The 144179-nt window shown below is 32.4% G+C and overlaps 12 protein-coding genes across 23 annotated transcripts in view; 9 read left to right on the top strand and 3 right to left on the bottom strand.

The window, feature by feature from the left end:
• LOC132717626 (proton-coupled zinc antiporter SLC30A1-like) overlaps positions 1 to 9960 on the top strand; it is a 13705-nt gene extending 3745 nt beyond the window's left edge. The window contains exons 1-9 of one of the 4 annotated variants that reach the window (XM_060701135.1): positions 1564 to 1639; positions 3954 to 4158; positions 5212 to 5440; positions 5703 to 5891; positions 6200 to 6341; positions 7519 to 7562; positions 7858 to 7937; positions 8861 to 9043; positions 9341 to 9960. In XM_060701135.1, the coding sequence (XP_060557118.1) occupies positions 3982 to 4158; positions 5212 to 5440; positions 5703 to 5891; positions 6200 to 6341; positions 7519 to 7562; positions 7858 to 7937; positions 8861 to 9043; positions 9341 to 9445 (1149 nt within the window). In that variant the 5' untranslated portion in view covers positions 1564 to 1639; positions 3954 to 3981 and the 3' untranslated portion in view covers positions 9446 to 9960. Of the gene's footprint in view, positions 1 to 1563; positions 1640 to 2668; positions 2936 to 3222; positions 3273 to 3953; positions 4159 to 5211; positions 5441 to 5702; positions 5892 to 6199; positions 6342 to 7518; positions 7563 to 7857; positions 7938 to 8860; positions 9044 to 9340 lie in introns of those variants that run through there. The other 3 variants (XM_060701134.1, XM_060701136.1, XM_060701133.1) reach the window with 3 other exon arrangements.
• Positions 9961 to 10305: 345 nt separating this feature from the next.
• LOC132717603 (acetylcholine receptor subunit delta-like) lies at positions 10306 to 20614 on the bottom strand. Its single transcript, XM_060701095.1, has 6 exons — positions 20506 to 20614; positions 17840 to 18031; positions 16872 to 17029; positions 12525 to 12584; positions 12005 to 12103; positions 10306 to 11398 (listed from the first exon to the last, which is right to left on the bottom strand). Exons 1-6 carry the CDS (start codon positions 20513 to 20515, stop codon positions 10661 to 10663), a joined length of 1257 nt encoding a protein of 418 aa, XP_060557078.1. The 5' UTR covers positions 20516 to 20614; the 3' UTR covers positions 10306 to 10660.
• Positions 20615 to 30978: 10364 nt separating this feature from the next.
• On the top strand, positions 30979 to 35031 carry LOC132717600 (uncharacterized). Its single transcript, XM_060701092.1, has 2 exons — positions 30979 to 31461; positions 33457 to 35031. The coding sequence occupies exon 2, from the start codon at positions 33485 to 33487 to the stop codon at positions 34769 to 34771; it is 1287 nt and encodes a 428-aa protein (XP_060557075.1). The 5' UTR covers positions 30979 to 31461; positions 33457 to 33484; the 3' UTR covers positions 34772 to 35031.
• Positions 35032 to 41145: 6114 nt separating this feature from the next.
• On the top strand, positions 41146 to 53759 carry LOC132717624 (protein phosphatase inhibitor 2-like). Of its 3 annotated transcripts, none has more exons than XM_060701129.1 (5): positions 41146 to 41283; positions 44530 to 44739; positions 45588 to 45688; positions 46665 to 46793; positions 48565 to 53759. In XM_060701129.1, exons 1-5 carry the CDS (start codon positions 41207 to 41209, stop codon positions 48576 to 48578), a joined length of 531 nt encoding a protein of 176 aa, XP_060557112.1. In that variant the 5' UTR covers positions 41146 to 41206; the 3' UTR covers positions 48579 to 53759. The 3 variants fall into 3 exon arrangements, with proteins under 3 accessions (XP_060557112.1, XP_060557111.1, XP_060557110.1); XM_060701128.1 differs by having other exon boundaries at positions 46665 to 46913; XM_060701127.1 differs by having other exon boundaries at positions 46665 to 53759.
• Positions 53760 to 59790: 6031 nt separating this feature from the next.
• On the bottom strand, positions 59791 to 81364 carry LOC132717623 (fatty acyl-CoA reductase 1-like). Of its 4 annotated transcripts, none has more exons than XM_060701122.1 (13): positions 81209 to 81364; positions 78432 to 78737; positions 75861 to 76036; positions 71987 to 72059; positions 64706 to 64812; positions 63960 to 64137; positions 63403 to 63447; positions 62828 to 63014; positions 62206 to 62287; positions 61768 to 61857; positions 61241 to 61370; positions 60657 to 60784; positions 59791 to 60435 (listed from the first exon to the last, which is right to left on the bottom strand). In XM_060701122.1, exons 2-13 carry the CDS (start codon positions 78660 to 78662, stop codon positions 60273 to 60275), a joined length of 1590 nt encoding a protein of 529 aa, XP_060557105.1. In that variant the 5' UTR covers positions 78663 to 78737; positions 81209 to 81364; the 3' UTR covers positions 59791 to 60272. The 4 variants fall into 4 exon arrangements, with proteins under 4 accessions (XP_060557105.1, XP_060557106.1, XP_060557107.1 ...); XM_060701123.1 differs by lacking the exon at positions 81209 to 81364 and adding an exon at positions 81066 to 81183; XM_060701124.1 differs by lacking the exon at positions 81209 to 81364 and adding an exon at positions 80837 to 80906.
• A 3903-nt stretch (positions 81365 to 85267) lies between these two features.
• On the bottom strand, positions 85268 to 95802 carry LOC132717621 (uncharacterized). 3 transcript variants are annotated; one of them, XM_060701119.1, is made up of 3 exons: positions 95433 to 95802; positions 90632 to 91202; positions 85268 to 89754 (listed from the first exon to the last, which is right to left on the bottom strand). In XM_060701119.1, exons 2-3 carry the CDS (start codon positions 91122 to 91124, stop codon positions 89657 to 89659), a joined length of 591 nt encoding a protein of 196 aa, XP_060557102.1. In that variant the 5' UTR covers positions 91125 to 91202; positions 95433 to 95802; the 3' UTR covers positions 85268 to 89656. The 3 variants fall into 3 exon arrangements, with proteins under 3 accessions (XP_060557102.1, XP_060557103.1, XP_060557104.1); XM_060701120.1 differs by having other exon boundaries at positions 95424 to 95470; XM_060701121.1 differs by having other exon boundaries at positions 95428 to 95462.
• Positions 95803 to 99705: 3903 nt separating this feature from the next.
• On the top strand, positions 99706 to 104580 carry LOC132717620 (uncharacterized). 2 transcript variants are annotated; one of them, XM_060701117.1, is made up of 2 exons: positions 99706 to 99978; positions 101808 to 104580. In XM_060701117.1, exon 2 carries the CDS (start codon positions 101889 to 101891, stop codon positions 103665 to 103667), a length of 1779 nt encoding a protein of 592 aa, XP_060557100.1. In that variant the 5' UTR covers positions 99706 to 99978; positions 101808 to 101888; the 3' UTR covers positions 103668 to 104580. The 2 variants fall into 2 exon arrangements, with proteins under 2 accessions (XP_060557100.1, XP_060557101.1); XM_060701118.1 differs by lacking the exon at positions 99706 to 99978 and adding an exon at positions 99994 to 100531.
• Positions 104581 to 108982: 4402 nt separating this feature from the next.
• Positions 108983 to 114765, top strand: LOC132717619 (uncharacterized). Its single transcript, XM_060701116.1, has 2 exons — positions 108983 to 109115; positions 111494 to 114765. Exon 2 carries the CDS (start codon positions 111575 to 111577, stop codon positions 113345 to 113347), a length of 1773 nt encoding a protein of 590 aa, XP_060557099.1. The 5' UTR covers positions 108983 to 109115; positions 111494 to 111574; the 3' UTR covers positions 113348 to 114765.
• A 4107-nt stretch (positions 114766 to 118872) lies between these two features.
• Positions 118873 to 119646, top strand: LOC132717602 (uncharacterized). Its single transcript, XM_060701094.1, has one exon. It carries the CDS (start codon positions 118873 to 118875, stop codon positions 119287 to 119289), a length of 417 nt encoding a protein of 138 aa, XP_060557077.1. The 3' UTR covers positions 119290 to 119646.
• A 2535-nt stretch (positions 119647 to 122181) lies between these two features.
• LOC132717601 (uncharacterized) lies at positions 122182 to 124251 on the top strand. Its single transcript, XM_060701093.1, has one exon. The coding sequence runs from the start codon at positions 122182 to 122184 to the stop codon at positions 124249 to 124251; it is 2070 nt and encodes a 689-aa protein (XP_060557076.1).
• A 2956-nt stretch (positions 124252 to 127207) lies between these two features.
• On the top strand, positions 127208 to 132746 carry LOC132717618 (uncharacterized). The gene is made up of 2 exons (XM_060701115.1): positions 127208 to 127633; positions 128911 to 132746. The coding sequence occupies exon 2, from the start codon at positions 128912 to 128914 to the stop codon at positions 130676 to 130678; it is 1767 nt and encodes a 588-aa protein (XP_060557098.1). The 5' UTR covers positions 127208 to 127633; position 128911; the 3' UTR covers positions 130679 to 132746.
• Positions 132747 to 133463: 717 nt separating this feature from the next.
• LOC132717617 (uncharacterized) lies at positions 133464 to 140130 on the top strand. The gene is made up of 2 exons (XM_060701114.1): positions 133464 to 133947; positions 135831 to 140130. Exon 2 carries the CDS (start codon positions 135843 to 135845, stop codon positions 137607 to 137609), a length of 1767 nt encoding a protein of 588 aa, XP_060557097.1. The 5' UTR covers positions 133464 to 133947; positions 135831 to 135842; the 3' UTR covers positions 137610 to 140130.
• The last annotated feature ends 4049 nt before the right edge of the window (positions 140131 to 144179 follow it).

Here is a 144179-nt window from a genome sequence, read left to right as displayed (position 1 = left end):
AGAAATGCATAATTAGCAACAACCCTGACATTTAAATACACACATTATACATATATATGTTGTGTGTATTAAAATGTCAGGGTTGTTGCTCATTTTGCATATCTTTACCTTCTTTACCATTTTATATTGCTTAGTCTTAACCATGCGTTATATACATAATTTGCTATATTTTTAAAACTCTGTGTGACTATGCATTTAACTGTGTATATGTATGCCCGACGTTTTTATTTTGCTTAATGTTGCGTGTTTTATATATCTTAATAGATATTTATTTATTTATATCAGATCATAATGTGCATTACTTCTTACTTTTGCATGCTACTGATGTAAGTTAGTGCAATGCTTTTGGTCTTATCTGAAGCTTTCCTTGTATTGTAACCATGTTTTTCATATAATGTGTATCATATCTTAACCCAATGTAATATATTACAGAAGTCGGTGTAAAAAGCTCATTGAAGCTTATGTTATGAATCCGACTTATAAATAGATTTTACTTGACTTGACTTGGGTTCATCATGGGACGAGTTGACCAAAAAGGTGACATGTTGACCACGGGATGAGTTGATTCGAAATCTACATTACACATGTTGTTCACCAGCGATTATTTACTTTGTTTAAGAAAATTTATACAACTGTAAGAAGAAGTTGGAAATGGAATTTAGTGTGAAAATAAAAGGGAAAAATAAATACCGTTGTAACATACAGTACCCTGACAGGCCAGGAATGGAAAAAAAATATTTGTTTTACATACGATTTCCGCAAATTGAAAGGGAGTCGGAGAAATGCACTCGCTGGGCCGGTCAGATTTTGATGCAAGTCGTGAGAGGAAAGACACATATATTTGCAGTCTACTTTTCGATGGAAATGATCCATTGGAAGGCTACCCGGATCCGTTGACTGCAAGTGCACCTAAATATGATTTAGGTAAATCTAGTCTATACTTTAATACACGTGATATTATTTATCATGTTATGCATTCGGATATTTTTGTATCAGTATGACATGTCTTTAAGGCCATCCATCGACATGAATTAATTTCATAGATAGGTGATATTTACACTTTTGTATGTAGGATAGTAAACCTTTTCCATTATTATTTTAAGTGTCAAGAAATTCAACTTTGTCTTTCCATAATCCATTTAAGATTAAGAATGCAGTAGAAAAAATAACAAAAGTAAGTACCGTGCACTGAACAAAAATATATTTTTCAGATTGTTCGTATTTCAATTGAAACGATCATGGGATGAAACTTTTACGAGATGTATGGCAAACTACTCCACAAAATATGAAGAGAACTTTTTAAGTGCAGAAATACTTGTATCTCAGATTTTTAAGATTCTGTACTGTACAGTAAAGCAATGTATGTTGTGGAAACTATATACTTTGTGTAATGTAATTATAGAACTTTTTTTTTACAAAAACTTAAACTTGATAGCTAGATTTCTCTATTGTAATCTCCCAATATTTGCATATAAAAAAACAAAATATTTTTTATTATATTTTTTTATAAGATAATAATAAGGTTATAAATATGAAAGAACATTTGTCTTATTCAGGAGGATAAAGAGAACAACCACGAATTGTTAACATCTGTCGACATTGTGTTAATCGGATTCAAACAGCTGAAAGAAGTTCCAAGGTACTTTGAAAACAAAATTTTGAAGTTTGAATCTATGGATTGGAGCAAAATGACACTGAATAAAAACCTAATTAATCATTCACAACCACTGTCTGTTAAAGGATGCCATGATATCAACTATTATGACAAAACAGTAGATTTTTCTCCACTTCTGACATTGAAAATGATAACAAAAATTGTAGATTCTTCCCCGGTTTGACATGACCTAGATTTTTACAATTATCCAACTTTTTGTCACCAACTTTCTATCATTTACAAAACTGGACTTGAACAGCACAAACTGAATTTTGTGTCAAACCAAAAGATGCACTTTTGATGTCTTTAATGCGCCTTCGATGGGGATATACTCAAAAAGACCTTGCTTATCGATTTGGAGTTGGTGAGTCTACTGTTTCTAAAGTTGTATTAACTTGGATACAGTTTACGAATAAGCAGTTTCCTCAAAGCAACTAATGTTTTGTGAAAGAGGTAAACTACAGGAAAACGTTCAATTGTGTTTCAAGAAATACAAAAACATTGCATTATAGACTGCACTGAATCTTTTTTCAACGGCCGGGAAATATTCATGCAATTTTCAAGGTTCTTGTTGCTGTTGCGCCAAACGGACACATTGTTTTTACAAGCAATGTATTTGAGGGTTCAATCTTTTATCCTGACATTAAAGTTGAAGGTGGTTTTTCTTTTGGAAATTTTAAATCCAGGAGACACAAACATTTTTGAAGGTTTGTTGGAAATGGGAAAAAGTGCCATTACGCCAGAGTCCATAACAGCTTGCAGCATCACTGCAAATCATCACTGAGACAATGACACCAATGTGATTTATTGCGCAATGACAACTTTTCAAATTGGGAGGCAGTGCTGCAAAGCGATCTTGGACTTCTCCTGAAAGGGACTTGCATAGTGCTTGCCATCAGATGATGATGGATTGATATTGAGACAAGAGCAGATGCATGCCCCTGAATGCTTTGATATAGATAATGTTTTAAGGCAATGAATAGACGGGACAAGAACTTTCGAATGACTTGACATGTTTGACTAACAAAGCTAAACCGTAGGAGGATAAAGCCAAATCGTTGGCATTAAAACACAAACGTTCTTGCAATGTGGACAGAAGAAGAACAATTATGGGAACAATTAAAACGCGACACGAAGGCTTTCGATTTTACTTTGCAAAGAATGCAGGGTTCAATATGCCAGGCTGTAGTCCCTGTTCTCTCCGAGAATAGACAAATTTCAGTCACCCATGAGGAAACAACACATTGCAAAGAGGGGCAAACATAGGCGGAAGTAGTTAATGTAAGTTGATAACAATTCGAACTCGAATTACGATAATTTATTTTAATGTGAATAAAACAGCTGATGATATTTCTACTTGGGAAACTTTTACGACAGATGATTGGAGTGCAGTGCCGAAATATCAGAAAAACCTATGACTCTAATAAATTTTCAAAAGCCGAAACAGAGAAAATACGATAAATAACTAAATCAGTTTTTAAAATGCGTCATTTTGGAACAGGCACCAATCAATACACATGACGAATTTACTTCTAACATACTTCTATAACATACTTATTATACTTAAGAAAGACGTACGCGTGCGTATTATATTGAATCTCCGACAATTCAACGAACGGTATGTTAAAAAACTTCATTTTGAATGGAAATCATTGAGATGCAATAATTATCCCGATATGAAATTTGATTTATTTGCATCTACGTGTAGGTTAAATGAAAAACTAAATTAGTTACGTTTCTAGATATCGTGACCCAGATGCATACGCCGTAAACGCGTTTTCCATGACGTAGACAGGTCAATTATCCTTTCAGTTTGATGGGGCGCATGCTACAACAGATAGAGGAAGACGATTGCAGTCATCATAGCGCCAGTTTTGCCTACTCTGGTGGCCAACTCTGATAAACTTAGAACGAGGACCGTGCTATCTTCTACCACAACCAAGACAAACATAATAAAATATTTATTCTTTATCAGTCTGTTTACATATGTGTCCCTTTCCTCAAATATACCATACCATAAGGCATAAACGAACATATTTTTTTTCTTCTTATTCAACTACATTTTCTCAATTAACCCTACTCATGCTGCTTACAAAATTAACCTATTTTCAATCACCTGACTTTGTATAAAATATGCCTTGTTTAACTTCTGTGTTGTAAAAATATTAATTTTAATATTGTTTTATGTCATGTTGTATAATTGTATAACCAGATGAACAATAATATCTATCTATCCTATCTTATCTTATCTTATCCTATCCTTTTCTATCCATCTAAATCGTCAAATCATTATTTTCAGGTTGTAAAGTAATAAAGTTTGTAGCAAGATGGGTAAATACAGTGGAAAAACTTGCCGTCTGTTAACCATTCTGAGTATAACAACTTCGTTCTTTGTCGTAGAGATTATTGTGGGATATATCACAAATTCTTTATCTCTAGTAGCGGACTCTTTTCACATACTATCTCACATTGTGGCGCTAATTGTTGGCTTCGTCTCAGTCAGGGTAAGATATATATTGTTTTGTAACATATTCTTGCCTCCTCGATTCAAATTGATTAAGTTCCACTAAGGACGTAACTGGAGGTTCAATCATCAAAGGTCTAAGGCCAAGAATAGGCATGTTTTTGACGTTGCCGTTGCCTTTTATCTTGAACTTAACTTTTTAAGTTATTGGTGCATTGTCTTCATATTTTGCCACAACAACCTTTGGGACAAGACTCTAAGAAATTCAAATTAACCTTTTACTTCATTTTTCTAAATGACCTTGAACTTCAAGGTCTATATTTTGCTTGTTTTTTGCCAATTTTTGCTTTAAGTGGCTATAACTCTGTTACTTTTGAATGGATTGTCTGTAAACTTCAACATTATTGTTTATGATAGACCTTCAAGTTCACCAGACAGACCTTGACCTTCACTTATATAAATGACATTGACTTTGAATGTCAATTATTGAAATTTTCATTTTTTGCTTTTACTCTCAAAAACTTTGTTATTTTGAATTGATTAACTTAATATTATAATAGCACATTCTATAGGATAATATCTTCATGTATATCAAACTCAAATTGACTATGACCTTGACGTTGAAGGTAAATTTATTGAATTTTCACTGATTGTTACTATTATTGATTGTAACTTTGTAATTAATAAATTGATTATCTCCATACTTTGATAAAACAACCTTTGGGACAAGACGTTCTAAATGCCTACATTTACTAATGACAATGATGAAAATTTATGTTTTTTAATGACTCCACATGTAACTCGTTCAATAAAATAAGTACTGTTTTTTATCTGCTCTATATGATGTTGTATGGCAGATAATATTGAAAAAGAAACATGTTTATATGATCAGAAAAGCTGCTGTCACATGCTTTAATTTAGGGAAGAACTGGCTGAGCATGGTATTTTGGCAATTAGAACCAAATACACTATGTTTGATGTAATATTTTGCGTTTTTCTGCGTGCTTAAATTGAAGAAATATTGATTGTAAAATGACTTTTATGAATGAAAACAACTAACTGACACTTTATTAACACTTTTATTTATTTTCAGATATCAAAATGTCGCTCTCAAAAGAACACATTTGGTTGGGAGAGAGCGGAAATAGTCGGGGCTCTGGTAAACTCAGTTTTCCTTATAGCCCTGTGCTTTTCTATCTTGGTTTATGTATTGAAGAGGCTGGTAGAAATAGAAAAGATAGAAAACCCCAAGTTGCTCTTGATTGTAGGCTGCACTGGTCTCCTGATAAATTTTCTCGGACTTGCCTTGTTTTATAACCATGGTATGTGCAGTGTTTTATTATGATATGACATTGGCAATGCTAGTTTGTGGAAAAAAATACAGTGTCTGTCTAGTATTTAAAATTGTTTGTAATGCTTTAGTAACTGATTTTTCTTGAACTTTATGTGCGAAACTTAAAAACCATTGGATAATACTAAAGCCCTATTGTTTTAAGTAAAATAGATAAAATACCCCTATATGTAGATTTTTGTAGGCCCATGAAAAAAACGATGCCATTTTAGAATATATTTTATTTATTAAAGATCATAGTCATGTTGGAGCTGTCGGTCGTGGTCACAATCACGGGGATAAAAATACTGAGGAAGACCATGCAGCTCAAAAAGAAAGCGAAACATTGGTCGAGAAGAAGCCAGGACCAGTTGAAGTATGTTCTAGTGGTTCGGAGGTTGATATGGAAGAAGTGGTGATAGAATTTGACGAGAATAGCTTTTGTAAGTAACATAACTTTATACTATCCGAAGGCATGCAGATCTACTCCTTTGTTCACTCATGCCTGAAATAATGAATGGAAAGGTACCTTAGCAAGAAAAGTTTAAAGTCATTATGTAAGTGTGGCTTATAAGTAAAGATCATTATAATGTATTAAACATAAACATACAGTTGCTATACTGATTTACCAATCTATACTGATTTACGTAGTGCAATTAATTAAGTAATGCAGTCATTTACTTGAAATACAAAATGTACATATAAAAATGATATAATGGAGGATGTTTTTATACTTTTTTATACTTTTCAGCTTCAAGTGCTCAACTTAATATGAGAGCAGTATTTTTACATGTATTGGGTGATGCTCTCGGCTCAGTGATTGTTGTAATAAGTGCTCTAGTTATTTGGTTTGTAGACGAAGACTGGGTGTATTATGTAGACCCTGGTATGAGGTAAGCTCTTTGATTTCTTGTTGAGTTTTTATCCAGTAACTCAGCTAAGTTTATAACTTGTGGAAATGTCTTTGTTTGGGAGCGTGAGGGATGTTGCACTTATTCATTATCCCTCATGTACAGTCTCAATCAAACCGAGTCTGTTACTCTTTTTGTAATTTTGTTGTGATTAATGCTTTCGAGGAATAATTTTGTTTCCATATTTTGATAGTTAAATGATTATGGATTTGATAGTTTCCATTGTTATTTTGACGAATTTTAATATAAAAGCATTGAACTTCTGAAGTATAGAGTTGTTATGCATTACACATATGTACAGGCTTGGCTAGTCGTTAACTACTGGCAGACACGATTCATTATCTTTATTTGCTCTGATTAGGTTCAATTTTTAGAAAATGATAAAAAACGGGTAATTTGAAGAAAAAGACAAAATTATGATCATTTACCTTCAAATGGCCTGCTTGGCCAAGTCATGGGTACGATGGTTGACTTTAAAAAGGGAAAGTTATTTGGGAAAAATAGATAGAATTATGATCATTTACCATAAAATGACCTCCTTGACCAAGTGGTTACGGTGGTTGACTTATAATCACTTGATCTTATCACTTTTTAAATTATGTTATGTTCAAATTCATTCATGGATTTCGGATTCTTGAAACGTACTCAACTTAGCTACAAAATCCTTAAAACATGAAATATGGTATTCTTACATTGACTAGAATGGGACACTTAAAACAGCAAAATATGTAAAAGATTTTTAGAAATATACTGAAAAAATAATATATATATATATGAATAATTCAATTGGCATAATTGAGCCTTAATTGACTGCACAGAACTACAAATATTGCAACTTGCATTGTAACTGATTAAAAAAGACCTTATCAATTTATTTGGCAGGACTCTCACTTGTAAATCAAATGACGTTTCCACCTATTTCACCTATAAAATTTATACGAAAAGACCGCTTTCTCTTACATTTTAATCACTGCAATAATGGGTCTTTCTACTCTTATTCACCACTGCAGAAAGAAAGTTCATAATGTTTCAATCTAGTTCTAAGCATCTAGATAAGATATAAATGTTTGCATATGCCATGATTACTCCAAACGCCAAAAAATCCAGGTTGTTGAAGACATTTTATATAAAGTATTAATAGAATTTATTTTGTTTACAGCATCGTCATGGTGTTCATTATTTTTTCAACAACAATACCACTTTGTAAGTACATGAATATGTATTTTGTTTATGTTATACTTCTTGCATTTTATTTCCAATTAAATTTCATCAAGCAATAGTTTGTTTGACCTCAACTACTCGAAGAAAAGGGAGAGCTATTGTACGCACCCCTGTCTTGGTTTCTCAGTCACAGTTGATTATGGTTATGCTCTTTGTGTTTTATCAAACATGATTGGCACAGGCCCAATTAAAAGTAAGCTTTTTTGCCGATTCATGCCCCTTTTCTTTCTCTAACAAAAGCCAAGCACCTATTTTATGGACGTATCTTTTATTGCAGTAAAAAAGGCAGCATTAATACTTTTACAGGCAGTACCTACGCATATACAAGTAACAGATATAAAAGATAAAATGATGAAAGTAAGTTGCTTGTAACAATACAACATTTTATCAAAATTTCTGCAGTGTTTTGAGCACACCTCAGCACAAAGTTCTTACGGTGAGCTTTTGTGATCAAAATTTGTCTGTCGTCCATCGTCCCAGCATGAAGCTCTACTTAAATTGTTTAAATGTTTCTGCTCCATTGAACATCTGGACCAGACGGGTTAAAAGTGGATTATAAAAATGAAATTTTCAAAAATCTTCTCTAAACTTGTAAGGCCCAGTGCTTAGATATTTTTGTATAGCTTCATCTAATGAAACTCTACAAAAATTGTTCACATTATAGCGCTTGGATTTAATTTGGCATCTCTCTAAGGGGTCATTAATTTCCTTATATGTATATAGTAAGAACGAAAAAAAACTCTGAATCGACAAAAGCTAGAGGTAAAATTATTGGTTAGAAACATTGTGTTGTGGACCACTACCAAGATTATTCAAATTATAGCCCTCGGATCAAAAATGGCCCCTCTTCAGGTGGGCGTATTAGGGTCAATGCCCCCTTGTTTGTTTCATTTTACGCCTTTTTCCAACAGTAATTCAGTCATACAGGTGGGTAGCTTCCTAACCATCGTTCCTGGAGAGGTACACCAGTACTCGACTACCTTCCTCCGTGCTAAACTACCAAAGCATCTCCCTGGGATCCAACCCACGCCAGAGAGGTCATCGAATCTAACCCATCGGCCACGGAGGCGGTCTAATGCTCTCCTTGTGTGATAGAAATGAATGTTTTGTTCAGATTGAAAGGTGGAGAAATCTTTTTAAGATATAAAGCTTGGTTAGGTTTCGCATAATAATTGATTTTTCAAAATTAAATGCAGGGTATTACAATAAATTAAAACAGATTACAATTTCAGCAGGGTACAAGTGTGATGATATTTTAATCGCTTTTGTTTTGCATATAGATAGATGGTGTAGAAGATGTACACGAGTTTCACGTATGGCAGCTAGCTGGAAATCGAGTGATTGCCTCCGCCCACATCGGTTGTCGTAATCCACACGAGTACATGGCTTTAGCAAGGAAAATAATAGACCTCTTTCATGATGAGGGAATACATTCCACAACTATTCAACCTGAATTTTCTGAGGTATTTTCTGTCGAAAAAAATTGTCATAGTTGATCAAGATATGCATATTTGAAACCAGAAAAACTGTTGACTTTTGTGGTTACATGTTTATTCTTAAGAATCACTTTCCTTTTTATTTTTATTTTTCAAGATGTTTGAAAAAATAAATGTTTTTTGCATGCTTGAAGACCTTCGAACGTTAAATGGTATAGTATTGTCAATACATCCGTCTTTCCACAGACAAATTTTCACATGATAAATTCTTAAAAGATATTATGACTTTGTTATCATTCTGCATGTAAGTACTGTTTATTCCAGGACTGGGACAACATGCCATCTTGCTGTGTTTTAGCATGTGGTCCAGAGAAAAGTTGTTACCTTGACACTTGTTGTGCCGTGCCAAAAAAATCTTTGGCAAACTAGTCAGAAAATGGGATTGTTACGACCAAGAGATTGGCAGGGAATGGAAAACAGTCGTCGCCAAATGAAATCGTATGATTTAACAAAGTATTAGGAATTTTGATGATAAGTGTACGAACAAAACTATTTACACTCTTGTGTTTCTTCTTGAACAAAAATCAGATTGTGTGTTACAATGTATCGGCGTGTTATAGATTATAAAGGTGCTTTATTATTTTGTCAGAATTGTTGTCAAAAATCTATTTTTAAGAATTTTTAAGATTTTATATATATCATGGGTATTTTCATGTATATAGGGCATTGAAGAAAAAAATAATGGGTAATTATGTTTATATAATTACTAATCTTGTTTTGAACAAAGAAAAATGTCTAATGTCTGCTACAATATTGCTGTATTTATTATACAAAGAAAATTGTAGTTAACTATGAAACTATAAATCATGCAACTATAGTTGTTGTTGTTTTTTTATCAGCACTGGACAATGGATTAGTAAAATTTTAGCCTTGATTACCTTTTGAAGTCGGTTATATAGATTCTTGAAACCTATAAAATATTTGATACAAATATGAATATAATTATGTAGTCACTTTATTCAATTCAATTTACGATATTCTCCATTTAAAATGCTTTGCATATACCATTCGGAACATCTGCCGATAACTCATAATCATCCTTACCCAAATTTTGACAGAAAGAGCCTTTAAAAGTTGCAATTGATGATATACTTTTAGCTTGTTATCATTTTTGATTTTAACCAATAACGGAATAAAGAAAAGAAATGAGTTCTCATGGTTTATTTTATTCAAGAAGACCACCACTTTTAAAATATTCACATATAAAGAATTCAGTGAGTATGAAAACATACTATCCAGGTTTTTGTTTTCTGAATTTTAACTACTACAGATTAGAATGGTCATAAAGAAAATTAAATCTACAAATACAAAAAAGCATTGTGATAAATTCCATAGGCACTTGGTTTCGGGTAAAAAATATTTTTGACTCAAATTTAATTGAATGTAACGATGTTTTAACGTAGATGTCTCGATTCTTAAACTGTCATTTTTCTTAGCAACATCGGAAAATGACGGTTTTAGAATTGAAACATTTACGTTAAAAATTATATTTGAGTCCTACAGACCTTGCAAAAGCGTTCTTATCCGGAAACCAAGAGCCTTTGACACTTTCTCAAATAAAACAAAACAAAAGAAACCGCGATATTACCGTCCACCACGTTCAATTGCACAAAAGCAAACGACTGTCGAGATTACAAAAGCTGCAGAGAAAATAACGAAGCAAACTAAATCCCCTGCATTAGCAACATGTCGCCATGTCAATGTCTCATTTTCAAGGCTGTAATCGCTATCCTTCCGATCAACGTAACTATCATCATCGCCTCCACATTCATCTTCGTTTCCGATTTTATTGATCTTTGTGGTACATCTGTTCTTGCAGGTTGTTTTGCACTGTATCATTCTGACCAGTCTGCTCATTGCAGCTAAGACGCATGGAATTCTAGTTGTTTCGTCAAAAGACGCAATACGAATAGAAAGTAGCGAGAACATTGTAATCAATGTGCTCTGTCCAGTTTGTATAATAATATACATGGAAAAGATTGGCAAATTCTCCGAGTTCTCGGGCATAGTTGAATTCACAATTGTTAGAAAGACAGTAAATGCTAAGAAAACTGTGACAGCATATCCGGACTTCTCCCCACCATCGCTGGGTAAAATAAATACAAAAATGTCCAAAACAGCGAGCAGCACTATCGGAAGAAACATTGTAGACAAATGATAACGCGGTTTTCGTCGCATTTGTATTTGGAACGAGAGCACTTCCACGTGATTAGCTGGTGTGTTGTTGGCAAAAAAGATGTCTGTAGATATAATTTCCCACTGTGGGTTTGGCGTGAAGTCCTCCAGATCTACGTATTCGATTCTATTCGTGTATAGTTGTACCTATTTTATAGTAAAAAACACATAAGCATCATTTTGCATTAGTGAATTGAATCGAAAACTAAGATCCTTTCACTAGATTAGAGATACACTACCCACTACAATATCGTCTTTGAACAAGCTCAATTAAAAAAAACCCTATAACCTGGAATACTTTTAAAGCTGCAAAATACAATAAATTGTAAACATGCCTTATTTTCAACATTCAGAAAGTGGTTTTAATATTTATACTATATTATAAAAAATAACTCCGTAGATATATCACATGATAAGACTTTATTAGTACATTTAATGAAACAAAATATCTTACGTATTCCGTTTATAATGGCATAGAAATATATATCAAAACCACTTATTTCAGACAATGTTTTCATACTGCATGTAACATAATAATACGCAAATTAAAAACTTTTTGGATTTCTATCTACTGTGAATTGTTCTTGTTTCTTTGAAATAACGGTACGTGCAATGTTGAGGATATTTGTTTGTTGCAATATATAACCTTGTTTTTTTTCTAGTGAGTCAAACATATCTCTGCACTTTAAACAGTGTAATAAAAGTTATATTGCTGAATTTCGGGTTATTACGGCTTATTGTAACAATGTTTACCGAGTCATCTGTGTAGCTCCACGACATAAACTGTAGTTCGCACGTCTGAATGTCATAGGGAAAATAAGTCATATCCACGGGACATGAACTCTCAAATATCTACAAAATAAAAATCAACAATGTGATTAGGTTTAAACATATATATTTAAAAAGAACACACAATTATTTTAAGCAAGTTTAACATGTCATGCAATTTTTAACTCATTAATCAGTATCAATCGCCGAAAAAAATTACTAAATATAACGGCTACTGAATCAAGTAACCTCCATTGGCAACCAAACAAAAGCCGCGCCAAAAGTAATGACATAATAAGCGGTTTTATCTTTTTCCGCATTCTATTTGATAATTTCCGCGATTTCCCGGGAATAAAGCCAATCGCAACTTTTCGGTCCTCTCCGTCAGTCTTCTTATCAAGATTAAAGCCGAGGACGTTCCGATTGAGTATGTGTAGCGTTTCCTCCTGTAGCTACATGACAAGTTTTTATTACAGAAAGCAACTGTTATTATTTATCAAGTTACCTCCATTGGTGACCAGTCTATTGTGCCATCTGCAGCATTTTTTAACAAGATAGATGGGTCCTAAGGTAGATAACTGCCACAGTTTTTGTAAATGTAAGTCTGGTTTTCCCAAAAATATTCTAAAATTTCAATCGGTGACCAAAAAAAAGTAAATTAAAAAAATGTGTCTGAATGAAAATCTTAAAAAAATCCTTTTTATGGAAGTCATTGCTGTCTTACATTGTTATTAACTATAAGTTCACTTCGACTATATATAATTGAACTTTATTAAAACCGGAAGCCATTATATTATTAATCGACAGCTACACTATATGAACCAATGCCGTCAATGTATGAAACCAAGGTAGCTATAATTATATAAGTTGATTTTCTCAATATATGATACCAGTTCTTCAATATACGAGGGCTGTCCCAAAATATCGTAGACAAAGTCTGTTACTCAATCAATTATAATACAATAGAGTCCTCATGCTAGGGAAAATTCAATACACCTTTTATATGTGTCTATGCGAAATAAAATCAAAATACCTCCAAAATTGACCAAGTTATCAAAATTTAAAGAATGCTACCTATACATACCCGGCGCACACCGTCATAAACGCCATGACGTTTTAAGATTTTTTAAAATGTTTTTCAAAGTATTCACAGTGTTTCGCTATGCACTGTCAGTGTGGGGCGACCCATTTATCATAAACGTTTTCAAAACGTACTCAACACTCGCAGAGTTGAGTTTCCTGACGGAGTTCGCTGAAGTTTTCGAACCTGTGACCTCGTAATTGTGATTTCAAATAAGGTTACACTGCAAAGTCATAGGGCGGACGGAAGTATCTGAAAACCTATCACATCAAATTCAATCTGTGTCTCCTGAAATCTATGGCAAGGTGCATTATCTTGATAAAATATAATGTTCTCCATGTTGTCAATTAACGATGGACGATTCTTCAACCTAACACAATATTCAATGACATTGCGTTGCGCCTCATTTTCATCTGACGTCGCAATTTTGGGCATTTTCAAAATAGAACTGCTGTTACGTATTATGCTACAGACTTTTTCAAATTAACGTCACATAAATAGAGGATATTGAATGAGTGTAAGTTCAATACTGAATTTATTGCACAAGTTGGATAAAATTATATTATGCGAGCCTCTGGCGAGCATAATATTATTTTATTCAACGAGTGCAATAAATTCAGTAATAAACTTACACGAATTTAATATTCTATTTATCACATACCCAAATAAAGACCGTTTAAAGTGAATAAGAGTCAATTTTCATTGACGCGCCTATAGTATAACGCTATTGTTCAGCGCGTCTTTACACTATGCTTGTATAACGCTAATGACGTCACGTCAAAATATATGCACGGCCGTGCAATACTATTTACGGAGTCGCAAAATCGGCACGGGTGTGTGATAAACGTCTGTTGGTGATATAACGTAAAGATGAATGACGTAATTCCACATGAAGGTATTTCCCATCATTATTATTATGCTAGAAGTTAAAGGCATTATTTTAAGAAGCATGCTCTCAACACTGACTAATATTTTATCGTGCTCAGGGTAAGTTGTACTGTTAAATATAAAACCCTGATAAAAAGCGTTACCTAATATATTTGCTATTGACTTTAAGTAGGTAAATTAACAAATGACCAAGGAAGATATCTGGTAAATTTTATTAAGTTATGACATCAGGCTGAAGAGAAATAATGTAGTCTACATTTTGGGACAACCCACGTATTGTACCAAAGGAGCAAAGTATGGAACCAGATGTCCTTATATGAAACCGATAATGATTTATCAATATATTAATTCATTTTTTTCTATATAAAGAACCATTTTATCAATTAATGGAACCGAAATAGCAATATATAAGATGATTATCACATTATATGATATCAGTTATTCAATATATCGTACCAAAGAAGTCATGTATACATGGAACCAGATGTCCATTTCTTGCATAGCAGACTGGCGTTTCCGTGAGTTTTACCCATGCCGGAAATTTCATCTGGCATGGGGGGGTGCCAGATGAGTCGCGTGCCAAACAACAACGTCATTTTAGCGCACTTTATGGATGAACCGCGTTAAAATGACGTCGTTTTAGAAGGGAAATATGTGCTAAAGATGACGTCATTTCGGCGTTGTTATTTAAGTTGTAAATTCATACATTATTGTAAGAAAACAGTTACGGATGAAATGACTTTAATTTCCATGAACATATATCATATTGAGGTTAACCATTTTAAATATGAAATAATATGGCAGAATATGCAAGAAAAAATATCTAACATATATGTTTGCGGTTCGGATCGGAATATCCGTCCCTCGGGAACCCGCCCATGGGCGTTAACTCGGCAAGCCTCGTTACCGCCCATTGGGCGGGTCCCCTCGGGACGGATATTCCGGTCCGAACCGCAACATATGACAGATATCATTAATATGAAACCGAATCAAATAGTCAGTTTTTAGAGAGAAGTCATAGGTAAAAGGAAAATTTGGTACAATATATTGAAGAACTGAGAATCATAATTATATTGAGAAAATCAACTTCTATATAGCTAACTTGGTTTCATTACATTGGCGGCATGGTTTCATATAGTGTACTTTGGATCTATATAATATATAGTTTCCGGTTTAATAAGAATGTGTTTTCAATTCATATATTGTCGAAGTATATATTATCCTAATGGTTAAATCAATTATAAAATAACAATATGAGACAGCCATGGCTTTCCATATTTCCATACCTGTTAGCGCCCCACTTGTCTCCTTAGGTATATATCTAACGGTTAGCGTTAGACGGTAAATCAATGTGGTTCGATGCCCGGACGCTGCAGGTCACTTGGCATACAAAGAAGGACATATATCCTATCACAAAAGGCCAAACGTTTATGGTTTAATCTGACATGACAGGTCTTTAAGACTTCTTTTGTTTTTACGATGAAAAGAAAATAAAAAAAATCCTTCTAACCAAAGACTTGAAAATCTAATTTCCGACAAATCCCCTCCTTTTTAGCTCACCTGTCACTTTGTGACAGGGTGAGCTTTTGTGATCGCTTTTCGTCCGGCGTCCGTCCGTCCGTCGTCCGTCCGTCGTCCGTAAACTTTTACTTTAAATGACATCTCCTCATAAACCATTAAGCCAATTTCATCCAAACTTCACAGGAATGTTCAAAGAATTTAATTCCATGCAGAACTCTGGTTCAAATGCCATGGCAACCAAAAGAAAAAAACTTTAAATATCTTCTTCTAAAAAATCCGAAGAGCTAGAGCTTAGATATTTGGCATGAAACATCTTCTAGTGAGTGTCTACCAAATTGTTCAAATAAATTCCCTGGGGTCAAAATTGGCCCCGCCCAAGGGGGTCATTGATTTTCCCTATATGTAAATAGTAAAAACTTAAAAAATCTTCTTTTAAAGAACCCAAAAGAGCTAGAGCTAAGATATTTAGCATGAAACATCTTCTAATGAGTGTCTACCAAGTTTGTTCAAATAAAAGCCCTGGGGTCAAAATTGGCTCCGCCCCAGGGGGTCATTGATTTTTCCTATATACATATAGTAAAAACTTAAAAATCTTCTTTTAAAAAGACCCAAAGAGCTAGAGCTATGATATTCAGCATGAAACATGTTTTAATGGATGTCTACCAAGTTTGTTCAAATAAGAGCCCTTGGGTCAAAATTGGCCCCGTCCCAGGGGGTCATTGATTTTCCCTAAATGAAAATAGTAAACGCTTAAAAATCTTCTTTTAAAGAACCCAAAGAGCTAGAGCTAAGATATTTAGCATGAAACATGTTCTTATGGATGTCTACCAAGTTTCTTCAAATAAGAGCCCTGGGGTCAAAATTGGCCCCGCCCCGGGGGACATTGATTTTCCTTATATGTGTATTGCAAAAACTTAAAAATCTCCTTCGAAAAAAACCGAATAGCTAGAGTGTAGATATTGAGCATGAAACATCTTCTAGTAAGTGTCTACAAAGATTGTTGAAATAAAAGCCCTGGGGTCAAAACTGGCCCTGCCCCAGGGGTGTCATTGTTTTTAAATATATGTGTAAAGAAAAAACTTAAAAAATCTTCTATTAAAAAACCCAACGAGCTAGACCTTAGATGTTTTGCATGAAACATCTTTTAATGGGTGTCTAGCAAGTTTGTTCAAATAAAAGCCCTGGGGTTTAAACTGGCCCCGCTCCGGGGGGCCTATATACAGGTGAGCGACTTCGGGGCCATCATGACCCTCTTTTTTATAGTGAGGAATCTAAAATATAATTTCCGATATATTCTTTCCTGCATAATTATATTTTGAGAAATAATAAAAAAAAAGAAACATCTGACAAAATTACTCTTACCTGAGGCCAGCGAGCCAAACTAATGCTGTCATAATCGGGTGAGTCCCAGGTAAGGAAAGCATCATACCATGTTATAAACATGTATGCATTCAGCGACAAGATTCCGGAAACTTCGTCAAAACTGTTTAAGCTCTTCAAATGCAAGGACAGTGAAACATCTAAAAATGATACCGATTTATTTATTTTGAAAAATAAAGGAAATACAAAAAAGTCACAAAAACTGGACAACAAAAACAGAAATTGAATTTCTGTAAACCATAAGTTGTACGTTCGCATGAATTTTGCAGACTTCGCTCACTTTCGACTCTAGTACATTTTTTGTAAGAAATAAAGCGGCTGGTTAACAGGACTCAAAGTTTGATCGGTGATCTTAATTATAATTATGCTTATATGGGCATTTGGTGAAAGGTAAGGGAAGGTGGATAAATATGCCGAATTTACAAGCACCTCTGAAGTTAGAACCATATTTGAACGAAAAAAAAACAATAAGTATCTTATCAATAAAAATTCTCAAGAGGTATTCTTCGAATGAATAGTCGACATCATACTTGTGCAACATAGAAAAAAAGTGACGACCGTCAAGAAACATAACACTTGCAATTCATTTTCATAAAATGTAATTAATAGCAAAAAACAGAATTTTCTAGAGACAAGAAGGATTATAATCAAGATACAACAACAAAAACACATGCACACACACACACACACACACACACACACACACATGCACGCACGCACACATATATATACACATTAACTAATACATTATTTCGATTCTGTTACCATTGTAACTTTCCATGTTTACATGTTTGAAAAGCGCCAAGTTGATAGGATCTTTTCTTGCTTTTTGACACACGAACGCTTTTTTCATCATTGCAAAATGCGGAAAATGACGGAATGTTTCGAAATTACAACATTACAATGTATATTAAATGTTTATATATACAAATATACATAACAGAACATACCTGTAACAATACTTGTGTTATATACAGGTCGAATAACTGTACTGTAGCCTTGTTTAACAAATAAGTCGTACCATAAGTTTTGCATAGGGGTCGTTGTATTATTTGCACCCATGGTCAGCGCTACATATGACGCCAACAGCATGTATCGATACGGAAAAATGATTACATCCATCTGACCCTTTAAAATTTTAGCTGAAAGTAACACAATAAATGTATTTTATCGATCGATGACCGTATGTTTTGGGTTGGTTTTGGGGAAGAGCATGATACTTTTTAAAATTCCATTGGTCATATTAAAAATTACAATCTGAAATCTCGGAATCTGAGTGGCCATTGTAAAATTGTTAAAGAAACATAAAGGATTTTTCGGACATGGTATACGCGATTCAAATTGATCTAAAGGAGTAACGGAAACGAACTACAATGTAACATACAATTGCTATCAAGATAAATTTAACATACATGTACTTAAGTTTTGTTAAACTTCACATTACGACTTCAATTTTTACTATGCTCCTCATACAGATTATTTTTTGCTGCTTTAATGAGTTATAAATTTTGTCAAAAATTAAAGATATACTATGCTCAAATTTGATATCAGGAATTATTGGTAATTGCTACACAGTCTCTTTATAAATATAAAATAAACATGTTTTGACTTCACACGAAGTAGATATAGAGAATAACAGGTTACTGTCTTTTGAGAAAGGGTTTCTCAGACGAGGTTAGATATGGTCCTGGAAGGGGCGGGGCTTGCCGAGCCCCTTCCGGACCATATCTAGCCGAGTCTGAGAAATCCCTTTCTCAAAAGGCAGTAACCTGTTATTCTTTTTATCATGCCTCTATTATGATTTTGCATCTTATTTTTTTAATTCGGGGCGCTAAATTCTGAAAGTACGGTAACCACAAGAGGGTTATACGCCAAAAAAGTAGTCCGAGGGTTTTTACCAATAATTTTATAACACAACACAATTTTTGGTACAATTTGCTTTAACAATTTATTTACTGTGTATTATCATAAATATTCAGCAAAGTCAATTAAACAATACCAACAATAAACATCATCAGTGCTGATCTGGCGTAGGAACATAGTGTTCTCAAGTCACTGACTGAGAAAGGTTGCTGTTCTCAGACAGGCTTTATCAGGCAGTTGTCATAGTAATGGCATGATAAATTTCATGTTAAAAACTCTACACACTATAGGTGATCACAATATGAATATATAGCGTTGTTAAAAAAAACTGGCAGTTTTTTTTTAAGAAAAGCCCATTTTTACTTCTTCTGTAAAAGGGAACGCGACTTCCAATACATAGTTAATTCATGTTTTCATTCGACTTAGACATATTCGATAAGGATTTCATACGTTTTAACAAATTTCTTTGATAAAATTTTTTTACTCAAAGATGAGCATAGTATAGTATAGAAAACCACCGCTTAAAATGCAAACAGAACGTTTTGTCCACAAACCAAATCGGTCCAATTGCAAAAATCGTTTTATAGGCAGGACTGATTTTAAGAAAATATGAATGCTAGAGGTATTTTATAGTACAAGTAATATCTTGAGTGTTTGAACCTAATATGGGTATGCTGAAGACGATGAGGGTGGATACCAAGAAAATAAAATTGACCTTGACCTTCAAAAGGTCAATTCAAAATGACCGCTTGAAAATACTAAAATAGGTCATTAAAACTATGATACAATATGATGCAATTAATTAGTATTATCAAAGTCAAAGGTTAAGGTATAAGACTAAGATTGAAAAAAAAATCACTTTGAATGTTTTGTTTACTTGACTTGTATTGAACAATAAACTTAGTTTATAAATATTACCAAAGAATAAATATTTCGTAATAACAAATCAATATTTCGTAATAACGAAATAATATTTCGTAATAACGAATCAATATGACGTAATTAAGATTTTATATTCCGTTATAACGAAATAATATTTCTAATTGGGAATTATTATCTCGTAAAAACGAATTCAATTCCGGGAGAAAATTTGGAAAATGTCACTTCAGGTGTTCCGTAATTTTCAACATTATTTGTAGCTATGATTTTTTTAAGTTGTTCATTTTGTTTTCATATATTTTGCACTTATTATGGTATTTATGGTTTAAAATGAGTATTTAAAAATTATTTTGAAATGTCAAAAAGTGTCATTTCAATGCCATAAACACAACAAAAACCGAGACAACAAGTGTTTTAAAATATATACTGCGCCCCCACAAAAAAACAAAAAACAAAAAACAACAACAACAGGTCTTAAAAATGGCAACAGTAGGAATCAAACCATAGACCTCTCACACATCAGTCAATCACTTAACCGGCTGTGCTACTGCAGGAGTAACAATCACGTTTACATTCTTAGCAGATATGACTTTAACTAACATTAGTTTCATAGTTTGTTTTTCTTATTTTATGCTTTTCAGTGGATTACTGATTTATCCGTGAAAATTATATTTGATAATTTCACAGTGAAAATTATCAAAATATAATTTCACACTTTTCAATGACGAAACTACTTTATTAAGATTTTCCCCATGTGGTACCTCAATTTTATTTATGCTGTCAATTCTGACAATGTCAGGCTGTTTCGAGAAAAGCAAAGTTGAAATTGATAAATAACTTAAATGTCAAAAGTAATAAAAAGAAGAAAACTTACTTCTATTCATCTAAATTACCAATCACCAAACATCGTCTCTTAATTTTTTGTTTGTTTCATTTTACAGTCTGAAAAATACATTCCTTCCAAATGCAAAACTGCTCTTGATGACATTTGGGCATATTTAAGTTTACCACCTTGTTTAAAAATAAGTGACTATTTAATTGGAAATTTAAAGTTAAAGTTTAACACAACAATAACAACATCATATTTTCATCGAGTCATAAAATGTCTGAAACTGGGATATTGCTACGTGTGCTTGCTTTACCAAGGCAGCTCTCGAAAATTTTGGAATTCAATCACGGTTTTGTGAAAATTCTACAAGAAGATTATCACATCATTCCGGGTAAAAAAGTAACAGCAAAGTTATCTATACAAATTTTACTTGTGAAAAATGGAGACCATATATAAAAGTCACGTGGGTTGGATACATAATAGAGGTGTTTAAATATAATTGTAATACACCTTTTGTTAGTCATTGAAATAGTATTTTATGTATAAAGGATTTTCAAAAATGGCTATTATTCAGAGCGGGCGCAATGGTGCAGTGGTAACACTGTCTGCCTACAAATCAAGGGGTCGTGAGTTCGATCCCCCGCTACTCCACTGAGCGAATAAATGACTACAAGACTGACAAAACCAGGACATAGACACATAATGACGGCATCGATAGAAATAAGAGAAGACCTTAACGGAGCAGGAAACAAGTACCGAAAGTACAAGACCGAAGACGACGACCAATAACAGAAGGAAGAACGGAGACAAGAACTGAAAACAAGCGAACAGAGACGAGGACTGCTAACAGAGATAGAGACCGATAACAGAAGAACTGACAACAGGCGAATATATACGTCGACCAATAACAAAAGAACTGACAACAAGCGAACTGAGACAGGCAATGACAATAAGCGAACTAGAGACTTCGCCAATAACAGAGACAGAGACTGATAACAGACGAACTGACAACAATACAACGAGGATTGATAACAGAAAAATAGAGACGGGGACCGATAACACAATAACATAGCGAAAACTGATGACGGGGATCGATAACAGAGACAGGAACCGATAACAGAAGAATTGACAACATGAAAACGGAGACCAGGACTGAGAATGGATGACAGAAGAACGAAAACGAGAACCGATAACAGAACAGGACAGAGAACGATAACAGAAAAACTCACAACAAGACAACGGAGACGAGGATTGATAATAGAACAGTAGAGGACCGATTACAGAGTAACATACTGATCACAGAAGAATGGAGACAGGGATCGACAGAGACGGGAGCCCATGACAGAATAATTCACAACATGAAAACGGACTGATTACAGAAGAAAAGAGACGAGAACCGATGACAGAAGAACGGAGAAGAACATAAACGAGAACCGATAACAGAACAGGACATGGACAGATAAACTGGCAACAAGACAACGGAGACGATGATTGATAACAGAATAATATATAGACGTGGACTGATGACGGAGACGGGGATCGATAACAGATACGGGAACCGATGACAGAAGAATTGACAACATGAAAACGGAGATCAGAAGAATAGAGACGAGAACGGATGACAGAAGAACGGAGAAGAACGAAAACGAGAACCGATAACAGAAAAACGAAGACGATGACCGATAACAGAAGATCGGACAGCAGAGAAATGCGACGAAAACCGATAACAAAAGAACGCAGCCGACGAACGGAAGACGATGACCGATTACAGAAAAACGAACAACAAAACCCAAGAGTACTCAAAAAAATGTGCCTCTAATTAATGTATATTTTGCATGCACACGTTTTAAAGCTGCACGCCTCCAGAAGAGCAAAATATTTCGATAAAATCAAACCTGAGAAAAATGTAAAAAGACTTTAAGAAAAACATGAAAATTCAAAATTCTGGTAATAATTTACATGTTATGTGCCATTAATGACCGATTTTTCAGTATTTATAATTATATTTCTACTGCGTTACTAACGCAATAAGGGCTATTTCTGCATATTTTGACCTCTTTATGGTAATTTACATGGGTTGAAAGTGCCATTGATAATGTGTAAATTGCATTCTTTTGGTAACTCCACAATATTATACTTTTAAATACATTTTCAAATTTTCATGAAAATTAGTGTCAATCTGGAGGCGTGCTGCTTTAACCCCCTCACACATATTTACGCTGTGCAAATATAAGTAGGCATCCGAGTAGCCACTTTATATATGCTTGCATAGAGTGCCAGATAAAATCTAGCAGATAGAGCAGGAAAGAGTGTAGTGTTCGCTGCGTAAAACCCTAAATATGTTTAAATGCCTTAAAAATTTCAAAACTATCTTTAATATTACTTCTATATTACTATTATATTATCCTATAGAAAAATGTATGCCATCTTGGATTTTTCGGCCATATTGGATTTTTTTTTTTAATTCTGTTTTGGTGTCTAATTTCTTTTGTACCTAAACATGCTTTGTGACACATTTCAGGCTTTTCCTTTATTAAAAATTTTATTTGATCTATTCTCCATTTATGATAAAGAAATTTGGCGGCCATTAATGGTCATTTTAAATGGCCATTTCAATGGTCAAGATCAAGTTTTTCAATTTGGTATCCACCCTTATCGGATTCAGCATACCTTAAATAGGTAAAATACACCAAGATACCACTTGTACTACAAAATGCCTCTAGCATCTTATAGGGAGCCAAATTCTCAAAATCAGTCCTGTCTATTAATTCGGCCGAGTATCTTTTTTCAAAGATACTTCTTGTTAAGAATTACGCTTAAATGTTGCATTATTAAAAATTTTTCTCAAAATAGTCATTTAAACCTTCAAGAGATATTGATAGAGTATACTTGCACCTTTTAATGCAGCTCGCCAATTTGTTTCGAAAATATTTTAAAGAATTTTAATGCTCATAACTTACGGAAAATATACTAGTATAAGCGTTATGCAAATTTTTGGTAATTTAGTCTTTAGTTAAAATATCGTTAACATTAAATACAGGATAGAAATAATTACAGAATAATATATCATTGTCAAAAAATTAACGCTGATAGATAAAGTTTTAACGCGTTTTATCTGCGAATGAAGAATAATTTTTGTTTGCGCCTTAATAAAAAAAGCACTGAAGAAAATTCCAGTCAATTACACTTTAAAAAACGCTGAAAATAATCTGATGTGTAATATTTCTAAGCAAAGCAGATGTTATAGCAATATTTTTAAAAAAAAAACTTTTAAAATACGTACCTGAACCGTACAGCCGTCCTCTGAGGTAAAGAAATAATGACTATCTGATTCAGGACAAATTTAAGTGCTACTTAGAAAATATATCGAAACCAATTATATCGTTACGTATACCACATTGGTAAAATAATCGAAATCAATTTTAAAGTTCAAAATTTTTCAAATATGTTACATAAGTCAGGATTTGGTCTTGATGACTTTATTTGAACACGTTTTTGGAATATGAGTTTGTAAATATGAATGAATATAAATATTTCGCCCGGTTTTGTACGTTAAAAGTTTGTACAGATTTGTGTAAACATTAAATTTGTCTAAATACAAAATTTGTGAAAATACAAAACTCTGTGGCAACAGAAATGTTGCTGATTTATGAAGAGTACATTTGACAGAGTGTAACATGTTCAATGACATTAATTGCTTTAGAAAACACGACTATTATGATCAACATTCTATCATCATCATCATCATCATCATCATCATCATCATCATCATCATCATCATCATCATCATTATTATTATTATTATTATTAAATATGCGACCTTGAATGGTTATGTTTAATTTGTCTTTTTTGTTTATCTATTTATTTATATTTTAATTAATCATTATTTATTTATCTATTTATTTAATGTACACCTTTTATTTATGTAAAGTACCTTAGATTTCTTATTTTAAAAAAAAACAGACAGTCAATGTTACAGTTTACTGCAAGCATACTCTCGTTTTGTTTAAATCAATCGATTTTTCGGCCATGCGGTGATCCGCAAATTATCTGAGTCCCATAAATATAATTATTTTACATTTGTAAAAAAGACATTAAAATACGAAAGTATAGACATATTCATATAAATAATTCATAAAATTTACTTTTGGGATCAACGTTAACTTGACAGTGTTAAGTAATAGAAAGAGCACCGAAACACGAGGTTATCTGATTTGTACGAGGGGGCGTAGCCCCCGAGTATTAATCAGATTACCGAGTGTTTTGGTGTTCTTTCTCTTTTGTATCATAGTCAAACATAAAAACACGTTCCCTGTTGTTACAATATGAAACCCCGGCAAAAATGAACCAATGAACGAGCATCTGAATATGACATTTCTGTCGATTTCACTTTCACTGCCGTCACAATATGTAAACCCCAGTAAAAATGAGCCAATCAATGGGCATGCTCTGGAGTGCGGGTAACTAATACCCGTACTCCATTTTTAACATTGTGCATTAAAATACGAAATTTTAACATATCATATATATTCAACAAATAGGATCACCTAAACTTAAGTATTAAAGATTGAATACCACTTAAGCCTGTGCGGGGCGGGGGAGATGTTGCACCTTTCATTACAATATTTTCCAATGAAACCTATTCTGCGATTTCAATTTTTTCTCACGTTCGATAAAAGGGTACACAACTCGTTTCCGAAAAATGCCTCCTTGTCAACAAGAGTTGTTTACCCTGTCATATGACCAATTGTATTCTTCCTGTAAAATCAAAGCACAGAAGGCGCTGAATTTGTTTGGGTCTCAGAATGTCAGAAAGGTGGAGGTTGTGAGATTTTAAAATAATTTGTTTGTATAGTGTCACGAATGCTGTTTCCAGTGTTATAGCTATAGTAAATAATAGGCTATAAGACTAATTGCAACACTGATATTCAATTCAATGTTTATTTGGCTTAAACAATTAATTTAAAAAAAAAAACACAAAAAAACATGAGTTGTCTGAAGTGGGATTTGAACTCCAGACCTTTCGATTCCAAAGCGAGCGTGTAAACCCCTCGACCACGGGGTGTTATAAGATAATAGCTTTAAGAATACCATATTATTCTAAATTAGAGTTTGTAACCCTGATTAATTTCGATATATTTTGTTCACGGTAAACCTGTTGTTTAACACTGAAGTAAATAATCATGGAGCTGAATATAAGCATGTATATTTATAAGAATAACACAATATTAGAAATCTCCGACCAATCGGGAACTATTTTTTCGTTATGAAAATTAATGCGCCTGTCATCTGATAATCTTTACGCAGTGATCTCCCCTTAATTTTTCGGCGTTAATGTACATATGAAGGGAAGTAACCGCTTCGAGGAAATTGGACTACTTTCGGCATTTGCAAATTAGAACATCAGGGTCTAAAATTTCGCTACCATTATTTGTTTGGTCTGACGACCCAAACAAATAAAAACCCAAAATGAGTTGAAGGTGCGATACGGAACAACCGTCTGATTGTTTTATACAGTCTGTAAGTAATGACTTAACGATTACTTATTCCATCAATTTCACTTGCAACAATAAACAAAACTGTAACTACATGTATTTGTAAAATCAGAAAGTTCCTGGAAGCACTCCGGTATACATGTATATATAGTTAAAAATTTCCGAACGGACTATATGAAAGAAAATCGCTCATTTTTTTGTTCGTTCCGACCAATAAAATCAATGAAAATTCCTAACTACGTCTATTTTCGCTTGTAACAAGTTCGTGCCTCCTAACTGCAGAAAATTCAGTATCTGCTTACTGCTTTGATTTTATTTCTTCAAGTTTGGCAGCCATTCTGCTCTATAAACTAACAGATGGACAATGGTCATTGGCTTTACTAAGGGTGCCAATTTGTACTCAGGAACTTATTTCAGAGAACTACATATAAACACTTCCGTTCTGGTTATCATAATGTATTTTTTGTTTTTATTGTTGCTGTTGTTGTTGCTGTTGTTATAATATAATGATGAAATTATTATTATTATTGTTGTTGTTGTTGTTGATGATGATGATCATGAAACATGTAATCATAATCGATATTACAATTTTGTTACAATCCATATACTTTCGAAGCATGTAATATTGCCTTCGAAAGACATTCGAAATACCCATAATACATCAATAATATATCGAAGGGAAAACAGACGAAGAGTTACGATTTTATTGTCATTAAAATCAATGCAATCACGTGACTCGACAATCCATCTTCACTAATAATACGTCTGAATATCGTACATACGATCATATTTTGATTTTACCATAAAGTGTATAAATTAGTAAACAATTACGGTACCGAGTAGTGTCATTTTTATCTCTCTGTAGTTTGACTGGTTTGACAAATTTGTTTTCATGTAGAAAGGTTATCATAAACATTTGAGCCGTGTCACGACGAAACAAACATAATGGGTTTGCGACCAGCATAGATCCAGACCAGCCTGCGCATCCGCACAGTCTGATCAGGGTCCATGCTGTTCGCTTATAGACCCTATAACAACTATAGAAACTGATAGCGAACAGCATGGATCCTAATAAGACTGCGCGGATGCGCAGGCTGGTCTGGATCTATGCTGGTCGCAAACTCATTATGATGGTTTTGTCGTGACACGGTTCATTTGTAATATCAACATTAAAGCAACATGTCTCATTTAGAAACATTTTAATTGTCATGAAAACTTATGTGAAATGATATATTATAATGTGAAAAATGTATTTAAAAGTAAAATATTGTGAACTGACCAAATAGTAATTTACACATTGCAAACGTCACTTACAATCCACATAAATTACATAAGGAGGTCAAAATATGCAAAAAGTAGCTCTTACAGCGTTAGTCACGCAAAAGAAATATGGTGAGCAGCCATTCATCGCACCTTAAATGTAAATTAAGATTATTACTTGAATCTTGACTCTTTTTACTTTTCTTAAAATCTTAGTTGTATGCTTTGAAGTTTGATTTTCTTGGACAATTCTGGAGGAGTGCAGTTTTAAGCTGTTGCCGTGTACACAACACGTAATTAAAAATTTATAAGGAGACTGTTTTCAAACTAGAATAGCCGAATCTTTGAAAAACAGTGGTAGTATTCCATTAATTAAAGTGTTTGATAATTGATATAATATATACATTTATTACATTGAACATTAACTCTTGTATACTTATATAAATCTGTATGTACCTAGGGAGTTACGGGGACTCACTGACTTCAAACGAATAATCAAGTATTTTGTCCTGTTTTTCACACCGAGTCCTATTGATTTAGTGACGATACCAAACGAAAGTTCGCGCGTCCTGAGTCAATGCATGGCTCACAATGAGCTGCTCGATCCCGTCTGTACCAAATGACCTGATACGTGGGTCGTCTGAGGTTCTTCTCTATTTGGCCACCATATGAGAGTACTTAGATATATCAAAACCCTTATAAAACTGTTTAGAAAAAATAATTTACGACCATATTTATTATTGGGTTACGGTGACAATGTCCTACAAACTTATATACCTACAAAGTCAATATGGTCGTTACTCTACATATCTTAGATACAACTTTGTAACTTTGATGCATTCAAACATTTTATCTTTACCTATTGAAATTTGGTTTCTGTAGAAAATCCCCCTAAACTGACCACATGTGGAGCTGTGACCAGTCTACGTCATCACTGACCACAAATTAAACATGTCGAGGTCATTTCGTCTTGACCATAAACCATTGAAAAGCAAACAGATTGATTGAAAATGGATGTAATATTGTGTAAGAGATATTAGTGTTCCATCATAACGTTTGATGGGATAAGCCCTCTTCTCATCAAATCCACTTAACTGCAGGTACATTTAGTGCGTACACATAAACTTTGCGGGTAAAAGGGGTATCATATGAATTGTGAGTCAGGAGGTTATATGACTCAAAGCTAATCGAAATTTGTACAACAATGGTTCTTAAATTTCTTTATTTGGCACTTTACTTAATCATTGTTAAGTTAGGTTTTATGTTCTTGCTTTAATTTGATTTTTGAGATATTTATCCATCCCTTGACAAAATGCGATATTCTGTAACCCTTGAAACACAACCTTAAACGTAAACAAGAGTTGATAGTAAAACAACATATATATACAATTACTTATTGATAATTAACGTTTTAACTTTTACAAGTTGGGTTTAACTATGCATTGTATCAAAGAGCACTTATCAACCAATTAAAAAAAGTCATTTGACTATGAACTATGTTTTTCAACATAAACATTTTGTTATGATTAAGAAAAATATACAAACAAGTATGATTGTCACGAAATGTTTTATATACATCATGCATGTGAATAAAATAATTAAATCATTAAAGGCCCATTAAGCCTTAGATATGGTATCATTTTTATTTCTCGAAATTTTTATTGTTTTTATTCTGTTACATTTGCTTAAAATGGTACTCATTGGATATGTAAACTAACTATCTTTTGCTCTTTGAAAACGTAGCATGTAATACTGACTATAAATTGCTTTAAAGCTGCATGCCTCCAAATGAGTCAAAATAGTTCAATAAAATCAAAATTGAGAAATATGTACTACGATTTTAGGAATAGTAAATGATTCAAAGTTCAAGTAATATTTCATATGTTATGTGCGGTAAAAGACTAATTTTTTAGTATTTACAATTATATTTCTACTGCGTTTAATAAAACTAACGCAGTAATGGCTATTTATGCATATTATGGCCATTTTTGGGTAATTTACGTGAGTTGTAAGTGTCATTGATAACGTGTAAATTGTTTCCTTTTGGTCATTTCACAATATTATACATTCAAATACATTTTCAAAATTTTCATGAAAAGAAGCGTGAATCTGGAGGTGTGCTGCTTTAAAATATATGTGATGTTCGCTTGAAATTCATGTTAAGTAACAAAGGACCATGCAGGTGAAATCCATGAATGAAATGAGCAAGGAAATATCTAATATGTAATATCATAATTATGCATTTATTCTGACATCCAGTGAGATTTAGTGCAGTTTTCCGCCTTAAAAACAAGTATTGCGATCGATTTGATATGTTAAAAATTTGTACCTGATTCCAATGAACAAACACAAACATTTAGGGTATGAAATATTTATTCATTTATTCATAAAATTACAAGTAAAGGACACATATGCGACGATGCGATTATTCAACTTTACTGAACTATTGGGCCGTAGTAACAGAAATCCGAAGATTAAGATTCAAACAGACGTAAAATTAAATTCGATTTACATAATCAATTCAAAAGAAACATCGTATCACAAGTATGGTGAATAAATGAAAAATATTTAAAGCAGCATGCCTCCAGATTTATGATAATTTTCATGAAAATCTTGAAAATGTATTTAAAAGTAAAGTGAGCAAAGGAAGTATTTACACACCGCAAATGACACTTTAAGTCCACGTAAATTACCAAAAAGGGGATAAAAATATGCAAAAGTAGCTCTCACTTCGTTAGTAACGCAGTAAAATATGTTGATAAATGCTGCAAAATCAGTCATTAATAGAACATAACACATATTCCTTGAATCTTGAATCTTTCAACTTTTCTGAAAAAAATTGTACATTTTTCTCAAGTTTGATTTTCCTGATAAATTTTGGCTCAACTGGAGGCATGCAGCTTTAAAATTATTGATGTCATCGTAACTTAATGCGAACATATTCAATGTGAACAAAATCATATTTCATACATGGCATTTTAAATATCGGGATAATTGTTCAAGATTTGAGTGGGATCTTTATTGTCATTCAAGATCCGACATCGTGGGTTCAAAACTTGCCAGCAACATGTTAGCTTTCTGAGACGATGCCTCGAGTCGTCTTCCATTTGGGTTAACTTGTGCGCGTGCTTCATGACTGTCTGTAATCTAGTGCATAGTTATATTAACGTGTTTTTTAAGTAAACAAAGTATTTTGTTGCAATTTACTGTCACTCATTAAAAATTATTAGTATACAAAATTACTTCATTGATTTTATTTACATATCATTACATCATTTTGAACGTGCATTTTGTTTACCCTTGTTTTGACTAATGTATCGTACAGGTAAAATCTGGATTCTGTACCATTACTTACCATTTCCCACTCCCCCACTTTTTTCTGCCAGTACCAGGAATGCAAAATAGTCAGTGGAAACAACAGTAGCAGCAACATCAGCAACAAGATTGTGGCGCGCAATGCAAAGCGCCTGTACCCATTAGACCATGCGATGTACATGTATGCGTTTTCCTGCGAGAAATAATTGTAAATTAATCTAGTAAAGTCATGATAAACAAAATATGAATTTGCATGGGCGTTAGTACCATTTGGAACATGGCGCATTCTTCTTTGCGTTTAATTTCGTAACTGCAAATGAGCACCATTTCTTACGTTTCAAGATAATCGCAATTAACGGCTATGTGCTTAATGAAACGTAGCAAGCAAGTTCACTAATGGCTCTGATTTCGATTCTGATATATAAAAAAGAGAGAGAGAAATATGTCTTGTTATCTCAATGTATCAAAACGTGTATACCAACAAACTATGTCGATATAAACCTAGCTATTTAACCGATCTAATACTTTTAGTTAATATTGAAATTTAAGTCAATTTTATCTTCAAAGAGGACTTTTATTGGTCAATTTGGTCCGCGGCGTGTCAGATTTTCTATTTATTCAAGTATTTATACAGATAATTCGCGGTCAGATGAAATAAATCACAAGTACCCCCTTTGTACGTCATTAACCCGAAACGTTATAAACATTTCAGAAAAGTGGATATTGGATCATTACCAGCATAGTGTTTTTGTAATCAACTGCTCTGTGTTGTTCAAACGCTTGTATTTTTTTAGTAACGTTTGTACAAAAAGCATGTTCATAACCCGAGACTGATTACTGTAGCTACGCCCTTAATCGACTGGAACCGATTCCATTATTCTGGAATACTTTTTCAACGCATTGTCTTGGACTTAATTGATACATTTTTAAGGTGATACATTCTTAAGGTAATAAAAATTATTTCTTCTGTTTATTGTTTAAATCTTATTTTTCAAATCGAACATTATCAATTAACATTTATGCAATCGTATTATGTTATTTTGCGTTTTTGGCAGTTCTAGTTATTGAAATTCCTTCTTTTTTTCTTTTCATTTATTGTTCTTTTTGTCTTGATTAGGTAAAAAGTCACTAGTGTTAAAATGGGTAATCATTATGATAACAGGTCTTGCATATCTATAATTTATCATAAATATTTGAACTTCTCTGTTTTTTATTTCCTCAAACAGTTTTTTTTTAAACTAGATTTAGAAATGTCAGCCCTTCATAAAATTGACCCAATAATATGAATTCCTGGTATTAAAATCTTGTATACATATTTAACCCGACATATACAGAATCAGAAAAGTTTCTAATTTCAGAACCATAAAATAAAATATATAGACTTATTTTATTTGATGATATATTTACTTTTCTACGATCTCGACTCTTGCTTTTGAAGTGTATTTGAACTTAACGCATACCGTCTATAACGGACTGTCTAAGATGTTAGTTTTGTATATGGCCCTGTCAGAATAACTGCCTGCAAGCTGCCATAAATAAGATCGTAAAATTGTAATGAATATCTATAAAAAAGAAAACAAGTTTAGATATGATCAAGTATTGAGGATAAACATTTAATTCAAATACTCGTATATTTCTAGTGTTTACAGTTTTCATTTTCGAATTATTCAACCTAAAGCCTGCTGCCGGAAACAGATTTTATTATCCACGCGACCAGTGCAGACCAAGATCAGCCGGCATATCTTTGTCGTCTGATCATGGTCTGCACTGTGCGCTATTTTGAAAAGTTACCTAAAAATGATGAATAGTTTTGTCCAGATTATTAAAAGATGGACAAGTTCATTTTAGATATCTAGTGTGATAAATATAGAATATAGATAAAAGGGTGGGTAGAGATTCTCCTGCCATGGGCTGTCCGTGCAGCGTGACCGGGTCTAGACTGTCTAATTTTTACTTCGGATGTACTTAATTGAGAAATTGAAGTTCTCCAAAATTGACTTTGGATGGTTAGAAAAATTGGTTAATATCTGAATTTTTCATTATTGTATTCATTCTTTTCCACTCAGGAACCGATACTAGTAATTAAGAAATCTATAAAAACAAAAGATTTGGCCAAGAGAAGATATAATGACCTATGTAGTGACTTAAGGTATCATACTATCATGACACTGTCAAATATTTTCAGTAAGTCAGTGTCTTTGTTTTTGGCGGAATGTTAATAAATATCCCCAAATTACAGCTATACAAATAAGATAAGATTGACCCCCCGACATTTCGACTATGCTGTTTAAACTGTTATCAGGGTTTTAAACAAATTCAAACTCGAATTGGAAGATAATTAATTTTCGCTCGATGAAAGGCGCGTTCCTATAAAGTGTTTATTTTGCTATAGTATGTATCGAAAATGTTTAAATTAAATGCAAAATAATGGTGAAAACTGTAGTTTAAGTTGACATTTTATGATAATGTTATACTTTTATGATGCATTGTAAATAGAGAAGTTACAAGAAATAACCATAAACCAGTGTTTTACGACAATTATGTTAAAATAGACGCTCACTGTCTTGTATGTAACGAAACATTATATTATAATAATTCATTAATGCAATATACCCGCAGGTGATCATAACAAAAAATAAAATAAAATAGTGTTCTCCCTTTAAAAGGTAAATAATAATTAAATGTTTTGTTAATATTGCTCCCTCAAAAATGAAAGTAAAAAAAAAAATATTTTTTTAATATTATAAATTACAATACGAAATACTGGTATCGGTTGCTCATACACAAACCGTCCATTTTGTAATTAAGTTTTAATAGAATATTCTTCATTGACAACGAGCTTACACATACAATATAATAAATACATGTATACAATTTCTGGAGCTTAAATCGACATTTTCCTATATTATCACGTTTTTCATTCCAGCAGACGCGCACGCGCCAGATTCCTCAAAATGGACGAAGTGGCAGACGACTTTCAAGAAAAGCAGATTGAACCGAGAAGGAGAAAACTAGCAGTTGCTCATCAAAACAACATCATACTCATTGACGCCAATGGTAATTCTAAGCCACTACAGCGTCTTAACAGTGTTTCTGAGACTACACCGGATGTTTCTAGTCAATGGATTGATGAAGAACCAAATGAGGTTCAAGATCGATCCTCTGTCGTTTGGGAAAACTCTGTACTTCAACAAATTCAAAGCTTGATCAAAAATGTTCAAGTATCAGAAAGTCTTGCTGAATATATAAACAAAGAAATATTAAACGAAGATGATGTAAATGCAAACATTGGTCCGAAAAGCAGACGAAAAAGTTGCTTTACTTTAAGCAATGATATTCATTCTAACACTTCCAGACGACAATCTGTTGCAAGTATTTGCCAAAATAAATCGAAGTCATTACCAAGGACTAATCTCAATGATGAAATGTTTAATCATTTTAAACAAGTGAACCAACGTAGACGAAGTAGTGTTGCTCACCCGAACGGTCGCCGAGTAAGTAACGCGGGGCAAAATCAAAGTCGCAGAAGCAGTGTGGTGCAATATAGTGGCGGGAGAAGGAGAAGTAGTGTTTGGAACCCTGTTGTTCAGAATCAGGGCCCTAGTTGCCGGAGAAGTAGTGTAACCCAAATAAACAGACGCCGGAGTAGTTTGGCGCATGCGTATCAACATGGTGCAGTGCCAACATTTCGAAGAATGAGTAGTGTAAATGATAATGAACTACCAGTGCCAATTAATGCTATTTCTCAGCGCCGCAGAAGCAGCGTAAAACCACCATGTTTTCCAGTGACAAAAATATCTAGTGTTCAAAAACGACTTCATAGAATTTACAACAAGAGACGCAGACGACAAGATCGGGCGGAAGTAAAAATGTCTGATGTCCGAAAGGCGTTTAAAGGACTAAAGAACGAAGAATATTCCGGCGGAAGTGGAAGCGAAGATAACACAATAAATGACAACGATAACTTAACTAGCAGTACTGAAAACGAAGTGTCCGACGAAAACAGGGATATGTGTGATGAAGAAATAATTAGTCCAAAACAAGTGACCGGAAGTGAAGCCGAGTTAAATAATACAGGTACTACAGAGGATATTAATGATAACATTGCACATTCTGATGAACCAAAGCCTAATCCAAGACGAAAAACAAGTATACAAGTTCGTTCTTGGGAACTCTCGCGCAGATTACGACAAAGGAGACGAGAGAAAAGGAAAGGTTTTACGGAAAGTGACTTGATATGATTGATATTTGTGTGGGTATCACTACTATAGTGTTATGATTACAAAGTACTATTTTCAGAATCATACACAGTAAACGAATTGAAATACATATTCAAATACACAATATTGAATGCACCATAAGTCGATATAAGCTAATATTTATAACAAACCCATGTAATTTTACGATATTTTGTTTTTTCTTAGAAAACAGTGCATACGTCCAACATTTTGAATGGTTCAAAAGAAAGGAAGCTACTGCAAAAAAACAAAACAAAACAAAAAGATTTTTCCTTGATGTACTAGATTATTGTTTGTGATAAAATAATTCTCATATGTCTTGTTATTTGTTTATACGTTAATATTGCATTCCAATCTTGAACAAAGTCGATTGCAAACGACGAAAACACTGTAGATGGGCAATGGAATTAAGGTTTTTCCCTCCATCAATAATACGTAAACAATCACTTCATCTCAACAATAATCATTTTTGATCCCCTCGTCATTACGACGTGATTTTGATAAGACGCGGAAAGATACGGAACATGCCGAGTTTTTTTCACGAGATTATAACGCATGTATGCCTAAAGGAATTGTGCGCTTTTATTCTTTGTGGTTTTGAGGTCGGAATACATCAACACAGTTATAGTTTCATGATCGAGATTTGTGTGACAGGGGAAGACTTCTAGCGCATATACACCAGAACCACATCCCTTCCAGCATCTACCTAAATAGAATCCAAAAATTGGCCCTTTGGGAATCGAACTCGATCATTACGTTACTTTATAAGTCAGCGATCACCACTACAGTGATTGCCTCATAGCCTTCTGTATTTTACCAAATTGTGTAGTAATATGCTATATATTTCATGAATTATATAAAATCAGCTAATCATACAATGTTACAGGTATAGCAATCTATGAAACATATCTATTCTTGTTAGGACCACAGTTTTCTAGAAAAAATACAAACGCATTAAAAATAATTCTCGAGTTAAAAATTAAGCTCTTAAGACGAACTTCAAATAATGATATTATACTTTCAAACATGAACAACTTTATTTAGATACATAAACAAAGTAGTGGCTACTTTGTGTTTGGAAAAGAGATTTATAAATCTTATAATAAATGTTTCATTTGTACTTTAACAAGTCAAAAGTACTTGAATGTAAATAAGTGCCTGTAAAAACTGTTTATTCTATACACAACTGGTCAATGGTCTTATAAGAATAAAAAATGTACATTATTTAATATGAGGAACCTGCCCGGTGTTAAATTTGGTGATAAATTTACACAAGAAAAATAATAAACATTTAGTTACAAATGTTTTTACTTTCCATCATCAATTAAAAAGACCGATTACGACAGGCAATTCCCGTCATTTGGCACACCTTACTCTTTTTCAAATTATGACGAAGGGCCGAAATCTTGCGATTTATTTTCCGTAACAAACGTTTATTTTGATTTAAGCAAACTTAAAAAAATGGCGATTATCTCTACCAATCGGTTGATATAAAGATGTTTTTAGATGTTTCAAACTTAAATTTCACGGCCCTAAAGAAGTATGGATTGTCTGCCCTTGACGCTATATGAGAAATAATAATTAGAGTTTGTAAATCTAAAAAATAGTCTGCATTTTTGCTTTGATACAGGCAAAAACAAACAATGACATATAGTTCTACACTTAATAAAAAAACAAATATAAGAAGTGCATACTTTTCTAGTAACTGCTGAGGGAAGTTTAATATGTATGTGTGCTATAAATAATTCTCAATTATAGATAAGCGTGGAGTATATATAGGGCGTTCTCTTTTTTATTAAATGATTTATTGTTAAACAATATATAAAACACTAAATACGATATATCTGCAGACAAGCTCGTTTTATTTATTTGCTAGAAAGAGTTTAATCCTTTGAATGTTTTTTTTTCCTTTTCTTTTTACATGGTTTTGATCGGGAAACTTTCACGAAGTTTGGCAGGAAAGACGGAAAAAGTGTTTTACATAAGAAATAATGTAGATAAAAGCTATAATTTGGTGCTAAAGCAACTCATGGTTGACCTCGTAGCTTTCTGTTAAATTTAGATAAGGACTGATAATCCACAATAGACGAGGTGTTCCGAATATATATTTATCTGATTATATTTATCATGTAAAAATCTAATACATGTTTTAAATGTCCTCAAAATGATAATAATAATAATTATTATTTTCTTTTTTGTCGTTCAGTTTTATTCAAGGGAATTTACATCCACCAGTTAAGAGGCTTATGTCCATTTAGATGAAAGTTGGTCGTTTTATAAAACTCTTTTGATGATTTCTTTCAAAATCCTTCCAAAAGTAAAAAAGCAAAGTGTGACAATAAACAGTGCAAAGAGGTTGGGAAAAATGGTGACAGCTTATGATCAGAAATTTTGGACACAAGTTATTGGTCTAGCTCGCATATATCAAGTGGAACAATAATCTCGAGAAATTATTTCCAGTCCCGAAATTTAAAAATATTCTCAGTGGAGTCTCTTTTAGTTTAAGTATGTAACACGAAAATCAGCTACATTGATAAGAACATTATTGATATAATTTCAAAATATCTGGAATATAATATGAGGATATTATGAGGTTGAGTACGATACTGAATTCTTCTGGAAGATTACACAGCTGCAAAACCTATATTGGACGAAGCAAAGCCACAGTGATGAGACTAGCGCCCACCATACCTTGATTAAATTGCTTTAGGTTGTTGTCAATTCGATTTGTTGCACATTGTGTTATATGCAGGCAAAATAAAAAAAACTTTGGATACAAGCAACTGAAAAATGGGATAAGTAGGCCTAAAATAGATATTGGCCTAACCTACTCGCCAGACAGTCTGTAAAGGGCCAAATTCAACATGGCACACGCAGAACGGTTGCATTCAGGTCCATTTCATTGTAATCCAACTGTCGATCAAGGACTTGAACTTGTTATAAGATGAACACTGTCTGCATGTGTGTGGTAGTGGGTCTAACAGCCAGGCGATCGCAACCCACGTGTACTGATACCGCTATCAGATAACTAGATCGAATTTGAATATTTTATGCAGGATTTTCAGGAGTATTCATGATACACATTTATGACATCAAATTCATTGAAATATATTGCTCTTTAGTGGTATTTAGATATTTACAAACTTTCAACAGCTTGATTAAATATAGTAAATATCCTATATAAAACATTGTAAAGTATATTATTCTTACTTCCCAATGTGGCTAAGAAGTTGCCTCTACAGTTAAGTTATGAGACATCAGAAATCACCGTTTATCCCTGCATGATCGTAAGAGGCGACTAAATAGGTTCCAATTACTGAAGTCTATGCATTTCTAAGTTCCAGCAGGTGAAGTACGTGGTTTTGACCCCTGGCGTTGCTTTAAGTTTGTAATGTTACCTGATGTTAGCCAAAATCATCTTTCCTGTTTCGGCGCCATGCCATGCGACCTAAATAGTGTTGGTGTGCCGTAAAATCATAAAAATAATCATATGACAAATTGTTTTGGCAATTCCCTTTTCAATCAGTCTCATCATGTTGAAACTAGAACTATCGCTGAATGCGATTCATACCCCCACCAATGTCCTTGACAGAAGACGACTTGGAAAGGTGGTTAAGGGAATAACTTTAGTGGCACAAATACATATACATAAAAAGAAATTATCTCTGGTGAAAAAAGACAAATTGTACAGGTAATAGTATAAATATATATTGTCAAATCATGTTCGAAACAGTTACAAATAACATTTCATTTTCCCAATGTACTAAAACAAACAAAAGCAGTGAAGTTAAGAAAATAGCATGTCAAAATGTAATTAAGAGTGGAAAAACTTTGCATACTGAGCTTACTTTTGACCCTTCATATATTATATAGTTTCAAGTGAATATCTGTTCTAGTTTCAGAAACATTTAAGTATTAATGGTTATATCAGAACATTTTCTAAGCCTTGTGTGTCATAATTCAATGGAATTGTAGAATTTTCGTCATCTGAGCTTGCTTGTAACCATTCATATAAATTTTAAGTTTCAAGTAAATATCTGTTCTGGTTTAAGAAATATTATAGTAAATAAATTTAAAGACATAAAAATGGACTTAACTTTGTCAAAATACAATACAAAGTTATCCCCCCCCACTTTTTTTAGTTATGAAACTTGACCTGCATATCTTACTTGCGACACTTCGTATATATTTGAAGTTTCAAATGATTATCTGTTCTAGTTTTAGAAATATTCAAGTACATGTTAAAATTTCAGAACATTTTCTAAGTCAATTTTTGACCTTCAAGTGTGGCCTTGACCTTAAGCTGGCACAAGGGTAAGATGGGTTCTGCACATTGCCCAGTTGGGGTGAACATTTGAGTCAAGTTTGAAGAAAATCCTTCCATTAGTATAGAATTTATAGAGCGGACACGACATATTGTCTAGTATTGGTTGTATGTAAATTTAAAGACTTAAAAATGGGGCATAACTTTGTCAAAATGCAATACAAGATTATGAAACTTGACTTGCATACCTTACTTGTGATACCTCACATATCTTTTAAGTTTCAAGCAAATACCTGTGCTAGTTTCAGAAATATTCAAGTACATGTTAAAATTGAAGAACATTTTCTTAGTCAATTTTTGACCTTCAAGTGTGACCTTGACCTTAAGACAAAGGTAACATGGGTTCTGCACATAACCTTGTTAAGGTGAACATTTGAGTAAAGTTTGAAGAAAATTCTTCCATTAGTATAGGATTTATAGAACGGACACGACATATTGTCTAATATTTGATTGTAGGTAAATTTGAAGACTTAAAAGGGGGCAAAACTTTGTCAAAATGCAATACAGAGTTATGAAACTTGACCTGCATATCTTATTTGTGACACTTCATATATATCTTAAGTTTGAAGCAAAAACCTTTTCTAGTTTCAGAAATATTCAAATACATGTTAAAATTTAAGAATATTTTCCTAGTCAATTTTTGACCTTCAAGTGTGACCTTGGTTTTAAGCAGGCAAAAGGGCAACATGGGTTCTGCACATTACCTTGTTGAGGTGAACATTTGAGCCAAGATTGAAGAAAATATTTCAATTAGTGTAGTACTTACAGAGCGGACACGACATACTGTCTAATATTTGATTGTTTGATATTTGACCTTCAATTGTGACCTTCGCCTTGATCTGACACAAGGGCAACATGGGTTCTGCACATCCCCATGTTGAGGTGAACATAAATGTGAGCCAAGTTTGTAGAAAGTCCTTCAATTGGTATAGGACTTATAGAGCGGACACGATAATGGAGACGGACGGACCGACCGACCAAAGCGAATCCATTATATTTATGAAGAATAAATAAATTTGAGCATAGTGTAAATGAATCTGCTAGATAAAACAACCATGCCACGCGTAAATCTCATGGAAATATCTCTTAGATAAGGGTTTTGTGCCTTTTATGGTGCAAAGAAGACGCTTCAAATTGATCCGCAACACAATCAGACAAATGGTGTTTGAACGGTTGACTCGAGAAAATGCTTCTAATTTCGAAAATTTATATACAGAAAGAACAGATCACGGTTATAAAACGACCATGCCACGCGTAAATCTCACGGACATATTTCTTGGATTAGGGCTTTGTGCCTATTATCACGGATTTATATTACATGTAATATAAATCCGTGCTATTATGGTGCAAAAAAGACGCTTCGAATTGATACAAAATCGAATCCGCAACGCAATCAGACAAATGGTGCTCGAGAAAATGGTGCTTTTTTCGAACCTTTATACATTGTATATAGAAAGAACAAATCACCGGTTCTTAAAACGACCATAACACGCGGAAATCTCACGGATTACTGCTTTTGGCCTTTAATTATGGTGCAAAGAAAACACTTCAAATTGAATTAAAATCGAATCGAATCTACAAAACAATCTGGCAAATGGTGTTTGAACACTTCAAATTTATACAAAATCAAATCCGAAACGGAGTTTGAACGATTGGCTCGAGAAAATGGTGATTTTTTCCTACATTTATATACAGAAAGAACAAATCACCGGGTCATAAAACGACCATGACACACGGAAATCTCACGGATTAGGGCTTTCTGCATTTTATGGTGCAAAGAAGACCCTTCAATTTGATACAAAATCAAATCCGAAACGGAGTTTTGAACGGTTGGCTCGAGAAAATGGTGCTTTTTTCCTACATTAATATACAGAAAGAACAAATCACCGGGTCATAAAACGACCATGACACGCGGAAATCTCCCGGATTTGGGCTTTGGGCCTTTTATGGTGCAATGAAAACGCTTCCAATTGATACATGGCATGTACAAAATAGAATCCGCAAAGTAATCGGACAAAATTATTTTGCTCTGACAGAGACCATTTCGTTAAATGGAAAGCATTCCTTCCGGTTTTAAAGCGTACTTTCACAAAAATAATCGGGAAGTGTTCAAAATGGCTTCTTCAGAAAAGAGACCACGGAAAGGAATCTTAAAAACGTCTACAAGTTTCGACGGCAATGACCACCATCCGTACGATTTGATGTTTTTGATTACAAAAATAACTTTACATGATATGCTGATTTAATGTAGATTTTACATTACTTATTTTTGTAGCTTTTCGGTTTTGAAGCTTTGCAAATTTAAAATTTATGAATAATTTCTCAAAGCTATTAATTAAGGAGCGCTTCATATGATTGTAACGTTTACATATTCTATATCAAATAAATTCTACTAATAAGAAACATACATAAAATATATTATTATCATTTTATTGTGAATAACAAGATTGTTCCATATGTCTAGCATTTATTCCTATGGGATAGTGAAATTATAAACCTATGCTAGAATCGGTAGCAAGACACTTCACCCCCCAGACACTTCAACCCTCAAATTTTGAAGACACTTCACCCCTCAAGACACTTCACCCCCCAAAATCAGTAAAACACTTCACCCCTCATCCAATTTTTTTCTAAAAAGTAAATAAGCTAACAACATAATGCTTTTTATATCATATGCTTATTTTAATAAGGCCTAAAAAAAAAAATTGTTCTGTTCGGGTCACCCGACCCTACCTAATAATATGCGCCGACCCTACCATTTTTTTCGTGTCCAAAAAAAAAAAAAAAAAATCCATAAAAATACCGTATTATTGAGGTACTCAATGAGCAGTGTGAAGGGCAATTCAGGCGAAAATTTCGCTGTGTATATTTCCATTTCGCTCTCCCAATTGATCAAAGAGAAGTCAACAACGCCGATAAAATCTTAATTCCCAAAGAGTAATTACTTGCCGATGTAAAGAGCAGAGATTGTATCCGCCCATATGACGACTGCTAATTATCATTATCCAATCAGAGCATCGCTATATACTACCCTTCTACCTGTATGCAAAGCGATAGACCGCCTACTCTAAACAGTAAATAATGAGAGCATCGGCCCGAAACGAGTATATTTTGCGAGTTTAATACGGGATTTGGCGATAATTATAGATTAATTTTTTTCCGATCATCTAAACACGTGCAAATCTTCCCTAATTGATATACACGCGGTGTTTAACCGAAGTAAAGGCGATGTGCAATGGGTTTTTCACGGCTATCACAAAACTGTTAGTCAATTCGAAAAAATCTTATGACTGGTATGTTGTAGACAGTGAGAGTGTTTTGCATTGTTATCTTTGTAGAAATGCCAAATTTGACACAGCTTGTACGCTCGTGGGCACGACATCCTGCTAAAACTACGAATCATGATCGGCATGCGACATATCGGTCGTATATCATGTGCTCATGTATATAACAACAAAATTTGTCAGGAAAGAAGTGTTCTTATTGTTTCAATATATATATTTGTTTTAATGTCATAAATATGACGCTCAGATTAAGATTTATTAATATTGTAAATTTCAAAAAGCATTATTTATAAAGATATTACCGAGTTTAACATTTCATGAAAATAAAGGGAGGTAATTAGAAATTTATTTTCTATAATTTCTCAGTCGAATTTTTCAATAAGAAATGAATGTATATAATTTTAGTGATCAAATATAATGTGCTTAAATGTTTGCAACTGGTACATATTTTACATATTCTTCGATATTTGAAAATTGTTTTATAAGCATAATTATATGCACATAAATATGACAATACAACATAGAAGATCACAAAAGAAATTTCTGTAAACAGAACAGGATAGACAGATTTTATTAATCATTATCCAATGTAACTTTATCTGGAAAGTAAAAATATAAAGTTAATTTATTCATCATAGTTTTTTTTACACGTTATTATCAAAAATATATGAGAAAGCTTATAAATAGCTGATAAATAGATTGTGTTTCTATTCTAGTTAAAGGATGTATAGCCATGCATGTTAATGCATAAACATTGGGATGTTTCCTTTCTGCCGATTTTTCACAAGGAAGTCACTTCTCCCTAAAATTTCCCCCCAGGATGAGCCCTGGGTACGGTACAGGTTTTATCGCCGCTCTTAGTTACAAAATGGCGGATCACATCGTCAATATTTGTAAAACGGCGTGTGATCCTCACCAGAAGAACGCTGAGAGTTTAAGATTGTTATACCTGAAATGTCTTTTGAAAACATAGAAGGGATCCATGTATTTGTGCCACCCGGGAGGGATGTCAGAAATTTCCATATCTAAATTTCAATATACTGGTGAAAAAAAAAAAAAAAAAAATCCGACCTACCCTACCTATTCCTTGAGAGCATGTTACCCTAACAAAACAATTTTTTTTTTTAGGCCTAAGTGTCTCAATCAAATTTCTTAAAATGAGGGGTGAACTGTCTGAGGGTTGAAGTGTCTGCAAAAAAGGGCCTCGGGTGAAGTGTCTGTAAACCCTAGAATCTATATCAACTAGTGGATAAAATTTAATAGTTTTCTATAAAGCATTATTGAAACATGGACGAAAGTTACAGGATTCAAATTTTGTCATGATGAAATAGTTAAATAAGTATAGCTTTATTTGTATTAAGCTATTAAAACAATTTTAAAATAATCAGGGCTGTTGATCTACCAAATCTGCCGCCAAGTATTTGGCCTGGCCTCAGTCTGCTACCAAAATAGTTTTTTTTCCATAATAAAGGTAAAAATACCCCTCAAAACATTAAATTGAACGAAAAAAAACTAGAAAGTTTTGCTGTTTTTGACATGTAAAATTGATCATTTTTCTCAGCAGAATATTTCACATCATAACATGGTGCAATATTTGTATGGATGAACCTGGAAGACATTTGTCCTTTAGTTTATTGATATTTGACCAGAGAGGAAATAAAAAAAATTCCCACATCCACTGCAATTCCCCCTACTTCCCCCAAATTGGATTGAGGGCCCTCAGACAATATTGGACTGAATATTTAATCACCCTGAGCCCGCCGCCCTTAAGCATACATGCCATATTTTCTAGGTTTCTTTCCGGGACTCTTTACCTGAGGGAGGGGGTCATTGAAATCAGCAAGCAAATTGTTTCTAAAAACCATGGTGGTATACACCCCAGAATCCCAGATTACCTATGTGCAAATGATAAAACAAAATAACAAGACGGTGGGGGTCATCAGGTTTTTACTTTCTCTCACACCATTTACTCACATATCCAGCAAGCATTATTTTTGCCTGTTACACTTGCGAGAGGAGTTGACAGTACACGGAGATAGATAAGTCAAAATGTCAATAATAACTGGCAGTTTATCTATCGTTTTTAAAAGTGATAAGGGACTGGGTACGTAAAGTTTAATGCTCATTTATGATTTAATGTACTTTTTTTTTAGAAGGAACAAAGAGATGACCTGGGATGAGATGAACATTATAGCTACCCATCATCCCCCAGACAAAGATTATGGTCACATGAAGATTGACGAGCCACCGACGCCATACAGTAAGTGTTCTGATCTAGAGGATGAAGATGACGAGACTACAGGAGAACGACGAGGAAGTGTCAGTGACAAAACTAAATTAGATGCCAAATCTCTTAGTTCAAGGTATACAATTTTCCAATTTGACTGTCATTATATTCTATATATTATTAATATATATGTGTGTGGTGACATTTTATTGTTTGTTTTATCTTTTGAGTAAATCTTAGGTATTGGCTGTCTTAGAATTAGGACAAGAGGTGATCTTTTGGCTTAATCACAGAAAATAAATGGAATCACGGTACCCTGTCTTATGAAGTTAAGAGCATTTACAATTCAATGTGTACCCTGTTTTGCCATTACAAGCACATGTTACTCAGGGTTGTCATTAAGAGGCGGCAGGAGGCCAAAATGCCTGTCTCAAATGCATTATGGGCCGCCTCAAAATTAAGAAAACACTCTTTGTTATGCATTATAAAGACAGAAATGACCGCCTCAAGTTCAAAACAAACCTTCTGCAAAAAATGTTAATGACAACCCTAACTTACTTGCAATCACTGTTCCTAACTTTGGAGGCAATATATTTGAATAATTTCAGTTTGTATCTTTCTTTTGATAACAGGAAGTGGACTTGTGTTCATATATAATATCTCTTCATGAATTTCATAAGGCTTTAAATGTAACCACAGACACTATTCCATAAAAATAACAACCACAAATATATCAGGCTGTAATTTATAGTGTCTTGTCTAATATCATTATCAAGATCAATGATTAACCTGTACCCAACTCTTTAGTGTATTGGTCTTGACCTTCTTTGAATTTTGGAACTTTCCATTGTTATTATAGGGGTTTTCTGTTGCGAAAAAAGCTTATATAGAACAACAGACATTGTAAAGTCAGTTACAAATGCATAAATGTGCCTACTTGCTTAGTCTCTAAGACCTCAAAAAGTTAAATGTCAACATTTTTAGATTGGAAGATATTGAGGCACCTACAAGACAGAGGCGTGTCTCCACAGAAGAAGACGATTCCAGTGATGAAGAAGATGAGGAATTGACAGAAGAGGACAGAGGTAATCATAGTTTAAACATAATTATTTTAGCTTGATTGCTAAAAAAATTTTTGCAAGTACATTAAGCAATTTTGAGTCCGCTTCCTGGAACTAACCAGTACTGAAATCATGGTTGTGACCTGTGCAGGGTTTGAACCCATTAACCCTAGGTTTAAAGGTAGACTTAACCCTATATTTAGAGGCAAACACCGTAACCACAAGGTGACCGCAACCCTTAACCACAAGGTGACCGCACCCCGTAGTGGTAATTTTTAAATGATGTCACATTCTGAATGAATATTAAGGACTGGCTCACTGACTGTTCTTGACTCTGAATCACTTTCTCCACTTCACTATGAGTTCAAATCCCATAAGGAACTGAAAATTCTTTGTTTATTGTAAGGAAGCTATCTAGGCTTAAATGTATTTCTATAAGGTTGGTGGTTGACTCTGGCGTTTGATGTTGCCCTATATAATACATTGAGGGGCATCAGGTAAGTCCTCGTGAACCAGTATAGCTGGAAAATCGCCTATACAGTGTTGGTATGACTTTCAACCTAACAAAAACCAAAACAAAAAATAAACGGCTCATCCGCCTCCGTGGTTGAGGGGTTAGAGTCGATGACTTCTAATCCAGTTACCTCTCTGGTGTGGGTTCGATCCCCGGGAGATGCTTTGGTAGTTTAGCGCGGAGGTAGGTAGTCTAGTACTGGTGTAACTCTCCAGGAACGATGGTTAGAAAACTACCCGCCTATATGACTGAAATACTGTTGGGAAAAGGCGTAAAATGAAACAAACAAACAAACATAAACGGCTCATTTTCCATTTACTGGTACCTTTATTTAAACTGGTCATTATTGACAAGATTTATTGATATAAAAACAATTCCTGTAAACATTTAATGCATGTTTGTTCAAATTGGATAATGATTAGTATGAGTGAAACTTTTTCTTTCCTGTCATTTCATTCACATGTAGAATCTCATTTCCATTTGCAGAGCATAGGAAAAAGTTTGAACAGAAGCGTAAAATTCATTATAATGAATTCCAAGCAGTAAAATTAGCCAAGCAGTTAATGGAAGAAGAAGATGATGACGATGATGAAGAAGATGAAACTGGGGATAATGGTAGTAATACACGGGAAAGTGTTCAAATGCAGACTGATCAGTCACCGGGTACAGATATTGATAGTACCGGTGAAAAGTTAACATCAGGAGTTCTGAAGGTTTCAGGGAGCTCTGCGTCAGGTCGTAATAGCCTGGCAGAGACCACAATGGATGCAGCCGGCCACTTAGAAACTCAAATTAATTAACTACCCATTTCTGTCTATAATTATCTCTCTTATGATTTTTTTTTCCGTGTGTAATGTATAGACATTTTAAAAGTTTTCAAAAACGTTTAGGAAGTAGATTAGATATAAAGCATTAATTAGTTCTACTGTTGTTTTGTACAAAATATGTATATTTTTGATGTATGAGTATAAAGTTGTCATTTATTTTCACCGACTTGATGTTTTTTACAGTCTCTGTATACGCCATTCATGCTATTTGATTTTTGTCCACCATGGTACAATGTATTAAGTTGTATCTTTCCTAATGATTATCCAAATTTTGTAACTGCAGATCTGGTAACATGGTTTTGCTATTTAATTCCATAGTTAAAGGTGCTCCACAGAGGTCAAAAAACCTAATAAAGCCTGGAAAATCTGCAAAAGATGATAAAGAAGTATACTCAGTTGGAAATTAAGTTTTTGCAACACTAAAATTGACATTTTGCACAATTAAAATTATTATAAGAAAATGGAGGGAGGAAGTGTTCTGAAATTTTGCACACAAGTTTAGAAAAAAAAAATTTCGAGTGCCTTCATGACAAAAAAACTCAGTGGAGTTCCTTTAAATTTTTAATTGGCATTGAAAGGATTTTATTTCTTTCATTGTCTTTGGCTCTGATATGTTTAGATTGAAGGGACAATTTTAATTTTTTACAGATTTTTTGCGGAGGGATTCAGTCTCAAAATTAAACTTTTTCCCAGTATTTTAGTAATGTGACACATAACCTTGAGATTGGGAAATTTTGCGGTATTTGTCTCAGAATTGGGATAAATGTGAGAAAATGTTTTATAACAGCTGGGTCTCATATTTAATTTAGATAAAACTGAGTATGTGGGTTGGCTTTGAACAAGCTATTGGAAATCAGACAGATTTTAAGTTGCCATTTAAAGTTTTTGTCTGAGATTTGAGAAAACCAATAATATTCTCCATTGAGAATATGAGTCAATATTTGCTATTAAGTAGACCCTCCTCTCTCTCCCCCAAAAAAGCTGTGTGTAAAATTCACAATTAAGAAATCCCCTGGAGGGCTATCAAAAAAAGTAGAAAAACAAAAATGTTTGTGGAAATAAATGACAAGTGCATTTGGTGCATGTTGTTAATGTTATTTTTGTAATGTACTGTTGAAAACAGGGTGAAAGCTATGTAAAATTTATGTTCCTAGATAATTTCTTAACATGTTCTTGTTATATAACATTGATGATAGTCTATGACTGATTTTTTTTGCATGATTTATTTTTAAGTTTGTTTTTTTTTCTTGAAAAAAAAAATGAATGAATAAAAATATGACAATTCTAAGATTTTTTATGTTGATGGTTGTATAATGCAAATGGCATGGATCTATAAATATAATTAATTAAATCTAAGGCTAAAAAAGAGTTACTTTAAGGGGCATGAAAATTTGTGTACTTCTTAGTCCTATATGCAAACTATGAGCACGATGTCACCATTGACCAATGGCGATTGGTTTTAAACTTTGTAAGAGCATGAGAGAGCATGGTAGATTGTTTTATAATAGAGCCTGCATGCTCAGTGATCTCATCTTTTGAGTATGGGTTTCTTTTTTCAGGGGTATCGGGATGATTTTTGGTCTTTCGTGAGGTGCCGTGTTCTTCCCCCCCTTCCTATGTCTAAAGAGTTGGACAGATTACTCATCTATATTGGACGCTGTGTTGTTGTTTTTTCTATATATTTTTTAACTACAGTCAAACTATGTATGTAAAGACCTCTTTTTTAAGGTGTGATTTAAATTCTTTTTTATTATTATGGTAATCTTGCTGTAAATCACGGGCTGAAAAAGAATTTTCAGGTATTCACAACATGTGAGGAAAATATACTTAAATACCTGAAAACAATTATATGGTGATAATGAATATGCAAGGGTTTATTCAAATTATTGCATACATGTCGTAACTTGTTACTCTATCCTTTATTGGCTTAATGTTTAAAACTGACCTTCCATGTTGTGGACTTTCTGATATAGAACTGTCCATTGAAATAGAATTATTAGTTGTTTGTGAGAATGAAAAATTCTAAAATCAATTAGCCTTTGCCCACTAGTGTAAATTCGATCAGACACGTGGAAATTGCAAGAGGGTCTAACCAGTCCATATAACCAGGTAACCGGACTATATTTCCGCCCTGACCATATATTTTCGCCACTTATTATGATTATGACAATATTGCATTGAATTCTTTGTAAAATAATTTTTTTTAATTTTTTGCTATTCATCATCCACCTGAATTCCTATATGTAGCAGTATTAATTTTTGATACAAATGATTTTGTTAAATTCCCTTGTACACTTGATTCAGCTTTTTGATACTGATTTTATAGCTGGTAAGACCAATGTGAATTTTTCTCGACTTGAAATTTTTCTCATTTGATTTGCTTGAGCTTCGTAACAAGTGGAAGTCTTCTTAAGGACTTGCAATATTTTTTTTTTGTGTAATATGTTTTTTGTTTTTATTTTTTCTTCGGACACTGTGTTATGAATATGTACTTTCGTCCATGTTTTGTTAAGCACTTTTTTTTCAGCACTTTTTATGGCACTAGTGAATGAATATTTTATTAGACAATTTTCACAACTATTCTTACAAAGTCAGATACTTTTTTTTCTTACTGACCAAAAAGCATTAGAAAATCTCTTTAAAAAAGATGAAAATTGTTATATATTTTAAACATTTATGCTTGAAAGGTTATTAAAGTTTTTTTGCTTCTTTTTTTTTCATACCAAAAAGCTTAAAGAAGTAAATGTAGTAATAACCAGAATATTGTTATGCAGATATTTTATCATATGTGAGGAAGTTGTACGTATTACCAGGAACAAAGTAAACAGCTTGAAGTGTCTATTCTAGGATTTGAAAAACAGGGGAAATTTTTATCAAAAAGTGAGAATTTATTATATTTGTTGATCTTTTTCCTACTTTCTCTATGTAAAATTCCCCCCTGCCTTTGAAAAAATAGGGCGAGTTCTCAAAAATATGAGTGAATCCCCCATCCCCACTCCCAAAAATAGACTCTGCCTTGTGTGAGAGACTCATAAAATGAGATATATGTATATAATGAAATCAGTAAATTCTTTACCAATATCAAAATTATCAATGATTTTGAAGTGTTTGAAAGAAACTGAAGTCTGGAATTACATTAGATATCACAGCTAGCTTATTTCTTTTTTCTGAGCCACTAGCATCAAAATTTTACGGATAATTTAGACAATTAAATGTGAAATATAGGAAAGATAAATAATTTTAATCATCAAGAAAAGCCATATAGCTGAATTTCAGACACTTTTAAATATAACACTTTTTGAGACAATTTTCTGTGAGTATACACAAAGTAAGAGGCGAATGTGACAAAAAAGTTTGCTTTACATTTGATTTATTATGTGCTAAACTAAAATTAAATAAGTGCTAATGTTAAAAGTGCTCTAGTTTTGATGTAATGTTGATTTAGCTCTCGTTGTTAAATGTACAAATTGTTTTTGGAAGGACGAAAGGTGAAGAAAAATAATGTCTCGTTTGTTTTGTTCTGTGATGATGGTGTAACCATTGTGTTCATGTTATTGTTGTGATGTCATCTTGTTGTGTATTTGAGCCGCGCCATGACAAAACCAACTGTTCGCTATCTGTTTCTCTACTTGCTGTAGGGTTTGTAAGCGAATAGCATGGATCCTGATCAGACTGTGCGGATGCGCAGGCTGGTCTGGATCCATGCTGGTCGCAAACCCATTATGTTGGTTTTGTCATGGCGCGGCTCATTTTTATGTCATCGACTTTTTCAGTCGTTTTTGTTCGGGCATACAAAAAAAGTATTAAGATGAGCTGCTCATCAACATGTTGACAAGGAAAGATTAAAACATAAATTAAAAAATAATTAACTAAAAAAATTTTCAAATGATAAGAATTTACATATGGAGGTTATTGTGGTGTTAATTTTAAACACATTTTTTACATGTGCATGCACCTTAGTAAACTGTACAGGCCAGTCCCATTTAGAGGTCAAAGGTCAAGGTTGCCAGCGTCAAGGTCACTTCGGAGTTCATTTGAACATAGTTCTTGACTCTTAGTTGATTAGCATACATTTTGGAAAAGTTAACTCGAATATCTTATTAAAATGTTAAAATGTAAAAAATGAAATATAGAAGGGCAATAGAACTTAACAATTTTCTTTCAAGCTATTGTCTATTCTATGTGTTAATTTTCTATTTGATTATCTTTGGTTCTTGGGGTGCTTAGTCTATGCAGGCTGTCTGTATACATTTTAAATATTTGTGGGGGAAATCATTATTATCAGGAAAAGGGTTTTTAATATTCTACATGTATCCCTTGCCTTTTAAAATATTTAAAGATGCGATGTTTCTTGGGTGCAGGGAAAAGATGATATATTGACTTTTACTTGATAAGCTTCAAATTTTAAAGAGAAAAAAATCAATATTTTTTCGACTACTTGTATATTTTTTGTTTGTCATTCGTACAGTTGTTAAATGTGTTGTTTAAAGTATGTAGTATGAGTGATAGCAAATAGAATGGTTAGATTTTGTGACATAGATCTGTGACTTGTGAATTCCCGGTAGAATTGTTCATTTGAGCAGCGTCACGACAAAACCAACTTAGTACGTTTGCGACCAGCATGGATCCAGACCAGCCTGCGCATCCGCGCAGTCTCATCAGGATCCACGCTGTTCGCTTACCAACTCTATTACAAATAGAGAAACTGATAGCGAACAGCATGGATCCTGATCAGACTGCGTGGACGCGCAGGCTGGTCTGGATCCATGCTGGTTGCAAACGCACTATGTTGGTTTTGTTGTGACGCAGCTCAATTATTAAATTTTTGTTGTACTGTTGATATAGTATTACTGACTGATATAGATATGCAAGAACTGTGAAATCATTTTGGTCCAGGACATGTTTCTTCCCCATGTTTCTATGAGATTAAGGCAAACTGAATGCACACAGAGAGAAGGCAAATATTGGGTGAATTTGTCCATTGAGAATTATTTTTTAATGAAATTAAAGGCTTCCAGATTGATGTAAAAATATGAAAATTGAAGAACTTGACTTGATAACATTAATTTTCTAGATTGATTCTGGTTATTTTTGTTTTGTTTATTTTAAAGAAAATTGAAAAATGTTGGTTTCATGTCAAAGTTATAAATTTAAGGATTAAACACATGCTCCACTAAGGTCCATATTATCTGCATAGAGCAAGTGGTGAAATTAAAACAAATAAATATGAAGAAGATAATAAGAAAGAGTTATACTCAAAATTAAATTCAAAATTGATATTTAGTGCAATTCTTAGCCCGATGTGAGTTTAAGCATTTCATCGCTTTTCTAATTGAGGTCATTTTGCACAATTAAAAGGATAATTTAAATTTTTGAAAAGAAGATTGAGCTATTGATCTGAAACTTTGCACTGTTGTTTCTTGTATAGAACCTACATCCAATGGTAAAGAATTTTTGAAAAAATATACCAAGTTCTGTCATGTCAAAAAACTGAAGTGTAGTCCTATTATCGGAATATAGCCACCTTAGTGCAGTAACGGGTTAACTCCTATTAAATTATAAAAGGAGTTAACCTGTTACTGCACTAAGATATTGATATGTCATTTAGATCAATTCAGAAGAAAAAAATGTTCTTCTACCATAGATAACAAAATGATTTCACAGTGTTTTCTTTTTTTTCATGACTAGATTTAGTACATTTTGTACATGTTTGTATTTATTAGTCAACTTGTATCCCCTTGTTTTTTTTTTTGAAATCTTAAAAATTTTCTTGTTACAAAGTAACACGAGTTTTTAATGATGAATTGAAATTTTTGTTGATTTTGAGATTCCATAAAGGATCATGTTGTAAAGTAGGTGAGTGAATTTTTCCCCTAGATCACTATTAAGATTGTTAACAATATAGACGACTTCCATTCCCGATTGATTGCATATAGTGTACCTTTTGTTTGTTAGACAATTCCTTTACCATTGTCATAGTGGGTTCAGGTTTGTTTAAGTATTAATTTTTATTCCTCCAATACAATGTATTTAACTTTAAAACCCCTTCTGATTTGCATGTTTTTTTCTCTCTCTCCTATTCCTGCCTCCAATAAATGAAATATACGCATATTTATATCTTGTTTTTTGCTTAAAAGATGTACATTTGTAAATGGTTATGAAAACTGTTTTTGTAAACCAGTCAAGGTTTATTATCCTACCATTGGCTGCTTTGAATTTACATGTCCTTAGATAACCAATCAGATCCTTGAATTTGTAGACTGGTTTACAAATTCAACTTTTTTATAGTCAGGGACCCTGCATCTGACTGTAAATCCAATGTACATTATTTACAATGTTTCATGTCAGATTGTAGATGTTAATATTTGCTCATTTATATTATTTTTCCCCCCATTTTTATCACAACTTAATTATCATAAATGATTATACCTCAAATATTTACTTGTGTTAAAATTTGAGTTATGTTTAACATAAATCATGGGAGTTGTTTTTTATTTTTTTTCTCAGTAGTTGATGTATCAAATAAGGTTAAGAAAAAAATGATGCACACTATATTCATGAAAATGCTAGAACAACGTAACATACTGATTTTGAAATATATTTACAAAGTTTGAGAATTATGTTAAGAAAACTTAAGGCTTATGTTATGAAAGAGTTTTTTTTTCAGCTCTTAGTTTGTAATTCAAAAGATCATGTTGAAATGCTGTCAGAAAAATACATTGTATTTTAATAATAAAGTTGTAAAGTATTGTAATATGTTTCCTTTTGTATTAGCATGATGTCATACATTTGTTTAAAGGCGAGGCAGAGGTTAATTCTTAGCCTGCTAGTGGCAACAGATTCAATCCATGTAACCATTGCAGACCAGCAGTCTTATGATGGTCTGCACTGTTGGCAATATAGTCACTTAATGAATACTGTCCATATTGAAAGATGGAGGAGTTCATTTGAGATATATAGAATGGCAAGGGCTATACATAAAACTGTTGAGGTTAATTTGAGCTGGGCCATGACAAAACCAACATAATGGGTTTGCGACCAGCATGGATCCAGACCAGCCTGCGCATCCACGCAGTCTGATCAGAATCCATGCTGTTCGCTTACAAACCCCATAACAAGTAGAGAAACTGATAGCGAACAGCATGGGTTCTGATTAGACTGCGAGGATGCACAGGCTGGTCTGGATCCATGCTGGTCGCAAACCCATTATGTTGCTTTTGTCATGACGCGGCTCAATTAATCTTGTTCCATCAATTCATGTTTTCCAGCATTCACGAATAAAAAATGAAAATAAGCAAATTTTCAAAGCTGTTCTTTTTTGGTAATTGGCAAAAAATGAGACACAACAAGTAATTAATGTTTTATAATATTTTATTAAGTCATGTTATACAATAACAGAAAGCCTCTTCAAGTTAAGCTGAAAAGACAATACATAAAACAATACAAGCTGTTTAAAGGTGCAGGCCACCAAACACGTGATACATTTCCGAAAAACTTCAAATGAAAGTGTAGTTTTTTAAATTATATGCTTACTTTAACTAAATGTTGAACTTCTAGTATCAAAAGAAAGCCTGTTAAACTTCCTGATTAACTTTTTAATTAAAATCTTATGGTTCTACCCATGCAACCAGTGCAGACTATATCAGCTGTCAATCTTAAGGTTCGAATTAAAATGATAAGATTTTTTTATTTATTTTTTTTTGTAAAAAAAAATTATTCTGGTAGAATGCACCTTTAAAGTTAAAGCTAGATCAATATATTATTCCATTATTCCAAAGCCAAAGAGAAATTTGTACCATTCCAATATACTATGATTCCAATATAGATTAACACAAAATATACATTGAACAAAAGAAAAAATATCTAAAAATAAACTTTAATTCAGATGGGTCTTTAAATTAAAATCCCCTAGACATCCTTATAGCCAAAGTAACAACTTTCCATGTGGAGGACGACACCAGAAAGAATAATTGACCTTATGTAAGCTGGTTTAACCCTGATCCTGCTGAAATTGTGTAGTGGATTTGCCCTACTTTGAAATTGGAACAGTCCATTCAAAGTTTTAGGGATTTCAATATACAAAAATTGAGCTACCAACAGTGTCCGGCCTGGTCAGGCGGCACAAGGTTGCAGGCTGGCCTGGCTTTATTCTGGTGGCAATGGGCAATCACGTTGGTTACGGCCAGTCAAGGGTTCAATGCTTCCTCATAAGAAATTATAAATTTATTTTCTACAATTTGTATTTATTTCATGCTTTCCAGTGTTTTATTGTAATATATCAGATGATTATATTCTGATAAACCACTAGTGAAATTTATAAAATATAATTTTCACTGTAGCCGGACTATATCTGAATGCGGATGAAAAGAAAATCAAAACTGAATGGAATCACAGGCAAAAATAAATGCCGTCATGCGTAAATTTTGCTTCTTTCGGAAATGAAAGTTGAGGTCACCATACATTATGTTAAAATGTAACAAATTTAAAGAAATTTAACAGAACTATATTTCAAACTTGTTGATGTGACGTCATGATGTGATGACGTCACGAAGGAGAATGCGCGACGTTACGCGGCAAAATCGGTAAAAAATACTTAAAATCACGTAAAACGCATGAAATAAAAAGAAAATTTATTTGTTTTACATATAAGATTGAAATATATTTCATTCGTGAACACCAGCTATAATATTTTCACTCGTGGCTACGCCACTCGTGAAAATATTGCATCTGGTGTTCACTCAGTGAAATTATATTTCAATCTTACATGCAAAACAAACAAATATCCTCTATATCTTGCACCACATTTATTGATACATGTTAATTTTACTACCTTAATATCATCGGCATTTTAATCAGGGACAACATTTTATTAAAATTTATATACATTGTAATATTATATACATTGTATGTGAAAAAGAATTAGTTTATTTAACAGTATTTATTTTTTACACCAGAAAAAGCATTATAATATACAAAATTTGTTTATAAGCATTTAAGGTGATTTTATGGGGAAGTTCAAATTTTGCAAATGGTAGCAAGAACAAAATCTGCATTAACCAATTTTATTTTAAAAAAACAAATGAATTTCAAAGAGAGAAAAAATGAACAAACATTAAAATGACATGTTTAAAGCTTTGCAATTAAAAGTATCGATCCAAAATAATCTGTAATGATAGGTTATATATACAACTGTTTATATACGGCCATATAACCTTTCAAGAATCTTTATAATGAATATATATTACACTTACTTTATTTTGAAAAAAAAAAGATAGAAAGCATTTCATAAAATGAAAGCAACCACTGCTGCAAATTTGTGAATTATTTCTTTACTTTTATCAGAAGTAAATTGTGCAGTATTATAAATAGGTTATAAAACACATGACAGGTTATATGTGTTAAAGTATTGTGTTATATAACCAGTATGTAATGGCTTGGGTTATATAACTTATAAGCTTGCAACTGTTCATAATGGACCAGATTGACTTGTCAAAAATCTATAATAATAAACACGTCAGATACAATAACTTCATGCTAAGGGGACATAATTCAACTTGGTATAAAATATAAAAGCTCAGAAGTGCAGATGTAAATATTTTGTGTCTTATATAAATATAGAAAAATTTATCAAATCATATATTTGGCAGATTTGTTTTATATCACAATTTATCAATGCAGAAATGAAGGCCTTACTTACACCTTAAAAAATTAAATTATAATAAAACTGAAGGGATTTTTTCCCTACAGTTGATATTTCAATAAACCTTATTATTATTTATTCAAAGAAACTAACAATTAAACCACAGAGCTCTACAATGTACAATGTTTAAACATATGGTACTCAGTAAAGAATGGTTAAAGCTAGTAGTCAACTATTCAAATGGATGAAATTACAATGAAAAAAAAAAGAAAAAGTTACCATCAAAATACACATTCTCTATCTATTAAGAACTAAAATGACTAGTTATTTCCCTTGATTATTAATTTTACAATTTCTCATCTTTTTTCAATTTTTGCATTAATTGTTAGCTACATTATGATAAATGACTAATGGACGAAGAATCATTTCAAAACTTCTCAATGACAATCTCTGGCAGCCGTCCAATTTTTCGCATCACAGATACAATTATGCATGTATTCGAAGATATTATGTATGTTTTAATAATATACATGTACCTATTTCTTGTTTGATTTACAGATTTCAACCATCAGATGGTCAAGTTTACATCCTTATTCCATTGAAGTATTTCTTACTATGAAGTTCATTATATCAAAGTATACTGTACACTCTCAAGTAAGTTTTGTTGTTTAAGTTAGATGGATGCCTTCTTAATAGAAAGAATTTGAAAACCCAAATGGGATTCGAACCTACAATGGGGAAGGTCAAGTGTTTGGAAATCAAGCAGTCCTAAGTACATATGTACTTTAGCCATGGAGACCCACATTTAAGAGTACACAGCTTATCAAATTGGAATTCTTCAAACTAAAAGCTGATGAAACCCCATGAGAGGTTTGTTAATTACAAAAAAACAACCCATGAAGTATTGTTCAATTAAACAAACAAACCAACATTGGTGCCTTAGTAAGAAACATGGTTGGTTATACACTTAACAACATAATTAAAACATGCATTGCATTCAACGTAACACATTAAATCTTACATGATGGATTATGTCTCTACAAAAAAATACAAGAACAAAATAACATCAAAGTAAAAGAAGATTTTCGCTAAGCAAAACTAAAAATAGCTTTAAATATACATTATAACATTTTTACACCAATTTACATGTACATTTTCATACCTTTAATCTAGCCAGAAAGTTTTTTAACTTTAGAAAAAAAAATATACAGTCACACAACACAAATTTTTAACATTATATACACATATACAAATATTTAAAGAGTATGAAATAAATAATACGACAGATATGTAAGGAAAATAGGACAGTATTGCAAATACCTTAAATTTTTTATTGTTTTGGAAAGAACTAAATGAAAATTGTGCATTATGTAATTAAATATGCTATAGATGATGAAGATCATCAAAATAATGCCTCGTTACACAATGTTATAAAACGTGTAAAGATGAATATATATGGAGGTGTGTTATAAAAATCCGTAGAGAGTAATATAACATTCAAACTAAATGCAATACATGTATATATAATATGTAAGTTTCAAATGTATTGTTATTATACGAAAAAAATGCGTTAAAGATATACTATGCTCAAATTGGATATTTGAAAAGATTTGATAAATTGCTACAAAAGTCTTTTTGTAAATATATAATAAAAATATTTTGACTTCACACAAAGTAGATATGTTATGCTTTAAATCCTACACACTGTAAGTGGACACACTATGAATATTTAGTGTCATTAAAAAACTGGCAGTTTTTTTTTTTAAGAAAGGACTAGTTGTATGTGACCCGTAATAAGGAACGCAGATTCCCAGAAATAGTTAGTAGGTTCATTTATTTTATTTAATTAAAAAAGACATGTTGAGTAAGAATTTCATAGATTTTAATAAATTTCTGCAATAAATTTTTTTAAATTAAAGTTGAGCATAGTGTACCTTTACAACTCAATAAATGTTACATACTGTAAAGGTGTAAGCATAAACACGCGTGTTACAAAACTTAGCATTATTTTATGTTCATCTTATACATAATTTTTTTTTTATTATATATGAACATATTAACCATTTCCAAAATATCAAAATTTTAAACAAAGGTCTAGCTGAAACACTTATCTATACACAATACCAAAAACAAATACATGCATGTTAACAAGTATTTTTTCTATATATAAAACTTAATCCTACAATGAAAAAAGGCTTTTTAAATGTTAAGTTTTGAACATAGGTAATAACACTTAAAATTAAAAATCAGGTCATAAGAAGTGATTTCTGATTGGCTGGTAATATGATGGCTTATGAGCCACAAAACCTGATTGGTTAATGAGCTTCTCAACCAGATTGGCCGAGATTTCGAACATAATTTTTGAATTGACCAATAGCAGAAAAACAGCATACATTTTCAGACATGTCATAATAGAAACTGTTATAATATTATTTTCTACATGCATTTGTAATCATCATTTACAACATATTAAGTTTCCCTTTTTGTCTGTTTTTCTATAGTTTCTTTCCGTAATAGCATGATTGAAAAAATATTATCTTCAGTATCTTTTTAACATACAAATCATGCAGTTTTTATTTTCAATCCATAACATAGACTTTCCTACATTAAGTATTTTGGTCGTCAAATAGTTTTGGCATAATCATTTATCTTTTGAAATGTGGAATGAGAGATGAAGAAAAATATGAATTTCTGTTACTCTTCTTTAACATATAAAATAAACAAATGTAAACATGCTACTTTTCTATGGAATAAAAGTTAACTTAGATATATATATATAATACACGGAAAATTTAATTCAAAATCTTGCAACTGTTTTAAAGAAATTTTTAGGATAATATACAAGAAAGAGATCTAAGTATATATTCGGATTTCTCAATGGTTAAATATTAATGTGTATATACAAATAAAGTGTTCGACACAACACTGAATTAATTTGTTCTGTATATTCACAAGATTACGAGAAAATTGCATCAAAATATCAACCTATCCAAAGATGTGCATAAGCTGGTTTTGATAAACAAAAAATAACCAGAATAATGGAAATTTTCAGTTTCCAGATCACAAAAATTTCTCTCAAAAGTGTCTATCAACCTTATCAATATAGCACTAAAAGTGAACTTAAATTTATTTTCTTTACACAATATATTTCAGGAAAGTGTACTAATCTAAGTAAGCCCTGTATTCAACCCTGTCCTAAATTCTGGACTATTTCCACTTCGTGTTTTGTGAAATGTTCGAAATGTGAAAACGCCATTGGATTTTTTTTCGTTCAAATAGTAAACTTTATATATATACAAATTTCTGTCAATACAGGGATTAGAATAGGTAGAATTTGAGAAATATGGAGTAAAATATACTTATACATGTACAATCTAAACAAACACGTAAGGTGTTGAATCATGGTCACCAGATGATGATTCTTTCATGATAAATGTTCAGCAAAAATATTACGACCCTCGAATTCCACATATACGAAACTTTTGTCTGTTAACTTGAAAAAGCAGTCTTGATCTACGAAGGATGATTCAATGACTCTTTGAATGAATGTATCTGTGACTTAACGCCTATTAAATGTCTCTACATTTTGAGGTATTGACATTACCGACTCGGTTATCATGGTGTCCGTCATTTCCGGATGGTACTGGTTATCCGAAAGAATTTCACAAATCTCATTACGAGTCCCATTATAAAGAACCACAAATTTCTGGCGATTTGCGATCGTGCAATCAATGTCCGCCAAATCACTACTACCATAAGTGTGTTGAATATGTAGCGCATGTTTCGTAACCTGGAAATTGCAATAATATGATAATAAGATTAACAAGACATGTAAATAAAACACAAAGCATAAGATCAAAATTTGCGATATGAAATTTCGAAAAAATCAAAATTAAACTTTTTAAAAATTAAAATCAAATTTAAATTAAAATATTTTTGACAGCAGCAGGTTGTAAAGATTATCATGGCCATATAGTGGTCATTCCAGCTAAAAGCAATACCAGTACTTACTTTCTTAGATGAGCTCTTGCAGCCGGTACACCGGACAAATCTTCATTCAACAAGTATTTCTTTGTTCCCAGACAGTAATTCTCCATGTATGTTGGCCAATGTAGTGATCGTGGATCAAAGTAAAACGTCTGCAATGAATATGCATACATGTATAAATAAATAGATTTTCATTCCCATTAAAGAATATACATGTGTACATTTAAGATTTTACTCAGGTTTGGAAATTTTTGAATGAGGTCATACCAAAAGCCTTTTTTTTTGAAGACTTGAAACTAACATGTCTATTTCCGCTGTATTGGGCTATTCTACAAAATAGATTAAATGTCTAACAACCTTTTACAGGAGATGTCTAAAAAATTGTGGTGTTTGAAAACAGATTTAATATTCAATTAGTTAAAAAGCGCTAAAGAATCTGAACTGTCATCATAGGAATCTTTTGGATTTCAATATCAAACTACTAAAATCAAGAAGTTAACAGTCTAGATCGCAGACATAAAGAAGAAACGTGCCGACCAGCCTGGCTCTGTACCCGCGTCATTGGCCCGGCATTCTTTTCAACAAACCTTACTAAGATTAAATCTCACCTTTCTATCCTCTGGTGACATCTGACTGACTAGCATATCCAGATTGTTGTACGTCCATTCCCACGACTGGACGGTAAAATAATACAAACAGCTCATTGACCGATGTAATTTGTTGTAAATTTTCACCATTCTGTGAAATGAAATATATTTTATACAGTTTAAACATACATTTATTCAGTTAAGCTCAATAGTATAATGAATTCATGCTACTTATAAATGTATTGATCACGTTTGAGTCTGCTTCCTTGAACTAACCACAAATATTAGTGTCATATATGGATGAAATACGGTCGTGACCAAAGTACGGCTTGAAACAAAGTTCCATGAATTGAACAGTAGATATTTTAACAACTAGCAAGCAGAATTAATTTTAAATGACATAAGCTGCTATTGCTGTATGACATTCAGTTAATCATATTAAAGTTTGTCATCCCATATGGTGTAACTGTGGTATCATATATTGTTGTTGTTTTTTAAAAATATCTAAATCATCAACAGTGTTGATATTTGCGTGAATAAAGTATTACCTTGGCTTCTTGCCGATCATACAGTAGCCAAAATCAGCAAGATACGCTGGTACTAGATGACTCACCATCGTGTAAAACTCGTGAAGAAATCTGAAAATAAAATATTACTCATTACTGTAAAATCAGTAATATTTGCAAGACATTAATTTCATGGATTTCCTGCGTAGGCATATCCATGTATTTTAGACCCTAACAAAAAATCTTTTGACAAACCTATGCAACTTCCATGGATTTAATAAGCCCACAAAATGGTTCAATTTTAAAAATCTACAAAATTTTATGGCCACAAATTTATGTGATTTCATAGTATTTCATGTATTTCTATTTTTTTAAGACTTAGTGTTATAAATGATTACATGAAAATTTTCATGGAGGTTAGAATACTGCCTGATATACCCAATCTTTTGTTGTAATAATCAAATCTGTTGCTTAACTTACCCACTGTTAGTAAGAACAATTTTTGGTCGTCTAAAGCATGCATCAAGAGGCACTTTCTTCCAGAAGTTTATCACCACATCCTCTGTAAAACAAAATGAAAAGAATAAGTTTAAATCATAACAACTGATTATCAATTTCTTAATCAGAATAAAATTGAATCAATCAAAGCAAACTCATCTATAAATTGATCTAGAAATCCATCAAATTATCTGAACAGAATGTGTTTATCATCCACAGTGAACAAAAGTCTTACATTTTATGAATCTTTATTTTATATAAATATTTAATTTTAATTCTTAAGTGACACTAACACTTTCAAGGTAATATTACAAATTACAAATTTGACTGGCAGAGGAAGATCTCAGCCTCTCAGGTGCCTTTATGTGTCATATTTTGGCACAAGAAGGGCAACTAAGAACAACCGACAAACTACCATAAGCTAGCGGCAAAAAAAAATCATAGATCCTCACAGGATTCTTATCCTCAGCGATGGAAGCATCCAGCAATCTTAACAACTTGGTAATAGAAATAAAATTTTTCATGAAAAGGCTTTCATCATACAAGTTTTAAAAGATAGTAGTTTAAAAGGATTGTATTTCACAACAGATGAATGAAGTCTTACCCATTTCTCCCCAAGTGAATGGATTCACTGATCCTGTCGTGGAATGGTAGATTAACACTTTGTTCGGTTTTGTAACGGCCGTGTACCAGGCCACGGTGACGAGCATGTTGACAGGTATATCAACCGGAATAATGTCAGCAACACCGTTAAAGTCACACTTCATTGACCGCAATAATCCTTTGCCGACCTATATAAAATAAGAAACAGTAAGTTTTGGTTCAGGTTTCTTCAAATGTATAAATATATAACCATTCTTGACATCAAGTTATTCGATATCCATACCAATAGCTGAACCTCAACTTTTTGTTATGGTTGTTGTTCACTCTTACATGGGGGCCAAAGATGTAAAAAGAAGAAACAAATTGTTTCAAACTTTATAAAGAAAGCTAAAATTAACGCCTCAGGTAATTGAATTCTATGTTCATAAAACTATATGATTTCTATTTTGGTTTCCAGTACATGTATTTCTAAATTATCTTTTGCATATCTTCCTGGTTAAAGTGCTCAAGCTCATCTATGTTTTATGTTATGCTTTTGGATCTCAATGGAGTTCCTTTAAACAATAAATCACTTACAGCGATGTAAAGGCCACTAGGTCCATTGTAATTGTCAATCCAGCCCTGTAAAAAACAAAAACACATTTTTAAATCACATAGGACAACAAAATGTTCTGAAATAATCAAAAACAAAGGGAAACAAATCATGTAAGCCACGTTCACTGCAAGACGAAGGTTTACTCATGTTGATCTAATCAATATTTCAAGGGATGTCTAATAATGTATAATGTCAGCATTTCGATGTTTGATTACAAAACTGTTGTAAGTCCTTTATTTCATATAAGTTACTGTAGTTTTGCGGTCCACCCTCGATTTGTCCGTATCAACTCATCTTGCTGATTGAAGGGTCTAATGACTATCCACATTAATTTCAAGGACTATCTAGGAAATTAAAGGACATCTTAAAGCCTTTATGAGCCTCTTAGAGAAAACCAACACTTAGTACAGCAATGTACATTAGTCAAGACTAAAGGGAATTGACTTATTGAAGTACCAGTAATGCCATGACTTAATTTTTTACAGTCTGAATAGAAATGCAGCTTAAATTCAGAAACTATAATCTCATCATATCTTACTGGTACAGGTTCTTTCCAAGCAGCACCCACTATTGAAGGACGAACTATGGCTAATGGTAAAGATGCCCCTTCTTTGATCAAGAGGTCCTCTGCGAGTTGTTTGGTAAATGTGTACGTATTTGGTTTGTTGCCAATCAGTTGACCTGTGATGGCCTCCACCATGTCGTCATCCATCCATCTAAAAATAGACAATAAAGAGATTGTTTAAGTTAAAAATCCTCGTTAACACTAATGAATGATAAATGAGATTTTTTTATTACCCTCAAGAAAATTGATTACCAATACATAATTATGATGTTGTGAAAAATGGCAAGTGGTAAAAACCAATCAATACTACAAAAAGCCTTGTACTTTAATAGGCATTTTTCAGACTTATTTGTAAACCACTTTTTATTTCATTACTTTGAATATATGACTACAGTTAGAAAATTTTCACGCTTGTTGATGAATATATTAGTTAAAACAAATTCTTCTAAGTAATCAGTTTACTTTCTTTAGAATCTTAGTACGTTTTTCTGACAGATTGATTTTCTTGAAATACTTTGGCTCATCTTAAGGCATGCAGCTTTAAAGTTGAGTTTGCAAATTACTATGTGTATGATTGTAACAGTGTTTACAATACATATTTAAAATACAAATCCCTGGATTGGTAGTAATTTGGTGTTACAACCAGAAAACTCTTGTAAACTACAAACAGCATTACAATTGTTCAATATGCTGGAAACTGGATGTAAAATTGTACTTACTCTAAAGCATCAATAAGTTTTTGTGGTTCTACTGGCGTTGGATAAACTACCTCTTCTATATATGGTCTATCACAGTTAGCATAAGCTGTTGATACATGGACAAATACCTGCAAATATAAATACATACATAAATACCAGTATTTCTTTCATATAACCTGTTTTACCCATTTAGTTTCTTGCATGTCAGACTGGTGTTTCTATTAGTTTTTACCCATGCTGGAAATTTCAATATGGCATGGAGGGGGTGCCAGATGAGTGGCATGCTATAAAATGGCATCATTTTAGTGCACTTTATCAATTGGCCACGTAAAAATGACGTCTCCTTGGCATGAAACTACATGCTTGGGATGACCTAATCTCATCGTTATGAATGAAGTTGTAATTTCATATGCTGTTGTAAGAAAACAGTTATGGGTGTTACTAATGTCATAAATGTCCATGAAAATTTGTTTTATTGAGGTAAAGATTTTAAAATAGGATGGAATATGGTAGAATATGCAAGAAAAAATATCTGACACATGTATGTGGTTTAGATCTGAATATCCCATTATTATCCCGAAACAACCAATTTTCAATCACAACCTAAATTCAAACACATTCTTAATTCTGTGGCACTGATATGTCATGCCTGACTAAATTGCATAAAGTCACATTTTGTATTAACTTCAAAACTTGCAGAAATGCCACACTTGATTAATTGTCAGATGTTTTCAGAAAATAATAAGAAACTGTTTGTTTTAAGTGACACAATATAAATTGTCCATCCTTCACTATATCAAAATAGTCACTTGTTTAAAATAGTCTTAAAAATTTTCTAAGCAAGTTAATTTTCTTATAAAGTATTGGCTAAAGAGTTTTACCATTTACCTCAGTCCTAGGTGTATTTAAAACATTTATTAATATGATGTACCACTGAATATTCATCAGACTTTACACGGGGGTCCTTATTAATAAAATCTTATATTGTTATCAAATTTTTTCATGTGATGATTGTAGAATAATTGTTTTGTAAGCGATACCAGCTGGTAGATCTAGACAAGTTTCCATATTTGCTAATAGTATAAAGTGGGGAAGGTAAAATGGCTGTAAAGATTGGATGCATAAATCATTTTGCACCCCAAATAGAGTACTAAGATGTGACACCTTTAACTGCCTTTTATGCACATTAACAGTAGTCATACCAATGCATAGTGCTGTACATATATTATAACATTTAGTGTAAGTTTTTTAAAATCTTGAAAAAACTGTTGAAAATCGTTGAATAGACTATATTTGAAGTTTTCTACAATTTTTAGTGGCCCTGATTTATCTTTAACAAATTTTCCATGGTGATTACCCTACTGTTTGAATTTAGGTTAAAATATTCCTGGGAGTAACCCAAGTGGGTCCTAGTGTTATTATTGAATTTCTAAAAAAGATCAAGACTTGTTGAAAATGTACCAACCTGAAAATGAATAAGTGTTAATAGATGTATTAATAGCTAAAGTAAATTTAAAATATAATTTCCCCTTCCATTTATTATTGGCTAAAAACAGCTTAACTGATTGAATATTGGTTGTCCCGGGATACTGCCTAAAGGGCATGTCCCCTTTGAACGGATATTCCGATCCGAAACCACAATGTATGACAGATATTATAAGTCATATAATATTCGACCAGCATCGCCACTTTTCGAGTGAAATATTTATTGATGATAGTACAAAATACCTGAATAGCAATATAACAGACTTTAGTGTGACCAGCTATATTTTATGAAATGGACATGGCCAACTCTGAATGATGGATGCATTTTTTAAACAATTATCATGATGACATATATATTCAGTAAGTTTTCCAGTGTGGCAGTGTCCATGCTACGTGACATAAACCACTCTTACAGTACCGGTAATCCACGTGTTGTTCTTGATTTTTCTATCCTATATAACTGTACTTAGTAAGATACCAGTTAAAACTGGTAAAAACCAATCCTCTTAATTTATATCTTCAAATATAGATTATAATATTTCACCATGTCTTTATCAAACTAGATCATTTTGAAGTGGAGGTTACGGCCAAAAGGGGGTATTGTTATAACATGTACAAGGCTACTTCATTTACAAGATAAATGAACCAATTTTGCTTTGTCCTAGGTATAATTTCCCATAAACAATAATAACAAATTGTATTAAAAAATTGGTCAAGAAAAAAAAAGTGAGACTTGCTTATATTTACTTTTTCATCCAATCTAAGATGAAAACATTTTAATAACTTGCCTAAGTAAGTCTTTTCAATCCAATAGTGTATCACAGATTATTCTAACACGACCCGCATTTTTCCCTATTGAACATAGAACAGAAAGTGTGTGTTATTATGCAACAGATGCACAGTTTGACGTTCTATATTTAGACATGTGACGTAATCATTATACACGTGACGTAACCACTAAAATCCGACGCGCTGAAAATAAGTACGGAAACAAATCAGGCGCAATTTTGCTTAACTATCAAGTACGGCAACATTTTTTTGTTGATATCGTGTTAGAATCAAAATAATATATCAAAATCAGTGATTTTATCGCTTGATAACATCACTGTTTGTCGTTCGGGGGCGCATCATTATATCACTCGGGCTACGCCCTCTTGATATAATTCCTCGCATCCGAACTCCAAACAGTGATGTTATTGAACGATAAAATCACTGTTTGTGATATATTATTTCTTAAATAAAACCAGAAGAGATATTTGATAACCCAGAAATTAATGACCTCATCATAAAATTAGGAAATTTTCATGTTTCTCATTCGGATGATTCCCTATAATTGGAGAAGTCAAGATTTTTTTCTATTTTTATATCTTTATACTTATTTCAAGGTTTTATTTATTTGTAATTATTATTTGTTTTCGCCTGGTTTAAAACCACTCTGAAACTTAGTACTAAAAGGTTATATAGCTACATTCCAGCTAAGACCTCAGGTACCTCTCTCGTGTGTTACATTTCAGGCACCAGTAGGCAACCTGAGCCCGACCAAACGTCTTCCATAAGCTGGATAATGCTAGCTAGCTTTCTTAAATATAAGAATCAAGTATCATCTGGAAGTGTGCCACATTAAAGAGAGTTTCTAACCATTGATTTTAATTTCAGAAATCAAAGAGGAAGTCTATTGGGACAAAACAACCCACATTCATTGAAGAATGAAGATAAATGAAAGTACAAAGTACTGAAAAATATGGAAGGAAGCACTTTGGGGAATGCATAAGTTATAAATTTTGTAACAACATTTTCTTTGAAACAGCAAGATAGTATATTAATTAATGAATTTTCACTTTAAAAGCATTTATGCTGACAGATTTCAACTTTGAGATTACATGTACTTTTAGGTGCTATTTTAGCATTAAATATAGTCGCAAGATCTTCTTTTAAATAGAACTTAGAGTAAATAGTACATGAACATTTATGAATACATACATGTATTACTTGCTTCCTTACTGTTTTATAAATATAGAATATATGAACTTAGAGCTCTTTTTTATAACAACCTACATGTAGGATATTTTTTTTTGCAATGAAAAAGTTCTCATTTTTATACGAGTCAGAACATTTTTTAAAATGATCTCTTTTAGGATTTTTACGTTTAAAGGATCACAAATCAACACATTTATTTCATTAATTCTAATGACACTGTTTTATTTTCAACAATAAAATCTGCAATTAAAGACCACCTCAGAATAGATCTCATATTAAATTTTTCTAAAGCATCAGAATTCTTGTCAAAATAAACCTTCATTTCCCAATTACAGTAGATTTTCTATTTATCTGTAATAATTTGTGAAGCCAGTTGAAATAATAACACAGTCAATGGAGCAGCAATTACTCATGAAGTCCCCAGCTCTCCACACTCGTACATCAATAATAGATAACAAGTTAAATGTTGATGCTGCACATCAAAGACGCCAACAAATGATGTGAACAGTCACAGGTAATGAACAAAATCAGCCTTGAAAATCGTTCTCTATTACAGTTGAATATCCGAAGCACTATCTACGTTCTTGGTATGTGCTCATTGTTTAATAATTACGTTGCATATTTTTGTGAAAAAGTAGAACCTAATGCATAAATTCCCAAAGTAATGCCTTGTCTGAAATTCTGAAATGTTTGTCTGTTGCGACAAATATTGAAAGGTCTTGTAAGCAAAATAAATTGGATAACAAGTAAAATTGAAACGATAGGTATACTTAAAATAAATTCAAGACAAAGACAGAGGTAAAAAAAAAAATCTTTGTTGCGGCAAGAATATGTCCATTAAAATATTGATGTGAATTGCATAATGCTCGAATGATTTTGAGGACGAACTATTCTGTTATTTTACAAATAGCAAAATTATGTCTGTAATATAAAATAATAGTTCTGAATAAATTGTTAAATATAATCAATTCTTAGTTACTTTTTGTTTTCTTATTTCTAAAAGATTAAACAACTTGATTAAACACAAGATTGCATATTTTCCTCACGGGTGTGTCTGAAATTTTATGGTTGAGCTAAGCTACTACTTTCTTTACAATTGAGAGAGAGCGGCCTCACTGATAGTAGGCATGGTTTAGGCTTTGTGACTTGCAATTTAATGACTCGTCCTGATGTTGCAGGTCATAGTTGTACTGGTTCCCTTCCCTCCGTCAACGAAGACTAAATGCTAGCATACAGAGTAAGCATCATATTAAATTTGGTGACAATTTAAGGCAGAGCCGTACTTCAACAGAGGCGGAGCAAATGAAGTGAGTGACACTGCCTCAGTCGTTACCTCTCTCAACTGTTAAGTTTTAGAACGATCGACTATAGACTGGCTCATTGGCACGTTATTTATTAGGTAAATAAAATTAGATAATGATAAAAAGAACATGATATTCAGACATGACACTATCACTTCAGTTAAACGTTAATTTTAATTCCTTAAAGCTCGGTGACATGTTGTACATCAGAAAAGCTATTTTTATTAGAAAATTTGAAAACAGTGTGATTTTGTTAAAACCAATAAAGATACACAAAATCAAGTCTTAAATTTTTCCCATTGCTGAATAGACGCATGCAGTTTGGCGTCTAATGAAAAGAAAGAGTGCATTGATGGTATAATTAAATTTAGAGATGTAAGAGCGTAACTAGTTGCAAACCAATACAAAAGTTATTCTGCAGTGATTTTTGTTGTTTTGTTATTTTTTGTTTTTATTCATAACCCTAGAGATAATTTGCACAAGATAGAAGGCGGAGCATAAGGTTAAATGGCTTATATTCAGACTCCCCGCCCAAATCCCCCTACCCCCAGTCTGTACAGGCATCATGAAGAGAGTGCTTTAAAAAGTTCAACTAGAAATTAAAGTAAAAAAATTTATACATCTAAAATTAATAAAAAATTACCCATTTGACCTTTTATAAGTTAGAAAAACAAATATTTACATTATTTAAACTAACTTGTTGATGAACTATTAAACATGTAGAGGAATGGTAAAGTTCATAGCTAAAATCAATACATATACCAAATATGTATATTAAATATTTACCGTATAAACTGTTAAAACTGCACTATCACTGATAAATTAAAGAGCCCTACTGAATCTTCCTATCCTCATATTTATACAAAAAAGGCTAACAAAAGGCTTTCTTGGGCTGGCGATTAGGGTTACTGACTTCAGATCTCTTGCATCAAACCACTGTGAGTTTGAATCCTACCAGTGACTTGCAATTCTTTTATGTGCAAAAGCTATTCAGTTAGATAACAGATAGTTTGTGGTTTGACTTAGATCCCTTAAATTATGCTCAGAGGGGTCACCTGATTACTCCCTCCATTATGCCCTCCTTTGCTAAATCTTTATCTTATTTGTCACTAACTTTGGATTTTGTTATGTGCTAATGGCATTAATTAGGAACAATATGGTAAATGTATTTTTTTCCGCTATCAGTAAATTAAGTTTGTCATAGATTACACCAAAACACTCAAGATTTATAGATTTTCAAATATTTTACAATCTTATAAAAAGGAAGGAAATTTCTTATCAGTACTTAACACTGAAATAAAACAGCATAAACACTGAAATAAAACGGCAAGTAAATATTGAATGTATCGATGATAAATACGTCACTATCTTAGATTTTAAATCCTGTCTGTCAAATTGACATCCAACATAAGAATGTGTTTTTTTATTATTTTGGGTTTTTTGTTCATTTTTGTGTAGGTGACTTGTGTGGGGGTGGGTAAAATATTAGGTTGGTTATAAGTTTATAGCACATTATTCACTTTATACCATATATACACATACTTTGCTTAGTAACCACATGGTCATGTATCTTATATAATATCAGTACAGAATATAGTACATAGAAAAAAATCCATTGTCAAGACAGATTCAGTTAACAGACCCATTCCAAATGGCAAAAACTTCCAAAATATGCTTGTTTGCCCAAAAATAGTGTCTTGAATTTCTGAATTACTTAAAAACTTATAACTTGACTGCTGTCACAATTTTTTTACTGCTTATGTACCTAATTTTGTGACATGAAAAAAGTATCAATTTGGTGAAAATGGTGAAAAACAAATTTTTTATTGATAATAAAGTAACATTACTTATTTCAGACTTTTGTACATGTACATTTTTCGATACAATTTAAGTACCGGTACATGTATTCTGCAATAAGAGACCTTCTACACCATTCTTAAATAATTATGAATGTTAACAACTGCTATTAAGCTCACAGACTATTTGTAGAGGCTGATTCCCATTATTTATCTGATCATGATATTAAAAACCTCCCTGTCTGGAGAATGAAGTTCCAGTCAATTCCAGTCAATGTTAGAGATGAATTAACCTTGACAATAAATTCAGACAGTATCACAATTAGTCAATACTGGCTCAAGGCAGCATGCCTCTGGATTAATGCTTATTTTCATGAAAAATTTTGAAAATGTTATTTCAAAGTAAAATGTTGTATAGTAACCAAAAGGAAAAAATTTACACATTATAAATGGCACTTACAGCCCACGATTATTAAAAAGTGGTCAAAATGTGCAAACATTGCCTTACTGCGTTAGTAACACAGTAGAAATATAGTTATACATAATGAAAAATTAATCATTAATTTGTTATAACATGTAAATTATTACTTATATCTTTCCACCTATCCTGAAATCTTGGTACATTTGTCTCAAGTTTTACTTTATAGTAATATTTTTTCTCATCTGACTGCATGCTGCTTTAATATGGTTAATTTATAGAAAGGCAGGAACACAGAGTGACCTTTAAATCAATAATTACTTACCTCAAGATTTTTAAAGCCTTTACACAATTGAACCATTTTACGGACACCCAGTAAATTCATTTCTACAGCATATCTGAAATTGAGAACATTTTGTGTTAAGGTTAAAAAACAAACTAAATAAATAAATCAAATCTAAAGAAAAAACCATAAATCTAAAAGAGTCCACTGTTCATTTCATGTACATGTAGTTGTTAAGGTCCTATAGCAACTTTTTTGCTTTCTGGTGAATGTACCTCAGGTGCCCCTCCAAGCATTATTCCAGGCACAATACATGTATATATTCAGTTCAGGGCTGGGAATCAAAACTGCGTCGTATCCTACAAAATGTAAACAAACGCCGCCATCTTGAACGAAAAATGTATGTTTTTGTTTAATACTCTTTTTGTTGGAAATGACTGAAAACCAGATATATGTATTAACACGCTACACTATTTTCCGCTTCGTTCGGTATATGTTGCTTGCACAACTATTTTGTAAAACAAAAGTTATAGTGAACTTGCAACTCGAAGCGGGGCAGATTTTTTATGAAAATGTGTGGATACGACGCAGTTCATATTGCTTTATCTATCGTTTTTTCCTTCAAATCAATTATATATTTGTTTCAGAGTTCACCATAAACTTCGAAATATAATTTTGCATCATTTACCAAAATTTCATTAAAAAGAAATGTTTATTTTCTAAGAAAATAATGATTTTTACGAAATGATACGACGCAGTTGAAAATAACATATGATACGACGCAGTTGTATTTTTGGCAGTCTTTTCAACAGGGATAATTTTGGCAATATATTTCTATTTTATGGAATAATCACTTGTAAAAAAACCCAGATCATTTGCGGTGTATAGCTTTTGATTATTTAAAATACATTGTGGCATGTCCAATATAACATTTAACATTTAATTTGAAAGTTTACAGTGCGGAAGCTACTTTTCAGTTAAACATGAACTTGTTACCTAATTGATCATAATATCTGAAATAATATCTTATATTTTCCTGTATGTTCATTATTATCCCTAATTTTTTTTTCGCAAAAAAGAATGTAGAAATCTATTAACTTGAATTCATTTTGGCTAGCTACGCCCTAAGTTAACTGTGGTTCTGCATGTTCTGGGTAATGACTGTTTTTCTGTGGTTTGTTTTCAAACTTTCACTCTACACATTAATTTACTAGGGGCGAGGACCTCAGGTGCGCCTTTGTGCATAATTTCAGGCAAAATGTTGCAGCTGCAGAGAACCATTGACATTTTGAAACTAGCTTGATAGGTTTTCCACACGAAAGAATAAAAAGTCCCTGGTGGTTTTCGAATTCATAGCAGTTCAGTTCAAGTGATTTGAATTCAGTAAACATAAACAGCTCGGCCTCGGTCGGACACACCTGTCTGATTTTTTTTTTTTTTAACAAAATTTGTTAACGTCAGCTGTACAAATAAGCAGCTTTTTATTAACTTCTGGCGTGAAGTTTTAAGATTACAAATTTTTGAATTTATTATAAAGAGAATAACATTTAAATTTCTTACTAGTTTTTCGGTATGACTAGCCGAGAAATTTTCAATGTAAACAGGGGGTAACTCTCTGTGAAGTCATTTTCTGAAAACTGAAAAGTTTTCAGGCAATTCATTATCAAATAAAAAACACACTTTAGTATGAAGATATGTTAAGATGCCACCATGTCTCCAGTCTGTTGAAAATTCGACCTAAATTTTCTGTTCAATTTTGTGAAAACTTCTTCGATACTGTTGAAAGATCATGTCTGCCTAAATCTGTATTAAATTTATCGGTGCACAGCGTAAAATGCAAAACGGACACATTCTTTACAAAATAATTTGTAGTGGTATCATATGTAACTCGATTTTGAAAATTTAAAGTTTTTACATTCCGTAGACCTTTCCTCAGCGGCGATAAAGAAATGCAATGCGACAAAACCCGCGGTAAAGTTCCGCGGCGCTGATCATAAAATGGCTAAACGGAACGCATATAACCTACTTGCAAAAATATATTGTAGCGTAACCATTTATAATATAATTTAAAAAAATTAATGTTCAGTTTCAAATAATAAAGCTCACCTGTTCTCACCGATTATTAAAAAAAATGAATACAATAAAATCGGCACGTAAAAGACATATAAGTAATAACGGAATTGACGGAAATTATTGTTAATTACAAGTAACAAAGGTAGGCATGCAATTTGCGCATAGCTCTCTTCCGGTAGCAAGAGACCTTTTCAAAATTTGTAATTTTTTCTCTTTTTAAAAAAAAAAACAGTCATTCCTGACAAATACAGAGTATAGGAGAGGGTTACACTGGAATATTGAATTTTGTATCAAAAATAGTAATCACTCCCATTTCGAACTCATGGGAACAATTTTAGAAGCATGCTAAGGCAACACTGGAACACGTTGTCATATGGGTGTGCGATCACGTGTTTCAATGTATATTGCATTTGATACAGCTTTTCGGAATTTGTAGATGCTTAAGACAGGTGCTAAAATGCGACCGAAAAATTAAGTCTTAATAGAATTTTATTACATTTTCGTGGAGCTAATGAGTGACCTCTGCTTTTGACTTAAGTTGTCAAAAATGTTGTTGGACGTTATTAGCATACTTAACGCATAATCTAATAGCCGAACAAGTATGCAGCCTGCAATGAAAATACAACTGTGTTGTATCATATTTAATTTTCAACTGCGTCGTATCATTTCGTACAAATTATTATTTTCTTGGTAAATAAACATCTCTTTTTAATGAAATTGTAGTAAATGATGCAAAATTATATTTTGAAGTTTATGGTAAACTCTGAAACGAGTACATAACTGATTTGAAGGAAAAAAAATAGATAAAGCAATATGAACTGCGTCGTATCCACACAATTTCATAAAAATTCTGCTCCGCTTCGAGTTGCAAGTTCGCTATAACTTTTTGTTTTACAAAATAGTTGTGCAAGCAACATATACCGAACGAAGCGGAAAATAGTGTAGCGTGTTAATACATATATCTGGTTTTCAGTCATTTCCAACAAAAAGAGTTATACACAAAGACATACATTTTTCGTTCCAAGATGGCGGCGTTTGTTTACATTTTGTAGGATACGACGCAGTTTTGATTCCCAGCCCTGTCAGTTCCTAAGAACATTTTTTTCATTAATAAGCTTACTGGATGGTTCCTGGACATATAATAGTTCGAAGTCTCTGGTGGGATTTTAACCCACAGTAGTGCCAGACAAGACGTGATATTTATTTTATACTGACTACTGTCCTCCATCTTGACAAATCATTTTCTGAGTTCAAAACATCAATATAAAATCTATATTGTACTTAAGTTACAAGGTTCTGTCAAAATGTGAAAACTTTGTAGTGCTAATAATTATACATTTGATGAATATGATTCTGATTCTTTTGGGCTTTGTACACTGCTGCAAAACCTATATTGGACTTGGCTAACGCCTCATGAAATTTAGGTTTGACGGCTGTGTATTCATCCAAAAGAATTCAGTTTTGCGGTATTGGACTCGTAACAATAAAAATAACCTCATAATATTGCACACTAAAAATAGTATTGAAATAGAGAAGAAGAATGTGTCTTATATAAATTTACATAAAACTCGAATGACTCAAGAGAACTTGTGGCTAGGAGTATGATTATTTGCCGTTGACTCCTATATTTCACTACTGCGAAGCCGATATTTAAATCATATACATTAACTGCGATATTAAAATCATATACATTAACTGATAACAATGAAAAGTTTCAAAGACAAAGCACTTTCAGCATTGCAAGCCAGCTATATGTACACCAATTTAGTAGGATTATGGTTGAACAAGACGAAAAAAGCACAGCACAAGTTTGGCAGAGCATAGATCTCAAGTATGATTTTACCTAAGTGGTTCATCAAATCTAATTGTGGCGGCACTATGGAACACAATGTGGATTTCACGTTCTAACATCTCTCTGTCCGATTTTGTTATACCTAAGTCTGGTTGCATCATGTCTCCATTTATAGCAACAAATTTGTCTCTTATGCTTCCATGTTCTTTTTTCACTTTTTCAAAAATCTGAAAAAAAATCAATCAACAAAACATTGTTTTTTAAAAGCATATATTCATAAAAGTAAATGGATAAAAAAGGCTTTTAAAAGCAGTAGTATTTGAAATTTACTTCAATTCATAGTTTGTCAGTTGTCATGGGATCATTTTTATGAAAATCCAGTGTCCGGTAACTAGTCCTGTCCGAAATCTGGGTCCAGAGTGAGACAATTATGTATACTATCAGACATCATACCCACATAATTTATATACATGTATAATGTGAAGCTGACAATGTATAAAGGTAAATGCTGGGTCAATGAATTTGTCTTATCATAAAGATAATTTACACACTTTTTTAACAAGCAATATCTTTGACAGGATGCAAACAATTAATGTGTAATTAATGGGTCTAACTTCTAAGGCAATTTACGTACATGTATACTTATTTGTACAAATAACAGTCGTAAGTTCTTTGAAAAAATGATGATGGTGTAAAACTCTTTCATAAATAAGTAAATCATATTGAATGATATATATATATATATAGTTCTCTGGTCCCAATCAGTGAAGAAGACAATAAAAATGTCATCGTTGATTTGTGAGACATGATAACAGAGAACAAACTCTATATATGCGAATGTTGAGCTTGTTTCAATGTGTAGTGCAGTTTGTGACTGTATATAAAGCTGTTCTGAAACCATCATTTTTGTGATGGTGGATGAGCAGTGGCTATGCTTTCATGACTGTTCTGCTAGGCGCTGTGCCGTAATTGGACTTGCATATTGATGTGGTGGTATGTGTGTACATGTATATATTCTCTCATTTCTATATATATATCAATATATTGATATATCAATATCAATATATATCAATATATATATATATATATATATATCAATAAATTATATAACATATATTCATGAGCATTTATTGGCAATATATTTCCATACATTGAAACTGCAGAAGTTAGAAGCTCTGAAATTCTGGATGAATATGCACTAGGGCAATTACTTTACAGGAATTTGAGAATATTTAGAATATTTTTTTCAACAATGACTGCAATGGTGAATTATGGTGTAGGGTTTTCATGCCAATTTGGAAAGTTCTGAAATTTGACTTTGTACCAAAAAATAAAATAATAAAAAAAAACTCTCAATCATTTAATTATAGACATTAAAATAATTGATTCAATACACTAAAACTTCCCAATCATATATCTATAAGAAAATATAAACTGTCATGTCTGATAAGCTGTCATGTCTATGAGTATGAGGAACATATATCTATGAGAAAATACAAACCTGTCATGTCTGATGAGTACCGGTATAAGCTGTCATGTCTATGAGGAACATATATCTATGAGAAAATACAAACTCAGAAACTGTCATGTCTGATGAGTACTGGTATAAGCTGTCATGTCTATGAGTATGAGGAACATATATCTATGAGAAATACAAACCTGTCATGTCTGATGAGTACTGGTATAAGCTGTCATGTCTATGAGGAACATATATCTATGAGAAAATACAAACCTGTCATGTCTGATGAGTACCTGTATAAGCTGTCATGTCTATGAGGAACATATAATATCTATGAGAAAATACTGTCATGTCTGATAAGTACTGGTATAAGCTGTCATGTCTATGAGGAACATATATCTATGAGAAAATACAAACTGTCATGTCTGATGAGTACCGGTATAAGCTGTCATGTCTATGAGGAACATATAACATGTATATGAGAAAATACAAACTGTCATGTCTGATAAGTACTGGTATAAGCTGTCATGTCTGTGAGGAACATCTATCTATGAGAAAATACAAACTGTCATGTCTGATGAGTACGGGTATAAGCTGTCATTTCTAAGAGGAACATATATCTATGAGAAAATACAAACTGTAATGTCAGATGAGTACGGGTATAAGCTGTCATTTCTAAGAGGAACATATATCTATGAGAAAATACAAACTGTAATGTCAGATGAGTACCGGTATAAGCTGTCATTTCTATGAGGAACATATATCTATGAGAAAATACAAACTGTCATGTCTGATGAGTACCGATATAAGCTGTCATTTCTATGAGGAACATATATCTATGAGGAAATACAAACTGTCATGTCTGATAAGTACTGGTATAAGCTGTCATGTCTATGAGGAACATATAACATGTATATGAGAAAATACTGTCATGTCTACGTAACGTGGGAAATAAAACTGTCATGTCTTAATAAATACCTATAAGGAAAAAACGGTCATGACTATATAGAACAAAAACTTTAGTTATTATTCTATAAAGATACAAGTCAAATTTATGAAAGATTTGCGATGTGCCCTTTTATCAATGAAATAACCTCCCACTACCAATCACTGCAATCCCCCCACCCCCTAAGTGATGAAATCATTGTAGGTGTAATACTTACAGGACAATCAGCTAATTCCTCAATTCTTTGTTCAACATCTTGTGATCGTTTTGGTCGCACTAATAAAAACACTTTGTTTATTTTTGGACAACTCCTCAATAGTTTCTCTATCAACACTTTCCCGATGAATCCGGTACCTCCTGTTATGAACACATTTTTACCTTCGTAATATTCTGCCACCGTTGGCAACATACTGTCAAGTCGATCCGACATTGTTATATCCGATGCCATTTTAGTAAAATTATGAATTTCAATGCCCTAAAGATGACTTCCAAAGATTCTTTCCAATCAGATCTTTACCCCTTCCTGGTAATAAAAAAGACAAGTAGTTATAATTACCATAATGTATGGTCAATAATTAAATTTAATTTTAAAAATTCAATGATAATATAGAAATTAAAGCAAAGCAGAATAACAGTATTGTTTTACTTATATTTTTCTTAAGTTTATTACATTATAGAAAAGATATCATCAACAATAATACTGATTACAAACTTAATGTAATAGGTCTTCCACTCTGTGACTCACTTTAGTTACCTTAAGTAAAAATATTAATTTTTTAATTTTATCTATTTGTGAACTTATATCACATTTCAAAATAAATGTTGTTACATTTTTCTTTAGAAAAAAAAATGTGCTTATAAACTAAAATGTCTGTACAGATTACATAAGGAAACTACTTCATTAAACATCCTTAAATACACAACAGAGACACATGACTAGAGTAATCCCAAAATGATATAAAAATACACAAGTAAAGAGTTCAAAAATGGTTGCCTTATGTCAGACCTGAATCATTTACAATCAATATTAATGATGTTAAAGAAAATAACGATATCCAAAGCATTAAAATTTCTTTTAAATGACACACATTACTCAAGTCTATACCCTTAGATTATAATTATCAACAGCCCTTATTCACACCAGGTTTTATCTGTGAAATGATAAACTCATTTTATAATCAATAAGTGGACCAAGTTCAATTTATTAATAATTATTTATACACTATCTTATCGAGATTGTGGCTATTTAAACAATTTTTTCACATCAAATTTGTGTCAAATTAAAGTCAAGAAAGAGTATGTTACCCTGACACACATTTTAAGAGAATAAATTTTGTGAAGCATAATATTTGAACTAAAGATTTAAAGATGTTTCAGAAGTTAAAATTTTTCAGTATATAACTATATATTATTTATACACATGTTAACAGTAGTTACTCCAATAAGTTTGATAATATACAATGGTGTATTTCAAATACACTACATCTTCAGTAATTGACCCCAGTAACAAAATAAATTATACTTTCATACTCAAAGATCTGTCTTTTAATATCACAATAAATAGATAACATCACAATCCTGTATATAAATTATAAATAAACTAATAATTAATCTTTTTATATATGTTACATGAAGGTTAAATAGCACTTATAAATAGCAGATTTTAAAAGTTAAAGAATGGAAAATTACTCTGATATGAAAAATTGATACAAGTCATATTATAAATGTTCATAGATCAAGAGGTTTCATACATCATGTTGATGTGAATACATGTAATGATGCGTAAATGACAATGCACTAGTCAACTGAAATCCCAAAATCTCACCCCTGGAGGATGCTATGGGATAGTGACTTTAGTGATGGGAAAGAGTTAACCAATCTTACTACAATTTTCACATACAATGCAATATATGCAGTGATAAGGGGGGGGGGGGGGGGGAGGGCCCGGGCAGAGCAGGACAGTAAATTACATAAATTTAAACATTTAATATTGATAAAATCTTATTGTTTGTGTTGTATTCAGTAGGAAAATATCTGCTATCCTTTAGGTTGTTGACCAGTACCGGCAAAATTAATTGTCCGTATTGCCCGGCAAGGTTGTCCAACAGCCTGTACGAACAAGTGAAAGTTTTCAAAACATCATACGGGCAAGATAAAAAATGCTTCACATAAAAACGGAAAAGTAAGTCAAAATCTGATTTTGCTGGCCCTGTCGACTAGTGCATATGTGGCGGTAAAAAAATATAAATGAAAGCCAAAATTTTTAAATCTCAATTTGAAATCTGAGATCTATTCTAAGATTTACAACACAATATTACGCCCTTGAATTTCAAATTCACTTCAAATCAAATAAATATACTGTATGTACATTATAAAATAGAATCATACAACACTTACAATCATTCAACCTCAAAAAGTCCTAATCCTATATAATATATTTCAAGACTGAATAATGAACTTTCATAATCTAGCACAGTGTTTAGTCATTGGCACTCAGTTTGTCCTGTGACAACAACAAAATTCCATCAATAATTTACGATCTGATAAATAGACTAATGAGGGTTAATTTATCTATGTTTTGATAATAAATATTGTCAAATGGCTTAATCAATTAAAACTCACTCATAAGACTGTATGAATATAACTAAAAATAATGGAATCCATGTGTTAGCAACACGATAAACATTAATTCAGGGGAGACAATTCGGAACGATATTTCAAAATCAAAATATTGGAGAAAACACGCCGCGGTCATTTTCTATAAATAACAAAATATTGTTATTTCTGATTTGACAACACCATTCCAATGCCTGAAAACTTATATTACAGACTAATTACCGTATCAACTTACACTTTGTACAAGTAATACAAAAGAAATTAGACCAACCGGCTTCTGACAGTTTCGTTCAGCCCCGCCCATGCATGAACTGTATTAAAACGGGAATTTCCGACATTAAGGCGCATATCAGAATACGAATATAGCGTGCAACCTACCAGATAAATTTGTCTCAAAGCCTGAGTAATCTTCCGTATACGATCATAACGGGTACGTGCACTAATAAACAAAAATTAATTTTGAGATAAATTATCTGTGCCAACAGCAGCCATTTTCATGTCAAGGCCAAAGGTCATGCCCTATCACGCAATTTTTGATTGGTTAGACTCATGGCATGAGCGTTCGGACCATCCCGTAACTATTACGGAATAAGCCGGAATTTTTACTGCTATTCTCTGTCTTTAAACGTAACGGACCATAAACCGTATATCGGAACGGACAATTTTTGTGCAAATATTGTTTTTGCATAATCCAATTAAAAGTATTTTTGATAGTTCTACATAATTTATTGGACACTTAAAGATTAAAAAAAGTATAAAGTTATTGTTTAAGATAGAGCTCTATATTTCTATTAAACGGTTGACTCTTTTTATATATTATCTCCCTTGCATACAAATTGTACGATGGAAAAAAAACTAGCTGACTAAAGATAACTTGCACATCACCTGCGAGTCTGTTGTTCTGTACAGGTGATCGCCAGTGTCTTAAAGCAGCACGCCTCCAGGTTGCGGCTAATTTTCATGAAAATTTTGAAAATGTATTAAAAAGTAAAATATTGTGAAGTGAACAAAGAAATTTATTTTCATATTGCAAATGGAACTTATGACCAATATAAATTACCACAAATAGGTCAACATATGCAAAAATGGTCCTAACTGCGTTAGTAACGCATAAGAAATTTGGTGATAAATACTGCAAAATCAGTCATTAATCGTGCATAGCATGTACATTTTACTTAAATCACGGATACATTTATGTCAATTAAAGTCCGTGCTTAAATCTTGGATTTTTTTTACTTTTTTTAGAATTATAGTACATTTTGCTGAAGTTTGATTTTCTTGATATATTTTGGTTCATCTGGAGGCATGCAGGTTTAAAATGAATGGAAGGATATGTAAGACAGTCTCCGTCGAAGGAGTATAGGCACTGTTGGACTGGTACACGGCAGATATTCTAGAATATCTCTGATAACTTGTCATGTTTTCTTCAGACAATGACGGAAAAGATCAGTTATGATTGTTGTTCATTTGTGACAAAAGTAAAGTATCTATACATTTGACCACAGATATTCTATATTAAGCTCCATGACTTGACGAAACCATTTATACACGTAGCACAAACGCATATTTCAGGGTCTTCAGATATATTTTAATGTATTAAATTAAGATCAGCTGTGCAATAAACTTTACAAAATGAATTAACTCTCGGTTAAAATTTCTGAATATAGAAGAAAAGCAACTTAACAAAATGAAATGAACATTTGCAAATTTTAACTGTGCCTTCCCAGTCATTCATGATTGATCAGTGCACCATGAGTCCTTCAGCAACACAATATCTCAACAACATGGTATATGTTGAGGTTCGTAGCTAGGGCATAGTTCTACGAACACTCAAATGCGCAAGAGATCAAGGGCATTGTGCAAGCCCCTTCCTGAAGGTCAAGGGCAGAGCCATGGACCCGAAAGCTCCACGTACGCATTTAGAAGGATGCTAATTATGCATTTTCAGGACAATAAATTGTCACAAAAAGAAAATATTCAAAACATATAAAGTGTAATATAGTACACAAATATCAAGTCGACATTTGACAATTGAAACACAGTTAAATACCCAATATACGTTATATGTACGTCTTTTCAAATTTTGCTTTAGGCTGCTACGTATTGTTCTTTTAGTTGCCCGAAATCCTAATAATATCTGAAAGTTGCTTACGCAGTGGAATAATTGTTCTGTTTATTAGAAAATGCAATATTAATTAAAGGCTTCTTGTATATAAATTTCTCCATTCGGTTGGCCGATGTATTGTGCTCAAAATATACGGTTTGTCTTGTAAGAGGCATTCCACAACTATGCATACCTATGTAAAACCCTATAATGCAGCTTGAGCATGCTGAAACTTTGCATATAAACTGAAGGCCCTGGAAATGAAATATTAACACAATATATACGTTGTTACTTGCTAGTTTTGGTGGAAAAAAACACAGCTTTTATTTTGTTTCTTGTACCTTTGATCGACTTGAATGTAGTAAATGATACGATTTTAGAGACTGTATAAACTCACTTAGAGGAGCTATAAGCAACCCCTCGATGTTTCAATTTGTGTAAATGTAAATTCTCTGCGAGTTTGAGAAGTTTCTATTCTATTTATCAATGGAAAATTCAGTAATATTATGATTGCACGTGGAAATTTTATACGTACGTACATATTGTGCGCAATGGACTCAAAAATGTCTTCACCAAAAGCATCCAAAAAGTAAGCTGCGCAGGTCCAATTATGAAATTTCGCAGATTGAGTGTTGATTTTTGTAAATGTATCATTCCTGTAAATTATCATTACAGGTCCCATAAATAGTAATGAATACTGCAAGCAATTAAGTCAAACTGTTTTCACGATTGACAGTGTTTAAATGGTTTGAAAACTGTTTAACGTCCGGTATCGGACATGGACATTATTTGAATATACATGTATAGTCAAATTGTATACTTTAAAATAATTTTTGCCAACCTACATAGCTCAATGGGTTAGAGCGCAAGTCTTGTAATCTCGACATTGTGGGTTCGATTCCCAGGCTGGCCAACTAAAATCAGTCTCTCGGATGAGATATAAATAAAGGTCTCGTGTATATACGTGCTTTAACACTTTGCACGCTAAAGAAACATGAGGAGCTTCTGGAATTGGGGAATCTTTCTGTATCTTCATCTTGCACTATCCTCTAAAATCGGAAATGGCTGATACTCTTTTGGAGGAATCGCCCATATGAATAAACTAAGAAAACCTAGTGCTTTTAAATCTAGGACTAAATTTCAGATCGGTAATAAAGACCTATGGGAATAAACTTTGAATTCTAAGATACAAAAAAGTATATGACATGGTGGAGATTTAATAATAATAATAATAATAATAATAATAATAATAATAATAATAATAATAATAATAATAATAATAATATAATAATAATAATAATAATAATAAATAATATAATAATAATAATAATAATAATAATTAATAATAAAAATCAAAGGCATTATGCCCACAAAATGATTTAAATTCTATTTGTCAAAAGTGTTTTATTTTTCTGTATTTTTTGTATTATAGTTTTTCAGAAAATTACTAATTATCTGAACCATCTTTTTCTGTGTTGCCTTTTGGCAATAGTGATTGGGTATTTTGTTTGGAAGTCAAAATACTACTTTGTTTACATTTTGCTACATATATGACAAGTTATAACACATTCAGTGCTACTTTTTGTTACTTAAATTAAACGTTATAAAATTCATGTTTGGCATTTCTGAAGAGGTTAACATTTATTCGTTCATTCGGCATAATGTGCCTTTATCTAGGGTAGCTTATATTAAAACATTACACCAAAGCATCATAAATAATGATAATAAAGGAAGTGGAGATATTGACGATGATTGTTGATGATGATGTTGATGATGATGATGATGGTGATAAAAAGTAGACACGTTTACAAAATTTTAAGGACGTGCATGTACTAATTAAACACAAAACTTTAGTTTTTAAGGGACTTTTAGGTTCAAAGGGCCATTTTTTTAGCTTAAAAAAAAGAAGAAAAAACAAAACAACAACGACGACAACAACAACTCAAATGTTGAATATCTGCTTAAGCCGGTGCCAGGGGGGCGTGGTCAGTAACTGGCACTTCCAGTTCTGTTCATGAACATACTCAATCAAACCGAGCCTGCAACATTTTCAATTTTGTCGTGCTGGGCTTTCTTTATGGATTCTATTTTTCTCTATTTCATATATAAACGCATTAAATCACATCTCCTGGACCCTTTCGATAAGAACTATGATTATTCAATTCAATTCAATTCAAAGCTTATTGCATAAAGCATGTTAATACATTGCCCGTATCACAATATAACATTTTATGAATAATAATAATATTAATAATAGCCAAGGAGTAACAATTGAGAATATGCCCTGTCGGAATGCATTTCCGGTAAGTCATTATAAATAAACAAAACACATCACCAACAAAATTTATTTCTTTAAAGATATATAAAATATAAAAAAAACATATGTAGCACGATAACGATATATATATGGAGTTACAAAGAAAACAAAATAAAACATTAAATAAATATATCAATAAATGTCAATGAATTAATTACTTGATACCATCCTTAATGATCAACATTATTTTTTGTCCAATCACATTGTAGTATTTTTCAAATTTCTACTTTGTCTAACTTTGGTTAATGTGTACTTTTTTATTTTATTTTTTATTCATTTATTTATTTAAGTCTCAATAACATATATGTACATATCAATCAATATAAAATACAGGATAAAACAAATGGCATACATATATGAAACCAATCAAATGTTTGATTTGCTAGAGACTATTTAAAAACTATACATTTTCACATTCTTAAAAACTCTATCACATATTTTAATGACAACTCACTTAATGTACATATACAGAAAAAGAAATGAAATGAAATGTCATCTGAGTTTGTTCTTAATCATAACTTTGTCAATTCAAAGATCTTGGCAAGTATTCATATTTGAGTAAAGTTAAAATTAAAACTACTCTGTCTATCCCATAGAAAAAAGGCTGAAAAATTTAATCATAAACAAAATAGTTCAGAAAACTGTAATGTGCTAAACTGTATGAAGACCCAAATATTCATGTTCTATAACAACAGTGGTTGTGTCAAAATTATGACTTGGCATTGATTTGTATAACCAAAAACAAACCCTCCTTATTTTTCGGTTCTAAACTATACTAATTTCTTTACCATATATATACACATATTCTAAATGCTATGACCTAGAAAACTCTTCTTAATGATAATCTGTCGTTATTTTTTGTTGTTTTTTTTTTAAATTTAAACCCAGAATATCTTTAAAAGGAATAGTTTATAAAGCTCAACATTACAAAATGGTCTAAACAGTAAAAGCACAGGACTGATCTAATCAGACATATGAATTATTAAAAAGGTTTTCTAGAGCAAGATAAAACAATGTTCATATACTAAAACAATGTTCATATACTAAAACAATGTTCATATACTAAAACAATGTTTATATACAATAAAAAAAATATAGTACAGTTTAATATTATCCAGTATACAAACTATCACGACGCTTTTCTAACATTTGAAAGCAGGTTTTGGCACAGCAATTAACAATGGCCTCCTCATTCAGAAGTATCCTTATCTTTTCAACATCATCTACACTATCAAAATTAGCAAAATGTTGACAAGCCTTAAAATAAAGCTGTTGTCTTAAATCAATATACAAAGGACAGTGTAGTAACACGTGCATCTCATCCTCAATTACATTAATTCCAATATTGTGACAAAAAGAACATTTTCTATTCTCTAACAAGACATTATTATATCTTCCAATCTTAACATTGATTGGGGCTGTTCCACTACGAAATTTTGCAAGTGCACCTCTATGTTATCTATTTAACACTAATTTACAGTATGGTTCAACATGAAAAGAGGTTTTGAATAATCGGTAGAACCTAAGTTTATTTCTACCATTTCCTCTCTGTGCATTAACACGATTAACATCGGCATGCCATGACATGACATATTCTTCATATACATGTAATTTTGGAACAAGTTTTCCACATATTTCATGCTTAGACGCAAACCTGCTAATATGTACATGTTCATTTAAATCATACTTCAAAAACATGTTAACAACTTTAAAATTCCAATTTTTACAGTTTCTATTACTTGCATTATTTGACCAAACAAACACTTTTCTGTTTAGTCTTTCACTTGACATATTAACTAATCTAGACCATAAATGTACAACTGTTTTTTTAACCTTACAAATCATTGGTTGCCACCCAATATCACCATTTACAGCAGCATTTGAAGTATATTTACCAACGTTCAAAAAATATCTTGCTGCTCTATGCTGAATTGCATTAATACATTTAAAGTCTTCAGTTGCCCATATACCAGAGCCATATGTAATAATTGGTACAATAGAAGAATCATAAAGTTTGGTAAATGCTTGATATGGAAATCCACCAACTGAGCGTTCCCTCGCTATAAGCAAACCCAAGGCCCTTCCGGCAGATTTAGCAACGCATTTCGCTGTGACCGAATAATCTAAATGTTCAGTCAAAACAAGACCTAAGTACTTGTACTGAGAGGCATACTCAATTTCTGAATCTCCACATCGAAATACAAAATCACTTTTTCTTACAGACGGGTTTCTAAATTGAACAATCTTGGATTTGTCAATATTAATACACATTTTATTTTCAGCACACCAAGTATTAAAAACATTCAAAAGACACTGTAAATTTTCAGGTTTATCGGTGTACTAACTAAATAAAATTCACTTAATCTGTCGTCTAACCGCAGTCTAACAAATTTCAATAATGCATTATATTAGGGAGGAGTTAGAGGTATTGTTGTAAAATGTCAAAGTTAGCAAAACAATGCCAACATAAAAAAATTAGTAGAGGTCAGGTGGATACAATCAACTGATTTATTACATAGATAATACATGTTGGGTACGCAGAGACAAATGATTGCATATTAACTTTTTTATATCCTTTGAACTCTAAGAAAAATGACTGTTATAAATTGCTGACTGTTTTAAACTTTATATTGTATAGAAAAGTAACCAAAACATTATTTTCTTTCACTTGATAGGAATAAACTGCATTAACAGTCATTGATATCAAGAATACAATGATTACATTTTTTGGCTGGAAAACTCATTGAAAATGGACCCCCTTCACACAGAAAAAATGAACTGTTTTTCAAATGAGCAAATCAATAGGGATTTTAAATGTTAGTGAATAACTTGAAGCTAATAACGAATTTGTATCAATGAATAATCTGTAATGTATTTTTTCTCACATTTTCCATTTATTTTAAAAGGATGTACACATTTCATTAACTCCATTGTTTTCACCTAATTGCATCGTTTTCCTCGCTGGTTTTTTCCAGATATATTATAAACATGATAGTCTTACTGTAGATAAAGGTATAAATTCTGTGACATTTCAGTAGAAAATGTGCCTGGGCCATTTTTTTAGCTTATCTAAATGTGACATGTTAGCAACTTGACAAGGTGTAGACATGTTGTAGAGCGAAAGGGCGGAGCTTTCGGTGATTTACAGAAATGCCTTGTTGTTAGTTGAAAAAAATAATGTTGATCATTAAATAGGTTAATGTTTAATAATATGCATTAACAAAAATAATTGGTCGCCTGCCTGCGGCAGGCTTGACCAATTATTTTTGTTAATGCATATTATTAAACACTAACCTATACATAATGCATGTTTTACCACTTGTTGTATTTCATACATTTTTATTGTATTTATTTGTGCACGTGTTGTAGACATTTTATTCTGGCACTGACTTGATTTGACATTTGTCACGTGTTAATTTATTCCGACTTTTGTAAATGCCATGTTGACAAAAGCAACTGATAGCCGCAGATATGCATGTACATTTATACAGTCATTTTCACTGTATCGTGGATCATCGCAAATTAAAAAAAAACAATGTTATACATGACAATGGGAAAAAGTTACAACACAATGCATACATACATATGCAATCAATTAACACTGCAAACAACACATATGATATGTTAAAGACTAAATCATATCATATCGTCCACATTGGAGTTAGAAAGTTCCATATGAAAAAAAATATAATGATGGAAATAAAATGTAAAAGTACTTCAATCTCAACTTTCGGAGGAGTCCGGTGGAAAATACTATGTGGAATATCTCGCAGATTACCATTCAACATTCCTTTACCGAAGTATGACGGAATGGACCGAAATGTTTCGATTGCGCAATAGGGAAGAAGTTCCAAAAGAAATAAAGTTTCCTTTTAAAAGGAAAGGCTTGCACAGTTGTGCCATCATCCCAACCCTTTAAAATTGTTTTTTTTTTGGTTTCAATTTATTATCACATTTTTTTTTAATTACTGTATTTGTATATCATAAAGGCTGCAAGCCAAAAAGACAAAATTCATATTTTACACATAATATATGTTTACATATATATTTCATGCTTATTGATGGCCCCAGCTAGGTGTATGGAATATTGTATCCTGTTTTTTTCTGATGGAACACGGCAGTTTCAACAATGCACTAGCGATATCAAGGTACATACATGTATGTAATACATATCTGGGACGTCACAGTACATATATATTTGCATGCCTGGTGTGGTATAGCTTCCAGCTTATAGTCCGCTGTTAAAACCTGCTATTTCATTGATCATTGATATTCATACACCAATTATTAAAGGTAAAATGCATTTAATTGCTCGACGACTTTTGACTTTGCACATCTTACCATTAGCACCAGCTTTTCACGTTAACAAAAGTCGCATATTTTTTCATTGTTTTTGACACGTATACTATACAGTTGACTGAAGAGGGCACGTAGTGGTCAGGATATCTTCCGTCTTCACGTACGTATTTCCGTGCTGCTGAATAATAATTTCTCTGTCCTCGGCTGAAAGCAAAAAAATAGTAGTCAATATATCTGGGTAAAATTACAAATGCTTTATATTTCATTCATTGTATAAAACACATGAAACAGGACCATTTTTGATTTCACTTTAAAATAGATTTTGGCTTAGTTTCAAATCTTTAACTGTTTTTATTATTCGAATTGAAGAAAGGTTGTTGTCAAAATAAAAGTTAAAAATTTTATGTTATTTTTTGGTAATATATAAATGAGCCAGCCAACAGGCGTTTAGTGAGTTTGGACATTGACAAAATAAAAAAAAAATAAAAAAAAATAAATCTATTGGCAAATAACAATGATATTTATAACATAAACGAAACACATTATACACCAAACTAAATAAATCTTCTAAAACACATTTTCTTTGAGTTAAGTAAAAGTCACACTGGCATAATGTACTATAGTCAATTACAACACTTCCTATCTCAACAGACACCCAAGGGAAAAGCGGGTACTTTAATTTTTATGGCCATCGATTGTCTGATAAAAAAACTTCGCGGTGTGAGGAATATTAGATCGATGTATAAATTTCCACTAATTACATGTACATATATATTTATGAATTATTCCCGTTCTATTTTTGTGCGAAAATAAAGCCAAAGCATTAACCTAGAATTGCGAGGATATTCGAAATGTAAACCCGCTTCACCTGCTAATCACTGCAACCATGCACACGTGACATATATACATATATAAATGTTGACCTACTAGTAATTTATTTCTAGCACGTGCGGACACCTGCCTAACTCATCACTTCGGCAGAGATTTAAACTTTCAGTACACGGTTGATTATCATTTAAAATCAGTAACCCTAAACAGTGTGAGTCATAATAACACTGATATATACTTATAATATACATACCTATTTCTTGAATAGATCTTACACCTTCATCACGCCTGATATTGTACGGACATAATGTCAGTTTTTTCCATTGTGAATCTCTCCGACGACGTCGACGTAAAACGCACACTGTGACGACTACAATGACGCATGTGAATCCAACACCAATAAGAACGCCGGCCATTATGTTCTCTATTGTCTTCCATTTCTTCACTTCAGTTGAACTCCCATTGTCATTAAGCACAATATTATGTTTAGCATGACTTTTTATTTTGATATTTGTAGGATCAACTAAGTTTAATTGTGGACCGCATATCGTGTCACTGTCATTTGCGCACGGAATCCACGTGACTAGCTCTAATTTTATGTCACAAACCGTGCACGCGACACAACTTCCTGTTTCCGCTTGCAGAAACTCGTCTGCATTGCACGTGCTGCTAACTGACTTTGCTATGTGTACACTAATGCAGTTCAATGATACAAAAATAAACACTAATTGTCTATAGTCCGCCATTTTAAGTCAATGATTTTGTCTTTCGTTCTTCCTTCCTTGTCCAGTCCTCGAATTTATTTATGCATGTCTTCTAAAGTTCTGAAAGTAAAAAGGTATATTTGAGTTGTTCCGTAGCACACGGTAAAAATTGACTTATTCCGTAACATTTAACGTTTCATAATGTGTTTTCCCGGTTGTTTTCATAATATCTGCTCAATGGAAAATTAATTTACTATTTAATTTTGTTCCAAGTAAAATTCAAGAGCACTGAGGTGAAAAAAGTAGTCCGCAGATGATTTGATACACATGAGCAATGGAGCCATGTGCACGTGATCTTCACTTTATATTTTTAGGTCTCTTAGGCAATGTAGAAGTAATCATTTTCGTGAAGTTTCTTTGATATTTGACATTGTCATTAAGTCACGTGATAGAGATCAAAGTCAAAGCAAACGGTTTAATCAATACGGGAAATATTAGCAGAACATTTAAAAGATCATTCTACATGACACGCAAACTGCCACACCTAAATATAGATTCTAGAAATGGTAGATCTGAATTTTACAATGTCTGAGCAAAAAATTATATATATAATATCAATCTAAGGAAAGAATGTCATGCAAATTGGCTGAGATTAAGAATTCATTCAATTTTTTCGTGCCATTCAATCACGTGACCAAAATGCATTGATGATATAGGAAAATAACTAGACGGATACCATTTTCAATTTTGTACATTCGGATACCGTTTCACGTGTAAAATAAGTTAGAACTCGACAATCCACGACTTAATTTTAAGAAAAAGTTGAAATATTCATCAGACTATGAAAAATATATTACTGCATGTATAAGATCTAATATCAATAAGTATAAAATATGCAATTTTCTACTGTATATATCCACCTTCATTCAAATAACATTATTTTTTGCTCGAAACTTTCTTAAGACATTGTATTATCAATAATTTTTTATACATTGAATTATCTATTTGCGTATGTTTAACTTTGTTTGCGTATTTTAAAGGCAACGAGGAATAGTACCATTCAAACTTTTACAGTTACCTTCGGTAAATAAGCTTCTGCTTTCGGTCAAAATCTATAATTATTGTTATGTTGTTACTTACATATGTACAAATATTCTAAATAAAATATGTTTAAACCAAAATAAATATATTTCTTTATAATGTAAAATTTACCTCAACTAGTATCTGTTTTTGTCATGAAAGGATTATAAATAAATGTTAATCAGTCCAAAGTTTAACTACATGTACATTTACGGTTTTCACAATAAAGTAAAGAATTAAATTATTAAAGTGCCTTTATATTTAAATGCAGACATTTTAAAATCATTGATCTATTGTAGTTTTAAAAGATAACAAATAATAAGATAATATAATTATATTAAAATATTATAAATAACATATAATCCTGAATAATAATAATCCTGAATAATAATAATAATAATAATAATAATAATAATAATAATAATAATAATAATAATAATAATAATAATGATAATAATAATAATAATAATAATAATAATAATGATAATAATAATGATAATAATAATAATAATAATAATAATAATAATAATAATAATAATAATAATAATAATACATGCAATAATAATTTCTACGTGCCCGCGAGGGGTTTGACATTAGCGGAATATAAATAATAATGTTACGAAATCTTCTTGAATTGTGAAAAGCTTTGTTTATTCACTTTTTTCGCTTAAAAGTAAACCATTTCTCTATGCTCACGGGGGAGGAAGTGTTACACGAAGGATGGAGTTCTTATGATAACTTGTTCAGGAGTTCTTGTGATAACTGTCACGGAGTTCGTCGGAAAACATCTGTATATACTACAAAAACTCCCGTCAAAAATGGTTATTTTCATCGTTCAATAATGAGTTTTAGGTGCTGAATTAAACTTTAATAATTAAGCTTGTCTTACGTCTTGTATTATGTGTCAAAAACTAATTCATAGGCCATTTTTCATCGCCTCTTGCTATAAATCTGGTAGTTTTGAGTAAAACTTCCAAATTATTTGCCAATTCACAAGTTTTGATCGGTTTATTTCTGGTCTTCATCCTTGCCATACATAATTACCTAATTATAATGCAAAATTATTGTAAACATAAAGCACAGGCTAACAGATTTATACCCGATTTTTCAAATGTCCCGGAGTTCTTGTGATAACTTTTGTTAAATATTTTTGCCAGTGTGTTTCTTGCGCTAAATCACGGCACGTTTTGGCGTTTATTGTCATTCAATAAGATTGTAAATCATTATGAAATGCAGTACGATCATCCTTTCACAAAAATGTGTCTGCAAAGTATGAATAGGTGATAGGCTATCATCTACAGTAAAAATTGAACCAGCGGCCACTGATATTCAGCAGTATAATGGCTTAAACCACAAAACAAAATGTCTCAAAACGTACACGTTGTTCTCAGTTTCACATGTTTTAAGCAACCACCTTTCTTAAGCAGAGAATATATAGGCATGCTTCTCTTACCTAAGGGCTAAGTAATTTGTATCATTTTATACCATAATAAATGAGTATATAACCAGGATAATTTCCACACCTATGTCTTTAAAAAGTACAATACATGATAAAAACTCAACTGCGGTTGGCTCTAACTACCGATCTCTCGAACACATTTGAATTGTCCCTCCAGGTTCGAGCGAACTAAGTTTGACTATATATTTTTGTTATCAATTACAGCAAAAGTAGCAGAGTGTCCTCCACTAAGATTACATAGGGGAAATACTCATCAAACATCGACAGAAAAATATGCATGAAAATACCATATTTGAGTATTTCAAAGCGCATATTATCACGTACATATAATTGCCCTATTGGTTTCATAGCAGTTCCCGGCCCCAAATCGCACTTTTTAACAAATAAAATAAAAATCTGTCTACCGAAGAGTGCAAACTTTGACAGAACAAAGTTAGGTACCTGTCCAGCATTACCATGTTTTAATGTTGCACATAAAGGCCTGAGATGTAACACCTTTGCTCACATTTATTCAAAATTTCATAGCAGTTTTTCGGACCTTTTTTATTTTGAATATAATTCAGTACCAATAAGCAATGTTAAGCTGAGTTTTTCAAAAAGATATAACTTCCCAAACTTTTCCGTGTCGTCTGCAAATATATTGTGTAAAAGTAGTGATTTACCTAGAATGGGATTTCAGTTATTGTGCATAGAATTCCCCATGCAGTTGTTGCTTGTAAGTGTCGCAAGTTCTCTAATGTAACTTAAAACAACAGACAAAACTTTGAAACATATTAATCGCTGTATTACAACTGCTGTTTTACATAGAAAACAAATGTTTTTCTGACTGATGCAGTAACATAGATGCTTAACTTAGAAGAAATAGTCTGTATGCCTGGATGAAAATGATAAAGGGCTAGAATACTGCTAGGAGCCGGAAACCAGTACAATGTCATAAATCCTTTTTCCAGTCAACGAAATCTGCGTCAAACAACAACAAAAAAACTATGAAAAAGAAACGGGGGTAAGAAATAATATCTTTTGAACTAAAATTCACTCAAAACCAACATTATATATGTTATTTTTTGCGCAAAGGATGAGCGTACTACATTTCATAATGATTTACAATCTCATTGAATAATAAAAAAACACTAAAACGTGCCGTGATTTAGCGCAAAAACACGCTGGCAATAACAAAAGTTATCATAAGAACTCTGTGACATCTTCAGTGTTATCACAAGAACTCCGGGACATTTGAAAAATCGGGTATAAATCTGTTAGCCTGTGCTTTATGTTTACAATTTTGCATTATAATTAGGTAATTATGTATGGCAAGGATGAAGACCAGAAATAAACCGATCAAAACTTGTGAATTGGCAAATAATTTGGAAATTTTACTGAAAACTACCAGATTTATAGCAAGAGGCGATTAAAAATGGCCTATGAATTAGTTTTTGACACATAATACAAGACGTAAGACAAGCTTAATTATTAAAGTTTAATTCAGCACCTAAAACTCATTATTGAACGATGAAAATAACCATTTTTAACGAGTGTTTTTGTAATACATACAGATGTTTTCAGACGAACTCCGTGACAGTTATCACAAGAACTCCTGAACAAGTTATCATAAGAACTCCATCCTTCGTGTAACACTTCCTCCCCCGTGATGCTGGTATAATGAACAAGTCCAGTCCAAGTGAAAGCAGGATTATATTTATTGCAGTAAATCAAAATAATGCATCATTTTATTTTCTATCAACAGTCAAAACCAAAGTAAAATTCTTAACAACTTCAACAAATACATTTCTTCAATTACTAACTAACTCAACTCAACCAACTCCAACTCACTCCAAAACTCCTCAAAAACTAACCCAGCTAGAAAAGTTCCCAGCTTATATACCCTTCTGTTTGCGCAGCTAGGGTGGTGTGCAAAAGTAGATTGTTGCGCGACCCACGTGCGCTAACCAGTTTTGCACACAACTCATTGCGCGACCTGAATGTTGTGCAACCTATTAAAAGTGCTGACAATGCCTTAACAATGTTCAAAATGGCCTGCAACTGGTTCAGGTATACAGACTGTTGTACAATACAAACATTAGTACAAAAATACATAATAGTTATATAAATTTACATGTTTGAACACTCAATAGGATAATAATTATCTGTCCAATAATGCATCTTAATAGTGCAAAATATACTTGCAGTAATAATAATTAAAGATATATGTACTATATATGGCTTATAAGACCAATACACTTACTACTGATTGACATTTCTATAAACTTATAATACTGACTGATAATTCATTAAACAACAGAAATATAATCTCTCCAGCTTTACAACATACAGCTCAACATTTGAACCAAGTAACCTGTACATAGATAAAGCTGTGAGTAAGGAATCCCATTCATAAAATCTGATATGACCAAATTATGTTTTGTTAACAACAATTGAGATGCTGATCGAAGGGCTAAAAATAACTTAAACCTTGTACTTTTAGACTGCGCGACCTCTTATTGCGCGACCTCTCCATATTTGGAACTAGCATGCCTGGGAAAGCTGATTCTGCGCGACCTTTCCTATTGCGCGACCTTAAGTGTCGCGCGACCTTTGTCTGCGCGACCTTTCCAAATTTGGAATGAGGTATGCTCATAATCTAAAAATTACGGAATGCCGTTAGGGCCATCGCCTATGAATGTGTTAATCTGAAACGCGAAAGTCGATAGTACGATGGTGAAAACACGAAATCACGAAACTACGATGGTGAAAACACGATAGTACGATGATGAAAACGCGATAGTACGATGAAAACGCGATAGTACGATGATGAAAACACGACGGTACGATGGTGAAAACGCGATAGTACGATGATGAAAACACGACAGTACGATGATGAAAACGCGATAGTACGATGGTGAAAACGCGATAGTACGATGATGAAAACACGACAGTACGATGATGAAACTCGAAATCACGAAATTACGATGGTGAAAACGCGACAGAACGATGGTGAAAACACGATTGTTTATCGCGTTTTCATCATCGTAGTATCGTACTGTCGCGTTTTCATCATCGTACTTTCGCGTTTTCATCATCGTACTTTCGCATTTTCACCATCGTAGTTTCGTGATTTCGCGTTTTCACCATCGTACTATCGACTATCGCGTTTCAGATCAACACATTCATAGGCAATGGCCCTAACGGCATTCCGTAAAAAATAACTGAGCTGTGCCAATATTCTGGATTGTTAATGACTCAATTGTTTTACAACAAAAATCAGTAAAAGTTAACATAAACATTTTAACCAGCTTAGAAATATTGTCCAGATTTACCATCCTAAAAGAATACTCTTCTAGTAAAAGATAAGTTTCAAATTTCATAACAGTAATAATAATAATAATAATAATAATAATAATAATAATAATAATAATAATAATAATATTTTCCATGTGTATGGCAAATAAATATTTGTTTTGGAAACTGTAACAAGGTACCAACAATAAAGATTGTAAGGAATAAAAATTATAGTATCAATGAGGCATAATGGGCCTTAATACATAACTATAATTTTTCAAAATGTCTCATTTCGTGAAGGGTTAGAGTATTGGTGACAAAACAGTTCATGTCATATTTTGCATAAAAACATTAAAAGTTTCACATGCATTTTGAACACTTTTAAATTGCAAACTTTTAATATAAATTACTTAAGTTTAATTCTGTTTGAATATTTTATTAACATACCCGTTTGTGTGTCGCTTTAAAGACGTTCGCTACATGTTTTAAACGGTAACCATCCTGCTAACGTAATCAAGGGAGGCAAATTTTACAAGGTACTTATTATCGCCTGCACAGTGAACTCCCTTGCATAAAATAATTTCAAAATATTCATCAATTTACCATTTACAAAATATCAAGCATGCTTTTCGTATTCTATATCGAGCTGACTGCCGACCACAATCTGTTTTGAAATATGTAAATAATAACGTTCTATTTTTGTTTGTTTGTTTGTTTATTGATTTTTTCTCTCTCAAGCGTCTAATAATATTAATCTTAAACCTACTAACAAGTGATCAACATCATCAGTATAAAGTCAGATCAGTCTGCCTGACAAGGCTCAATACAGTTGATGGCTCTATGTGAAATCCCTTCAGTATTAAATGGACTGTTCCAAGTTCAAAGGAAAAACAGATCAAACATGCAGCATGTGAAGGGTTAATTGAGTTTTCATAAATACATAAACGTGAGTGTTTCCATTTATTACGTGAAATATATTTTTTTGATAAATAATGTTTACTATGGTGTCTCGTTACGGCCATCGCGACACATTCAAATAACTCTAAACAACGAAAACATAAAAATACGATGCCATCGTAATTTCATTTTTTCAACATCGTTTTCTCGTTATTTCGTTTTTAACCGTAATATTTTGTCTCGATTGCCCTATCGGGACATTGTAGTTTTCACCATGTTACTTACGGATGGTCTTTCGCACGGAAAAAACGCTTTAAGGGGGCATTATACCCAAGAATTTTTTTTTTCGCTCAAAACCTTTTTATTTTTGGTGTCCTGTTTTAGTTTTGAAAACGTTACTCATTTCAGTCATTTGCAAATTACATACACAATATGTTTCACTTCTGTTGCTGTTTGGCATTTAGTACAAATATTGTGATTCAGTATTCTGTATGGAAACCAAAATACTGCTTTGTTAACATATTTTGCTACTTTTATGAAAGGCAATTTCACATTAAGCGCTACTTTTTCAGGTGATAAGTATCTAACATGCTCTTAAACCATTATTTAAACATTATTAAATTCATGTGTGTCATCTTAAAAGAAAAAATGATGAAAAAGATCACAAATCAACACAGTTTATCTAACATGTGAGTGTCGCTTTATCAGTTAATATAAAGGAAATATTTATTCGTTTCTGAGGCAAAATGTGCCTTTAAGTTTTTGACTAAGAAGCTAAAAATTTGATATCATAGGCCAGTCATGTAACTAAAAGAACACCTATATGCTAAACCTAAACAACATTACCCTGCTTTTTGTGAGTTATGGACACTTTTTTTAACTTAATCTTGGATATATGACAGGTTGTTTTCCAGAAATAAGGAAACGCTAAATAATCTATAATATCATCCTTGTAAAATATTTTCCTGTTGATAATCCTGTTGATACTTATTAAGACACTCGGCTATCAAACCAAACAAGCAAAGTTAGTTTTTCTTCTAATTTATGACATTTTTCAGAATAAATTTCCTTAATTGTAAAAAAACTGACTTCATTAAATGCCTTTTTATTGTTAAAATAACATTTCTACAACATTTAAATTTTTGGCAGCCAGGCCAATGTAAAAAAAGGAAAAAAAACAAAAACAACAAAACACGTACATACGCAATTATATATAAGCACGTACACACGGTCGAGAGTAACACAACAAACGCATTTGCGCGTTTTTATTTATCGTACTTTAAACTTACCGACAGTTTAGACTCATTCGTTATCAGCATGCTGTAAATTTTATCATTAAACAAAGCTTACAAGTAAAATGGTTTCCTGCGGGGAACATTTTTAATGATATGAAGATATTTCATTCAACATTGTTTGGGGGGAGGGGGTAAATAAACGTTTGTATCAGGAATATAGTTGACAATAAACGATCAATATAGTAAAAGGTCTTTGAAAACTGGTGACCGTTGAAGACCGGAGAAGGTCGAACATAAAACAATTATTTCTATTTAAGAAAATTATTAAATAGGCCTACCATTTTATAAATAATTCCGAGCAATAAAAAGTAAACCCACAAGTTTACGCAGAAAATATCTCTATTTATTATGGCAGATGCCACTACGTATATTTTAATATTGTAGATTTTCAGTATAAACAATTTATTGTTTGTAAAATTTGAAATAGATATTAAAAAATCATTAAAAATTTTCAAACACATCATTCAAGTTTTCCACCTTAAACGGTAAAATAATTATAGAAAATTAGAAATATCACGTAATAGTTTATTGTTCTTAATTAGGTGTAATTCGGACTAATTCCCTAGAGGTAAATCCGTAACGTACCGGCAACGGTATTTAGCTAGGTTTTCGAAAAGGTCAATTAACCAATCATGTCAGGTTTATAGATCACATGCTCCTCCATGTACCGAAAACAGGTCACGTGCTCCTCCATGCCTCAAAAGTTAAACGCGTACCAATACCCTGCGGTCTCCAGACCGCAGGGAATAATAGGCATGCGTTATCTAAATCAATATTATTATACATGTATATTTCAATAAAACAATTGATATATACACGTTATTAACAGAGACAAAAGGATATCATTTACACAGACAATATTTTCTTTATAAAGAAGGAACATTAAAAGGTAAAACTTATTTATTACATATCTTTAATCTTGTAAGATAGATTAGATTTAAAAAAAATTCCTCAACGAAATTAAGGGTCACATGATGTACAGTAAAATTGATTGGTCTATTATTGTTATGGAAGTTGTTGTTCTAAAGTCCTTTCCTCTGAAGAGCCATATACTGTACGACTCTGGATTGAAATAGTTTAAAAAATAGTTTGAAAATAAATTGAGGAAAAAGGACATCTTTTTGTATTTTAGGTAAGTCAAATATTTTAAGTTAATGTTAAGAGAATATTGTACTTTGTAATTTTTGGGTGTTATAACTTATGTTCTGACTTAAATGTATATGTAATTGTTTTAACTACATGTAGAAGTTATTTAATATATTACTTTCTTAGATAATAACTTAAGATTTGTTATTGGTAGCACTTGGCGTAATTGTTTAAACTTTTCGTTCAACTAGTCGTTTCGTTTAATTTGATCAGTTGGCATAATTTAATAGAAAAGTAAACATGGCGCTTTCTGTCAGTAGAATTTATTTCCGGAAGCTTTATATTGTTATTATTTGGTGAGAACTTAAGTTTTAATCTTTATTATATGTTAGAAGGCAAGATGATAATAAATGGGAATGAAAACATGTAATAGACTATGAAATCATCATCTTTTGTTTAATATAATCAAGTTAAAATGGCATGTTGAATGAAAATTATTGAATTCTACTTTCACTTTGTTTAGATAATTTGTATGTGTAATATAATTCTATTATAATTTCAATCTTTAATATCTGTTTATGTTATTCTATATATGGACATATAGATTGTATGACTCTGGGTTGAAATAGTTTAAAAAATAGTTTGAAAAATAAATTGAGGAAAAAGGACATCTTTTTGTATTTTAGTTGTACAAGAATTCCCCTAGTACCAAAGCAGAACACTTATGCGCTAAATTATAGGTTCTACTGAAGGTGGATTGTATCACAACACAATGTTCCGTTTTATATTTTAATGTTTCTTTCTTAGTGGAATACCACAGATAATATACTCGTATAACATATACACAGGTTATCCTGATGTTAACAAATTGATATTAAAAACAGTAACAATTATTTCTAGTGGAAAGCCACAATACAATTTGTTATCACTTGGAAATCCAAAATCTAACTCACCCTAAATTTTCTACATGTATCTTTACAATAATTCTAAAATTGATTTCGTTTTAACTGACCAATAGAATTTTAACATTTTTGTGTCTTAAATAACAAAATGACCAATCAGGTTTCAATACAAAATAATGTAACATAGCAACATAGAATTTATAACAACAATCATCACCTGGATATTTTATCAGTCATAAGGTTTAACAACATGATAAGTACAGACAGCTTTAATTGACCTTATCACCTATATATTATAAAACTTTTAGCACAGTTGATTGTACAAAGAGGAAAAGCCGCATTTTAATCTTCCAGTTACATAATTTTAAATTTGACATCTGTTATTGAAACATAAACAATTTGTAACTTAACGTATTTGAAATTTCACAAATTTTGTTTTGAAAATATGACCTTTTAGAAAATGATAATATATATAAATATTTGTGTTTAAAAGAAAATCATCATGCATATTTGTTCATTTTTTTTTTGTAAATGAATTTTATCATTTTTCGGCTGCACAACAATATGACATATTTCCTGTAACTATGTTTATTGAAATATCAACAATTTCCTTCCCATGAACTGTAGAACACAACATGTGAAGTGCATATAAAACTAGTGTTTAAAAGAATTATATATTTTACACGCTTCTTAAATACATGATTTTCGGAACGTGTTTCTGTTTTTGCAGTGAGACAAAATGAAAGAGTAAACTAGACAAAGCTTCAGTTGAAAAAATATTGTTTGAAGACAGAGACACACGGAGATAAATATGTCTGAGGAAGAGGAATTTTTAACCTTTATGGGTCCAAGCGAATTGGGGTCTGACGAAGTTTTCGAGATGTATTGTGAAACATGTTATAGAGATGGAAAACACGCTATTGCGTCGGCTTTTTGCACGGTTTGCATTTCACACCTTTGCTCAACATGCTTGAACTACCATGGGAAGTTCGTACCGGACCATATTTGCTTGTTTGGGGATAGCATACCACAAGATGTTTGTACTGAAAAATGTCCAATTCATTCCAAAGAAATTCTGAAGTTTCAATGTTTTTCGTGTGACACATTTGTATGCTCTACTTGCAAAAGGAATGACCATAAGGGCACTTGTGATTTGAAATATTTACCGGATATTGTCAAAGATTTAGAAAAAGGGAACGAATTTAAGCAACTTATATTTGAATGGAATAAGATTTCAAGGAAAATGGTCGATATTGATATAAAAAGTCAAGCACAACAAGAGCACATCAACAAAATAAGCACTACCTTGAAAAATGGAATAAAGAAAGCAAAGGATTCATTGTTTGACGAGTTTGAGAAGGAAGCTGAACAAATTGGGGAGAGAGCATGTTCAGTGATAGAATCAAACGAACAGGGAAAAAAATGTGTGAGAGATAAAATTGTATCTCTAAGCAAAGAAATAGGATGGCTTGACCTTGGTATTTCACAGATTTCTTCATCACCAACAAAAGAAAAGTACAAACTGTTTATCAAAATGAAAGATATAAGTCTAAAGATAACGCAAATTGTAAAAGACTTTGACATTTTAACAAAACATACCACCAAACACAATTCTTTTAAGAATGAGTTACAAAAACATGCAAATGATTTAAAGGAAAGAGTCGCTCTCTTTGGCAAAAAGGCCCGGGAGTTTAAGGTAAACACGAAAAATATAGTAGAAGAACCCAAGCGAAAAGTCGCACGCTTTATAGGTGATATCAACGTTAGTACATCATTCGACATCGGTTCTTGCCACATTGGCGACTGCTGTTTATTGTCCGAACAGTATCTTATAGCCAGTGACAAAACGAATTCCTCGGTGAAACTTATCGATACCAAAGTTGGAAATGTTATTTATGTACGAAGAATCAGAACTGTCCCCGAAGCTGCCGCAAAGATCACCGACACGGAATTTGCCCTTGTTCACCCATGCGACAACGACAAAGAGAAAAGTATAATTCAATTTTTGACAATGACAGACTCAAGATCTCTTGAGTTCCAAACAGGGTTTATTATAACACAAATGTATTGCACTAATATTGCTTACCGCGATAACGACACTTTCGTAATTTCTATGTGGGCTAATCATCAAGGTAAAGTGCAAATTGTAGACATGACAGGTCACGTACTGGCAGATATTGAGAACAACACAAAAGGCGAAAAACTGTTTAAATGTCCAAACTACCTTACCATAAATTCCTACGGCACAGTGTTGTATGTGTCAGACTGGTACCGTGATTGCATTACCGCCATTAATCTCGAAAACCTAGCAGTCAAGGAGTTACGCCATCGGTTTTGGCACCCAGAAGGAATAACGACTGACAAGGAAGGACTCCTTTACATCTGCGAATGCGGTACAAACCGCATTCACGTTTTCCATCCCGAAGATAACATTTCGCCACCAGATGTTTTACTGGAAGATACTTCTGCTAATTGGCAGCCTTTGGCTGTTTGCTATTCTTTGTCAGATAGAAAGTTATACGTAAGCCAGTACGGTTTGGATTTTATAAAGGTGTATGAAATTAATGACTGCGTAACTTCAAAGAACTGATCGAAACATTACTGCATGTCTGTGTGTAATTGAAAACTGCTGTAAAAGAGTAACCATAGCGTAAATAATAAAAAAAATGTCGTGTTTAGAAGAAAAAGAAAGTAAGAGAATTTCAAATATCCTACCTTAAATCCTAAGACATTAAAATAAACAATTGATGAAAGTTCCAGAAATGTGCCGCAATTATGTTTATGGTAATCATTTCCACGCTTTATAGTTGTAAGCAATTGTCATAACTTATATGTATATATTATGTGATTATTCTTGTTTATGTATGTTTGAATATATACCAATTTAATTGTTTCACAACAAGAACATGGTTTTGTTCTCATTGTCAAAAATAAGAAAGACAGATCTATAGAGGCAGAAGAAAACTTTGTATTTTAATTATATGATTAAGCTAGACTTACCTGTAAGGTGAAGGTTAATCATGATTTCATCCACATAAAACTCACTAAAGGCTCACACAGAGAGAAGACGCAGCTATCAGCAGTCAGTGGTCATATTTTAGAGTAAGTAATGTCGAATAATATCGCAAAAATAGCAGTTTAAACGGGGAGGTAGCGGGTTGGGTGTGTGAGCCCTTAATGAGTTTTATGTGGATGAAATCATGATTAACCTTCACCTTACAGGTAAGTCTAGCTTAATCATAAAATTTCATCCTACATATAAACTCACTAATGGGCCCCACAGAGATTTTAGAGTCCTTTTTGCGATATTTTGGAAAGGACATTACGTGCCGTCCTACGCCATAGTAAATATTTATCTTCCATAACAACGATTTAATTTCAAGACATAAAGGTCTTTTTTGTATTTAGCAATTCGGTAAAAACACATGTTTTTCATAATTTTACAGAATGTAAATGCCATGCACAACTATATAGAAAGTAATAAAATACAACTATAATTATTATTATTACTACATTTTTTTTGGTCCCATTATTCATAGCTTCGAATATACACTCAAATTAGCAATATCTATGATAGCCTGCATAGATTTTCCATTGGTATTTGATATTGGTTTATCATAATATTTAGCGAATGTCTTTGCATTGCTCCATCCCGCTGATTCAATTATCGTCTGTAACGGGACTCCACGCATGTGTGCGATTGAAGACGCAGCAGCGCGCATGCTATGTGGTTTGAATGATTTTTGCACCCCAGCTCTGTGCATAATTAGCTTAATCCAGCGACAAATTGTTTGTTTAGAAGCGGCCCATGAGGCTTGACCGTTGCTATCAGTAATTTATTGGTATTTCTGAGGTCTTTCGATCTCTGTAAATACTCACTAATGACGCTGACAATACACAAGCGTTTATATAGGGTTAACGCACGTTTTTCCGTGTTATAACGTCTGCAGAGTCCCGAGGAACGGTTGGTGCCCGAGCCCGGTAGGGCGAGGGCTCCAACAGTTCCGAGGGACTCTGCAGACTTTATAACACGAAATAAACGTGCGTTGACGCTATTATAGCATAAAATTTTCAAACAGATTCGTGATGCATAGTTTAAACAAAACACAATTACATTAAATTCTTGTGCCTGGACGGTATTTATCCAATTCTATGTTTTACGTATGCGTTTCATTTTTCCGGGGCCAACAACTTGGAAAATTTTCGGAACCGATCGAAATTTTGAATTTTAATTGATTTAACAAAGCTTGGCCTTTGGAGATTTATTATCTCAAGAAAAAAAAACCGTTACATTACTCTACCCTCTACCCAAGACAAAACATGACCCTCAGAAATTCCTAGAGTGATTTCAGATTGACGATAGAAAAAAGATCAGTGACATCATCTGTAATCGTTTTTTTTTTCTCAAGCAAACAAGTTTATAAAATAAATCAGGCACTAAGCATTATTCTCTCAAAGAAATATAAAGAGCATTTATCAACATTAACATAAATAAAAAACATTTTCTCATATTAATTTTGTGTTATCTAGTTTTGTAAGTTAATCGGAGTGTTAAACTGAATGACAGGTAGATTCTACTGTATTTGTTTACATTGACAACTGTCCGTTTCTTAGAAAGGGCGACAACCAAGATTAGCATCGCTGTCTATACGCCGTTTTTCCGGCATAGTAAGTGGAATATGCGGCTGAGGCCCTCGAATCAATAAATTTCAATATAACAAGAACGCATGTCTCTTCGGCAAACAGGCCAAATCGTCATTTTTTGTTTGTTTGTTTACTGGGCCCTGTATGTATTGCGCATAGGTGAAACCGGGCTATAACAAGGTGCACCCTATAACAAGAGCGCGTGACTATGTTAACACATGGTTTTGGTCCCGTTATAACATGGGCAAAAGAGGGAAAAATAGCTGATTTTATGCTATAATCTGATTTAAAACAGTTTGGCTCCGGAAGCGGTTACAAAAATAGACAACAATCAATTAGCAATTGTTCATGCTTATGACGAAGATGAAAAAAGATGTAAGATCAAATTTTTAACTCTGACGGACAGGAAAAAGCTCGTTTTCCAAAAGAAACCTATACTTACAGAAATGTTTTTTGCTACGCCATAGCTTATATCAAAAACGGTATATTGATGATTTCAATGTATTTTGATAATGAAAGTAAAGTCCAACTTCTTGATATGGACGGACGAATTTTAATTGATATTAAAACAGATAGTGACGGAGTAAGCATGTTCAGAAATCCTTACTGTTTAACTATAGACACAAAAGGCAAGTACGTATACGTTAGTGACTGGTATAGAGACGAGATAATTAAAATTGATCTCGATAGTTATCTAACCAAAGCAGTGGCCTATGAGGTATAACAATTGACGAAGAGGGATTGTGTATGTTATTGAGACCGGTTCTAATAAATTTTTTACCTTCATCCACATTGTGAGTATTCTGAAAAGATTGAGTTATTGCAAACACTTCCTACTGATTGGGAGCCTTTTGAAATTAGCTTCAACTCAGCCAGAAGGAAGTTGTACGTTGGCCAGGCAGAGCGTGATACTATCAAGGTGTTTAAAATTGATGGATAAAACTGGTAGTGACGGTGGTTATGTTTGTTTTGAAATGCATACAGATATCCCGAATAACGTCATAGAATCAACATGTAATGCAGTGTATTAAAATACCGGAATATATTCATTGAAATATTAATCATTCATGTGTGTATTATGTAATAATGTTCATCATCAATGCTTATATAACAAAACATTATTCTTACATTTCTGCAGGGGCGGATACAGAACATGGTTTCCTGGGGGGCTGACATATGGGTGGAAGATTTTGACAAAAATAATGCAACAGACGAAAATTGTGCATGTTTGAATATAGGGTCAATATCTTGTTAATGTGACAAAAAATTGTAATTGATGTGTTTTATAGGTCATCTTATGAGTGTCAATTAATGTATTTTTGCTTTAGATATGTGTACACTAATGTTTTTGCAAACGTTTAGATGATATGGAATTAAGAAAATATATGTAATTGGGGTGGGCTTGGGAGGGGTGTCCGCTCCCAAAGAGTGAGAAAATTTTGAAATATGAGGTTGAAAAAGGTGTTATTTCCTTGACTTTCTAGTGCTGTTGATGGTACCTTTTGGATGGTTTTACAGGTCAGTGTCTGCAGGGTATTTCAAATAGAATTCCCCTGGTGTTAAGTATTAAGCATTTACAAAATAAAAGCACACTAACCAATGTATGTGCGACTGTTGATAAAAATAATTTCAAACACTTGATCAATGTACTCATCTGAATAATAGACAATTTTCAAAAGTAAAGTGATATTAAAATACATGAACTGCCTTTCAATCGTACAAAAATAATTTCAAACACTAATATTCAATCAGAATATTTTCCATCGATGAATCCATTTAGATACTAAAGCGGTCAGTTCAATTTAAACTTTACTTAAAAAAATATAACTGCTATAAAATAAGTTATTAAAAGCAAATGACCAATCAGTTCATCTGAATAAAAATCTTAGAAAATACAGTTTTTAAAACTCGATTCATTTAATATAATCTTTATAAAACTAGCCATCTTTTTAATTAACAAATAATAATTTTCAGTTTCATAATCAAAGAAAATTGAAAATCAATGTTATTAAAATATGATGTACAATGTAACACATCTATTTGTCACTATCTTTGACTATTAATGCAGTTTAAACATTGAAGTCATTCAAGCATGTTGATAGATAAAGATCTCTTCCAAGCCCCCAGGCAGGAGATTAACAACTGGATGACAGCAATTAATGTTTTGATAAGGGAATACACTACAGCCAATAAAGTTTGAAACTGACAAAAATATTTTCCAGCCCAGCTGGTAAACGTATCTTTGGGCCAAGCTGGGGGGGCTGCAGCCCTGAAGCCCGGGCCTGAATCCGCCACTGTAAATTCTGATGTCGGTTTGAATTCAAATGTGAAAAAAATCTCAAGGTCAGAAGAGGATTTTCATAATGTATCTGTAATTTATTTGAATAAATTTATACCTGTATCTTTTGAAACAAATTTGGGTATAACGAACCACTATACTTGCTAGTCAAAATTGTTAAATATAAAATAAACATTTGAAAATATTGGTTTTCTTTGAGACCTTTTCATACGGTGCTCTGATTATATCAAACTATGTTATATTCAACTCACTTTTTGTTCACGTGTTCGGATAATTAATGCTCATATAATTTATGAAAATTGTGATTCATTTAAAATTCAAATAAATTCTTTATATTGTCTGAAATGAGACATCTATTGAGGCCCAACACAATTCCCCTTGTTAATCGATCACGACCTTTTTTGATACCATAAGTACACACTCAATTTAACTGTTTGACTAAAATGTGATTTATGACAACTGTGAATTATTTTGTAAAAAAAAAATAAAACGGTGTATGCCCGTTTATTAAACAAATTAATACCCCAATTAATGCCAAAAAATTGATAACCTCCGTGTCTTCAAAATATAACAGAAGGGGCGATGTGCAAATAAGCGTCATAAACGGAGTAAAAGATATTTTGCTTATTTTGTCATCTGTTAATTTATGTGGATTGCAAGTGCTGTTTTACAATTTATGTAAATTATTTTCTTTCTTTTTCAGTTGACAATGTCTTTAGAAAAATTCATAAAATTAGACCAAAGCATGCTTCTTTAAAGAACTGTAAAACAAATGATGCGGAAATTAACGATCATATATGGAATGAAAGGAAGAAAACTTTATGAAGATATTATGGATAAACGTACATACACACGACCATATTTGCCCTTGTGCATTATCGTAATTTTATCTTTACTGACAGTGTAAATATAAACTTTGTACCCATTGTTTATCAGCGTGGTGTTTATCACTAAACAGTAAACATAGCTATGCGTTATCGTTAACAATATAATTAAACATTTCAATTAAAAAGCACACAAACGATATATATGATGTTAACATAGATAATAATTAACAGTGACTATATTTTCATTATAAAGAAGGAACATAAAAAGGTAAAACTAATTTATTACATATATTTAATCTTGAAACTTAAATCCTTAACAATCTTAAATATTTCTTGTAACTGAGTACATTTACTTGTCCTCAAGTTAAGATTTCACGAGGGTTAACCAAAACACCTCCTCTACTTAGGTGTAAGCACCGGTTTCTTTCGGAATACAAATAAGCGAGGTGCAGAAAACCGATGAAAAATCTCATAAATGTGCTTTGTTTCACGGACATTATAATGATTTATGTTCAATATTTTCATTTGTATCGTTGATATAAGTATGCATTAAATCGACAATAAAGAAAAGAAAAAGGCATGTGTAGTTCCTCAGCGAATGAAATCCGTAAAATACAACGTGGTTTTTTAATGATAAAGTACTGTTAATCTAAAATTTCTATTTGCCCTTACTATAAAACAACACACTCATACATCTGTCACGTTTCATAATAAATTCAAAAAACACAGTTATAAGAAATAATGCCGTAAAAAGGGAGCGAAGGGACCACGGATAATATCCGAGTACATTTGTATTTAGTTTACACTGAAATGAATGGTATCGGCTAAAATACGGACAGGCACCGGAATATGCGCGTTGATTTTAAATACTTAAAATGTGTGTTTCTGGTCTGATGTAAATTGAAAAGAAAACAATAAAGAACGTTAAAACTATGGTTACATAATGCCTGAGACATAATCTTCAATTTTTATGAAGAAGTGTAGATTTTTATAAGAAAAAAAGGAAAAGTAGACAAGCGATCGGCTTTTTTCACGCCAGTAAATGTGTGACGACTGAAAAACTCATCCCAGTTCAGTGTTACAATTTACAGACTATTACATTAAGAAACCATAAAAATTAATGCAAAGTTTGTGGCATTTTTTTCAGTGGGTCTGCAAACAGGGCAAAGAAAATTCCTTTTACGCACTAGTGTAGTGACTGGCAAATACAACATAAGCTTTTACGAGCATTTTTGACCGACTGCATATAATACAACCTTTTTCATACCTTATAAAATATAACCAATTCACTTTCAGCATTTGTACCACTTAATGTTCCAAAAGAAATCCATATCACACCCCTTATAGCCTCGTTTTCATTTCAAAAGTCTAAAAGGTCTAAAATCCATAACTCACCCTATATAGCATCGTATTCATTTCTAGCGTCCAAACATTTCAAATCCATATCGTACCCCATATAGCCGCGTTTTTGTTTTTGAGGGTCTAATATTCATATCACATTGTGTTTTTTTTTAAATTAAAATTACAAAGTTCTGTCAAATGTCAAAAATGGTGGTGTGAAATAAAAAGGTCAATAAACATGGTAAAAAACAATAATGATTCTATTGTACACAGCTGTAAAACCTGTATCAGACTCGGCTTGCGCCTCGTCCAATATAGTTTTGACAGATGTGTACCCGTCCAATAGAATACAGTATTTTACTAAACAATATAGAAAAAGCTCATAGTATTAAATCAGCAATGGTAAAACCAGCTGCAAAAATATTGCTTATAATTGCACAGTAAACTATAACTGTCATATAAGTTAACATTTCACACATTGAAAATATTTAAAACGTACAAGGGTTTCCTCTTTTCTTCAGAAATGTTCATATCTTAAAGAAAGTGAAAACTCGTCAATTCTTTTACATATTTACAAATTATTTAATCGGCAAGAACAAGATTTATTGCATTCTAAAAATGCACTTTTGTACATGTATAACAAATGCAGTGTATATTTTGAATATACTTTCATATTTTAGTTTTCGTAAATAAAGATAGCCAACACTCGACAAATATCGCTACATATCTGGTGCCATGATAGTATTTTACCAGTAGCCTTAAAAATATTTACTTTACACTTCATTGGGTATATTTGAACTCTATACTTAATTTTGTCGGCAAATATCGGTAGAATGAGGGTCATGTATATCAGAAAACAATCTAAGTTATATTTAGGTAGTTATATTTCACTCATCATTCTGAATATTTACAGACAGAAGCTTCATAATTTTGCGTTAATACGCATTCTTTATGCACAACTTCGGATTGTTCATGTTTCACTTGGAAAATAATGAAATGTTCCGTGAAATACTTAAAACAAATTAATACTTATTAATGTAGAAATGCAAATTTGTAAGACTCCCGATATCTTTCCTACAACACTTACTGTGTTAATGTATGTATGGAAACCGGACACAATTTGTAAAGAAGCAAGAGAACGAATAATATGACCGTATAGAAGCCGTTTTGGTTAACAATTGTGAATCTCTATCCCATGAAGTATAGAACACGACATAATTATTAAGCGAAAATAAAACTAGTGTTTGAAAGACTTTTTCATTATCGTTACATAACAATCTTTGGAACATTCTTTTGTATTTGCAGTGTAAAAAGATGATATAGTTACATAAAAAAAGCTTCTGTTGATAAATTATTGCCTAAAGAAGGAGACACACGGAGATAAATATGTCTGAGAAAGAGGAACCTTTAACCTTTTTGGGTCCAAGCGAATTGGGGTCTGACGAAGTCTTCGAGATGTATTGTGAAACATGTTATAGAGATGGAAAACACGCTATTGCGTCGGCTTTTTGCACGGTTTGCATTTCATATCTTTGCTCCACATGCTTGGACTACATGGGAAGTTCCTACCGGAACATATTTGCTTGTTTGGGGATAGCATACCACAAGAATGTTTGTACTGAAAAATGTCCAATTCATTCCAAAGAAATTCTGAAGTTTCAATGTTTAACGTGTGACACATTTGTATGCTCTACTTGCAAAAGGAATGACCATAAGGGCACTTGTGATTTAAAATATTTACCGGATATTGTCAAAGATTTAGAAAAAGGCAACGAATTAAAGCAACTTATATCTGAATGGAATGAGATTTCAAGGAAAATGGCCGATATTGATATAAAAAGCAAACCTCAACAAGAGCAGATCGACAAAATAAGCACTAATTTGAAAATCGGAATAAAAAAGGAAAAGGATTCATTGTTCGAAGAGTTTGAGAAGGAAGCTGAACAAATTGAGGAGGGAGCACGTTCAGTGATTAAATCTAACGAAGAGATGAAAAAATATGTGAGAGATAAAATTGTATCTTTAAGCCAAGAAATCGGATGCCTTGACCATGGTATTTCTCAGATTTCTTCATCACCAACAAAAGAAAAGTACAAACTGTTTATCAAAATGAAGGATATAAGTCCAAAGCTAACGGAAATTGTAAAAGACATTGACATTTTAACAAAACATACCACCAAAGACAATTCTTTTAGGAATGAGTTGCAGAAACATGCAAATGACTTAAAGGAAAGAGTCGTTCATTTTGGCAAAAACGCCCGGGAGTTTAATATACATAAGAAAAAAATAATAGTAGAACCAAAACGAAAAGTCGCACGCTTTGTATGTGATATCAACGTTAGTTCATTATTCGACAACGGTTCTTGTCACATTGGCGACTGCTGTTTATTGTCCGAGCAGTATCTTATAGCCTGTGACAAAACGAATTCCTCGGTGAAACTCATCGATACAAAAATTGGAAAGGTAATATATGTACGAAGAATCAGAACTGTCCCCGAAGCTGCCGCAAAGGTCACCGACACGGAATTTGCCCTTGTTCACCCATGCGACAACGACAAAGAGAAAAGTATAATTCAATTTTTGACAGTGACAGACTCAAGATCTCTTGAGTTCCAGACAGGGTTTATGATAACACAAATGTATTGTACTAATATTGTTTACCACGATAACGACACTTTCATAATTTCTATGTGGGCTAACCATCAAGGTAAAGTGCAAATTGTAGATATGACAGGTCACGTACTGGCAGATATTGAGAACAACACAAAAGGCGAAAAACTGTTCAAATGTCCAAACTACCTTACCATAAATTCCGACGGTACAATGTTGTATGTGTCGGACTGGTACCGTAATTGCATTACCGCCATAAATTTGGAAAACCGAGCAGTCAAGGAGTTACGCCATCGGTTTTGGCACCCAGAAGGAATATCGACTGACAAGGAAGGACTCCTTTACATCTGCGAAAACGGTACAAACCGCATTCACGTTTTCCATCCCGAAGATAACATTTCACCTCCAGATGTTTTACTGGAAGACACTTCTGCTAATTGGCAGCCTTTGGCTGTTTGCTATTCTTTGTCAGATAGAAAGTTGTACGTAAGCCAGTACGGTCTGAACTTTATAAAAGTGTATGAAATTAATGATTGCGTAACTTTATAGAACTGAAAACATGACCGTATGTCTGTGGGTAATTGAAAACTGCTGTAGAAGAGTTCCCATAGCGTAAATAATAAAAAAAAAGTGTGTGTAGAAGAAAAAGAAAGTTAGAGAATTTCAAATATCCTACCTAAATTCCTGAGACATTAAAACAAACAATAGATGAAAACTTTAGAAATGTGCCGCGTAATCATATCCACGCTTTAAAGTTGTAATCAATGTTTTTAACAAAATGTATATACATGTATTATGTGATAATTCTTGTTTATGCGTGTATGAATATATACCAATTCAATAGTTTCACAACAAGAACATGGTTTTGTTCTCATTCTCAAAAAGTGAGAAAGATAGAAATAGAGAGAAAGAAGAAGAAACTTTGTATTTTAATAATAGTACATTTTGATGCACCGCATTTTACTTTTTAATTAGCCTTTCTATACTTATTTTCTAGTTAAATATAATTGTTATGTTATAAAAATGCTAAATTCTACTGATTGTCAATGTATTTTTTTTGATAGCGTATCCTTACGCATAATTCGAAATTTTACTGTTTCCTGTAACCCGGACGTGTTTATTGTTTGCCATGTTGGTAATGGAAGATATGATGACGTCGTCATATTAATTTTAATTTACCAAATGACGGTTCTTATGGAAGTGTTAAGTTATGCATACGGAAATAATATGTTTCATATAAGTTGCCGATCCATTTTTACTGTGTATTATACTAATTATTTTTGTATAAGATATGTCAATTTTATTTGCGTGACTTTTAACTCCTATTGTATTATCTGTTAGCAGTGATAGTAGTGTTAGCAACTCTTCCTGCCATTTTCCTTGGTATTTTGTTAGCAACTCACAAGTTTCAAATTTTGATAGGAAACCGTTAGCAAACTATCAGCAATTCACGAATAAAAGAATAAAAGGCTGAGTTTCGTTAGCAGCAAGGACTCCGCAACTGAAAACCTCTGAGTTCATAAGAGAGTAAAGTATTATTTAACATTGAAAAGTAATTTAATTTTATTTTAGTAACGAGAAAATTTACTTTAAAAAACTTTTGTTTAAATCTTGTAATTAATTTACCCTTACAGTAGATTTAATATCTGTAAAAAGACTGAAGTCGAGATTCCTTTTACGGAAAGGTTCTGCCTTAATAGTTTGCATATTTTCCTGGATGAATTATATTAAAAAGGATGTAAACATTTTAACAATTTCCATTTTAAAATTTGAGTATTATTTATTACGTTTTATTTATTGTTTATTACACAAGCACCAATCCCGATCTTAATCATATGTTAATAATAATGTTTGTAAGCACGGCCGTATATTGAAATTCGAGATATTTTTCGTGTTGTTGTCGGGTGTTTCAATTGCGCAAGGTTGATTGTTAAGGGCTTACATTAATAAATTTAGTTAAAATCAAACATTCTTATGCTATTTGTTTTGTTCACTGATATATCATAACGTTATTTAATTTACTGCAGAGTCCATAAGAATATCGTCTGATGTTCGTCAATCCGTCTTTCTAAATCAGATCAAAAGCATAAAAACTTGAAGACTTATAATTGGTACCTGGTAAACAAGTCTTGCAAACATCAATTTATATATTAGTGCTTTATTGATAAGCATTGGTTTGCGGTCGTATGTATCTGATTATCAAGTGTCATTTAAAGTAGATATTTATAATAAATGCCTTTGATACAGCATCTATCTGTGCCTGTGGTGTAAATTTTTATACATATTGCATCAGCGAAATAACAAAGTTTCGAGCCTAGGTTGTTACAAAGCAGATTTTTATTAATCCAAAGTACATGAACAGACAACATAGCAAAGCGGGCTTAGTTAATAGAACATGTAACAGTCAACAACTGTTATTAAATTGATATCAACACGGGACGCTACAATATAGCAAAACAACCATTTTTACGAGTTTTGACTGCAATGTCACTTATTTTTAAAAGCCAGAAACACAGTCTCCTTTCTTTCAATAACCACATAAACCCAAATTAAAGAAACATTACTCGTGTATGCTTACTGTCAGTGCTAATTCATTCCCCTTAGCCAATATCATTATCTAAACATATAAGCAACGAGAAAATGCATTGTGGGAAAAGATATCATATCACAAATATTTGAAAAGAGATAACGTATTAAGAATTCAATGAATATACATGTCGCTGTTTTATGCTAGCTATTGTGAAAAGAAATTCTCGGGTTAAGTTTTGTTTTTCATTATCGCTGTTCTTTACGGATATTTCATGCCATATCGTTTCTATATAAATAATCTTTTTGTAGACTTTTACTGGTTTTAAATATATCTGACACTTTAAGCCAGTTTGTGATATACGTGTTAACAAATATGGCTGAATCTACATTTAATTTAGATTTCAATGGCGGCCAAAAAAATGGCGTTATTTTGAAAACTGGAAGTGTGGCACAGCCAGTATCTAGGACTTTTGATGATTCAGATGAAATCTTTGAAATGGTCTGTGAAACTTGTATGAGGGATGGAATACATAGAACGGCATGTGCTTTTTGCGGCTCTTGTATAGCATATTATTGTTCAACATGCCTTAAACACCATGGAAAGTTTTTTCGGAAGCACAAGTATGTAGTGGGAGATGACGTTTATTCGGATAAATGTTTTGAAAAATGTAAAACCCATACCAAAGAGATAGTTAAGTTTTATTGTTACACGTGTACAAATTTCGTTTGTACTATTTGTAAAGAAGATTTACATACAGATGCATGTTGTCTGAAATATTTACCTGAATTATTGAAAGATCAGAATTTTGGAAAAGAAATAAACTTGATACACTCACATTATAAGACACTAACAGATAAATTGTCAGACACTCAAGAAACTTTTGCAACCAAACACGAGCATTTGAGCAAAATTGCTACAGAGACACGGTGTGTAATCAAACAAGAAAAAGAAAACATTTTTGAGAAGTTTGACAAAGAGGCCAATGAAATTGAAAATATGATTCAGACCACAAAAGAACAGGAGTGCAAGGTAATTAACTCTTTTAAAGATACACATGATCATTTAGCTCTTGAAATAGATAAATTGTCGAGAAATATAAGTAATCTAACATCAACACCTGAAAATAAAAAATATAAGATATTCATTGATTAAAAACAAATAGGTGAACAAATTAAGCAAGAAGAAGATTCCATTGACAAGATATGTCCTTGCAGTCCTGAATATCATCTAGAAGACAGAGCGAAACATTTTTGTAAAGAAGTTAAAGCATTTGGTAGTTTGTTGCAGCGGAGTATTTCGCTGGAGGTCCAAAACGAAGCCAAGACAAAACAAAAAAGGAATGCTCATGCTTTGGATGATATATATGTGAAAGCTGACGGAGATGAAAAAGTGTGTCACATAATTGATTGTTGTATGATATCTGAACAATATCTTGTCCTTTGTGATAAAAATAATTGTTCGCTAAAGTTAATTGATGTTCAACTTAATATACCGGTACTTGTGCACAGAAAGTTGGTCAGTTTGGCTCCGGAAGCGGTTACAAAAATAGACAACAATCAATTAGCATTTGTTCATGCTTATGATGAAGATGAAAAAAGAAGTAAGATCAAATTTTTAACCCTGACGGACAGGAAAAAGCTCGTTTTCCAAAAGAAACCCATACTTACGGAAATGTTTTGCTACGCCATTGCTTACATTTAAAGTGTATAAATTGATACATGTGTCTAGTTAAATAAGGGTCTATCCGCCCTTTCAGGCACTGAGAGGACCAACCCCGACACGTCACCAATCATTTCCTTAAATAGTATTAAATAGTATTGCCAAAAGGTGACCTATTAATTTTGATTCAAGTAATTCACTGATTGCGACTAAATATTGTGTTTTTTTTCTTTTCTATTCGATGTACAATACACATGACTAAGTGATGCAAAGGAGGCCAAAGAGACCATTAATTGCATCTCGCTAAAATGCAAAATGTTGATGAAGTTACCAAAATAAAAACATAAGTATACCGAACTGTGTAAGTTCATATCGGACTATCAAGTTAGATTTTTTTAATTAAGAAACTCAACAATAACTGAAAAAAGATTAAGAAACTATATACAAGTATAACTAAATTTTATTTAACATGCATAAGTAGGAACCATGCGTTTGATGAATGAAAACAAACAAACAAAACAAAACTATTTAAAACAAAACAAAACTATTTGGTAAACCGTGTTCCGAAATTGTGCTGCTCTGTTAACTTCGGAACACCATGCCGATTATTTCTAATTGGAACTTATCCAAAGGAAATAGACATAAATTTATTCTGCCTATTCATTAAACATAAGTACTAAACAAATATTCCACAACTGCAAAACGACCACTCGCATATTTTTAAAAACAAGTAGGATATCAATGTTTTGGCAATTCTACGGTGGCATAGAGGTGACATTTGCAGTTTTATTTTATCTCGTGGCCACGACTTATTATCTTGAGGCCTCAAGATATTATCTCGTTGCCACGACTTATTATCTCGTGGCCACGACTTATTATCTTGTGGCCTCAAGATATTATCTCGTGGCCACGAGTTATTATCTTGTGGCCACGACTTATTATCTCGTGGCCTCAAGATATTATCTCGTGGACACGACTTATTATCTCGGGGCCACGACTTATTATCTCGTGGCCTCAAGATATTATCTCGTGGCCACGACTTATTATCTCGTGGCCACGAGTTATTATCTTGTGGCCTCAAGATATTATCTTGTGGCCTCAAGATATTATCTCGTGGCCACGAGTTATTATCTTGTGGCCACGACTTATTATATTGAGGCCACGACTTATTTTCTCGTGGCCACGAGTTATTATCTTGTGGCCACGACTTATTTTAGCCAATGAAAATGGTCGTTTCATCTTGAACAAAATTTAATATCACACTGGCAATAGCAGTCACAGGAGGGGCGTGTCAATCACCACCATATATTTACTTAAGTTCACGCATTTTCCCAGAGACGTGCTGAATTTCAGTAAGGCTTATCAGCTAGTATATCACTATTAACTGTATTGACCACATTAACACGTCCACTGAGTAGAGTCTTGTCATCACTAATTGGCCCTCTGTATTCTTATCTTATGGTCCTAACGTTTAAGGATCAAGTTTCTATAGATGCAGTTTTTCATAAAATACACTCACTTTTATAAGTGGTCATCACCAGTAGGAAGTTAGCAGTAGCATTGAGCAGTAGCAGTAACAAAATTATAAAACATGAAGTTGGCAGTAGCAGTAGCACAGAAGTAGCAGTGAGAAAATTATAAAACGTGAAATTGGCAGTAGCAATAGCACAGCATAAGCAGTACCAATCAAAGAGGAGATCTTAAAAGAATTGACATATGTCTTTGAAACTTGTATACTATTATGTCAGTTTTTATAATAAAAAAGAAAAAGATTCAGATAACCCGTCAAAGTTAGTCATTTATCATTGTGACATTGTAGTATATCTTCAATAATAACTATCTAGATACAAGTCTTTAAAATGTCTCTTGATAATGAAGGTAAAGTATGGACGGACAAACTTTAATTGATATTAAAACAGATAGTGACGGAGTGAGCATGTTCAGAAATCCTTACTGCTTAACTATAGACACAAAAGGCAAGTACACATACGTTAGTGACTGGTATAGAAACGAGATAATTAAAATTGATCTCGATAGTTATGAAACCAAAGCAGTGGCCTATATGTGGCATCCAGAAGGTATAACAATTGACGAAGAGGGATTTGTGTATGTCGTTGAAACCGGTACTAATAAACTGTTCTACCTTCATCCACATTGTGAGTATTCCGAGAAGGTTATATTGTTGCATACGCTTCCTGGTGATTGGGAGCCTTTTGGAATTTGCTTCAACTCAGCCGGAAGGAAGTTATACGTTGGCCAGGCAGAGCGTGATACGATCAAGGTGTTTAAAGTTGATGAATAAAACTCATCGTAGTGACGGTGTTTGTTTTGATATGCATACAGATATCCCGAATAACGTCATAGGAAGAGTATCAAAAATACCAGAGATTCTCCACAAAACTAAGCTTGACACATTAATCATTCACTTGTGCATTATGTAACAATTTTCATCATCAGTGCTTATAGAAACAAAACATTATTCTTACATTTCTGATGTCGGTTTGAAATCAAATGTGAAAAAAATCTCAAGGTCAGAAGAGGATTTTCATAATGTATCTGTAATTTATTTGAATAAATTTATACCTGTATCTTTTACAACAAATTTGGGTTAAACGAACCACTACTGTTAAATATAAAATAAACATTTGAAAATACTGGATATATGTTTTCTTTGAGACCTTTTCATATGGTGCTCTGATTATATCAAACTATGGTATATTCAACTCTTCTTTTGTTCATATGTTCGGATAATACTGTGAAAATGGTGATTACTTTTGAATTCAAATAAATTCCTAATATTGTCTGAAATGAGACATCTATTGAGGCCCAACAAAATCCCTCGTGTTGAATCGGCCACGATTTTTTTTAACATCATAAATTTACACTCAGTGCAACTGTTTGATTAAAAACCGTGAATTATTTTGTAGAAAAAATTAAACGGTATGTCCGTTATTAAACAAATCGATACGCCAGTTATTGCCAAAACATTGAAAAACCCCTTGTCTTCAAATTGTAACAGAGGTGGCGGTGTGCAAATAAGCGTTAATAACACAGTCAGCTTTTGTTGACATTTGTTAATTTATGTGGATTACAAGTGCTGTTTACAATGTGTAAATTATTCTCTTTTTCAGTTGTTTTTCTTTTAAACAGATTTTTTTAAATTTTCATGAAAATTAGCACCAAACCTTCTTTAAAGAAACCATAAAGACAAATGATGCGGAAATTAACGATTTTATATGCAATGTAAGGGAAATAATTATGAATATATTATGGATAAACATACATACACAATAATAAGTACGCGTACGCACGACCACATGTGACCTTGTGCATTATCGTTATTTTAACTGTACCTAAACTTTGTACCCATTGTTTATCAGCGTGTTGTAGTTTGCTAATTAAAGGCATGCGTTATCGTTATCATTTATTTGTATCATAGTTTGGGGACCTTTCTGATGCAAATGTGTCAGAGTTAAATCGTATACATATACATGCACAGTGCGTTAACTGGACTGCAGGACTATTAGTTACCTGCAATCCAGAGCATGCCCATTGCTTGGCTCATTTTTGCTGAGGTTTACTTATTGTGACGGAAGAGAAAGGGAAAGCGACAGAAATGTCATATTCAGATGCTCGTTCATTGGTTCTTTTCCCCGAGATTTCATATTGTGACAACAGGGAACGTGTTTTTATGTTTGACTATGATACAAAAGAGAAAGAACATCAAAACACTCGGCAATCCGATTAATACTCGGGGACTGGGCCCCCTCGTAAAAATCAGATAGCCTCGTGTTTCGATGCTCTTTCTATTACAAGTTACACGTGTTCGTCCTTACGACAACGACAAAGAGAAAAGTATAATTTAATTTTTGACAATGACAGACTCAAGATCTCTTGAGTTCCAAACAGGATTTATGATAACACAAATGTATTGTACTGATATTGCTTACCTAGATAACGACACTTTCATAATTTCTATGTGGGCTAACCATCAAGGTAAAGTGCAAGTTTTAGACATGACAGGTCACGTACTGGCAGATATATAGATCAACGCAAATGGCGACCTGTTAAAAACCTGAAAAATGTCCAAATTACCTGACCATAAGGAATAACGACTGACAAGAAAGGACTCATTTACATCTGCGAATGCGGTACAAACCGCATTCACGTTTTCCATCATGAAGATGACAATTCATCAACAGATGTTTTTTTTCTGGCAGACGTTTCCGTTTATTGACAGCTTTTGGCTGTTTGCTATTGTTTTAGTTATACATCAGCCAGTACGGTCTGAATTTGATAAAAGTGTATGGCATTAATGACTGCGTAACTTCAAAGAACTATAATCCTGATGGCGTATCTACAAAAATTGTTTAACTGCTATAAAAGAGCGTTCATGGCACATTAAATATTATTCAAACCTTGACTGAGTGCGAAGAATTGAAAAGTTATGTAATTCAAAAAATTATACTAAGTTTCCTTTAAATTGAACATTGAAAGCTAAAGAACTGCATTGCAATTATGATGATATTTATAATTTCTGCTCTTTATTTGTAAAATCAATTTTCATGATACATTTTATTATTTGATCATTTTTATTTATTAATGTTTGAACATATATCAGTTTCAATTGAAAAAGGACATGTTCTTTTTTGTATACATCATTCTCAAAAAGAAGAAAAAAAATAACAAAGGTAAAAAAAAGAATTTTTGAAATTATCCTTTATACATAAATAATGAATCTAAATAAGGAACTGTTCAAATTTACAGTTATCACATATCCCACCTTAAGAAACACTACTCGTGTATGCTTACCATAATTTCAATTTAATTCGCCTTAGCCTACTTAATTACATTCACGTTCACGTTCAATTTTAGTGATCTATATTGAACGAGCTAATGCATTATGGGGAAATATCATATTACAAATTGCTGATCCGCTTTTGAACAAGTAGTTACAAGCTAAAAATTCAATGAATGCGAATGGATATAGAACGATCTTTAAATTCTTTAAATAAAATGCTTTATAAGTCGCATGTTTATGCTGGCTTTGTGAAAACAAATTTTGAAGTTGAGATTTTGTATTCTTTTTTCTTTAAGGATACTTTATGGCACGTCATGTTCTGTAGAGATTAGTTTTTACTGTTTTTAAGCTGTTCATCTCATCAACTTTTTTGTAGTATGCGCGTTAACAAACATGGCTGAGCGTAAAAGTTACTTAGATTGTGAGAATCGTCATAAAATTGATGGTATGAATAAAAACATTATAAGTTCTAAACAGTCAGTTGAAAGTTCGATAAAGGCAACTGAAAGCTCGACACAGCAAATTGAAGGTTCGACAAAGCCAGATGAAGGTTTGATACAGCTAGATGAAAGTTCGACTCAGCCAATAGAAGGTTCGACACAGCCAGTTAAAAGTTCGATACAACCAGTTGTATGTCTTATTCAGCCAGTTGACAGTTCGACAAAGACAGATGGAAGTTTGAAACAGTCGGCAGAAAGTACGACAAAGCCATGTGAAAGTTCGACACAACCAGTTGAAAGTTTAACACAGCCAGAAGGAAATAGTAGAACAAATGGTTCGGATGAAATCTTTGAAATGTTTTGTGAAGTTTGCATGAGAGACGGAATACACGCGTCGGCGTATGCTTTCTGCACTTCTTGCGTGGCGTACTTTTGCTCAGCATGCCTTAAACACCACGGGAAATTTTTGCGAAAGCATAAGTATATAATCGGAGACGACATGTATTTGGATTTATGTTCTGAAAAATGTAAAACCCATACCAACGAGATAGTAAAGTTTCATTGTGATACGTGTGGAGACTTTGTTTGTACAATTTGTAAAGAAGATTTGCATACAGATTCATGCAGTCTACAATATTTACCCGACTTACTGAAAGGTCAAGATTTTGAAAAAGAATTTGAATCGGTACACTCACATCATAAAACATTTAGAAACAGAGTTTCAGACACAGAAGAAGCTGTTGCTACAAAACTTGATCATTTGAACAAAATTTCTTCAGAAACACATAGTGTAATTAAGCGAGAAAAGGATAGTGGTTTTGAAGAGTTTGACAAACAAGCTGAGGATATTGAATCTATGATCCAGATGATCAAGAATCATGATTGCACGATTGTTGATTCTCTGAAAGAAACAAATGAATCGTTGACTCTAAAAATCGATAAGCTGTCATTAAGTATCAAAACGCTAGCATCAATTCCTGGCCACAAAAAATATCAGGTGTTCATAGAATTAGAACAGCTTAAATGTACAATTAAGAAAGCAGAAGATTGGATTGAAAAAATAAGTATCTGTAGTCCTGAATCAGATTTAGAAGACAAAGTTAAAAGAATATCTAAAGAAGTTGGAGACTTTGGAACTTTGTTGCGACAGAGTATTCCACTAATAGTAACAAAGGAAGCCGAGGCAAAACAAAGAAAGAAAGCATGTGCTTTGGATGATATAAACGTGGAAGCCGATACAGATGAGGAAAAATGCAACATAATTGACTGCTGTTTGTTGTCTGAACAATTCCTTGTCCTGTGTGATAAGAGTAATTGTTCGCTCAAGTTATTTGATGTAAAACTTAATCAAATCGTTCACGTAAGGTCTGTTGACTTTGCACCAGAAACTGTTACAAAAATAGATGATCATCAAATTGCCTTTGTCCGAGGCAGTTATATGTGTACCAGTAAGATACAGTTTTTAACTTTAACGAAGTTCCATAAACTGAAATTCCAAAAGCGATACATAACTACAGAAATGACTTGTTATACTGCTGTTTACCTGAAATATGACAGATTCATAATTTCAATGTGTCAGGACAATGAAGGAAAAGTTCAAATTATTGATATGGATGGTGATGTATTGGTTAATATTGAAACAGACAGTGATGAAGAAGACATATTCAAAAATCCATACTGTATAACGGTAAACGACAATGAAACGTATGCATATGTTAGTGACTGGTATAGAGACAAGGTAATTGAAATTGATCTCCGAAGTTATAAAACCAGACCAGTGGCCTATATGTGGCACCCAGAAGGTATAACAATTGATGATGAGGGATTTTTGTACATCATTGAAGCTGGTTCTGGGAAAATAGTCTACTTTCATCCACACCGTGACGAATCCGAGAAGGTTGCGTTATTGCAAACACGTCCAAACTATTGGAATCCATCTGGCATTTGCTTCAGCTCAGCCGAGAAGAAGTTGTACGTTGGCCAGACAGGTTATGATGCAATCAAAGTGTTTAAAATTACATGATAGTGTGGTTGAATGAAATTTATCAAAGTGTCGATGGTAATTCCATGTTAAATATGTAATAGGTATCCAACACACAACATAGAAACGTAAGAATAATGGATAGAAATATTGGTGAATTATTCACTTTAAAATTCGCATGTATGAATGAAAATAACAAGAAAAAGAGTTCCTAGTATAAAAAATATTTTTGCAGTTTCATTGTCGGGTTGAAGTTCAATATTTTTTATATTTAAAGAGACTGTTATCAGACATGAATACTTATCTCTTAAATTGAAATAAAAAAAAAGTTGAATGAAAACATTTCCTGTTGGTTTGCTTGTTTTGAATTTTACGCCGATTTAAAGGCATTTTTGTCATATCTCGGCGATCGATTTGCCTAACATGATAACTTACGTTTAAATCTAACACATAATAGCTTTGATATCTTATAAGAAGTGACAATTACGCTTGATTTATTGAAAACATGATTTAAGATTGAAATCACTTTAGAAGCCTTTAGAAAAACAGTCGATGTGTTTCCGGTACAGTATTCAGTATTGTCAATTACATTGTGTATAAAATATATACAGCAGAATGTTTTTGTCATTTTGTCTTGCATTGTTGACTGTAAATTGAAATGAACACTCGTCAAATACTAGTAGCTGTCAATGGGTAATTTATTGAGGATTAAGAGAATACAGTTAAAGTTGACTTTACAGTTGACCACGAAAGTTTTGTAAAATAAAATATAATAAATAAATTATCAAACTTATAAATATGCCAAGTGTACAATTGTTCAATTGCCAAAACATTGATATCCTACTTTTTTTAAAAAAAATATGCGAGTGGTCGTTTTGCAGTTGTGGAATATTTGTTTAGTACGTATGTTTAATGAATAGGCAGAATAAATTTATGGCTATTTCCTTTGGATAAGTTCCAATTAGGAATAATCGGCATGGTGTTCCTAAGTTAACGGAGCAGCACAATTTCGGAGCACGGTTCACTAAATAGTTTTGTTTTGTTTGTTTGTTTTCATTCAGGAAACGCATGGTTCCTACTTATGCATGTTAAATAAAAAAAAGTTTAGTTGTACTTGTATATAGTTTCTTTATAAAAAAAATCTGACATGATAGTCCGATATGAACTTACAGAGTCGGGTATACTTAGCTTATTATTTTGGTAACTTCATCAACATTTTACATTTTAGCTTGATGCAATTAATGGTGTCATTGGACTCCCTTGCATCACTTAGTCATGTGTATTATACATCGAATAGAAAAAACAACAACACATATTAAGTCGCAATCAGTGAATTACTGGAATCAAAATTAATAGGTCACCTTTTGGCAATACAATTTAATACTATTTAAGGACATGCTTGGTGACGTGTCCGGGGTTTTACCTCTCAGTGCCTGAAAGGACGGATAAACCCTTATTAAACTTAGAAGACACATGTATCAATTTATACGCTTTAATTGAGTTCTAAATGTTAGATCTAACGTAAATGATATTATCCGATTTTTCCATTTATCGATTTGTTCACCTCGATGCTAAGTTTGCATGCATATAACGATATTATGTTTTGTTTTGTTTTTTATTGACCGGTTCTTATGATTTTAGGTTTTAATGAGATTATTAATTTCAATTTATTCTCAAAGTGCCGCGAGCATTCATTCTAAACTCCGTGGAGAGGTCATACGTAAGATTCCTAGACATGACCTCTCCAATCAAGTAACCCTTATAAGTGACCAATACGGAATGCGGCTAAGTTGACAAAACTCAAAGTGTTTCAGATTCCTTGACAGGTTTTTATAAATGATTAGTAAATGTAACCAAAAAAAAACGATGATGGAATAAAAATTCGTTTTAGAAAATGAAATAAAACTGCATGTAAACGATAAACATGATGTAAACGTATCTAAAATAGTGTACCTTTCTTGTTTACGTTGTCTAGCATATCTACCTTATTTTTGCTCTAGTATACTTCATTTTATGGTTAAATCTATATAAACAGATCAACATGTTATTCATGGCTACTTTCAATATTGTTCCAAGTGATTCTGTCACATTTGTATTTATTCTTATTATAAATATTTTATAGGAAATACATAATTAATGTCAGGCCACTACGGACCATGAATGAATGTATGTAAAGGGGGGATTCGTGAGCAGGAAAAAAATACAGAAAACTCACACTATTTCCACATGTTCTTCATCATGACACGGTGTGTCGCGCACAATATCTAACCCGGAAGCTTTAAATTGAAGGAAGTTCGAAAACATAAAGGCAGGTGATATAGAAACTCTTCTTTTTGCGTCCATTTATCTACTTGTCAAATAGATCGGTACATCGCAGGCAATAGCATAAAGCTAAAGGCCATATACAGAAGTAAAATATAATAAATGCATGGTCCGGTCCTTAACTAATTCTTTGATGGATTTTGTAATCACCTGGCACTTATGTTAACCTATGTGAGATCTAGTGAAAGACTCATTAAGACCTAGATCCGTATAATTAAGGCGATGCTACGTACACGTCAGGTCTAAATATAAATATCATTTGCGTCCGTCCCTAAATTTTGTCATTTTTGCACGATATTTTAGAATTGCTTGGTTGGCACAAATGTTCACCATTCAAACTCTAATTAAATTCCATTGTCAACTGTAATCTTCGTTATCATACATATTTCACATATCTTGTTATTCATTACATGATTTTCCTTTTGAGAGGAAAAAGATATTTTTTTCATTTTCTTACAATGAAAAACTTTAAAAAATATCGAAGTCTTATTCGTCTTTCTCATGAATTGTGGTTAATTTAAACTCTGTTCCTTGTGTCACAAGAAATAAAGTCACATTTTTTTATATTCAATTACTTAGATCTATGCATGCTATCGGTCTTTATGTTTCGTTCATCGACCATAATTCTTTTGATAACACTTGTCATTACCCATAAACTTTACCAATTCTTTACCCGATTCAGTTGATAGCAATCAATACACCTCAACAAATTTTAAGTCTTTTTTAAGTTCCTATGTGGGTTTTTGTATAGTTATCAGAGGAAATGACATTGATTTTGTATCGTTATTTACACCATTTTAATAACTGACACGTGAAAATTAAACTGATTGAACTTATGTTTAGCTAAATAGTTACTTAGCATGATTAATATATCGACAGTTTTCATAAACTTTAACCCAGATAGAACTAGTTGGACTTTTGTTTTGAAATGAAGGATTATATAATCAGATCAGATAAAGGCCTTGTGTAAACAAATGGACAGTGAAATCCAAATGGGACAAGTTATGCTCAATGACATAAAGACTCTGCTGTTCAACATATACACATGTATATGTCCTATGTAAATAAGTGTAAACGACATAGAAAAATAATGAAATTTAAGGTAATTTCACTTATTATCAATATACTGTATGCTTTAATATTAATGTAGATCTACAAGCACATTTCGCTATTGATGAAAGTTATCTAGGAAGTTTATAAGTTTATAAATTTTAGCATCAAAACCACTCAGACCAATATTATTTCGATTCTAACATAAGGGATATAGGATTTCACATAAATAATATCCTAATTTTATTTTTTACATAAGGGATTTCACTAATGCTATTATTTTTCGGCCGGAGTCGAGTTTCTGGCTCCCTAAAGTATTGTTGCTAAAGTAATAAAGAAAAGAAAATAACAAATTAAATTATCTATATCTTTTTTCTAATAAAAATATTCTAACAATATTAACATATGTACCAGATTGGATAGTATATGTGTACATCGTTACTAAATCAATCCATGTAAGGTAATGACGTCATTCTGACGCCTTTTATGAATAAGTTGCATATTTTATGACGTCATATCGCTGCTTATGACTGTCTAATATTTGTTACAACATAGTAAAATCTTTTTACTTAGAACATTAACTACATTTCCATTGGTTGGTAGTATGATAGTAGGGCCTAATTAAAAGCTACTCTTAAATCCTACAACAGTGTAATAATAACTTTTTGCTCACCGATTCACTCTTTTATAATTTACATTATAAACTATTTTGAATACCCTGGCACAAACAGACCTCGAATTCTGTAAAATAAACTGTAGAAAGAAATGGTCTTGGTAGTAGTAATGCTGTTTCAAATCAAATGTAAATACTTTCATCAAGAATGTTGTAAAATACTTTTATCCTTAATCAATTGTACAAATTAATTGCTTGTTAGTGACAGTGACAGTGTTTTTCCCATATGGAAAAAAGGCATCCTCCATACCCTAAAACTTTATGAAAAATTGTGCTGGGTAACGTTTTAGATAGTTTCAATAACAAACACTCCAACGATCGGGAGCATTTTCAATAACAAACACTTCTAATTTTCCCATTGGGAAAGATCTTAGACTGTTAAAGCTTTGTGTTAGTCTGAAATTCTTAACGTTTAGTTTGAATAAGTTTTATATTTTTGAACGGTACATATTTTAAAACCACAACGATTTTTAACATTTGTATTGCTTACCATTTGCAGCATAAATTGATTGCAATTAAAACAAAACAGTACATTTACAGTTGTTGTTTATTTCATGTTTGTTTCAAATTAAATTTTTTTATCAACGCCATATCTACATGTATTTTTAAGAATTTCTTCAGTTATTGTTCACTTTATTTTATTCGTCTCAAATAAGGATGTATAAGAAAAGGACGCTAGCAACGATGGCCAAGTCAAAAACATTACACGAAACAGAAATCAAGGGCTCCGAAGACGTTTTCGAAATGTACTGCGAACCTTGTCATAGAGAAGGACAACAAAAGATAGCCTGTGCATTTTGTTCTGTTTGTGTGACCTACTTTTGTTTGATTTGTCTGAAATGTCATGGTAGGTTTTTCCCTGGTCATAAACCTCTGGAAGGAGTAAACATGCCCCAAGACTTGTGTATTGAAAAATGTAAGACACATAACAAGGAGATTTTGAAGTATTTTTGTACTACTTGCAATAAATTTGTTTGTTGTATATGTAAACCGGAGCTACACAAAGATACCTGTAACTTGAGATATTTACCAGATTATGTTACGGATACTAAAGTGACAGAGGAACTGAAAGATATAAAAGCTTATAATAGTAACATTGCTAAACGTTTGTCAGATTTCAAAGGAAACATAGATGTAAAATATGAGAGCGTTTCTGCTTTTGCAACAGAAGCTAAATCTTTGATACAAAGAATGAAAGAGGATATATTTGCACCATTCGACGAAGAAATCTCAAATTTAGAGAAAACTATACAAACAGCGAAGAAAAAAGATGTTTTGAACATTGATCGAGCGAAACAAAAGTGTGCAGTGCTGCACAATGAAACCGATAAACTATCAGAGAACATCAAAACAATACAACAATTCCCAAAAGGTCGAAAGTACACGTTATTTCTGAAAATGAAGCAAATGAGCGGAGATTTGACACAACTGAATGATATTGTGCGTAATCTGAAAAAGGATTCATTAAAGATAGACACACAATTTGAGGATGTAATGAAAAAGGAATTGAATGATTTGATCAGCAGAGTTAAAACGTTTGGACGATGCGTTGAAACATCTCAAAAATATCTAGACAAAAGAACGGGAAAGACAGCGTACATTGTTGCAGATATAAATGTAAAGGATAAGATGGATCAGGAAGACTGTCGTACATTCGATTTATGTTTATTGGCCGAACAATATCTCGTTATGTCTGACAGAAGTAATTGTTGCCTGAAGTTAGTCGATGTTAAAAGCAAGAAGTTGTTGTATCGCCGATCTGTGATAACAACACCAGAAGCTCTAACTAAGATTACAGACTCTGAGATGGCTATGGCTCGGTTATATGAGAAAGATGAGAGCCGGTGTGTTATTCAGTTTGTGAAACTAACAAATGCTAAACAACTCTTTTTTATGCCGCACTTTATATTGACAGAAATGTATTGCGCCGATATTGCGTACATTGGTGATGAAAAGTTGGTCATTGAAATGACGGCTGATAATCGTGGTAAAGTACAGATAATGAACTTCAGCGGACGTGTTATTCACACAATTGATAAAGATGAAAAGGGAGAGTCTCTTTTTCAATGTCCTTACTATTTAAATACTAATATGGTGGAAAGGGTGTTTTACGTCAGTGACTGGTTGAATGACAGTTTTTACAAAGTGGACATTGACACATTAAGTACATATCAGTATTCGCCACGCATCTGGCATCCTTTTGGGATAACGACCGATGGGGATAGCTTCATTTATGTCTGTGAATCCGGGACTGATAGTATACATGTTTATCATACCGATGACACTAAAAATACGGATAAGGAAGTTTTGTTAAAGTTCAACGATTATAACCCTCAAGCGTTGCTTTTTTCTGCTTCGATGTCGAAGCTATACGTTAGTTTTGACGGTTCTGATCGCCTAAAGGTATACAATATTACCTCTTAGAACTGCTAAACTTCGAGTTCGACGAATGTAGATCATGAATTAACATGTATTTATTTGACTTTGTGTGATCGGGGATGAGAAAGCTATCCGCCGTTCTAAGTTAAAGAAATGTTAAAATTGCCGGTTGGATCTACACATGATGTGTCGATTTGATATAGAACATAACAGTTGAAATTCACGGTGATTCAATTAAAGAGATATAACCATTATTTGATGAATAAGACCTATTCGGATAAATCTCCAATAAAATCTTTGTCATGATATACAGTGGGTGACAAGAACGTTATACTGAAAAGGTATAAAGCGGCAAACTTTTGTGTAATACAGATCGACACAGGCTCGTTTCACAGAATCAAAGGGAGATAGCATTATTAAAAAAAAAGGAACTGTCCTCAACACAATGCTGATAATGTTTACATGAGGGTGTGATCGCAACGATGATCGAAACAACATTTAAAGAATACAATTTTATGTTTTGAGTACGTAATACATATTCACTCAAAAGTCACTTTTTGATTGACTTAAACTTGTAAATATTCTACAAAAACTTAGTGATATTGAATACATGTATTGTTTTATGGACATTTCATTCTTATCATTCAAAGAGTTTAATGTTGATTTTTTTTACTCGTTTAATCGTATTAAGCAACCTTGTAGAACTTAGTGATAATTCTTTTAGAGACACTTGGCTTAAGATTCTTTTATATAGTTATGCACAATTTATATAGAAATTGGTTCTACGTCCTCTTACTCTGGCCTTTAAACTTAGTGGAATAGAATTTGTTGATTAAGCATCCGCATATGTTTATAAATATCATTAGTTTCTAAGTGGTATTTTGATTCTTTTAATTACTTTGTAGAACTTTGTTATTATTGTTATCTTTTGTAGAAAATGTTAATGTTTTTTTCTTAAACTTTTCCATGAATCACAATATATTATAAGAATAGTTATGCAAAGAAATTATAATCCTAAAGCATTTATTAAGTAAATTCTGATAAGCAGTAAATTGCAGACCAATCAGATGAGTTGCTACACACAGTGCCACCTGTATGTAAATGATAGCCCCCCTCTAGGACACAAAATTTTATTAAACCAGACATCTCAGGGAGTTTTGTTTTTCTGCTGCTATTTTTTAAAGAATTACATCTCTTAAAGCTCTCTAAAGTTTACTAACTAATTATAGAATTTATTTTAGGCACTTTGGTATTAAGTAAACCTTAGAAATTATCTTAATTCCTCGAAACATTTTTGATAAATTTGTAAGTAATTTTAGTAATTTCTTTTATTTCCGAAGTAATTAAGATCAATTAATTTTTTTCTTTGTTTTTTAAAAATTTTGGCCATTTATAAATATTAGGTTTTCATTCTTGGTGGTACAACTTTGAAACAGGGGTTGCTACTCTTTATTTGTCAGTTAAATAGCACAGAATCATTAAGGTTATTTTTCATACTTTCAGATAATTTTTACATAATGACACTTCTTTTTAACGGTTTCAAATCCCTAATTCAAAATCATTGTTTGATATATTTAGATTAGATAAGAACAGTTAATACTAGAGTGCATATTGTAAAACTGTTACCTTTAAGTAACTTTTTGTTAACTGTAAATAAAAAGTTAGTTCATAATATATTTTTTTGATTGAAACTTATTCAGTATTTGTGTTTTATTTCCCTTTGCATTCAAAAGGTGGTATTACCTTGGCGATTAGCTTTTACCTCCAATATAAGATCATCTTAATCACTACTCCTGAGCAAACTATTAAAGAACATTACATAACAAGAAAGTGGGTGCCTCTAAACCTACTTGTAGAAACACTTACTATTTTAACACCATAACAGTTTATTGCTATTCTTATTGTGTTTCTTTGAGTTTATTTATTCCTATACATTTGTTTTGATGATTGAATTACAAATCAAAAGCTGGTGCTGCCTCAAAAAAAAGTATGTAGGTTGATAGTAAACATAGACCTCGTGGAAGTTTGTTCTGATGATTCAATAACACAACAGAAGCCGTGCTGCCTGAGACGGGTATCTTGGCCAATGAGGAACAGATCCATAAGAAAACTCGAGTATGAAGGTGTAATACCTTTGACCAATGTAAACATCGGCTGCATGGAAATACCTGGAAATACCAGTACTGTGAGCTTTGTTAATAAATTATTAAAGTCAAACATAAATATAAGAAAGAAATTGATGAGACGTATTTGAGCATGTATCAATCGCATCTTTTCGGCCCCTTCCGTCAAACTACAGATTTTGACCTCGAATACATAGAACGAATTTTGTATTACGGTCTTACATCCGCTAAGAAACTAAACATGCAAACAAATAGTAAGTGATTACTGGGAGATATAAAATTATATTGGGGTTGCGTTCATTGAACGCAGCCTTTCGTTGTTGATCTTGTTTATCATATTTTTTGTTGACTAGGTTTATTCCAATATATAGAGTAAAAGTCTGCCTAAATTATATATATATGTATTCATTCTGTGTTTACCTATAGTGAGTAAATGACGTCACGTTGTATTATTATTTGGCGCGCTTTTCATTCAGTATTAGATTTAATATCTTTTTAAAACGTTTTTTTGCATATAATAAAAATGAAATTTAACTAGTTTAGTGTAAGATCGACATATATTTCACCTTGTGAACACCGAAAGTTCATAGTTCACTCGTGGCTGCGCCACTCGTGAAATATACCGTTTGGTGCTCACTCCTTGAAATATATTTCGATCTTACACTGAACTAAACAAATATCTTCTATATAACAATTTATCACATTATCATAAACCATAAACTTTAACATTTCTCGAAAGCAATCGGTACACCCCGACGAAGTCGCCGGAGAAAGCCGAGAAGTTACGATTGCAACAGTAATAGCTGGTGCATTGTGGGAAGATCATACTAGACGGTTACAACTGCTGTTACTTTTAACCCTTTGATATAGTTATCAGATGAAATGTCATTGATTTCGTTTCGTTATAAATTTACTCATTTTTATTATCTGTCACGTGAAAATTTAACTGATTGGACTTATGTTCATCCCAGTATGGTTTTAATTCCGACAGAAAATTAAATACAGACTTTGAATGTTTTGCGGAGTTAGGATGTGGGATTTTAATCAGATAAAGGCCTTATCAGTAATGTACTGATCCACACCGGACATGTTCTCTTCAACGACATAACGTTTTTACTGTTCAACATATAGACATGCACATATCCTGTGTAAATAGCGATGAACGACATAGAAAGATAACAGCATGTAAAGGTAATTTGTTTTATTATCAAGATAAGATTTAATATTCTTATCAGTAGACATGTATACACATAGTTCGCTATTGGTTAAACCTGACTAGGAAGTTTGTAAAGGCCCGTTATGCCCCATAAAGGTTTTTATTTTATTTCACAAACAATTGTTTATATTTGATATTCTGTTATAGGTTTCAAACACTGAAACACTTACTTATTTACCAATTAACTGAATCATATTTCGCCTGATTTGCTTTCTGGAAATAAGCACAGTTATACTGATTTAGAATTTTGTATCGAAGTCAAATTTTACTTTGTATTTTGGCTAAATTTTATGACAAATACTTTCACATTCAGCACTACTTTTTCATGATCAAAGCCTCAAACATGCTAGATAAACCACTATTTAAAGATGATTAACTCATGTTTGTCTTTTTTAAAGAAGCATTTTTTTTTTGGTTTTCGCATCAAAAGGACAAATCTTTTAAGTTGCCGTTGAACATCGCTCAGATCAATTTTTATTATAATTTTAACAAGAAAAAACGGGAGCTGTTTTTCAAGCGGATACTATATCAACTATCGATTATCATATATTGCTGTTCTATTCACTTATAGTATTGTAAATATCTTTATTTTGTCAATGATTATTCTAATAGTTAACTAAGTATCAGTCTATATTGTATAGTGTATACATCAGTACTTGGTAAATAATCTTAAATGACGTCATTCTGTCGCTTTTTATGAATGTGTCGCGTGCTGGATTCTTATAATGGTGTAAGATTCATCATTGAAAATAAAGAAGTGTTCAACATAATTTGCTGACCAATAAAATCACTCCTATTTTCTTAAAAAATTAATCGTATAGACAGGCAAATTGTGTCATTTATTAAGTCAAATACTTAATAATTTTAAGTTTGAAAAGAAGTGTGCATGTATAAACTGAATGTAACACAATGACGTGAAATTCTACCGATTTTAGGGATCTTAATTGTTAAAATTTCATTTAAGTAAACACTAACATATACTTACAACATAACCTACATTTCTAAAGTAAAGGTAAATCTATATACGATATGATAGTACATGTAATTATCTACGCTTAAACCCTAAGACGTTGTAACAGTAACGTTTTTCTTAGTGACCAAATAAAAGCCGTTTTGGTAAACCACTTAGGTTTTATGTCTCATGTTTTGAATTTTGAACTTCCAAAAAAAAACTTACAGAAACATACCTTAAATTTAGAAAATAAACTGAAGAAAAAATGCACTGCTGGTGAAAGTTTAAAAAATTACTCCATCATCTATAAATTGTATAAATTACTTGCTTGATCGGGAAAGTTTATTTCCAAAACGTGAAAACATATCTTCAGTATATTCGAAATTTTTACTTAGATATCTGGAAAAAAGATGGTGTTTTTAATTAATTGTGCTTAGTAGAATTCAAGATAATCGTTCTAATATTGGATAAAACAAGCAGCATTAATTTGACATGTACTTTGTGAATCCAGTTGCCCAAACACCAATGTAGATGAATATGTGCATTGCTTTACCTGATCAGAAAAGTGAAAAGGGGAATCCCCCCATATTCCCATTTTGGAAAAACTCTCCTGTTCAAGTTTTGACCAATAAAATATGATAAACAAGATCAACAAGGAAAGGCGGCGTTATAGAGTTGTAAAATGTTGAACAATACATAATTTATCACTATGTTTTACGATATTTAAAGTGTGTCAATCGCCAGAAGAACATTGATAACAATTAAAGGTTTAAAATATAATCTTACATTATCTAATGTTGTCTTTTGTTTCAAGTTTATTTATTTTTACACAAGCAATATTTACGTGTCTTTTTGGCTCATTCTAATTAATTATTGCTCACGCTTTATTTTTCTTTTCAAATTTAGTTTTACTAGAAAATGATGCATGAATGCCTGGTAACGATGGCAGAATCAAAATCAAGTCACGAAACAGAAAGCAAAGGTTCTGAAGACGTTTTTGAAATGTACTGCGAAGCTTGTCATAGGGAAGGGCAACATGAGATAGCCTGTGCATTTTGTTCTGCTTGTGTGACCTACTTCTGTTCAACATGTCTGAAATACCATGGGAAGTTTTATCCTTTTCATAAACCCCTGGAAGGGAATAACATGCCCCAAGATATATGCTTGGAAAAATGTGAGTCACACACTAAGGAGGTTTTAAAATATTTTTGTACTACTTGCAAAACGTTTGTTTGTTGTATTTGTAAATCGGAGCTACACAAAGAGACGTGCAACATGAACTATTTACCCGATTTCGTTACGGACACTAAATGTGAGGAAGAACTTAAAGGGTTAATGACACACAAGGATGATTTTGCTAAACATCTAACAGATTTCACAGGGGAAATTGATGCAAGATATGAAAGTATTTTTGTTGATACGGAAGAAGCTAGAACTGTAATAAAAAAGGAGAAGGAATTAATGTTTGTAAAGTTCGAAGAGGAAATTTCATCACTAGAAGAAACAATACAGACAAAAAGAGGAACTGATACTTTGAGCATTGATAAATCAAAGAAAAAGCTTGAATTGCTGCAAAAAGAAACTGATCAATTATCAATCAACGTTAAAACAATAAAACAACTTCCAAAAGGTCGCAAGTACACGTTATTTCTCAAAATGAAACAGTTGAGCGGAAATTTGACTGAAATGAATCAAGTCTTGGGAGATTTGACACAAGCTTCGTCACAAATAGACAATGACTTCGAGGATGAAGCGAAAAAGAAAGCAAATAATGTGATTAAAAGAGCTAAAGAATTTGGACAATACATCGCTACATCTCAAGAATGTAATGACAAAGGGATAAAAAAGACCGCGTGCTATGTTGAAGATATAATTGTCAAGGACATCTCTGATCAGGCAGACTGTTGCATATTCGACTTATGTAAACTTTCCGAACAATATCTTCTCTTGGTTGATTGTAGTAACTGTTGTCTGAAATTAGTAAATTTGAAAAGTAAAAAATTATTGGATCGACTGTCTGTGAAAAGGACTCCGAACGGTATTACTAAAATTACGGACTCGAGGATTGCTATGGTTCTGTCATATGAGAAAGATGAGAGCCGCAGTATAATTCAGTTCTTGAAACTGACAAATGCTAAACAACTCGTTTTTGAAAAGCGCTTTATATTGACAGAAATATATTGCGCCAATATTGCATACATTGGTGATGATAAGTTGGTCATTGCAATGACTGCTGATTATCATGGTAAAGTACAGATAATGGACTTCAGCGGGCGTGTTATTCACACAATTGATAAAGATGAAAAGGGAGTGTCTTTTTTTCTACGTCCCTACTACTTAAATGCTGATAACATGGGAAATCATTTTTACGTCACAGATTGGTTAAATGACAACTTTCATAAAGTGGACATTGACACATTAAATGGATATCAGTATTCGCCTCGCATCTGGCATCCGCTAGGGATAACGACTGATGAGGATGGCTTCATTTATGTCTGTGAATCCGGAACTAGTAGTATACATGTTTATCATACCGATGACACTAAAAATACGGATAAGCAAGTTTTGTTAAAATACGACGATTTTTGCCCACAAGCTTTACTTTTTTCTGCTTCGTTGTCGAAGCTATACGTTAGTTTTAACGGTGCTGATCGCCTGAAGGTTTACAATATAATTAACTCTTAGAATTGCTTAACTTCGGGTCTGACACAAAGAATTGTATTGTAGAATGACAATATTTTTCTTTGTATGTTCAGGGGTGTGAAAGCTACCCGCTGTTCTACGTTAAAGGAGACTCTTTTACGCCAGGATGTGTCGATTTCACGTGTCGATTACAGGAACGTAACGACTTAAGTTCGCAATGATTATATCATAAATCAAATAAACATTTACAGTATTTGAAGAATAAGACACATTCATGAATGAAACTCCAATACGTTCTTTTTATGACATACTGTAGGTTAAATAGAGTAAATTGGGCAGACTTTGACAAAAACTTCTTTCTTTGTGTTATACGGATCAATAGTTGCTAGTTTGTTCCAAGTTTTATAAAATCAACGGGAGTTAACATTATTAAACATTACAAAAATATGTAAGTTCAGTAAGTTGCTGTCCTCGAAACACTACTGAAAATGCTGAGTGTGTTAAACACAACACTGATTGAAACAAACTGTGAAGAAAACAAATTTATGTTTTGTGTACATAATAATATACTTACTCAAAATAGTCACTTTTTGGTTGACTTACAGCTGTAAATGTTTTGAAACTTAATGATATTGAATACGCCTTCTTTTATGGACATTTCATTCTTATCATTCATCAGTTTAATGTTGGTTATTTTACTAAGTTTGATTGTATTGAGCAACTTTGTGGAACGAATTGATACATTTCTTTACAGCCACTGAGGATAGCCAAAGATTCTATATATAGTTATGTACAATATATTTGTGTATGGAAAATGGTTATACTTCCATTTACTCTAGGCTTTAAAGTTATAGTGAAATACATGTTTATCATTTACATATGTTTATAAATATCTTAAGTTTCTGAGAAGTATTTTTGTTCTGATCTTTGTAGTTATTATTATCTTTTGTAGAAAATGTTAATGTTGTTTCTTAAACATTTCCATTAATCATAATCTATTATTACAATATTTATGTAAAGAAATTATAAGCCTTAAGCATTTGTTAAGTAAATTCTGATAAGCAGTAAGTTGCAGACCATTCAAATGAGTTGTTACATATAGTGCCACCTGTATGTGAATGCTGTCTCCGTCTGGGATACAGAAGTTCATTTAACCAGTCAGCTCAGGGACTTTTGTTATACTGCTGCTAATTTTTAAAGAAGTGCCATCTCTAAAAGTTCTTTAATGTTTGTTAAAGAACTATAGAATTTATTTTTGGCAATTTTGTATTAGGTAAACTTTAGAGATGATCTTTATTCACTGAACAATTTTTGATGAATTTGTAAGTAATTTTAGTAATTTCTTTTTTCCAAAATAATTAAGATTAATTAATATATTTTCTTTGTTTGTTTGTTGTTTAGTTTTGGGCGCCTGTTAAAGGGTAACCCCATTCATTTTTCCCGTCATTGGCATGATAGGGTCGAGGAGCATCATGCTCATGCATCATAAATTGTATAATTCTATTAGGAAGCGATATATCAATCAATATTACGTAATAAACCCAAATATGTATAAAACTGCAGAACTGTTTAACTCTCATTCAGTACAAATTGTAAGAAATTTAGCAATGATTGTCTATAAAGCTTTCGAGATTAGAAAAGAATCTACATTGCAATCTTAGAGAGTAATAAATATTTACATACTGTAAGATTCTAAAGTTCCTTTCTGAATTTTCATATGTTCCCTTTACATGTAAATATATTTTCCTATTTTCAAACTTTATTTGATACCTTTTAAATGTTAAATATGTTGTATCATGTTCGTTATTCTTTTTTTTTTGTTCTTTTCATTGTTTTTTATTATTATTTTGTTAAATTAATTCATGTTACAATTTTATTATAGTAAAAAAACTAAAGGTAAATTAATCTTGATTATCGTTTACATTATAATCGACATGGTTATTTCCCTTGTAGGCGTCATACTCGTTTTGTACTTTCGGTTTCGATGCAAGGCAATTTGTCACATACTAAAATGCATATTTGTATGTGTGTCTAAATCTGACATATCCATATCTGGCATGAAAACATGTCATGCTTTAGAGTTTTAGTTGTAAAAATAATGGTCTTGTAATTTCATTTTCAATACAAGGCATTATGTTACATTATATGTTTTTGTATACATTTGTAGGAGGTTAGTAATACAAAACATTATATATATTTATATATGAGCATATTATGATAAAACAAGTAAACATTTATAACCATTGATGTTTAGTAAAAATACCACATACAGAACAAGGTAATGAGCCAAATAATTAAAGAGATAAATATGTATGAAATTATAATAGATATGAATTAAAACGTAACTGACATCATATAGTTCTGATAATGTATGAATGTAACAATATGTTGAAAGTGAGTAATCTTATTATTCAATGTCTGTCATTGTATTGTAATGTTTTGTGTAATGTTTGTATTACTGAGAATGTTGTAATTTTATTTTATGTCAGGTCAAGGGCTTATTAGCCTTAACCAGACGGTTGTTGTTTACATATTGATTTTGAAATAAAAATTATTCTTCTTCTTCATGCTATAAGCCTTCTCAAAGAAAAGCGTTTTTTTTAATTCAGTACCAAACTTTTTGATAAAATTCTGCAGTGAGGTCGTCGTCACCGGGGGATTTTGTGAGTTTAAAACCAAAAATAACCTTTTCAACTTCTTCCTCCCGAAAACCTGAATCAAAAGCGAATTTCTCATCATTATTTACACTAGTAGTAATATTAGAAACCACTTTTTTTGCCGAACATAGATCAATTCCTTCAGAAGAAAAAAGTTTCTTGTAAAATGCACATTGTTCTATTGTTCTTTTAAAATGAATTTATGTCGTTTTAATGTTTTCCGGATTCGGATTTTATTTGCGTCCATAATTTTTGATTGCCCTTCTTTTTTCTAAGTCGAAGAAATACTTCGAAGAGTACATCAGCAATGTGTTTGGCTTTTGATCTAATTTAAGCGCTTCGAGCTCTTTCTGATAATAGAAACTCAATTCCTCTGATAATATTTTGATGTCAGTTTGGGCCTGGGCTGACTTGGTTTCTCTAAGCTTTGTGTTTTTTCTTCTACATGTATTACTTTAGTTCGCCTGTGTGTTTTTGAAATGTGTGTTGTATATTCAATTGAAAGCGTTTTAATTTTATCTTTTGTCGTATCCCATCACTTGCGTTTTGAGTTAAAATTTACTTTATTTTCTTTGTTTTAAAATATGACAGGTATCTATAATTATTAGATTTTCATTCTTGTTACAGGGATTGCTACTACTTAGATCAATCAGTTAAATGGAATAATTACATAGAATTATTAAGGTTATTTTTTATACTTTCAGATTCTTATTACATTTTGACACTTAACGGTTTCATATCATTAATTCAATATTAATGCTTGCAATTATGTATTTAGATTAAATCAAAAGAGTACATATTGTAAACTTGTTTAGCTTTAAGTATTTTTTGTTAAGTGTAAATTAAACGTTAGTTCATTATATATTTGGTTGATTTAAACTTATTCAGTATTTGTATTTTATTTTCCTTTGCATTCAAATGTTGATATCACCTTGGCGATTAGATTTTTCTTCCAATATAAAATCATTTTAATCACTACTCCTGAGCCAACTATTAAAGATCATTACATAATACAAGAAAATGGGTACCTCTAAACCTACTTTTAGAAACACTTACTATTTTTACGCCATAAATAACAGTTCATTGCTATTCTTATTATGTTTCTTTGAGTTTATTTATTCCTATACATTTGTTCTGATGATTTAATTCCAAAACAGAAGCCGGTGCTGCTATTTTTGTAAACAGTAATAGGTATTCGAAACATCGACTTATGGTGGTTTACTTTGAACAATGTAAACATAGGCCTCATGGAAGTATTTGTTCTGATGATTCAATAACACAACAGAAGCCGTGCTGCTTGAGACGGGGATCTGAGGCAGCATAAGAAAACTTGAGTATGAAAGTGTATTAAATTTGACCAATGTAAACATTGGCTACATGGAAATACACCAGTCCTGTGAGATTATTCAACATATTATTGAAGTCAAATATATATATATAAGAAATACATTCACGAGATGTATATGGCGCTTCTTCTTGGCCTCTTATGTCAAACTTTTGGACAGGGTACCCGAACAGAATTGTAAGAATACATTCTGCATTACGGTCTTTCCTACCCTAAAAAACTAAACATGCAAACAAAAAGTAAGTAATTGCTGAGAGTTGTTGACTAAGTTTATTCCAAAATATCGAGTAAAGGTAAAAATGTTTGATATCATAGATATTAAAGTAAATGCGGCATTTATACAATGATTATGTTGGCTGTAGATTTGTTTTAAATTGTATATCAGTGGGGATTTTTGTATAGACATTTTTTTCAAAAACAGTTTTACCGAAACAGACTTTTTTCTTTTACATGCACTGCATGTAAAATATAAACGTTCGTTATACATTATGCGAAGTACACCCTCTGTTTTTTTTGTTTCATTCTAAAACCACCAGCCGATGAGTGCCGATTAGACTGTGTATATCACAGATAGAAATAGTAACAAACAATTTAAGGACGAATGTTATATAAGTAATATAATCAATATCACAATGCTTGCATTAAAAGGGCCTGTTAAAGTTGTTTTTTATGCTGCTTTTGAGCATTCTTAACATTATTTTAAGATTTATCACTTAATTATATACTATGCTCATAAATGCAGAAATTGATTGAAATTTATTCACGAAAATTCTCACTGAAAATGTCTAATTTGGGTAAGATAATGTACTGTTTTCTTTTGTTTGTTTGGAGCTGCATTATCTGCCAAGTTAATTTGGCCCTGTCAGTTTCTTTTATGATGTATTCATACTGTGTATACCTATAATGTGCAGAGTTTCAAAGTTAAAGTATCTTCTCTGTTTGTATTCAAAAGATTACAATTTTCATTTTAAGGAGACTGTATAGCAATAATCAGTATTTTCAAATATGAAATTTAATTCTGCATAATAAATCTTTAAAGAGGAGGCTAACAAATAACTTAGCTGATAAAACAGTTAGTGTTTCACTTTGAGTGTTAGATTGTCCGTATGCAATGAATGTCGATCAAAATTATAGTGTTTTAAAGTGGCTTCAGGTCATTGATAAGATTCGATTTTCTAGACTTTCACAAGAAGGATTAAATCCAACATTTCTCAAGATATTTTTTTCTAATATTGAAATCGCAAGCGCCTTATCGTTGTATAAATAGAATTCATCATCGTAAAAGAAATATTTGATAAGTCAATCCTGGAGTTATGTGACCTGCTATGTTCTATTGATTATCAGAATACAAGATATAATTAAGAATTTACTTTCAATGGTTCCATTGTATAACATTGTATCAATTAAAACATGTAGACAAATTTGTTTACAGTTGAATTATTAAATCGGTATAATATGAGGTCTATCAAGTTCAAGGAATCATTTCTTTCTCTGAAAAGAGTTTTCAAAAGTGTAAGAGGATAGCAAAAATGTTTTAGCCATTATTGAAAGTATTTCAACAGCGCATTTCTTAAGGCCAGCCCTAATGTTTACCCCCCCCCCCCCCGATCCATGCACGTTTGAATTGGGTAGGTAGGTAGATATAAAAACTTTTTTATTCATAATATTTTTTATTATCTAAAATTATATGGAATTAAAACAAATTGTGAATGTTTAGCATTTGTTGAAAGTTTAGAATCAGAGTTTCAAACAAATCTTCTTGTTTGTATATCTACAATTCAAAAACATGAGATAGAAATGAAAATGCTATGCGATACATTTTTGGATAACTGTAATTTTCCTAGGTAGAAAGCAGGAGGGGAATCAAACAATATAGTGTGCGAAACAAAAGGCAAGGGCTCTGAGGACGTTAGAAAAAAACTCATGAGATTATAACGACAATGACCGAGCCAAAAACATTACACGAAACAGAAATCAAGGGCTCCGATACGTTTTCGAAATGTACTGCGAACCTTCATAATCAAAGGGAAGGACATAGAGATAGTCTGCGCATTCTATTCTGCTTGTGTGACCTTCTTTTGTTCAACTTGTCTTACATTCCACAATGAAAAAAGTATATCAAGTCTTATCTACCTTTCCAGTTGGATTGTGGTTAAATTCATTGTAAACGTTTTATATTCATTTATTCTTTTGATAACACTTTATCACGTTATCATAAATCATCATTATCATTATCATTTCGCGATAGCAATCGGTACACCCCGACAAAGTCGTCGGAGAAAGCCGAGAAGTTACGATTGCAACAGTAATAGCTGGTGCATTGTGGGAAAATTATAACAGAAAGAGTTAGATATGGTTAAACAGCTGTTACTTTTAAACCATTTTAAGATTCTCTATTTGGTATTGTTATTAGGTGAAATGGCATTGATTTCGTATCGTTATTTACTCATTTTTATTATCTGTCCCGTGAAAATTTAACTGATTGGATTTATGTTCATCCAAGTATGGTTTGAATTCTGACAGAAAATTAAATACAGACTTTGGATGTTTTGCGGAGTTAGGATGTGGGATTTTAATCAGACGGAGGCCTTATATGTAATGTACTCATCC

This window comes from Ruditapes philippinarum, unplaced genomic scaffold, assembly GCF_026571515.1.
Source record: "Ruditapes philippinarum isolate M1 unplaced genomic scaffold, ASM2657151v2 ctg3385_1_1_1_1, whole genome shotgun sequence".
Taxonomy (NCBI): domain Eukaryota; kingdom Metazoa; phylum Mollusca; class Bivalvia; order Venerida; family Veneridae; genus Ruditapes; species Ruditapes philippinarum.
This window is presented reverse-complemented; position numbering and strand designations above follow the sequence as displayed.

Bases quoted from the DNA above. Each gene is read 5' to 3' on its own strand.
- LOC132717601 (XM_060701093.1), top strand. From the start codon at position 122,182: ATGGCTGAGCGTAAAAGTTACTTAGATTGTGAGAATCGTCATAAAATT.
- LOC132717619 (XM_060701116.1), top strand. From the start codon at position 111,575: ATGTCTGAGAAAGAGGAACCTTTAACCTTTTTGGGTCCAAGCGAATTG.
- LOC132717624 (XM_060701127.1), top strand. From the start codon at position 41,207: ATGGCTTCTTCAGAAAAGAGACCACGGAAAGGAATCTTAAAAACGTCT. The intron at 41,284-44,529 runs GTACGATTTGAT...CTTTTTTTTTAG, and splicing joins GACGGCAATGACCACCATCC to AAGGAACAAAGAGATGACCT. The intron at 44,740-45,587 runs GTATACAATTTT...CAACATTTTTAG, and splicing joins GCCAAATCTCTTAGTTCAAG to ATTGGAAGATATTGAGGCAC.
- LOC132717617 (XM_060701114.1), top strand. From the start codon at position 135,843: ATGATGCATGAATGCCTGGTAACGATGGCAGAATCAAAATCAAGTCAC.
- LOC132717603 (XM_060701095.1), bottom strand. The intron at 17,030-17,839 runs GTATGTTCTGTT...TATCATTTTTAG, and splicing joins TAACACAAGTATTGTTACAG to ATGTTTCACTGTCCTTGCAT. The intron at 12,104-12,524 runs GTAACTTGATAA...TTTATTTTGTAG, and splicing joins TAGACTGGTCACCAATGGAG to ATATTTGAGAGTTCATGTCC.
- LOC132717600 (XM_060701092.1), top strand. From the start codon at position 33,485: ATGGACGAAGTGGCAGACGACTTTCAAGAAAAGCAGATTGAACCGAGA.
- LOC132717620 (XM_060701117.1), top strand. From the start codon at position 101,889: ATGTCTGAGGAAGAGGAATTTTTAACCTTTATGGGTCCAAGCGAATTG.
- LOC132717618 (XM_060701115.1), top strand. From the start codon at position 128,912: ATGTATAAGAAAAGGACGCTAGCAACGATGGCCAAGTCAAAAACATTA.
- LOC132717621 (XM_060701119.1), bottom strand. From the start codon at position 91,124: ATGGCGGACTATAGACAATTAGTGTTTATTTTTGTATCATTGAACTGC. The intron at 89,755-90,631 runs GTATGTATATTA...TTTTGCTTTCAG, and splicing joins AAGATCTATTCAAGAAATAG to CCGAGGACAGAGAAATTATT.
- LOC132717623 (XM_060701122.1), bottom strand. From the start codon at position 78,662: ATGGCATCGGATATAACAATGTCGGATCGACTTGACAGTATGTTGCCA. The intron at 61,371-61,767 runs GTAATACTTTAT...TTCATTTCACAG, and splicing joins ATGATCGGCAAGAAGCCAAG to AATGGTGAAAATTTACAACA. The intron at 60,436-60,656 runs GTAAGTACTGGT...TGCAATTTCCAG, and splicing joins GCAAGAGCTCATCTAAGAAA to GTTACGAAACATGCGCTACA.
- LOC132717602 (XM_060701094.1), top strand. From the start codon at position 118,873: ATGGACGGACAAACTTTAATTGATATTAAAACAGATAGTGACGGAGTG.